This window comes from Triturus cristatus, chromosome 5_2 (genome assembly GCF_964204655.1).
Source record: "Triturus cristatus chromosome 5_2, aTriCri1.1, whole genome shotgun sequence".
In the NCBI taxonomy this organism is placed as follows: domain Eukaryota; kingdom Metazoa; phylum Chordata; class Amphibia; order Caudata; family Salamandridae; genus Triturus; species Triturus cristatus.
The window spans coordinates 879,245,148-879,389,326 of NC_140588.1; positions in this window are offsets into that span (position 1 = coordinate 879,245,148).

A 144,179-nucleotide genomic window follows, 5' to 3' on the forward strand; every position below is an offset into this window, starting at 1 on the left:
CATTCACAAAGTTAGAAGCAGTGGTTTCTGCATCAGTTGTACTTTATTTCACTCATACACTGCAAGACATGAACATGATTTGTTGTTAACGTCCCTTGAGGCTCCTTATTCTACAAATATCTCAGCCGAGTAACAACGATGAGTGACAAACTGGACGTAATATGTCATTGTTTGGCTGAAGAAATCTTAGGTTGGAGCAGTGCTGTCCTAGAATTAAGGCATGACTCTGAACTGCTGCCTGGAGCTATTGAAGTGTGTTTTCTCCAGTGACAATGGTTACATCCTCACCTGCTACTCATGCCTTCATCAATTACTGTAATGTGTGTATCTACTATAGTCAGAAATCTTTCTTTCCAAACTTATCTTGCCTGACTACTTTCAATCACTAACCATAACAAAAAAGTTGTTGCTTTGGTTGAATTTCTCAATTGGGCATTCTCAACACGTCAGAGGCCTAGGCTATTGGAGTACCTTACACATTCTCATAATGAAGAATAAAATGCAAAACGTCTACATAGCACCCACAATATCAATCATTTTGCATTTAGTTACATCAAAAGCACAAATTAACTGCCAGTTTGGGCTGGACTGTTCCCATTGGAGCAGGTTCAAGTCTGTTTTGCATATGGCTGCATTCAAATAGAGTTGGCATGATGTGAAAAGCAACAATGGACTGAGACTTAGTAATTACCAGTGGCTGAGATTAATTCAAGCATTCCATCCATTACTTTTTTGTATACTTTAGTGTGTCACCCTGAGTGGGATGGTTATGCCCAGACATGGGTCCCCAGCACACTATGGGGCCCATTAGTATGTGGGGCATATCGCCACCGCCCGCATGGCGGTGGCGATCCGCCCGACATATTCCCCCACCCGCAGGTAGACACCGCCATCCATATTAGAATACATGCGGGGACATGCCTTTCCGTGGCAGCAATGCAGCTCCTGAAAGGCATGCGGTTCTCAACATCGGGGGCCCGTAGCGGGCCCCCAGGGATTCTGTGGTGTGGGGGTGCACATGGGGGGTACCTATGGTACCCCCCTGCATTTGACAGTACAACGTGGCAGGCACCGCCCGGTGCCTGTCACGTTGTACTGTCAAATGCACAACTTGCATTTCTGGCATTGCGGCGGGCGGGGCTTTCAGCACCGCCCTCCGCAATGTTAGAAATGCACCCGCCTAATGGGATGTGTGGGACCGCCGCATGCATTGCGGGCAGTCCCATTTCTCGGGGGTCAGCCCGCCATGCTAATGACCCCCTATGTCCCTGGAACCAAGCTATACCTTTTTCTGGATGTAGAGTCCAAAATACGGCAAAACAGGTCCTTGATTGCCTGTGTTCCAGGTCAGGGACGCCCTGGCAAGTTGGGCTCGTCTATTCCCATTGTGGCATGGTCATCATCATCAAAATACTTTATTTCGGTTCTGTTATAGACCATAAAAGTACGTATACAATATAAAATACATATCACACATAAAAACACAATTCAAGTAAAGTGCCAAATAACGAATAGTTATACAGTTTACCACAAAATACAGCATTACTAAAGATAAAGGCATAGGATAGTGCAAAACACGCAATGAGACGTTACTGATCCATACATATTCTCAGTTTAACAGTTAGTTTTAAAAATTCCTTCATTTGGAGGATACAATCACTGTGCAAGAGTTGTATGTACAATAGTGCCGGTCTGATTTGAATAAAATTAAGTTTTTTTAAAAGATCCACCAGATAGCGCTTACGGGGGAACTCATAGAACTTGCATAAAAATATAAAATGCAGCAAATCCTGCGGAGACTTTCCGTCACAGCCGCATGGTGCTGCCAGTTTATTAAAAATATCTGTTTTTGGTCTAATCAGCAGGTGATGAAAAAGGTTCAGCCTAAACCTTGTCAGCAAAAATTTTTCATGTGTGGTCAATGAGCCAGACAGGTACGGTTCTATAGTTTCACAAGATTTCAGCATGGCAAATTTCCTCACGCTTTGTTTCTGGAGCTCCACGCCTTCCCTCCGGAGCCTCCTATCCATGAGGAAGGCCCGTTTAATGAGCTCCAGATCCCCTTGTACAATATTGTTCGGGTGTTCAAACAGTTCTAGTCGACCAAGCCTAGAAAAATTTGATTTCAGGTATTTGATCCAAGGAGTACACAATACCTTATCCCGGCCCAAAAAATCCCTCATGATCAAATGCGTTAATGGTATGTCCTGGTTTAACCATAATTTAAGCCAACAGGTCAAGGGACAAAAGGAGAACAAATCACTTAAATATTGCGCCCCTAGCTCTTCGTGCACAGCAAAATTATATGTTCCTGTAGGGACACATAAGAGGCGCTTCAAAAAAGAATTCTCGGCAATCTGCAGATGCTCACCGTCAACATATCCCAAGATTTCGCTGCCATAGATTACAGTTGCCACTGACTTAGCATTATACAGTTTAAGCATGGCACAGATTGGTTTTTTCCCAATTTTGGCAGCAAAGTTAAAAATTGAAGTGTTTGCCCTTACATATTCACCTTTCTTTTTTACAAGATGAGGGGCCCAGTTAAGCTTAGTGTCAAAGAGAACCCCAAGATAGGAGAAGGATTTTGTTAACGGAATTATAGCTTCATCAATTTTAAATGTGAAAGTCCTCCTTGGTTGCAGTCCTACGTGCATGACAAATGATTTAGAGTTGTTAACCGTAAGATCTCTATCTGTCATAAATAGTTTAAAAGCATCTAGGAGAGACTGAAGGCCCTCTCTGTTCTTGAAATAAGAACGGCATCATCTGCATACAGTAAAATAGGAATTCCCCGCCTGCCGACTCTGGGATAGTCAGCTGGAACATTCTGTAATACGCTGTCTAGCTCGTTAATATAAAAATGAAAAAGAAAAGGGGCCATAATGCATCCCTGGCGTACACCTTTTCTAATTTTAAAATTATTTGATACACACAGTTCTTGAGAATATCTCACATTAGCTCTGGTATTGTTGTGTAGGTCGGCCAAAAAATCAACCACACCGCCATCCACCCCTTCTCCCTCATGGCCTGCCACAGCTTACCCCTGTTAACACAGTCGAAAGCTGAGGACAGGTCCATGAAGGCGAGGTGGATGGTACCCTTCTGTACTACAGTGTACTTACTTAAAATTAGAAAAAGATTAAGACACTGAGTTATTGTGGAACGACCTCTACAGAATCCATACTGTGAGATGAACATAATATTATTCCCCTCTGCCCAGTCAGAAAGTCGCTGCAATAAAATTCTGCCAACAATTTTGACCATAGAATCTATTAATGAAATAGGTCTATAGCAATGTGGGCTGCCCTTGTCCCCCTTCTTAAAAACCGGGACAATTGTAGAAACACCCCATGATTGTGGACACCCATCTACCGCAGCAGCATTAAAAACAGATTCTAGTATGGGAGCCCAAAAATTAGGCTCAGACTTATACAAGTCCGGAGGGATCCTGTCAGGTCCAGGTGCCTTACCGGCTGTTAGCCCCACAATACCCTCGATAACTTCACCTCGGTTAAAGGTGATTGTTTCACCCCTAACAGGAGTGGCAGAACTAGAAGGCTCGATTACCGAGCTACAGTACAATTTCTCATAATGTGCCACCCAGGCCTCCTTAGAAATATGACATTCCAGGCCATCACCCGGCTCCTGAGCCAAAAAAGGTTTCCTCATTACAGCCCAGAATCTAGAGCTACACTGCAGAATAGAAGGGTCAAGTATCTCCCGCCATGCCTCTTCCCTAAAAAAGTCCTTATGTCGGGCAATAGCGGTTTTATATATCTTTCGGCATGCCTGGACTTCTACCTTTATCCTAGGTTTGGCTGCCAAGGCTGTTTTTAAATTTCTAGCAGCTTTAAAACAATCGTGGTTAAACCATTTGGGTCCCCTAGACTCCATCTTCTTTGCTGGAGCTGACAACAATTTTGAGACCTTAACCGCTAAACTTTGAAAGGCATTAAGAACGTTATGTGGCTGCTCACCGTCTTGTATACAGACCATGATTTCATCTGCACATGCAGCTTTAATCTCATTGGACAGTAAATCTGGGGTGATTTTAGACCATTTTAAACGACGTCTTCCATCTGTCGTACTCACCCTACCTGGACAGGTATTCATGCCTTCTTTTACTAACCACGGTCCCCTCATATGTATAGTGAGGGGGTTGTGATCACTGAACTCGCTAGCTTCAATGGTAAAAGAATCCACAAATGACTGCATTAATGATGATATTAATACAAAATCAATGAAGGTACCCCTCCCGTGCCCCTTAAAGGTCGGTATCTCAAAACACATGGTGGGGTCAGTCATACCCATTGCTACCATTAAGTCCAGATCATTAAGCATATCATTTAAATTTTCCCCCTCATTTGTATGTTCAAAGTGAAACTCAGCAGATCGAGGACAATTTAAGTCTGTAATGCTTTTAAAAAGAGGATCCTTACAGGGATGAACGTTAAAGTCCCCCATGATCAGAAGGTTATGAACACAATCCTTCATGGAATTACTAACAAAGACATTCAATGCACCTATCTAACTGTGAGCTAGGCAAGGATTAAAAGCATTATAAAAATGTACCATACCGGCCAAACAGTTTTCCCCCATTAAGGCTAAACCAATGACACCAGTACTACTTGTTGCGATTCTACGTACTTTACAGGATAGTGCAACCGAAATAAATGTAACCATGCCCCCTTTGGGCCTGCCCCTTGCTGTTGCTATAGCGGGCACATAGTAAGCTTTATACCCTTCTAGAAAATGATTACAGTCAGTAGACCACGTCTCCTGCAAGCAGATGATTTGGTACTGCTTAATAAACCTGATCCAGTTGCAATCCTCCATCTTAGCACCCAAACCCGCAATGTTCCACGAAATAACATTGTTTTGACTACTTTTCGGCCAAATTGGCACAACACGACCCATACTCCCATTTGCCTGACCCGCCAATTCCTCACGTCAATCATAAGATTCCAAGCCTGAAAGGGTGTCAAATCTATTATGTGTTACAATATTGAACCCTGGCCCACACTGTTTATCCGCATTGAACAGATATGCGCCATTCGAGAACGGCGGCTGAATAGGAGTGGAGGGTCGAAAAGGGCCAGAGAACGGCGGGGCTTTAATCAAGTTGCTATAAAAATAACCAAGGGAACGTACACTTATACCATTCGCATTGTGGGCTAAGGCGGTCGGTCTTAATAAAACTGTGGCAGCATGCCGTGGATGCTTAAAATTGACTATAATATAGTCACCAGCTATTGATTTCCTAGATGTACCTATCCAGCTCACCCTCCTGGTTGACAGTATTTGGTCAGCAAGTATAACTGGAAACCCACAGTTTTTATGCAACCATGATACAGTTTTATTTTTTAGTGAATCATGCGATTCCTCAGTTGCCTGATGAGAGAGTCGCTCAATTGGAGGAACATTTATAAGAATGGACACATAAGGTGCGCAGTCAGGAGGAAGGTTAACATGGCAATTTTCCTTTACATGCATGAGAGCTGGCGGGCCCTCAGAGACTACTATGGCCTTTTTATGCTGAGTGGGTATGGAAGTAGACTCTGGTGGGACTAACTTAGTTACAGATATTGGTTCAGTAAATTGCTGTGAATTTACTCTTCCAGAGCCCTGCCCCTCAGCTTCTAAACTCCTGTCCGCTACCTTAAATCTTTCTTCCACTGAAGCCTGGTATGATACTAGAAGCCCACCCAGTCTCTCCGCCTCTAGTGCCACCATATCTAGTTTAGAGATCAGGGTTTCATCAACTCTAAAATTTTTGCCTCTATCTTAGCTTCTATGGAGCAAATTGCTCTATATTTAAAAAATGTGTACCTGCCATATTTGTGCTTTCCTGGCAATCTGTAATAGCCCCAGTACAATTTGAGGCAGAGTGGCTTTTATCTGCTCTTTTTTTGCAAATCTTCCCCCCGCGTTTAGTTTGTGCCTTCCTACATTGGCGCACTGGCCTAGGGGAAGTTAATATCTCTTCTACAACTGAATCGTGCCTTATATCAGGTAGGGCATCATTAAAATCAGCATGAACTTGTACTTGAGCTACTGCCGTAGAGGTTTCCCTATCACCCCCCCCCCAAATATCAAAAACCGGCATGGTCAAGACTGATTGGCATATAGCTGGGTCCAAACTGAGTTGGCTTGGTGTGCAATATAACAATGGACCTGGATGCAACATAATTACCAGTGGCTGAGATCAATTCAATCATTCCATCACTTTGTTGTATACTTTAGTATCCTGAGTGGATGGGCATGCCCAGATTTGGGCCCAAGGAAGACTGTGTCACTGGAACCAAGCTACACCTCGCTGATGAGCTTTAACTAGGGTGAGACCGGTCCTGAGATGGCATGGTGTGCAAAATAATGATGAACTGGGATGTGGCCCTGAGCAATTAATAGTGACTGAAATTGATCCAAGCATTCCATCCATCACTTTTTTTGTATACGGCAATAACAGACACAGCACTTGAACCAGCAGTTCTGGCTCCACTCATACAGGTGCCTCTTATATCCGCAAATCAAGTGAAGCATTGCACCACCAAACACCACTTCCCGTACACAAAAAAAACAGGTACACATTTATCTTTTTAACTTTGGCAAAAAAAGTATTGAATTTTGACTAAATGTATTGTATTGTTATGTTCTCCAACCTAGGCCTGAGCAGCAAAGCGACGTTTTACCTACATTTGTCCTACCTTGCTCTGCATAACGGTTCTAGAACTGACCTTTTTCCCAGTTATGTGCTGAATAAATGTTGATTGGTTTCCTTGAAACTAGCCTCATTTATTATGCATAAAGATTCTTAGTAAAATTCCCTGCACATGGCGTACCTAACAGGATTAACATACTCTGCACAAAAGTCATCGCTATCTTCATACTGGGGTGACAGAGATACTTTGCATAGTTGCAATTATTGATTTAGGCTCATTTACATAATGGTACTCCCAACATATCGATTGTGGTAGGAACCCCAAGGCTACCTTTGTGGTATAAAAGAGCCGCACCTTCACTAGGTAACTAAAGGAGACGCTTCCATGCTGACACAAGATATGGAGATCCCTGCACGCTGAAGCTTCAACACGCAGTGGTCTTGGCTTTACACTTACATGCATGCTAGGTACACTTAGGGTAGGCATTGTAGGAGTATGCTTGATCACTGTCATGTTTATTTGTCTGCATATATTCACTGTTTTAGCGTCATGGTAGAATTCTACCTTCTATTTACTCTGTTGGTGCTCGTAATCTCTCACGTTAGCTTCTGTCTATTGATTGTCACAGCAAACATGTTTTACATGTTTTATACTAGAATGAAGCTGGTTCAATAAATTCTTATTCTAAATGTCCCCAACGCTTATTCTGTGTATCTCTCTTAGACTAAGTTAGCATGATTGACTGAGTGAAAAGTTCTGTACTGTTTCCACGATCCCTGAAGGGTCAAGGGTTGTCATGTTCAATGGTTGCCAAAAACTATTCACTCCTTTGTAAGGCTCGGAGGCTTATTGTAGCACTGTGAGCTGGCTGGTCTACAGGCTGACAGAACCTGTGGGGGTGTCCGGAATCAGTCTAGACACCAACCCCTCAGTTTATGTTGTCAAACAAACGCGCAGATAGTATGTATTTTTAGGAATTACACAACAGTATATTTGTAAAATTATACCTTTTCTTTATTTTTTAAACGGTGTACTCACTCACAAAGGAAACAAGCTTTGAAAAATTAATAGCACTTGTTTTGGCTGCCAAGCTATTAGTTTAGCCAATGCTTGTTTTTTTTCTTTTGTTTTTTAAATGAAAATATATACAAAATAATGGCCAATCGTGTATACACGCATTTCTAGATGAATGGCCAGTCAGTTTGTAATGGTTTTTGTTATAAGTTAAAATCATCCTAAGTTGGCCACCTGTGCATGCACACACATATCTTCTTGTAATTGTTTTTGCTGGCGAATATTACAAAAAACATTGCAAGATAGCTGCCCTTGGGCCCTGACACATGCACACACACTTGCAGCCATTTTTAAAACAGGATGCAGAGGACAGCAATCATCAGCAAAAGTTTGGTAGCAGTGTTGGTCAAGCTGTAGGGCCCTCGCAAATGACAAAAAACAATTCTGTATGCTGTATGTTGTGGCGGGTGGCAGCAAAATATGAATGTCACTACAATAGGTGAAGAAGGCTAATAAAAAGCTCCAAATCATATGTATATGTATAGAATTATTTCAGAAAAACAAAAGGTCTTGGCCAAACATAAAAATATAGAAACTGCTGCATGATCATCGTATGCCAGTGAAATGTTGATACTTGTTCTCAGGCTGATGGCAACCTCTTTCATTCTTCCATTATTCACATATCATGGTGTGCACTGGAAGGATTTCTCTTCTGTTATGTTTCCCTCCTACACTTTGTATAGTGTGATATTACTATTTGAGATGAATCCTAGTCATTTTCTCATGGGATAAGGAAGGGGTAAAATCTGTGCTTTCCACTCATAGATGTTGAAAAACACAGAGGGAATGTGCGATATATAACAGATATCATGGAAGTTCAATGAGGTCGATAAAATGAGTACTATTGAGTTGGGTAACAATAAACATCTGTGATTCAGCGCAAAGATGCCGTTGGGCGAACGTGCACGTTACCAATACACTTTATGCTAGTGCTCAGGACAATTGTTTATATACTCCACCTATCCTGCCTGACACTGAGATGTCCTTACCTTTGAGTCATAGGACCCCCCTGATACCTACCAAATTTTTCCCTCCGATATCTTATCCTTGAGCAAGTTCCTTCTCAATATCTTCACCATACGACATTCTCTCTACTGATTTGCACACTATCCAGCAGATTGACTGCCACTGCTTACCTCTAACCCCTATTGTCTGATGTGTTTCCTATCTCTAGCCACCATGTTTGCTCCTTCTCCTTCTTATTCTATTTACCTGCTACCTACTCCCACTCCTACCAAATTATAACGAACTCCACAGATGAGACAACACCACATCACACCTCCTACATTCAACCTCTCACAGGGTACAGCAAGAACCTAAAGGATCCTCTTCCCACTATTATGTCAGCCAAACACAGTTAAATGCAACCTCTTACACAAAAATAAGTAGTCACACTACCAGCAGGTGCTATGTTCACCACTGCAATCACTGTCAGATGGCTGACACAAATAGTAATTACTTCACTTGAACAATTCTCAATTGAGTGCTCTCACCTATTACTAGACCTCAACATCCTATTATTCAATAGAAGCACCCTCTTCAATAAGTGAGTTCTCTAACCACTAAAGATATGCATATTTGCCTCAATATAACTTCCCTGCAGAATACACTGACCTACCATCTTACATCCAGTCACAATACCCTCTCTTCAAAACACATGTAGCAGACAGCTGCAACCAAGTTGAAGTGAGACCCCAATGTCCAATAGCGACTTTGAGGACTGGCTTGAAGACTACAACCTAAAAGCAATGATGAATTAGCCATCATAATGCTGCACTGTCTCCTTATGTTCAGGCATAAGAAAAAGAGCACCACTACATAAGGGAAAACAAATCCACCAGAACAATGTGAAAAATTTAACAAGCTTATGAACCCCATTAGTCCCAGTGGGCGTACCTCCCTCAAGCACCTTAAGTATCACTGCAGATCCACTGTAAAACATGGCTTGGAAATCTCAGATCTTCCCAACTCAAACAACCTGGACTTAAACATTCAGAGCAAAATCCAGCTGTACCTTAGGTGTGAGTCAGAAGATGTAAAAGATATATATGAATTAATTTAGGAAGGACTACATTTGTGTATTATATGGACACAACATTCCACTATGCACATGTTCTTTTAAACTTAGTTGAGATCAATAGCTTTTCTATGTGGAGTGTAAGATAAGTGGCTATGATAAGACATCACAAATGAGGTGTGTATGCACATATTTATAATGGTAGGGCCCAGATTTGCTATCACTTTGGGCCAGGTTTGCATTACTTTCAGAAGGCAAACCTGGTGCAAAGTGTTGTTGTAATATCTCCTTTCCAACACAAATCAGGATGTGCATTGGAAAGTTGGCAAAAAAAACGCAACATAGCACTATGCACTACTTTGCATAAAGGGGGCCATCCATGGGTATTACCTGAGGTTTCCCACACAACCACCCATGAGTTTTTTCATAGATCCAATTCTACTAACATTACCAGACATAGATTTGCACCAAGACGAACGCCTCCACACTTAGTGGAGCAAGTTTTAAAACTCTCCATACGTTTCTCCATATTTTTCCAACTTTGCATGTGTGCTGCCCTGTACAGAAGACATACACAGTTTGAAAGTATTAAAGCATAGTTTTTGTACTGGAACTGTCATCTTTCAGTACAAAATGTACACTTGATAGAAGGCGCAGACTCATGCACTGTGGTTCATGGGTATGGGCATTGGTGCATGGCACCCTAGTGTCCCAGCACAGGGTAAGAGGGAAACAGCACAACATTTTAGCAGAAATGATGATGTCCTGCACTTTCTCTTTTCATGCAGCCCAATGAGCACCTTTGGCTGCTGTGCTGCATTGCATGAAAACTTAGAAAATCTGCCCCTTCGTATTCACAAAAAATCTTGAAGGGCATTTCTAAAAACTACGGGCATATCTAAAGTGCATCTGAATGGCTCAGATTTCAATGGTGAATAAAGTGTTGGAAAGTGCTTATGTAGTCTCATTTGTTTTTTGGTGTATGCGTGAATACAAGACATTTCAAGGAAAAGTGCAGACGAAAAACTTACTCTATACAAAGACGCAATACTTCACAACTTTATTAACAGTGTGCACTTTGTATAGAGTGCACCCTTGGGGCTATGAAAACAAGAGTAACTGAACAATGTTAATGAACACCATGCACTTACACACAAACATGACATTTAAATTGCGCACGGGTAGGTCAAACATATATCTGAATCAGGTAAAACAAGCTGTGCACACGTCGTAATTAGTAAACGTTGTTATGCTTTCATGAATCGACCCTAGTCCATTACACCCTACTCCAGAAATAGTTTAAATAATAAAATCTTAATAATACATTTCTAAATGAAATTTGCTTGAAAAGGTTGACCTTCACTCCAGCAGTGCCAAGGGGTAAGATTTGGCTGAAGTACACGTTTTTGAATGTTAAAATTAGAACACAGTCTTGTTTTGACGCTTCCTCTCATTAGGTTCAGGGCCTTGGCAATGCTTAAGTCTAAAATGGAAAAAAATGCTTTGCGATTGTTGTTCTTCTTGAACACAAAGCAAAACAGGTTGTCTGTTGGCACTGGGCTGCGCCAAGATAAAACAAAGTGGTGCTTGTTCTGGTTGTTACATTTTACAAAACCTTTTCCAGAAGCTGTCTTTCACTTCAGCCTATTAGCATCGCATTCTAATCATCCACATTTAATCGAAATTGTACATCGAAATTAAGCGTTTGCTGATATAAATCTAAATGTACGATTATGTGCAAAGACACAAGGGTCCCTAAGAACTGAATATTAATAAATAATGCTCTGGGAACAAAACAATAATGCCCAGGAATCAACCAATTAATTCTTATTAAAAAATAGTTTATTTGTATGAGAAAGTGAAGTTCTGTTAGTATAGAAGTCCTCGTTAAAATATGGATAGTTTCTTTCAGTGGTAAAGAGACACATATATTTTTTTACTTTGTTAGATTTTTTCTCTTTTTCCAACCTGGTGAATTCAGCAATAGATTTTTCAATTTTTTTCAAGTACGTTTGTGGCGTCTGTTAACAGACTTGATTGATTTATTTCTCCAAGTCTGCGATTTCTAACAATAATCTAGTGATGTGTCCATGCCAAGCCCCATCCACTGCCAGGAATATGTGAGTACTCCTGGAATATGCCTCACCTGTATGCCACAAGGGATGGTGTCAGCTTTTAAATATTCCATACGCATATGGATCATAAGCTGTAGATTAGTATATTGCTTTTTACATTTCTGAAGCTGTTCTGTCAAACTGGAACTAACAGGTTGTGCTACCTTAATTGTATCAGAAAAAAGAGAGGGGCCTTCCAGTATTTTTTTTATGTATTCATCAGTGTACATGGGAGTGTGTTCTATCGCAATCTAGGAAGGGGAGCCTCGTTGAGTGGAGAGTGTAAAAGCTAAGGAAAAGGAAGAGAAAAAGAGGGATGGATGGTAAGGGGGCCACTATAGATTAGAGGGAGAAATATCTAAATCCCTTGCAATCCTTCCATTACACATATACTATTCCGAACACCAAGGATAACTTGGGACCCAGGGTAGTTGAATCTGTAAGGAACAAGGGTCCCCAGAACGGAATAGTAGGAAATAATGCTTTGGAAACAAAACATTAATGCCCAGGAACCATCCAATGTATTCTTTAAAAAAATTGTTCATTTGTACAAGAAAGTAAAAACGGTTTGTAGGAGTATGTACCTCTAAGGGGTGCACCTGAACAGGTAACAAACAGACACACAGGCAAAAAAGTGTTGTTACCCCAAGAATTACATCAAATCAAAAGTCACACTTCTTGTCAAAACCAACACTACTGCACTCAAGAAGCAATTTTACATAATCATGCGGGTCAGAGTGATTCAGTCAAAGACGTTTCGATCCACTACACATATGGGATCATCAATAGGACAATACAATGTTTGCCTGGATACATAAATTGTTATCAAACCAAGTTAAATACAAATTAGAACCTGTAAAAAAGATGAAGGGGGGGATTTGGAGGAAGGAGAGAGGAGGGAAAAGAAAAAGAAAGGGAGAAAAAAGGGAAATTAAAACGGGTCACTTGATAAATTGTAGAATCAATCTAAAGAGGACTTCATGTAGTGGGCAAACATGACTCAATTGTGACTCATCAAATATAGAGTGTAGTTTCGCTCCTATGCCAGATGTACAAGATGCTTCATAAATGTTCACAAAAATCCATCGACTTGCTCGTTTTTTTAAACAGCTTTATTCCATTTACTCCAAAGTTCTTTTTCCTTTCATTACTCTTTCCATTCGCATTTAAGGCTGTTATGTTCCTCCATTGCTTCTGGTGCGACAGATATGCCTATCCAAGCCTTTCTGTAGGGCATGCAGGAAAACATAATTCATCCTTGGCAGTTTCATCATGTTTTACCCAATGTATTTTGGGCTTCCATAGCCCTTCTTCAGGGGTTAACTATAAAGTAAAAAAATTGCATTAGTTTTCTGTTCACACCAATATGCGTCAAAATTTGTTTTACACTCGTTACGCTATGTGTGAACTCCTGCCATGTTTTAATCTGCAACCTTCCATTAATCTACATTATCCCTCTTAAAACCATGTTAAAACTCATCCAAAATGTGCCCAAAGAAAAATCTCACAAAATGTGTCCCACTTATATCTTTTACATCCGTATTCTCATGCGAGATCACACCCATTTTGTCCCCAACTCCAATTAATTTCCACACATACTGTGTAAAAGTGTTCCATTTGCATCTTCCACGTGACCCTGCCTTTTATAGTTCAGGTAGAGTGACCACACCCTGCTAGTTAACCAAATGTTTCCACCTGCCCATTCAGGTCCACTACAGCCTACCCCACCGTTAACATACCTACACCTATTGCTTCACCGCTAACTTGCAAGTTGGAGTCAATGCACTGCGAAATGGAGGATGCAGGTACATGATAAAGCTTAGTTTGTTTCGGTTGTTGTTACAGTTGCATTTGAGTCAGTTCGGTGCACCAGTTGATTAGGGACACAAAGTCCTACTGCCACTGGCACCCAGTCATGTGATCCAGAATAGGCTTCTGGGTCCAAATAGTTTAGGCCAAAAAAATGCCAACTTTCTACAAGTCAGTATACATGAAATGAAGACCCCCTGTACCAGGGAATACACCAAAACTGGGTATGTTGTCATTGATAAAACAGTTGGCCTTTAGGGCGATGACAACATACCTGAAAGACACTTACATATCCCCTTCTGTTTGACACAATTCATGTTGGGCACTTTTTCTGTAATATATATATGTATATGTATATATATATATATATTTATCCTCTTTTGCTTAAGTACCAGCCACCACACACCAAACCAGAGGGCACGTCGTCGTCACCGGTCACTCAAGCTCGATCCGGTCAAATATTGCACAACAACCTCGGTATCCCAAAGGTGGTGATTTAATCCGCTTTATTCGTCGCTTGCTCTACGCGTTTCGCCTGAACCAGCAGGCTTGTTCACGAATGAAGTTTTCAACACAATCCATCTTTTTTAAATCTTGTGCATGTGATACTAATCACATGAAAACTACAAACTACATGGGAATGGAAAACAGACTTGTAGTTTTACGTCTGTCTATGGCTGCGCGGTAACTTTGAAATAGTTTTCTCGAGTGATGTATTCTGAATACAAACATCATCTGGGACAAACAAGTAGAAATTAATAATTTCATCCTAAGATATATTACTATTACAATTTTAAACACGGTTACATTTGTACATAAATGCCATTTCCTCGACTAGTTTAAATCTAAGATCATGCCAAAGTGGGCTGAAATTCCACATTTCATATTTCATGTCACACACGTTAAATATGAAAATGTTGGAGGAAATACAACAAATCAATGAAATGTTGGTTAAAGAAGTAAATCAAGATACAATAGTGAAATTTAAAAAAGACATGCTGGACAGATTGAAGAAATTAGAGGCTTCGATTAGGGAACGTAAGGCACAGAAATTTCTTCGCGATAAAGGTGATTATGAGCGTGGCCAAATATATACGTTTGTGAAAAAATTTGAAAATGTGCAAAGAATGAAAATGAATAGCAGTGCCAAACCGTCAAATGAAATTCAATCCGGTTTGAGCAGTCTGCAGAGTTCAGAGATAGAAACAGCAGCAGATGAAGGACAAAGTGGCATAACAACCGATAGAGTACCCTCAGTAATTGACGAGTTTGTTTTTTTACAAGAGGAACAGAGATTCAATCTCTGACCAAGAGTGCCAACAAACGACGCCAAACCGCCAAGAGGAAGAGGCAAAGGCAGCAAAGGCGCAGAGGGGCCAAACAACGTGAATTAAAATTTACGAGTCAAGAGTATACCGAAATGGAAGATGAAAGAGACAACAAAACATCAGTCATCATTCTAACAAATATCCAACTGTCGCCTGAGGAAGAAAATATCCAGAATTTTGGGGTTATCCTATTATACAACAGCAGACTTTAACTATGTCCAAACAAGAATTGACATTTTTAAATATGTAAGATTACTCAAGTTAAAAAAACATTTTGCGATCAATCAACAACATGACTCTGTAACAGGGTCTATGTATATTAGAATGGATGGAAATCACGTAGACGATCTACAGGTCAATGATATGGAACTGATGGTAGGAATGCGACAAATTGCTACAGAGACAGAAATCAGTGAGAGTCAAGAAGGAGTAACAATGAATGATCAAGCTATTCAAATAGCAGCAGAAGAAGGAATTGAGATTGGGGAGAGTGAACTGACATCTTTCAGACCCAGCTCACGATTTATTCCATCATCAGCCAGAGACTCTATTGATGTATTCAACAAGTTAGTGATCAATGACTTGAAGAATCTAGAGAAATGTACAAGTGTAGAAAATAAAAGGTTATCTAAGCAGTAGAAACAACAATCGGCTCTGATTTCTAAACTGAGGAAAGATGATAACTGCTTAATACGTAATGCTGACAAAGGTGGAAACGTGGTGTTGTGGCAGAGAAATAAATATTTGATTGAGGCCTATAAACAGTTGAATAACAAATCTTGTTATGTAAGAATAACAGCAGAAATCATGTCAGCAAGCCATCATCAATATTATGAGAAATTATGTGACTGGCATAGCCAGGGTATGCTTTCACAAGATGAATTCAAGTTTTTAAAAATCAGTAACCCAGTGACACTAGTTTTCTATCTTTTGCCAAAAGTGCATAAAGACATTGAGAACCCCCCCGGGCCGACTGATTATATCTGCTATAGGCAGCCGGTTGGAAAATACTTAAAAATGTGTCGATTCATTCTTAAATCCATTAGTTAAATTACTTCCCTCATATATACAAGATACGGGGGCTTTTATAAAAGTAGTTTATGACCTACCCTGGGAAGAAGATATTTTGCTAGTTACCATTGACGTGACAACGTTATATATGAGCATTAAACACGAAGACGGGTTAAATGCTGTTAGATGTTTCTTGGGCAACAGATCAATCAAGCTGTGGTCTCATACTCAGATGTTATTAGCCATGGTATCTACTTGTTTAAAAAACAACGATTTTTTCTTCAATGATGAATTGTTCCATCAAACCTGTGGTACTGCAATGGGCACCTGCTTCGCCCCTAGCTATGCTAATTTGCATATGGGCTGGTGGGAGGAGCAGGTGGTCCGGAAACAGTACCACGAGGAATGGGAGAACAATATTTTACACTGGAGCTGATATATAGACGATTTATTTATTGTGTGGAAGGGCTCAGTATCGTCTGTAAATGAATTCATCAATAAACTTCAGAAGAATAGTTTAAATCTGCAGTTCACTAGTACAGTCAGTGATACTTCTATTATTTTTTTAGATCTAACAATCTATATTAAGGATTGTAAATTGCATATAAAACTCTGCAGGAAAGATACAGCGGGGAATACACTGCTTCATGCAGCAAGTATTCACCCGACAAACCTAGTGAATAGGATCCCGTATGGGGAATGTCTGAGAGTGGTACGAAACTGCAGTGAACCAGAAGTAAAAGAGGTTGGGCCCGATTCACAGAATTAACGTAAGACTACTTTGTGGAATTCACAGAATGCACTTACTACTTTTGGTATTCACAGACTGCACTTACTACTTTTGGTATTCACAGAATGGATTTACGACTACAAACTTTACGTCCGCACTCGGGCCGAAGCTTCCGGCCCGGAGGCGGAGCTTCCGGCCCGGAGGTGGAGATGCGGCCATGGCTAAATCTCCGCCACTGGCCGGAATCCCCACCTCCGGGCCGGAAGCTCCGGCCCGAGTGCGGACGTAAAGTTAGTAGTCGTAAATCCATTCTGTGAATACCAAAAGTAGGAAGTGCAGTCTGTGAATACCAAAAGTAGTAAGTGCATTCTGTGAATACCACAAAGTAGTAAGTTTAGGATTTAGTCTTAAGTTAATTCTGTGAATCGGGCCCAAGGAGTTGAGGAAATTGAAAAATCGTTTTAAAGAGAGAGGCTATACAGAGAAGTGTCTTCAAGCTTCGCTAGTGAAGGTAAAGAAACAAACAAGGGAGGATGTGCTTTTTAAAGTGAAAAATATAGAGAAAAATATCAATGAATGTAGATTAATTTCAAACTACAATAAATTGCATGGCCCCATCAGGAACATCGTATCTAAACATTGGCATGTGATTAAATATGATCCAGTACTTGGGACATTAGTGCCTAATAGACCGTTGATAACTTTTCGCAGAGCTAGATCTTTTAAGCAAATGCTAGTGAGCAATATGATTTCGAGTAAAAGTGGTTCTGCTAGTGGATCTTGGTTAAAGCGCAAAGATGGCTTTGTAAAATGTATAAAGTGTAAGGCATGCACGCATGGAAAAAACATGACGACCTATAAACCAGGCTTATCGAAAAGAGTGAAAAAGATCAATGGACAGTATAACTGTAAAACTGATTATGCTGTATACGTTTTAAGATGTGCATACAATTTACAATATGTTGGAAGTACAATTTTACCCGTACATAAACGTTTTGAGAATGGTAGTCTGTAATTTAGAGTGGGTGTATCAAAGGTTATATTAGGGTGTGAGAAGATGCATCAAATTATCACATGGATGATGTCATCAGTGATGTCATCAGTGATGTCATTTGAGATGTCATCAGTGATGTCATCAGTGATGTCACTGACCATGTCATGAGTGGTGTAATATGTGATGTCATCAGCAGTGCATTGCGGGGGCGCGAGTTATAGTTAGCGGAACTAACTATAACGGGGGAATTTCACTGGCTTTGTACGAGTGAAATGTCCAAATAACTATAACTTTCCCTAAAACCTATGGTTTTTTCAGTGAATTTCTAAGGTTTTTTAAATGCTAATTTCTAACTATAATGTGCCTGAAACCTATGTTTTTTCAGTGAATTTCAAAGGTTTTTTAAATGAAAATTGGTAAGTATTATAGTAGTTATACCTATATTTTAGTAATGACTATCTAGATTTTTTTTTTCTGTATCTTTGTAAATATAATATTTATTAAGAAATATTATCTATTTTTCTGAAAATTATTGTAAAAATTTTGTAAAAAATGTATCTGAAATATAGTATAATTATTTTTTTATTTTAATTTATTTATATATTTTTTAATGTTTTGAAGTCGCGCACCCACAGCGTACCCATCGTGTGTGTTTTCCAGTTACGTCAAATACGTATAATATTACGTGTTGTGCGCGATAGATATGCGACCAATGCGCGACTCCTGCTCCCGCGTATTCGCCACACATACGACGCTTGCGTGATGGTGTGCCCCACGTGATGTAATATGCGTGCTGGGGTTTTATATTCTAAAATTATATGTATGTGTCTTTAATGTACATATTAGGGCAAGAGATTATCTAAAATATTCATAAAAATAATATATTTTTACTTGTAATTAACTTATATTATTTTTAAATATATTTTCACGAAGTCACGTCGGGTGCGCAATCCCATGTGACCTCAAAATAAAAGATTTGATTGGTTTATAACATTTACCACTGTAATTATTGAAGGACCCCACCCATTTTATTCATTCTTGAATTTTCAGAGGAGCATCTCTTCTTCAACAAGAACAAGTTTGGCATTTTTGTTGGTGTTTTTTTTAGAATTTCAAAAGAAAATGGCATCACAACAGGACCAGCAGGTGGAAGAATCTTCGGATGAAGAACTGTTAGTAGAGGATCCAGCTAAGAAAAGGCCAGAATCGGTGGTGTGGAAGTTTTTCACTTATCCAGCAGGAAAAAAAAAAAATGAACGCTACCAAGGTGACCTGCATAATTTGTGACAGAGTACTTTCAAGAGGCAGTCAGAAGAAATACTCCTGCGGGACTGCCAGTATGTATAAGCACTTGCATACTCAGCATCCTCGCATTCTGGCTCGGGAGGAAATGAGGCGCACTACTAAAAATCCACCAGCAGCAGGAGCAAGTACATCAGAAGCATCAACATCCCAACCTCCTATGGATATACGTCCAGAATTTGCCTTTTTGGAGCAGCACTGTTGCAAGTGCGAGAAAATTATCTGCTACGGAGAGCAGTCAGTAGACGCAGTATGTGCTGCTCAACGGAATCACCGTTGCTAATTTATTTATTTTGTTTTGTTTTTGGAATGTCATCTAATTCCAGAAGATTTCTGTTTACTTTGTGCCTTTTTTTGTGAAGTTTCTGAAAAAACACCAAAAAAACACAAAATTGTTAAACAAATACAAAAAAATACAAAATGGTTCAAAAAATACAAAAAAAATACAAAACAAAAAAGAAGAAAAAAAGAAGTTCTTCTCAGAACTACCTTATATGGTTAAAAAAAGAACTATAATTGTATGGTAATGTCTGAAAGTTTGCTTGAATATATGTCTACAGCATGATTGACTGAAAGAATGCTTTAGTAGTGTATGATGAATTGTTTGGGGCAGATGTATGATGTATGATGAAGTGCTGTAGTGTGGCACCGCAAGCCCTTTTGCTGCACTACGCTGCAGCACTTCTGAACCACAGGCATGCGACATATTTACATGAATATGTCGCATCTCTGTGCTTCCCTCTGCAGTGGCGCACAAACTGTAGCCATGTGCTAGCACAGGCACCCTTGTACCATGGTGCAAGGATGCCTGCATCATGGGCAGATTGCTTTTGTGCAGGAAGGAACACCTTCCTGTACAAAAACAATCACGGAAGGAATTTTCCTCCTTCAATCAATCATTTGTAGAGTGCACTACATACCCGCGAGGGTCTCAAGGCTCTGGGGGGCCGCTACTAGTCAAACAGCCAGGTCTTGAGTAGCCTCCTGAAGGTCAGCAGGTCTTGGGTCTGTCGTAGGCTCAGTGGGAGGGTGTTCAAGGTCTTGGTGGCGAGGTGGGAGAAGGATCTCTCGCCGGTGGTTGTTCTTCGGATGCGAGGGACGGTGGCGAGTACGAGGTCGGCGGAGCAGAGCTGGTGGTTGGGAATGTAGAAGGAAAGTCATCTGTTGAGGTAGGCTGGGCCGGTCTTGTGGAGTGCCTTGTGTGCGTGGATGAGGAGCTTGAAGGATATCCTCTGGTGGACGGGGAGCCAGTGCAGGTTTCTCAGGTGGGGGGTGATGTGGCTGTGGTGAGGTATGTCGAGGATCAGTCATGCAGCTGCGTTTTGGATGCATTGCAGTCATTTGATGTGCTTGGTCGGGGCCCCCGCTTAGAGGGCATTTCCATAGTCGAGTCTGCTGCTGGCGAGGGCCTAGGTGACTGTTCTTCTTGTATCTGTCGGGATCCACCGGTAGATCTTGCGGAGCATGTGGAGGGTGTTGAAGCAGGAGGAGGAGACGGCGTTGACTTGCTTGGTCATGGAGAGCGTTGAGTCGAGGATGATTCCCAGGTTGTGGTCGGTGGGTGTCGGGGCTGCCCCCAGTGTCGTCGGCCACCAGGAGTCGTCCCAGGCTGAAGGGTTGGAGCCGAGGATGAGGACCTCTGTCTAGTCCGTGTTCAACGTCAGTCGGCTGATCTTCATCCAGTCGGCGACGGCCTTCATTCCTTCGTGGAGGTTGGATTTGGCGGTGATGGGGTCCTTGGTGAGGGAGAGGATCAGTTGAATGTCATCGACATAGGAGATTATGTTGAGGTCGTGCTGTCGGGTGACGTGTGCGAGCCGGGCCATGTAGATGTTGAACAGTGTCGGGCTGAGGGAAGATCCCTGGGGTACGCCGCAGATGATCTCGAAGGCTTCGGATTGGAATGGGGGAAGGCGGACGCTCTGGGTTCTGCCGGAGAGGAAGGAGGTGGTCCATTCCAGAGCCTTGTCTCAGATCCCTACTGCGTGGAGGCATATGTGTAGTGTGAGGTGGCAGATGGTGTCGAAGGCGGCGGAGAGGTCCAGGAGGATGAGGGCCGTGGTCTCACCGTCCAACAGGGTCCTGATGTCATCGGTGGCGGCAATGAGGGCAGTCTCGGTTCTGTGGTTGCTGCAGAACCCTGACTGGGTGGCGTAGAATGCAGTACACATTGAAAGAGGAAAAAATGAGGAGAAATGAAAAGATTTCTCCTTGTTGCGCCTTGCTACGCCACCACTAGGGTGGTATAGCATTCACACACATGTCCAGATTTATGATTTCTTGTAAATCTAGACATGTGTCTGGTTCTATGGGTGTTGTGTGGAAACATACATAGCAATACCCATGGAATGCCACTTCAACAGAAAGTGCTGCATATGAAAATGCTGTATTTACAAGGAGAGGAAAATCTATGCAGGTTGGCTTTTCCTCTCTTTGTAAAAATGGAGGTGCCCCCAGCACCACCACTACGTCACAAAAAGGGATGTAGTAGTGGCGCAGGGGGCTTGTAAATCTGCTCCACAAGTACTTACGTATTGACAGAGTAATACGATAAGTACATAGTGCTGGATGGGTGATTGAGGAAGTGCATGGGAGTAACAAGAGGATTCCTAGGTTGCAAGGGTAGTAAGTGGGAATTTGCATGAATGTATAATTAGTATGTACCTGGTTGGAAGTTTGCATGCATACTGTACAGAGTATTGGAAGTGTACATGTATTAGTGGCTAAGCCACTCGATAAATACATTACTAGGAATTGGAATGGTTACAGTGCTGCAAGTAGAATACATGGTCATTTTATGAGTACTGAGGTATCGGCAGAGTGATAAGATAAGAAGATACTGCTGGTTTCGGCAGAGTAAAAGGATAAGTATAGTGGTGGATAAGTGATTGGTGAAGTATATGGGATAGAAATGAGGATACCTAGACTGTATAGTTAGAGTGCTGGTAGTTAACAGTAGTGCAAGTTTATAAGTGCTTGTGTGTTGGCACCGAGATTAGATAAGGACATGGTTCTGTCAGGATGATTTCAGGAGTGGAGAAAAAGTGATAGTCTGATTGGGGCACTGCATGAATATTACCTGGCTTATTGCAAGGATGAATCAGTACTGTGCTGGGGGTTAGGGGCCTGCATACATTGTGCACATTAGACTGTAGCACTGCGTGTCTTAATGCCTGAGTCGCTCTACAAGTGTATGGATAGTGACTGGATACTTACACTGCTGATACTTCACTGCAGAGAGAGTTTATAAGTGCTTGTGTGTTGCAACAGAGATTACATAATGACATGCTTCTGTGGGGATGATTGCAGGAGAGTACAGAGAGTGACAGGCTGATTGGGGCACTACATGAATACTACCTAGCTTATTGGAAGGGTCAATCAGTAGTCTGCTGGGGGTTAGAGGCCTGCATAGATTGTTCACATTTGACTGTAGCACCGCTTCTCTTAATGCCTGAGTCGTTATACAACTGTATGAATACTGAGGGGATAGTTACAATGGTGGTAGTTGACAGCAGGGAGACTTCATAAGTTCTTGTGTGTTGGCACAGGGATTAGATAAGGACATGCTTCTGTCAGGATGATTGCAGGAGTGAACAGAGAGTCACAGTCTGATTGGGGCACCAAATGAAGACTACCTGGCTTATTCCAAGGGTGAATCAGTAGTCTGCTAATGGTTAGAGGCCTGCATAGATTGTGCACATTTGACTGTAGCACTGCGTATCTTAATGCCTGAGTCACTCTACAAGTGCATGGATAGTGACATGATAGTTACACTGCTGGTAGTTGACTGCAGGGACAGTTTATAAGTGCATGTGTGTTGGCACACAGATTAGATAAGGACATGGTTCTGTCAGAATGATTGCAGGAGTGGACAGAGAGTGGCAGGCTAATTTGGGCATTACATGAATACCACCTGGCTTATTGCAAGGGTGAATCAATAGTCTGCTGGTGGTTAGAGGCCTGCATAGTTTGTGCACATTTGACTGTAGCACTGCTTGTCTTAATGCTTGAGTCACTCTACAAGTGCATAGATAGTGACTGGATATTTACACTGCTGGTATTTGACTGCAGGGACAGTTTATAAGTGCTTCTGTGTTGGGCAGACATTAGATAAGGACATGCTTCTGTCAGGATGAGTACAGGAGTGGACAGAGAGTGACAGTCTGATTGGGGCACTAAATAAATACTATCTGGCTTATTGCAAGGGTGAATCAGTAGTCTGCTGGAAGTTTGGGGCCTACATCGATTGCGCACATATGAGTGTAGCACTGCGTGTCTTAATGGTTGAGTCGTTCCACAAGTGCATGGATAGTGACTAGATAGTTAGAATGTTGTTAGTTGACAGCAGGGAGAGTTTATAAGTGCTTCTGTGTTGGTACAGAGATTAGGTAAGGACATGCGTCTGTCTGGATGATTGCAGGAGTGAACAGAGAGTGACAGGCTGATTGGGGCAGTACATGAATACTACCTGGCTTATTGCAAGGGTGAATCAATAGTCTGCTGGTGGTTAGAGGCCTGCATAGATTGTGCACATTTGACTGTAGCACTGCTTATCTTAATGCCTGAGTCGCTCTACAAGTACATGGATAGTGACTTGATAGTTACACTGCTGGTAGTTGACTGCAGGGACAGTTTATAATTGCATGTGTGTTGGCACAGCCATTAGATAAGGACAAGCTTCTGTCAGGATGATTACAGGAGTGGACAGAGAGTGACCGTCTGATTGGGGCCCTAAATAAATACTATCTAGCTTATTGCAAGGGTGAATCAGTAGTCTGCAAGAAGTTTGGGGCCTTCAAAGATTGCGCACATATGAGTGTAGCACTGCATGTCTTAATGGCTGAGTCATTCTACAAGTGCATGGATAGTGACTGGATAGTTAGAACGTTGTTAGTTGACAAGTAGGGAGAGTTTATAAGTGCTTCTGTGTTGGTACAGAGATTAGGTAAGGACATGCTTCTGTCAGGATGATTGCAGGAGTGAACAGAGAGTGGCAGGCTGATTGGGGCAGTACATGAATACCACCTGGCTTATTGCACGGGTGAACCAATAGTCTGCTGGTGGTTAGAGGCCTGCATAGAGTGTGCACATTTGACTGTAGCACTTCTTATCTTAATGCCTGAGTCGCTCTACAAGTACATGGATAGTGACTTGATAGTTACACTGCTGGTAGTTGACTGCAGGGACAGATTATAAGTGCATGTGTGTTGACACAGAGATTAGATAAGGACATGGTTCTGTCAGAATGATTGCAGGAGTGGACAGAGAGTGACAGGCTGATTGGGGCACTACATGAATACTACCTGGCTTATTGCAAGGGTGAATCAATAGTCTGCTGGTGGTTAGAGGCCTGCATAGATTGTGCACATTTGACTGTAGCACTGCTTGTCTTAATGCTTGAGTCGCTCTACAAGTGAATGGATAGTGACTTGATAGTTACATTGCTGGCAGTTGACTGCAGGGACAGTTTATAAGTGCATGTGTGTTGGCACAGAGATTACATAAGGACATCGTTCTGACAGAATGATTGCAGGAGTAGACAGAGAGTGACAGGCTGATTGGGGCACTACATGAATACTTCCTGGCTTATTGAAAGGGTGAGTCAGTGGTCTGCAGGAGGTTAGGGGCATACATAGATTGGGCACATATGACTGTAGCACTGTGTGTCTTAATGGCTGAGTCATTCTACAAGTGCATGGATAGTGACTGGATAGTTAGAATATTGTTAGTTGACAGCAGGGAGAGTTTCTGTGTTGGTAGAGAGATTAGGTAAGGACATGCTTCTGTCAGATGATTGCAGGAGTGAACAGAGAGTGACAGTCTGATTGGGGCAATGCATGAATACTACCTGGCTTATTGAAAGAGTGAATCAGTAGTCTGCTGGGGGTTAGAGGCCTGCATACATTGTGCACATTTGACTGGAGCACTTCGTGTCTTAATAACTGAGTCATTGTGCAAATTTAGAATTAGGATCTGTAAAAGAGAAGACAAAATACAGTTATGATATATAATATTATAATTTTTACAACACAACATAATTTTACCGTTATATAAATTATTTAGTTTGCCTTTTTTGCTGTTCTCAGAATATATTGAATTTCACTATTAATAGTGATTTCAATGTTACTCATCACATAACAGCAGGCAAAAAAAAACAATCAATAAGAAACAAATCTGTGTCAAAAATATTTTCAACATAGTCAACTATCTCTGCAGATTGCATAAAAATAACATGCTCAATAACATAGCATATAATACAAGTCTTGCATATATAAAATGCTTTTTTCTAAGAAAATGTTGTCAGTATAATATCAAAGAAGATAAACAATAATTCAATCAACAATTCTCTATAATTTCCATATACTCTAAATGATGTTCTTTAAAAGATTGTTGTCAGAATATCTCAGAAAAACTGCTTAATTGATATTAATATCGTTCCTGTAGGCCAAATAATATTCCTGAAATCCTTCATACTGAAATTGTCCAAATGTTGGTATTAATACATAGTAACATATTCCCAATAGGCCGAATTATGTTCTTAGTACTTTGGCTTTAAAAATATTAAGTATGAATTTGGTAATTCCTTAGACATACGATATTTAAAAACCAAATGAGCATCATTACAATATATCCATCCTTTATTGCATTTTAAATAGACTGTGTAATGTCCAGATGTTGTAGAAGGTTCATCGTGGAAAATAATTGCTACTGCTACAAAAGTTGTTCCTGATATTGATAGTTGACTTGCTACAAAAATTTTAATTAAAGTTTCCAATTTTCTTCCATCAGCTGTACAACGTTGTATCATTAAAATTATATATTGTCCACATTTTTGTATAAATAGTGCTGATAACATTTCTGATTTGCATTGGCTACACTCCATGTTTTGATTTGCTGCTTTAACTAATTTGTTGAAAGACACTGTTTTACAGTCTGGCATTGTTAATGTCTATGTTAGTGGTACAAGTAAACGTACAATTTTCACATTCATGTTCCCATTTATAACAAAGTCCAAATAGATTTTCAATTTGTATTCCTTCTTCTTCTAATACTGCAAGCATATACGTTAGAAATTCCTGAGCATCTTGTTGCACATTCTGTGTAAATTGCGTAGAACCAGAACATATATCCAAAAGCTTCCTAATATCAGAAACAGTTTGGATTCTACTTTTATCAGTTATCAATTTTTCAAAAATAGAATACAACAAGGAACAAAACCTTTTTTCTCGATTTTCTATAATTTGCTGTAGCAGATTTTCGAGAAGAAAATACAACATTTACCACTACATTAGCATAGCAAGTGATACCAGAACTATTTTCTAACTGATATCCAACAATCTCTTCAAAAGTGTCCTTTTTCTTTTTGCTTGGATTTTCAATATTATCCTGTTTTTTTTTCTCCTCTTTAACTTCACTACAGATATTCTCATGCCTTCTTTTTCGACCTACTACACTCTTTTAATATACTGGATATTCACCTAAATTGAGATCATACAGTCTCCATAACCGATTATTCTCTCTTACACAATTTACATCTGCACTAATCTTTCTCTCATCAAAATCAATCAAATACAATCCAAATAAAGTTCTGACTCGGGACAAACTAACATATGCCATACCCTCTTTAATTACGGTACTTCCAATATTTACCAAAGCACTGTCTACACTTAAACGTTGAGATTTATGAATAGTCATCGCATATGCCAAAGAAAGAGGAAACTGTTTTCTACGAACATACAAATCTTTAACAAGCAAAATACAAGCAGAACACCGAGCAATTTGTTTTACTTCTTCAATCTGATCAAATTTGATTTTCAAATATACAATTCCATCTTTTTTTTGATAATTAACATAATCAACAACTTTTCCCATTACTCCATTTACAAAACCTTTTTCTACATCCAAATTACGCCATAAAATAACCCGACAGTTTACACCATACATATAAATTATTTTCTAAACCAGCAGTTTTAGATATAGATTCTTCCAAAGAATCCAATTTTGTTTTCAATTTTTCTGTCAAAATAATAGTAATTTCTTCATGCTCTATTTTATCAATGGCTTCCATTTTTATTATTTGTTCCTTTTCCAGCTGCAAAAGTTCTTCATTAAATATACAACACTCTCGCAGTGTTGGCATGAGGCATATTATAGATTTATTTTCTGCAATTTGTTTGTATATTTTTGCAGGATCTATATTTTCATTTGGAAACAAGTTGGTAAGTATCCGACTTTGCAAAGCTTCTTTTCCATGTTCTCTCAATACTCCAATTCTTATATTTTGAAGAATGGTTCCATAAACTTCATCATTTGCTTGTCGCATTTTTTTAATGAGTTCCTTGTACTCAAAATATGACCAAATGTTAACGTTGCCAACACTTCCCAAAGACTTTCTGGTATCTTCGTGCACAAGTGTTATAAATACTGGTTGCCCTTTTATAGGAGTAAGTTGCAGTAGATCACCAAAAACTATCACATGTTTTCCTCCAAATAAGTTTAAAATTTGCTGCATTCTTAAATGCACAAAGGCAAGCATTAGGATTGAGACCATGCTCACCTCATCAATAATCAGAAGTTTCATTTTCTTAAGCACTCTTGAAACTTCATAACAATCTTCTCCAGATAGCTTGTGATATTCCAATTTATTTTCATGTTCCACAGGTAACATTAGTAAACGATGTAATGTTATTCCTTTAATGTTGTGTGCTGCCACTCCAGTTGGAGCAGTTACAACAAAAGACAAATGTGAGTCAGTTATTTTCCATAGATAAATGGTCAAAACTTTAACCAAGAAACTTTTTCCTGTACCAGCTTGACCACTGATATACATTCGGATAGGTTGAAATGATGTGCATGTGCATTCTCTCTTTTCATGAAGAAAACCATGGTCGATCTGTTGTTTCACTTGCTGATATATTTCTTTCTGTTCATTATTTAGTTGTTCTTCCAAGATTCCCAAGTCCATCATATCTTCTTCAGCTTGATGCATTGCTGTTTCCACTTCACTCATGGCGATGGCTGCTTCATTTTCAAGAATCGGTTGTCCTAGTGGATCCTGACTCAGTGGAGCAGAACTTTGACTATCTTGAGAACTATCTCTAGCAATCTCAGCTGCAATAGTAGCTTCTTGATGAATTTCTTCATTCAACATTTTCAGATAATTTGGAAAAACTGTGCATTCAATGCTATCTTTACATGCATTGAAAGAATCTTCATAGCACTCAAAATCTCCAAGTAATTCCTGTTCTGTACGCCAAGATTTGAAGAGTTGCAAAAGTGCTAAATAGTAAAATTCTCTTTTATCAGGAGTATCACAACTCAGTTTCCTGTGATTAATCAGATTTCCTTTACTATGTTTCACCAAACATCCCTCTGAACCAATCACTGCATATTTTCCTTCATTTATGTTTTCTGTAGTATTTTTCTTAAAACTGTTAAATTGCAGCACTTCATAGAGACATATGTTCTCAAGATGACAACTTCTATTTGGATAGTATGTATCCAAAATGTTTGTTTAGAGAATATCTGTACTTCCCGGTTCATTTATTGTTAAATATTCAATTTCTTGTATAGGTTTAAGTACTCGATTTCGTGTTGCAGCAAGACCTGGACTCACCCAAATGATGCTTCTTGACTTTGAATATAAACTTGCAGACAACAACCGATCCGAGCATTCGTACGCTCCAATCTCTCGATGGGATAACATCTTCAAACTAATACTATACAATTTCTTACTAAGACTCTTCTCGTGGGTTATTTCTTCCCACATTTCTTTCAACTCCGTCTTTTCTGATTTTGTTATGTATGATGTTACATACCGAGCCATTTGGCCATGTCTCAACTGGGGTGGCAGAGTGGGCTAAAGAATGGTGATGGATCAAACCCAGATCTGTTGACTGGGTGTGAGTGTTTGATTGGTTCTGATGCTCCGTCCATGACCACCTCCTTTTGTACCGCTTTGTTCGCCATAAGTTGGCAGGGTATGCCCAGACGTGAGTCCCTTGCTCACTTTGCCACTGGATTCAAGCAAGCCTGGCTGAAGACGGCTGAAATGCCAGAAACCGGTCCTAGGAAGCTTGTTTCCGGTCCAGGGACGGCATGGCTTGGCAGTTCGGGCTGGACTGTTCCCATGAGGCACAGGGTCAGACTGATTTGCATATGGCCATGTCTGAACTGGGGTGGCAGAGTGGGCTAAAGAACGGTGATGGATCAAACCCAGATCTGTTGACTGGGTGTGAGTGTTTGATTGGTTCTGATGCTCCGTCCATGACCACCTCCTTTTGTACCGCTTTGTTCGCCATAAGTTGGCAGGGTATGCTCAGATGTGAGTCCCTTGCTCACTTTGCCACTGGATTCAAGCAAGCCTGGCTAAAGACGGCTGAAATGCCAGAAACCGGTCCTAGGAAGCTTGTTTCCGGTCCAGGGACGGCATGGCTTGGCAGTTCGGGCTGGACTGTTCCCATGAGGCACAGGGTCAGACTGATTTGCATATGGCCATGTCTGAACTGGGGTGGCAGAGTGGGCTAAAGAACGGTGATGGATCAAACCCAGATCTGTTGACTGGGTGTGAGTGTTTGATTGGTTCTGATACTCCGTCCATGACCACCTCCTTTTGTACCGCTTTGTTCACCATAAGTTGGCAGGGTATGCTCAGACGTGAGTCCCTTGCTCACTTTGCCACTGGATTCAAGCAAGCCTGGCTGAAGACGGCTGAAATGCCAGAAACCGGTCCTATGAAGCTTGTTTCCGGTCCAGGGACGGCATGGCTTGGCAGTTCGGGCTGGACTGTTCCCATGAGGCACAGGGTCAGACTGATTTGCATATGGCCATGTCTGAACTGGGGTGACAGAGTGGGCTAAAGAACGGTGATGGATCAAACCCAGATCTGTTGACTGGGTGTGAGTGTTTTATTGGTTCTGGTGCTCCGTCCATGACCACCTCCTTTTGTACCGCTTTGTTCGCCATAAGTTGGCAGGGTATGCTCAGACGTGAGTCCCTTGCTCACTTTGCCACTGGATTCAAGCAAGCCTGGCTGAAGACGGCTGAAATGCCAGAAACCGGTCCTAGGAAGCTTGTTTCCGGTCCAGGGACGGCATGGCTTGGCAGTTCGGGCTGGACTGTTCCCATGAGGCACAGGGTCAGACTGAGTTGCATATGGCCATGTCTGAACTGGGGTGGCAGAGTGGGCTAAAGAACGGTGATGGATCGAACCCAGATCTGTTGACTGGGTGTGAGTGTTTGATTGGTTCTGATGCTCCGTCCATGACCACCTCCTTTTGTACCGCTTTGTTCACCATAAGTTGGCAGGGTATGCTCAGACGTGAGTCCCTTGCTCACTTTGCCACTGGATTCAAGCAAGCCTGGCTGAAGACGGCTGAAATGCCAGAAACCGGTCCTAGGAAGCTTGTTTCCGGTCCAGGGACGGCATGGCTTGGCAGTTCGGGCTGGACTGTTCCCATGAGGCACAGGGTCAGACTGATTTGCATATGGCCATGTCTGAACTGGGGTGGCAGAGTGGGCTAAAGAACGGTGATGGATCAAACCCAGATCTGTTGACTGGGTGTGAGTGTTTGATTGGTTCTGATGCTCCGTCCATGACCACCTCCTTTTGTACCGCTTTGTTCGCCATAAGTTGGCAGGGTATGCTCAGACGTGAGTCCCTTGCTCACTTTGCCACTGGATTCAAGCAAGCCTGGCTGAAGACGGCTGAAATGCCAGAAACCAGTCCTAGGAAGATTGTTTCCGGTCCATGGACGGCATGGCTTGGCAGTTCGGGCTGGACTGTTCCCATGAGGCACAGGGTCAGACTGATTTGCATATGGCCATGTCTGAACTGGGGTGGCAGAGTGGGCTACAGAACGGTGATGGATCAAACCCAGATCTGTTGACTGGGTGTGAGTGTTTGATTGGTTCTGATGCTCCGTCCATGACCACCTCCTTTTGTACCGCTTTGTTCGCCATAAGTTGGCAGGGTATGCTCAGACGTGAGTCCCTTGCTCACTTTGCCACTGGATTCAAGCAAGCCTGGCTGAAGACGGCTGAAATGCCAGAAACCGGTCCTAGGAAGCTTGTTTCCGGTCCAGGGACGGCATGGCTTGGCAGTTCGGGCTGGACTGTTCCCATGAGGCACAGGGTCAGACTGATTTGCATATGGCCATGTCTGAACTGGGGTGGCAGAGTGGGCTAAAGAACGGTGATGGATCAAACCCAGATCTGTTGACTGGGTGTGAGTGTTTGATTGGTTCTGATGCTCCGTCCATGACCACCTCCTTTTGAACCGCTTTGTTCGCCATAAGTTGGCAGGGTATGCTCAGACGTGAGTCCCTTGCTCACTTTGCCACTGGATTCAAGCAAGCCTGTCTGAAGACGGCTGAAATGCCAGAAACCGGTCCTAGGAAGCTTGTTTCCGGTCCAGGGATGGCATGGCTTGGCAGTTCGGGCTGGACTGTTCCCATGAGGCACAGGGTCAGACTGATTTGCATATGGCCATGTCTGAACTGGGGTGGCAGAGTGGGCTAAAGAACGGTGATGGATCAAACCCAGATCTGTTGACTGGGTGTGAGTGTTTGATTGGTTCTGATGCTCCGTCTATGACCACCTCCTTTTGTACCGCTTTGTTCACCATAAGTTGGCAGGGTATGCTCAGACGTCAGTCCCTTGCTCACTTTGCCACTGGATTCAAGCAAGCCTGGCTGAAGACGGCTGAAATGCCAGAAACCGGTCCTAGGAAGCTTGTTTCCGGTCCAGGGACGGCATGGCTTGGCAGTTCGGGCTGGACTGTTCCCATGAGGCACAGGGTCAGACTGATTTGCATATGGCCATGTCTGAACTGGGGTGGCAGAGTGGGCTAAAGAACGGTGATGGATCAAACCCAGATCTGTTGACTGGGTGTGAGTGTTTGATTGGTTCTGATGCTCCGTCCATGACCACCTCCTTTTGTACCGCTTTGTTCGCCATAAGTTGGCAGGGTATGCTCAGACGTGAGTCCCTTGCTCACTTTGCCACTGGATTCAAGCAAGCCTGGCTGAAGACGGCTGAAATGCCAGAAACCGGTCCTAGGAAGCTTGTTTCCGGTCCAGGGACGGCAAGGCTTGGCAGTTCGGGCTGGACTGTTCCCATGAGGCACAGGGTCAGACTGATTTGCATATGGCCATGTCTGAACTGGGGTGGCAGAGTGGGCTAAAGAACGGTGATGGATCAAACCCAGATCTGTTGACTGGGTGTGAGTGTTTGATTGGTTCTGATGCTCCGTCCATGACCACCTCCTTTTGTACCGCTTTGTTCGCCATAAGTTGGCAGGGTATGCTCAGACGTGAGTCCCTTGCTCACTTTGCCACTGGATTCAAGCAAGCCTGGCTGAAGACGGCTGAAATGCCAGAAACCGGTCCTAGGAATCTTGTTTCCGGTCCAGGGACGGCATGGCTTGGCAGTTCGGGCTGGACTGTTCCCATGAGGCACAGGGTCAGACTGATTTGCATATAGCCATGTCTGAACTGGGGTGGCAGAGTGGGCTAAAGAACGGTGATGGATCAAACCCAGATCTGTTGACTGGGTGTGAGTGTTTGATTGGTTCTGATGCTCCGTCCATGACCACCTCCTTTTGTACCGCTTTGTTCGCCATAAGTTGGCAGGGTATGCTCAGACATGAGTCCCTTGCTCACTTTGCCACTGGATTCAAGCAAGCCTGGCTGAAGACGGCTGAAATGCCAGAAACCGGTCCTAGGAAGCTTGTTTCCGGTCCAGGTCGGCATGGCTTGGCAGTTCGGGCTGGACTGTTCCCATGAGGCACAGGGTCAGACTGATTTGCATATGGCCATGTCTGAACTGGGGTGGCAGAGTGGGCTAAAGAACGGTGATGGATCAAACCCAGATCTGTTGACTGGGTGTGAGTGTTTGATTGGTTCTGATGCTCCGTCCATAACCACCTCCTTTTGTACCACATACCGAGCCACAGCAATGGAATTATCCGCAACATACTGGATATCCATATTAGCATTCCACATTGACAGTATAGCTGGATTATAATCATTAATATACTTTGATTCTTCACTTCTTTTCAAATTATAAGTATTTTTGGGTGATTTTCTAGTGATGGTATGTCTCACTGCTGACATAAAACTTTCCACTCTTCCTTTGGATATTACTGGAAGTGGAAATCCAAAACGACATTTGGTATAAAACTTTTCCTTCGACTTGTATTTCCGACTACAGTATATCCCACATCAATGATTTTGAAATCGTAACACTTGTTGCCTTAAGGTGTTTTCTTCTGTACTTTTAGGTATAGCACATGTAACATAATCTTCAATAAAAGATAAAACAGTGTCATCCGAATCAATTCCAAATTTGGGTGCATCCTTGATCCATAGAAGCATATGGATATGAGGAGCACCTCTAGCTTGATACTCCTTTCTCCAAAAAAAATCAATAACTTCTCCAAGAGGAGGATTCTTTTTGTTGCAGATAAAAGACATCATAGCTTCAAACCTATGATTGAAATATATACATACATTTACAGGATTCAAAGAACACAATTCTCCAGGAGCTTTGAATTCAATGTTTTTAATATTTGAATTTGCTTCTTGTAGAAATTGAAGTAAATCATCCCATGCATATTCAGCACAGCTTAGTGTAAGAAACCACATTGGAGTTCCTAAATTCCTTAGCATGCATTTAAGTTCTCCATGACGACGATACCAATACTCATTAGTACCACGCTGACATGCCATCAAATTAATCAGTTGAGATTCCAAATGATCATCTCTCCGATGTACTTTTTCCATAAATTCCTTTGCAGAAACATTTTGAAGATGTACTCCTGTTTTTAATATGTGCTTGACTGCATATGAAAGTCCAGACAAGTCACTCTCAAACAAAAGATGAAATATATATGGAACACATTGTCGAAATCTAGGATCTTCTGCATACAATCTTGTTGTCCGATATTCTGCTGCAGGAATCTGTATTGATCGTTCGTCATATCGTCCACCTTTTCCAGTTGGGAACAGCTGCGCAAAACAATGAGCTTCCAAACTAATTTCCCAAACACTCAAGGGATTCCCCTTCGCTTTCTTCATTTGGAATAATTCAATAGTATTCCCCAACAGTTCTTTAGAATGTAGAGGATATACACTATAATGTTCATATATTTCTTCACTTTTCGACATGTCCACTTTCTCAATCTGACCACTTGACATTTCGCTATCATCTCCTAAAGGTGTTTCTTCTTCTTCCACATACACATTCTTATAGAAATCATTATTTTTTTAGAAGATACAATGTTGCCTTTTGCACTTTCCTGACATCCACTAATTCCTGCCAGATTTTCTTACTCTTAGTAGGAACACCATTCACACGAATAATTAAGGATTCACTTTCTTCTTTATCTACTACAATAGTTTCAATATATTTCTTTAAATCTAGAGGTAAATATACAACTCTTCCTTTTAATCCTCTCTGTAAATCTGTGGGAGGCAATTTACCTGTTTTAAGCTCCATACAAACAATAGCCTGAAATGGGTGCACAGATTGAATCAGAATAGACTCATATGTGTTTAAATCCATCAGTTCTGGAGGAATAGCTACCAACTCCAAATCATTATGGACAGCTCTTCCTGGCATTTTATTATTATAACAATATTTACATATATGTTGATTAATACCTAAATCAAAGCAATCCTCTACCAACAAATAAGTTGCAAATTCCTTCCACTTATCATTATTTTCTTTTTCACTTTTTAAATACAGATCAACAGTCCTAGTCTGATTCTTATAGTGAGTTCATCAACAACAAATACAAGAATAATTTGGCCTTTCACATGAAATGACCTTAAAGTTTGTAATTTCTTCTTCAAATTTCTCTGTACTAATCTTTTCCACATTTTCTTCAACATCTACTTCTATCAATGTCTCACTTTGTCTACTCTCTTCTTCAGGACCAAAGTAACGAAACTCTATTTCTTCACAAACTTTTTTTTACATCTGATACTGACCCATGCACAAGCACACTGTTTAATTCATTTAAAAATATTGCTGGACTTTTTGTGTAATACAATCTTCTGACTAACTTCTGCATTTGAGAATGATGTACTGCTAACATTCTAAAATGATGAAAAACACTTTGACATACTTTTCTAGAAAGACAAGCCAGAGAATGACCTTGCAAACCAGTATTTTTTCTCACTCTGCAAGAATCTAGTCATTGGAACATCTTAATCTTTTGTTTAAGACTTTTTTTTACTAGACTCTTGTAAGAAATTCCGTAAAATATCAATAGATTCTTGACGTATACTGCATATACTACTACAATCCCAAGTATACACTGGGGCTTTAGTACGTCTCCCTAGAATTTCATCAGCTACCACTTCCTCTACATTTCTAAGAACCATTTTTCCTTTTTCAATTCGACAACCGTTCTTAACCTCATAAGCACGACCAGTGGTATCAACTGCTTGCAATAATTTATTGGTTTGAAAAAAGCTCTCTTCACAAAAAAAAGGCTCTGAACTTGAACTGTGTTTCCATTCACCCCAAAAAAATCACAAAAGTCAGTTCTGTTAATTATTCTCTTCCTTTTACTTTTGGCCTTCATAAAACGTATTGGCTTATCTAGTGATCGAATTCTGTTTAATACTAAAATGAATAATTTCCTTTTTAATTCAAAAGCCTTTTCAACAATAGTTACAATCTGTTTTTTCTTTTTATAAAATGCGGACTTTCTTTTATATTTATTCACATCTTTCAACAAATTAAAGACAACTCTTTTATAAAAAATTATTTTCCATATTTCAGTAAATTGATTTTTTCTCCTTTTACCATATATTTTTACTTGAAAACGTAATTTCCCATTAATTATTCCTTTTTTCTTCTTATTGTTCTTTCTTCTTGAGACATTGTTTCTACTTTCCACATTGTGAACACTGTTTCTAGCCTTTGAAAGTTATTTAATAAATTCTTTTGTTCTCTTACTGAAAGATTTTTTTTTCCCACATGTTGTTCTTCATCTAAATGTTGCTGTTGTGTTTTCTTCAAATAATACTCCTTTTTTTGTTGTTTCCTTCTTTCAGTTTTTTTAGTCATGGTGACTTTTTTTGTAATGATGATGAACACTGTCTGTTTAAAAAAAAAATACATAATATTAAATAAAACTATAAAATAATGTATTGTATTATTAAACAAATATCTTCTACATAAAACATATGTATATACTTTGCTTAGAAATCACAACTCATTTACTGCAATACAGAGGCAGTAATTTGAAAAATGGTGGACTAAATAAGTAGTTTTTTTTATGTGTTTAGAGGACCTCATGAATACTGGATAGATGTTTGGAATATGGATGTATTACTACTAGGGTCATTGCATGAGTACATAAATACTGACTGAATGATTAGAATACTGCAACAAAAGAGAATGGTGAATTTATAAATACCTAGGTTTTGGTACAGTGATTACATAAAGACATGGTTCTGTCAAGATGATTGTAGGAGTAGTCAGAGAATGACAGGCTGATTGGGGCACTACATGAATACTATCTGACTTATTGCGAGGGTGAATCAATAGTCTGCTGGTGGTTAGAGGCCTGCATAGATTGTGCACATTTGACTGTGACACTGCTTATCCTAATGCCTGAGTCGCTCTACAAGTGCATGGATAGTGACGTGATAGTTACACTTCTGGTAGTTGGTAGGGACAATTTATAAGTGCATGTGTGTTGGCACAGAGATTAGATAAGGACATGGTTCTGTTAGAATGATTGCAGGAGTGGACAGAGAGTGACAGACTGATTGGGACACTACATGAATACTACCTGGCTTATTGCAAGGGTGAATCAATAATCTGCTGGTGGTTTGTAACCTGCATACAGTGCGCAAATTTGACTGCAGCACTTCTTATCTTAATGCCTGAGTCAATCTATAAGTGCATGGATACTGAGTGGATAATTTAAATTATGGTAGTTGACAGCAGAGAGAGTATATGCGTGTTTGTGTGTTGGCACAGAAATTAGATAAGGACATGCTTCTGTCAGGATGATTGCAGGAGTGAACAGAGACTCACAGTCTTATTGGGGCACCAAATGAATACTACCTGGCTTATTGCAAGAGTGAATCAATAGTCTGCTGGTGGGTAGAGGCCTGCATAGAGTGTGCACATTTGACTGTAGCACTGCTTATCTTAATGCCTGACTCGCTCTACACGTGCATGGATAGTAATTGATAGTTACACTGCTGGTAGTTGACTGCAGGGACCGCTTATAAGTGCATGTGTGTTGGCACAGAGATTAGCTAAGGACATGGTTCTGTCAGAATGATTGTAGGAGTGGACAGAGAGTGACAGGCTGATTGGGGCACTACATGAATACTACCTGGCTTATTGCAAGGGTGAATCAATAGTTGGCTGGTGGGTAGAGGCCTGCATAGATTGTGCACATTTGACTGTAGCACTGCTTTACTTAATGCCTGAGTCTTTCCACAAGTGCATGGGTAGTGACTGGATATTTGCACTGCTGGTTGTTGACTGCAGGGACAGTTTATAAGTGCATGTGTGTTGGCACAGAGATTAGATAAGGACGTGGTTCTGTCAGGATGATTACAGGACAGGACAGACAGTGATAGGCTGGTTGGGGCACTACATAAATAGTTCCTGGCTTATTCCAAGGGTAAATTAGTAGTCTGCTAGTGGTTAGAGGCCTGCATAGATTGTGCACATTTGACTGTAGCACTGCTTATCTTAATGCCTGAGTCGCTCTACACGTGCATGGATAGTGACTTGATAGTTACACTGCTGGTATTTGACTGCCGGGACAGTTTATAAGTGCATGTGTGTTGGCACAGAGATTAGATAAGGACATGGTTCTGTCAGGATGATTACAGGACAGGACATACAGTGAGAGGGTGATTGAGGCACTACATGAATACTACCTGGCGTATTGCAAGGGTGAATCAATAGTCTGCTGGTGGTTAGAGGCCTGCATAGATTGTGCACATTTGACTGTAGCACTGCTTAACTTAATGCCTGAGTCTTTCTACAAGTGCATGGATAGTGACTTGATAGTTACACTGCTGGTAGTTGACTGCAGGGACAGTTTATAAGTGCTTCGGTGTTGGTACAGAGATTAGATAAGGACATGGTTCTGTCAGAATGATTGCAAGAGTGGACAGAGAGTGACAGGCTGATTGGGGCACTACATGAATAGTTTCTGGCTTATTCCAAGGGTGAATCAGTAGTCTGCTAGTGGTTAGAGGCCTGCATAGATTGTGCACATTTGACTGTAGCACTGCTTTTCTTAATGCCTGAGTCGCTCTGCAAGTGCATGGATAGTGACTTGATAGTTACACTGCTGGTATTTGACTGCAGGGACAGTTAATAAGTGCATGTGTTTTGGCACAGAGATTAGATGAGGACATGGTTCTGTCAGAATGATTGCAGGAGTGGACAGAGTGACAGGCTGATTGTGGCACTACATAAATACTACGAAGCTTATTGCAAGACAGAATCAGTAGTCTACAGGGAGTTAGAAGACTGCATACATTGTGCACATTTCACTGTAGCACTATGTGTCTTAATGCCTGAGGTATTCTATAGGTGTACGAACAGTGACTAGATAGTGAGAATGCTTGTAGTTGAGGTAGTTGAGAGGAGGGTGAGTTTTTAAGTGCTTGTGTTTCTGCACAGAGAGTAGATGCGGACATGGTTCCGTCAGGATGATAGGAGGAGTGGACAGGGAGTGACAGTGTGATTGCTTATCTGTATGGCTACTGCATGGATTTTTGCATGAGTGAATCAGTAGTGTGCAGGGGGTAAGGGGACCGCATAGATTGTGCACATTTACTTATATACTAACTACAAAATTAGACATTATAGAAACACAAAGTCACTTCTCATGCACTTATAAAATCACATTTTCACCACCTTTGCAGTCCTCTAATGTATCAGGTACCTCTCATTAATTCATACAAGTATATAAATATAATGTAAACTAATACCTGACTCATGACATACTAACTACTACATACCAGAAAGAATAGAATGTACTGTCTTTCTTTGCAGCTTCATATTGACCTTTAAATCCACAAATATGCAACTTCATCAAACAGTACCTCCCAACAGACTTAATGAAGAAGAGTAATAAACAACACTTTTTTATAAGGATTTTTAAAACTGCACAAACTGTACAAACTAATAACAGAATTATAATTATTAACACCTTATATGATCATCTTCCAAACCGCACAATTGTACCTCATTTTACCACACTATCTATAATAATGTTATATTTTTAAACTATACCATTTTACACATAAGAAATAATCATGCCTAATAAACTACACCTTATATGAATATTTTAGAAAATATACCTTCTTAGTACATATTTAACCAATTAACAGTAAATAAGAGCCTTCATTCAACTATATCTTCCAACACACTTAAATATATATTACTGTACACACTGTTTTTTAAACAAACTTCAAGTACAATAAAAACAATCCCAATATACATCTCTGCATTTAATAATATATTTCAAACAACAGTTTCATAAAAATGTCAAATCTTTTTTAAATAAACCTCAAAAATATGTAACTCACCTATTTAAAAAAATCTTTTGAATGCAAAATCTCACACACTCAGTCAGGATTTTCTTTTTCACACAGAGAATGTAGATCAACAGACTCTCCAAGGTTGAACCAGTATTGGCAAACTTTCCCTCGATTTTTCAACACATATAGGCATAAGCAACAAATGGCATTGTTTCTCAGTGTTTTTCAAATTGAAAAACGATTTTCCATTGGTCACAGAGAATAATACTTCTCAACTGACATCTTTACCCCTTGTCCTTAATGTCAGTTTCCATAGCAACAGGTCATGCAACATTCAACTTAGCTGCCAGGTCACAAGTTCACCACACAATGTTGCAAATGACAATAGCAGGTGTGGTTGGCTTTGCAATGCTTAACCTTATCTTTTATGCTGCACCTTTCCAGCATATGTTAATAACCAATAAGAAACATGCTTTCTAAACAAAGTAAAATGCACCCTATATTTGAATGTAGAGTGTTCTTAAATAGCCGCTCAAATCTCTACTTTCTTAAAAACAGCATCTTGTCCACCATTTTAGATAGATTTTCTTCTTCCACCTGCCTACCTCAGCTGCAGACATCTTCTGATTACCTACAGAAATACCTTCAAGATGCTTTCTGTATGGATTATTGGACACAGCTATATTTTCTGGTGCAATAGGTATGTTGAAAGCAGAGATATTGGCAAAGACCTAGCTTTGCAAAATGTGGATATTAAATGGATTGGACAGAGAGGATTAAAGTGGCACCAATTGATGCCATTGGTTAAATCCTTTTTGCACCTCCAACCACCTCACATCATGATTGTGCACTGTGGAGGAAATGACCTAGGCACATTGACTGGGATACCACTGGATATGCTATTGAAAAACACCTTTGCAGAATTGATGTTGCTTTTCCCCCAAACTGCCTTTGTGTACTCTAACATATGCCAAAGACAGAAATGGAACAGGTCCAATCAATTTTGTCCACAGATTGAGAAATCTAGAAAAAATGTCAATAAAGCTGTTTCTGCTTATCTCAGAGACCATAGTATGGGTTCCATATACAACAACAATCTGCGTTTTAATATGGATGGCATCTACAGGACTGATAGTGTAGATTTCACAGATAAGGGAAACAGAGTCCCTCTCAACAACTTAAGACTCTGCATCAGCACTTACATGTAGCTACAAGAATATTCCAATAAACACAAGGGCTCTTTTTAGAGCCACCCAATATCCTCCTAAAATATAACCTAGGTTTTTATAAAAAAATGTTTGTAATATTTTAGCTTGGAGTCGCGCACCCAGTGCGAATTGGAGTCGCGTACCCCTTGTGTGCACACTAGGGGGCCGCGCTGAACGCTGCGCTAGGTATGCGACTCCTTATTTTACCGCAAAAAAAACGTCTCCCACCATTAATTTCTATTCGCCCCGGGGACCCTATCTCCCGGGGCCTATGTGATACGTTGGGGACCGTGGGGGGAGCCCCAATGCCCCCACGGTCCTGCCGGCTCCCCGCGACCTTCGGGTGCCGGCATGGCTTTTCATGCTTGGAGTTGCGTACCCCTCAAGTGCACTCTAGGGGGCCGCGCTGAAAGCCACGCTAGGTATGTGACTCCTTATTTTACCATACAAAAAAAATGGTTCCCACCATTAATTTTTATTCACCCCGGGGACCCCATCCCCCGGGGCCTATGTGATACGTTGGGAACCGTGGGGGAGCCCCAATGCCCCCATGGTCCCACCAGCTCCCCGCAACCTTCTGGAGCCGGCATAGCTTTTTGCGCTTGGAGTCGCGTACCCCTCATGTGCACACTAGGGAGCCGCGCTGAACGCCGCACTAGGTACGCGACTCCTTATTTTACCGTAAAAAAAAACGGCTCCCACCATTAATTTCTATTCGTCCCGGGGACCCCATCCCCCGGGGCCTATGTGATACGTTGAGGACCGTGGTGGAGCCCCAATGCCCCCACCGTCCCGCCGGCTCCCCGCAACATTCGGGAGTCGGTATAGCTTTTCGCGCTTGGAGTTGCATACCCCTCACGTGCACATTAGGGGGCCGCGATTAACGCCGCGCTAGGTACGCAACTCCTTATTTTACCGTAAAAACAACCGGCTCCCACCATTAATTTCTATACGCCCCAGGGACCCCATCCAACGGGGCCTATGTGATACGTTGGGGACCGTGGGGGGAGCCCCAATGCCCCCACAGCCCCGCAGGCTCCCCGCAACCTTCGGGAGTCGCCATAGCTTTTCGCGCTTGGAGTCACGTACCCCTCACATGCACATTAGGGGGCTGCAATTAACGCCACGCTAGGTACACGACTCCTTATTTTACCATAAAAAAAACACCTCCCACCATTAATTTCTATTCTCCCCGGGGACCCCATCCCCCGGGGCCTATGTGATAAGTTGGGGACCGTGGGGGAAGAGCCAATGCCCCCACGGTCCCGCCGGCTCCCCACGACCTTCAGGAGCCGGCATAGCTTTTCACTCTTTGAGTCGCACACCTCTCGCATGCACACTAGGGGGCCGTGCTGAGCACCGCGCTAGGTACGCGACTCCTTATTTTTCTGTAAAAAAAAACGTCTCCTACCATTAATTTCTATTCCCCTCGGTGACCCCATTCCCTGGGGCCTATGTGATAGGTTGGGGACCGTCGTGGGAGCCCCAATGCCCCCACGGTCCCTGCCGGCATTGCTTTTCCACATGGGGAGCTGCTAACATGCGTGGCCCCCCCTCCCAATCTATACAAAGCCCCAGGGAGGTGGTGATCCTCGGGGCTTGGGGGGCCTTTGAGTCCCCCATACATTAAAAAAAAAGCCCCGGGGGTGGTGGTCCCCGGGGCTGCAGGGGGGGCTGTGTGCCCCCCTGCAAATATTTATAGAAAGCCCCAGGGGTTGGCGGTCCCCTGGGCTGTGGGGGTCCCCCTGGGCCCCCAGAATTATTTTTTGCCCATGCCCCCGGGACTTGGCCCACATGGGGGCTAATTAATAACGAAGCACAGGAGCCCGTGCTTCGTTTTTTTTATTTTTGCGGCCGGATCCGCGGATCCTCTGTTCATCCCGCGATTAAAAAGATATATATATATATTTTTTTTTTTGGGGCCCTGGGGGTCCTTGTGGGACCCCCTGAGCAGGCCTAGGGGGTCAGGGTGTTTCTACCCTGCCCCTTTTCCTGTTTTACGCATTTGTTTTTCTGTTTTCTTGTGCCTCGCTGCAACCACACGATGGCTGCCAACACTTCCTGGTTTGAAGTGTTGACAGCCAATTAGCATGAAGCTCGTGATCGGGAGGGTGAGCAGATCCTTCGCGGCCATAGATATCACTATCTTTATTTCTTAAACTTCTCAAAAACTACTGAACAGATTTACACCATTTTTAAAAAGGTCGCTTTCTGAGCCAAGCAGTACCTTTTTGCCAAATTTGGTGTCATTCCATTCAGCAGTTCGGGCTGTAGCCGTGTCTAAAATTCCCTATGGGAAATAACAAGGGGAAAACGCGGTTTGGGACCCCCCTGTTTTCTTGGCCCCCTCTTGACGAATCACCCCAAACTATAGGCCCCACCAGTTTTGAAAATGTTGCGAAGATTCGTCATCCGGCGCCAAAGTTATTGGGAAAAGAATGTTACGAAACTACGAAACTAGGTCCTAACTATAACTAGCTACTGGCGACCGCCAGTAGGTAATGTTCATTGTGTGAAATGTTATTTATATATTTTATTGTCAAATCACTTGCCCTACTGGGTTGAATATCAATGTGATTACACCAAATCGAATACACAATTAAATAAGTCATGAGAGGGTGCACTATATGTCCCCTTAAACATTCTACCTGTTGACTTATAGTATTCTCATACCAGGCATTATCATCCTCAAATGTGGATTTTGCTAATGAGAGAGTCTTCTGGACTTAATTTTGTAACATGCTCTTCAGAAATGCGGGTTGTAAGCCGCTTTGGATAGTCCACATGTACTTGGAGAACCATCTCTCTCGGATTACTCCATTTTGCGTATAATGTTCTCATCAATGGATAGTGATCGCTACCTTCCACTCTTACTACCTCGAAGTGCTTGATTAGTTCAAAGCTTCAGGCATGTGTAAACATGTAGTGTATCGGGCAAGGTTGCTGACCTATCGTAAATGTACGCCTAGCTGGCCGATCAGTTTCCATTCTACCATTTACACATAACAAACCCATGGAACCCAACAATTGTCCAAGGGCTAGATCTTGGGACAAGATGTCTCCTATAGGAAACGTCGCTTTCTCTATATTATAGGTGCTTAACAGTTCCTTACACCATGGGTCTATTCTTCGGGGGTCTAATCTATGGTTAAAGTCGCCCAACAACAGGAACATATCCTTCTGATAGGTATCATATATAGTCTCTATATCCTTTTTTAAATTCTCCTGGTCCACCTTATAATCATCTTCCTTTCCCTTCTGAATATACACATTAACGATGCATATACCTTCATAGCATGGATCAACATTCAGTGACAGCACTCTGCTACCTAGTGCCCATTTACGTTTTACTTCGAAGGGTTCTATTTTCCATTCAATTTTTGTAGATACCAACGTCAATTGACCTCCTAAGGGTCTGCCAAAAGGGTTCTTCCTCGCTATTTTCCGATGTTGGGCAAACCCAGGTGCTCATTGGTGTTGATTGGTGAAAGAAGCCTCAGAAATGTTTTAAATAATTTACAGCATGGGGGTCTTCTCTTTATGTATAGTGATGATTTATTGATCCCCTCCCCTTTTGTGTTGAACTTGGCATTTTCAAAGTGGTAGCTTAAAATCCGACTTTACCATTGACGCTGATTTTTAATGACAATTTCACAAACATCAAACACGAAAAGTCTACCCATTACTAGTCAAAAGTTAGTACTTAAATGTAAGAAGGCAACCTAATGTTAGACAATGGGAGAGGTGGCCTCCAGTAGTGAAAAATGGATTTAGGAGTCTTTCAGTGCCAAGACATGCGAAACTTAAAAGTAGGAGTGCCTTATTTGTAATAAAAGGGAAGGCTAAGGCTTAACAAGGGGGTTATAGTGCCAAATCGAATTGACAGCTCAAAACTGCATTCAGGCTGCAGTGGCAGGCCTGGTCAATATTTTAAGGTGCTACTTAAGTTGGTGGCACAATAGGTGCTACAGGCCTACTAGCAGCATTTACTTTACAGGACCTGTGTATATGGTATACCATTTTATAATGGACTTATAAGTAAATTAAATATGCCAATCCGTTGTGAGCCAATTTTTGCATGTTTAGGGGAGAGAGCACAAGTACTTTAGCACTGGTCAGCAGTGGTAAAGAGTCCTAAGTCCACCAAAAATGAATTTCAGCAGTAAGTGGAGGGCAAGAGTCAAAACGATTAGGGGAAGACCACCATAAAGCATACAGGTCAACTTATATTATAGCTATATCTAAATATAAGTATACCATGCACAATCAAATACAATTAATGGCACAGCGGGGTAGTCAGCATATATCATTATCAATTAAGCGGACATTAAAATAGCATTTATTTGGACTAGATAAAGAGATAACATTCATCATATAAAATACAATGAGTCCCTAGAGGAATATAACTCAATGTGATCTTTTGTAATATCCTTAATTTATTCATGTAAGCACATTCGTATAACAGTCAAAGTCTTATATTTTATGGAGCTTCAAATTATTGAATAGTTTTAGTTCATGATCCTGACGACAATCAATACAATTGGATGCAATGAAATGTGCATAACAACACGTGTTTCGCGGTATTACCACTTCATCTTCAAGACTAATGATTACGAATTCATCTTTTTGGAGAGAAAGTCTCTAATTCAAAGACTGATTTATTACTTATGTTTAATGAAGATTAAATCATAAATAATAGTTTCAATAAAGGTGACACCAAACCAGATAAGGAATTTGCTAAACAATCTCAAGATTAGCACTCCTTACCCCCACACAAATATATTGACACCATAGGGCACGCAATAAACTCCCAAGCTTTGACTTATTTGTTTATTCTTACTCCCATATAACCTTCAAATTTCCTGTGTTACTTTTACATATTGCACCATTACATTGAGGCAATGCTATTTAAATGCTTGCTTCAAATATGATGAAGTGCCTGGCACATTGTGGATGGATGTACACAAAGTGCCTTTTTCAACAGTGGATTGTTCTGTAGCCCTTCTTCTGGGCCACGGCACAAGCCGCTGTTGAAAAAGGCATTTGAGGACTACCTGCATGGCGTTCCCATTGTATTTGAGCAGGTAGAACCGCCGACACATTATCAGACTGACAACTGAGGAAACGTTGGTAGTCAGATACTTGCCTGACCGACATCGTAATCAGGCCCCTAGCCTTGAGAATATAAGAGTGCATTGCTGATACTAGCCTCTGGCACACACTTTACCCGACCTTCTTACATAAACCTACTCTAATTAGTTTTGGGCTCCTTCTAGACAAGTGTATTGCTTAAAGTTATGGGCTGTGTTTTTGGGAACTCAGACAGTGGTTCCTGTTCACCTCGGACTGTGGAGGTGTCGTCAGTTAGTCGGTGTGGTCTGCTTTTCTATGGAGGTGGGGCTCTGGGCAGTGGAGTAATGAAACATGAGGGCGGCTCCCTGCAAAGTACAGTGAGGGTCCCCCTGACCCAGTCAGGAGCTTTCAATCCAGGGCCCCGCAGCCCATGCACAGTGCTGGAAGGGACCCCCTGGATATCTTAGGAAACCCCCACCACAGGGGCTGCATGGGGCTAATGTTACACCACTGGCTCAAGGGCCTCAGATTCCCCACTCACACTCAGGGTGATTGTTTCCTTCTCTCCTAGTCCCTACTGTGGCGGACAAGCCTTCTATGTAAGGGTTCCTTGTGGATTATCCTTCCACTCCATCCAGAAGCTCTCGGGATTGTGTGAGGCTAGGCAAGTGGCCATGTTATCCCTCAGTGTCATTAGTTGCAGTAAATGTGTGTTGCCATGCATGTGCACAGAAAATAGATCCCAAAACACATATGCTTGGGCCACTTTAGAACATCCGGATGCATAACTTAACTATAAGGAACACTTTCAAAATATTTTTCAACTGTCAAGGCACTTGCATACCCCTCTTAATGCAATTCTGAATTCCACTGTTCCTGACTTCTAATACCTTTTGACCTTTCAGTTTCCTGTTTCCTGTATTTTTTCTGTTTTGTTATTCACCTTTTTATCTTTCCACTACCCAGACTTATCGCTTTGACTGGATTTGCTTTGACCTTAGCCACCTTTCCTTAGGATTACACTGTGTTCAGACCATGAGTTAGACTACCATCAGTTACTAGTATCTCTTACCTCCTAAGCCTCTTGTGTTTTAAAACATTTTTATCTTGTCCATTTCGCTATCCTGGCCTTTGCTTAATGCGAAACTCAGGATTCCTGTGTCGCATTCTGATTCCATCCTTGGTGTGTGACTCTGTGTTTTTCCCCCTCCACCCATTTCAACACATAACTGCTTTCACATCCATGTAACATCTTGTTGGCTTATGGACCTAGTCACTCACTTTAGGAGTGTTCATCTACAACCTTGTTGGCCTTTCCTGTGTTTACAGGGTGCATAGAGTAGTTCAGTGCAGGGTAGGGATTGGGAATAGTACATTTGGGATACATTTTCATTTGGTTCCTGTCACTCCACATTACCCATATGCCTTATTTCTGTCATACTATCATAGCTGGGAAGGCCCAGCTACACCCAAAGGTAACAATGTGACTTGCAAGCATTGCTTTTTAGTTAACCCTTATTTATTGTTGCTCATGTAATCCTGATGGCCATAAAGCTTACGGCTCTTGGTTTGATCACTGTTTCCTCATAACAAGAAAGCTTTTGTGGGCAGGGAGGGAATGGATAAGGGGGATGCATTTTACCTCCTGTATGGGTCTGTTCTCACTGAGAATATTGCATTACTCCGAGTCCTGGTCTACCCGTTCCATTCATGAGCCCATCCCTCTCTCTCTCTGTTTTATTTCTGCTTATGGTGATTGTTTTTTGTTTTCTTTCCTTGGCTTTCTTTGGTATTCTCAGGCAGTCCTGGTGACATACTTCCCCCTTTATGCATGCTGGGTAGGTAGCGACATATTGGGGGAAGTATTTGACCTCAGCTAGGCAATAGGTTTCTGTGGAGCAGACGAGCTGCTCACGTGTAAGGAATGGGACGGAAAGACAGAAGAGGAGGTAATGCGTATTTCCAAGTGAAGTATCAGGGTAGTTATATTAAGTTATGAGTAAAGTCAAGAAAATTCTGTTTCCTAGCAGGTAGACTTGTTTCTCCTATATACTGACCTTTCTGAAGTTGAGGCTGTTAATGATGATCTGAAGCTCATGCAAATAATTGCAAATCAGAAAGCTGTACACTTCTAATAAATGCTGAATTTTAATTGGCTGCTAGCCTGTTAGATATCTATCCAGTAGATTCATTGCTAGTACCTCAGAAAAGGCTCATCACAGTTTAAAACCCCATATCACTACACCTTTTTTCGATAACAGTTGCCTATGAAGATCACAGAGTTCAGATATTCTCACAGAATGTGCCTGCATTGAGAGATACTTTGCTGGAGAAGACAGATTTGGAATCATGCACTCCACAGTAGGTTTCATATGTGCATAAAATGTTTCTTATTCTGGCTCCCAGAAGTCCTGAAATAAAACACTCCCAAAAACATTCCTCCCATGTGGTGGTATTATATATTTAAAGTGTTCCCTGTCTGTAAAAAGTGCAGTCTGTGGCGATTTATAAAGTGCACAGAAATATATTTTTATAAGCAATAAATACATATTTTCAAATATGGTTTATCATTTCCGTACATGCCACTCACACTAAAAACTATTTTATAGTCAGTGCCCATTCGTGCAGGATGATGCAACCAATAAGAAAAGGAAGAGGGAAAAAAGAAAAAGTAAAAATTAAGGGGAAGATTTATCAAGGACTTACATTGCCCTTCTGCCATGCAAGATGACACAAGGGCAATGCAAGCACTTCAGTGAAATTCACTATGCCACACAGAGCATCCTTAAGTGGCTCTGTGTGGCATGGTAAATCTATAGTAATACAAGGCAGCACAAGTTGCTGCCTTGCTTTACTCTGCCCTGGGAATGCATTCAATGGGTGGAGCGAAGGTGTCACTAGGCATCCACCCAAGGTTTTGGCACATTCACAGATTTATTAACACGAGTAAACCCTGTAATGCTTCAAAATGCTACATCTTCCCACAGGAGGTGTAACAAGGAGAAATATGTTTATTTCTCTTTCAATGTGTGCTGCATTTTACAGCACACATAGAAGGAGGAAAACACCTCAGAGAATTGTTTTTGGGCAGAAAGACGTCCCTTCCTGCAAAAAACAACCCTTCCTACAACGCAGACACCCTTGCATCATTGTGCACATTTGATTGATTCCAAATGTCCAAACAGCAACTCATTTGGAGGGCTTCATTACCCATTGGAATAGAAATCTATTATTTTTAAATATGAGATCTATCTGTACAAATCTTCCTGCACCGTTAATAAATCTACTCACATACATTTAAATGGAAGTTTAAAAATCTTTGATGGCTACCAAAATACTATTGATTTAATATTAGGTAGGTAATAAGCAATAGAGAAGATGGGTAACCACAAGAGATGATGCTGGGCTTAGGCAGTGATCTCTCTTTTTAGCCACTTTAAAATTATGTTACTCCTTAATTCAGTAAAAAAATCCCTCCCTTCATATTTTTCGACCAGCACGAGTAATATCTGCATTATCACCTTAACGCTCATTTATTTCAGACTGCTCCTTAGAAAAGGCAACGAAATAGCATTCCGGAGTGTTTCAATTTCATATTGTATACCAAAAGTTAGCACCTTAGCTGCTTGTTAGAACTCTGAGGTGAAGCTACTGTCAAACATTTGACAGTTAACTGAAAAACTGCTGGTGGTATTGGAAGTACATGTTTCACTCAGCTTGTTTTTTTTCTGACATGGATGAGGAAAATATTTGAGAATTAATAGAAAATATCTCTTCATTTTAGCTTTCTAGAGCACTAACCATAATTACTATGACAAAAGGAAGCACCTCATTTTGTTAATTTACTACAGTTTCCTGTGTAGAACCTTGCTTTCAATTATACAGCTTTGATTTCAGCAACACAGTCTTCAGGTGTGCTTTACATTTGTCATGAATCTAGAAGTCTATCTCTCTAGTTGTTCTAGTTGGACCTCTATGGGGAAGCTGTAGTAGAAATCTGTGGAATCAACTGACAGTTTTAGTATCGTGTGATCATGTGCGGTAGGACTTTTGTGGTCCTCGGTGGACTACTTACAAAGTTAAGTAATCAGTTGAGAGGTATCTCGGAATGTCTGGGTGTGGTCAATAAAGTTTATGTCTTAGTGCATTCAGTTGCCGGTTGCATGTTGAAGAATAAAGATGTGTGTTACAGAGCTCCTTGTGAGGTGTGGTCATTTGAGTGCCCCAGAGCTTGGGAAGATGCAACATCTGGTGATGAGTAGGGGATACATGCCCCAAAAGATCAAGACTGCTCTCCCTGAGAGTTTTCCAAGATCCAGCAAATGGATTGTGCATGCCAAATGCGCCCCAAGAAGCAGGCTACGGTTGGTGTATGTGGAGTCAAAGTGCTGCTCAAGCTCACACAAAGCCCTCAAAGACAGTGAACGCCCTACAGAGGAGCACAGTTAGATAGCCTGCCAGAAGACTACTGGAAAGCCTGAAAGAAGAGATGCTGCGCCACAGTGTAACAAAGAACCATCATCCCTACAAAGCAGGGCTGCAGCCAGGTATGAAGAAGCGCTAAATGCAGAGACAGCCAGGTACAAGAAAGAGCTAAAGGCAGAGACGACCTGGCTCTAAGATACACTAAAGACAGGGACAATCAGGTACAAGAAACAAAAGTCTGCTCATGGGCGAAAAACAGACAAAGCTCCTTATAACCTGAAAATCCGGTAAGGAGGCTCAAGCACAAACATGGGGGTTGTGTTTACATAGCCATTGGCCCCTGCAAAAAATGACCAAAGAGACAGCTGGTGGCAGTCAGCACAACTCAAGAGGTCTTCAAGAAATTGAAGTTCTCCAATGGCTGTCAAAAGGAGTGCCAAATACGGCGCAGCCACGTTTTTGAAAGCACCACTTCCCTTCGATACCGCCAAAAAGCTAAATATTGGTGCCAGATGGACTGCATGGATCGAAACGTTCAATGACGTCATAAATGCTCTGTAAGAAGTAGATGACGAAAAGATCATCAAATACTTAAAGAACCTCGCAGGTGGTGGAGTGAAAGAACTGATAAAGAAAATCTCACGAGCTAATTAAGTATTGTATCGTCAAATTAAAGAAACATTGGAAGCCAAGTTCAATTCAGTGCAAGGCTTAGAAAGGTACATTTTCAACCAGTCAAGACAGCAGGATGGTGGAATGATGGAAGAGTTTGTCGAAAAACAAGTTCAGTGAATTTACTGACATGCGCTTGATGAAGCAGGGTTTTTACTTTAAAACCAAATACCTGTTTCATTTTCGCATGTTATAACTAAAAGTACTACTGATTAATTATTAAGTATTAAAAGTTTGTTGAATGTTGTCTAATCAACCTTATTAACAAGAGAATTACACGTGGGAAAGCTATTGCATGGCTACAATAATATGTGAACTAAGTTGGTGAGCAAACTGACAGAAAACGATGTTGCTTATGTGATGTTATGGTATTTTGCGCTTAAATTTATATGCAATAATGGCTTTTGATGTTGCAAATGGCTAGATAAATACACACACATAAGGGTATTAGCAGGGGAATAACACTGTATAATCATTTCCGTGCAGTAATTCTGTTTTATGTTTATTTTGCTTAAGTTGTCCAATGTGGCCTACCCGAAAATGGCTGCCATCTACAGCCTGCACTCGAGTAGATGGAAATTTACAGAAAGGCTTCGCTCTGCCTGTGACCTTGCACCTCTGATGAACCGAAAAGCCATAAGCATGATGACAAGTCCGGGACATCTGCCAAGAGCCCCTGGAAGACGGAAAAGTTGATACGAACTTGTAATGAACTCACAATTGAAACAAATTCACCTAGTAGAGACATCCGTAAAAGTATCGAATTAGTCATGGACGTGCAATTCTGCTATTCATTATTTGGGACAATCTATGCGTGAGAAAATCTCGCATAATATCGAAAAAGTACCAAGATGACGTTATTTCCGCCATTCATCCGTTCTGAATAAAGAAATGTAACTTTATAGAATGTAAATTTTAGTATAAATAATAGTAGACTAGAGAGGTCTAGCGCCACTTCTTCCCGAGCTGATGATGCGAGGTCCCTATGCTGACGGAGAGGACGATGACTCTACATGACGACAGAAGACTCTAATTCTTCTACAGAGGACCGGTTCTGACTTAGGATCTGACATTTAGACAGAATAGGTAAATATGAGAGAAAAATGAAATTTGCATTTAATTGGCTTTTCCTACAAATTTTAGATAAATGAACAATCTGTTCTGTCTCGGGTGGTTATTTCTTGTCATGTTTATTGAATTTATTGGTGTATTTTATGAAATGTTCTCGTTAGATCTACAAGCAACTAGCTGGTCGCATTGACCTCAAAGTACAGGCAGATTAGATAAAGAGTTCATGAAAGGTATTTCTTCTTTACAGGGCACGGATAGAGTGATTTAGGGTGAATGTTGGTGTAATGGGCCCCACCAGCGTGTGATGTGTGTAAGCGTGTGTGACTGTGAAATCATTCCGTCCGTGGAAGTAGAGGGGATTCGGAAGCTCTGATCTGCACCAGTTTCTTGGTAGCAGAATGATGGTTAGCTATTGTCTTGATCTAGCGAAATTGCGTGTATATAGGCTTGTTGATTATTGATTGATATTTGTACTAACACTATATGTTGAAGTCGTGTTGAGTTCTATGTATTGTGAACGGCTTCTGGGATGTAGGGAGTCGGTGACAGTTCCGTACTAGAGCAGAGGGAGTGTTGCTCTCAGAAAAAGGCGGTATTGTTGACCCTGTATGCAGACAGGGGAAAACGTGTGACAATTGAAGTTGCGCGTCGCATTGTCTGGGTTCGATGAGGTAGCATCGCCGTGTGTTGCCATTAGAAACGTATTTTCTGTGTGAGAGAAGTGTATATTATAGTGAAGGTTATCTGTGAAACTCTGGTCTTAAGTCCCAGGGATCCGTAAGGTATTCCGTTAAAGCTTACCGCTGGAGAAGTAATAGGTATTCTCGGAGCTTGTTAGAAGGATAGGGCAGTGGTAAGCGCTGCTTTGTTAACATGTGATATAATTCTGTAGTAGGACAGACTGTTCGCTGTTCTCAGGAAAGACAGAATTCTGTGTGAATGTACTACATTTTCTGGTGTGTAAGTGCGTGAATGAGAAAGCATTCTGGTTAATTGTGAAACTCTTAGGAGCATTCCGGAGGGAAACAGTTAATTGATGCTTGTTAGAAGGGTAAAGTAGAGGGATGTGCTACTTTATCAACGGAAGTAATGATTCTGTAGTAGGGCAGAGGTAAGCGCTGTTCTCGGGAAAGGCAGAATTCTCGTGGGAAAGGTCTTTTCCTGTTCTATGGCTAGCGAAGCAGACAATGGAGATGTTTGTATGTTGTAACTAACAGACACGTAGAAGTTGAAACAAAGTCTACCAAGTAGTTTGTAAAGGGGGGTAAACGAAAGAGACAGGAGACAGGAGCAGAAGCGACTGCAGCGGCGGCTGACGTCAGGGAGACCGCGCTGTGATTGGACAGTGGGTTGAAACAGTGGAATCACGGTGATTGGTGTGCTAGTGTACACCGCGCTAGGATTGGGAGACATACAGGGTGACGTAGACGCTCCAGCATTGGTGCGTTAGTGTGAGTCGTGCTGGGATTCGCGGACTGAGTCAGTGACGTAGACGCTCGAGGATTGGTGCGTTGGTGTGAGTCGCGCTGCGATTGGACAAAAGATCGTACAGCTGTAGAAAGAGTAAACAGCTAGTGGAAAATAAGAAAGATGTATTACCATGCTGAGGAAAAGAAGAACAAATCCTTGTTTAGTAAGGTTAAAACCTGGTTTGACAAGGATAAAGACATAGTGACAAGGGAAGGACAGTTATTGCCCCCGATAAGAACCCCGGCATCCTTCATGGTTGCAAAATATGGGTATCATACCTGTATTTGGTTAGATAACTGGGTGAAGTACACTAAAGATGATGGCGTGTTAGCGTTCCCAGAACATGGTTCATTTAATCTGGCCATACTGAGGAACTTACGGGAGCAGATGATGAATCTAGAGCCTCGGCCTAGGCCGACGCAATTTGAGGCATTGACCGAGTGGGAAGATGAAATGCATGAACGAGAAAAGCAGAGAAGTGGAGGTAGTTACAGGTACATGTTTGGGTGGAAATATGATCGCGAAACCCATCATGACCGAATGAGAAGGTGGCGTGATGCCAATATGACCGAGGGATTATATCCCGTAAGAACGGCAGAGGAATCAGGAGGGAGAAAGTGTACAGAGAAAGAGCATAATATAGAGACCAGAAGATATGGTGCAAATGAGTCTGATGGTGATGTCATAGGACATGCTCTACAAAAGACCACCCCCGTATAGACGAGAACCGGAGGTAGGAACAGCAGTTACCCCAATGAGAAACACCCTGCGGATTATAAAGACAGAAGCTACAGCCCCTGAGTTGAAAATCAGTTGTTCTCTGGGGGAAAGAGAAAGAGAGAGAGATAGAGAGAGAGAGAGAGAGAGATAGAGAAAGAGAGAGAGATAGAGAGAGAGAGAGAGGGAGAGAGAGAAAGAGAGAGAGAAAGAGAGAGAGAAAGAGAGATAGAAAGAGAGAATGAACTTGAAGATGAAAAGACCAGAAAACTAGCGAGAACTACTTCTGAACTAACAGAGAAAATCAGGGAACTGACTAAAAATCTTGAGGCTGTTACAGTGCCTGTGACAATAGGCCCGGTTATGCCGATTTTTGACAAGCAGAGGACGGGCGAAAGTGGTTTGACGGTGCCATATGTGAGCAATAAACTGAATGTACCTCCGGAGCAGGCAGAAATGAGAGCGGGAGAAACACAGTGGAGAACAGGAGAGAATCAGTGGAGACATACCATATGTGGAGGGGAAATGAGTGTGCAGACTAACTCAAGTTTGAATTCTGGATGTATGGAAGGGAACAGAGGATCAATTTTAGAACCACAAAGAGTGACAGAATCAGGGGGTGCAGAAAAATCTGTGATAACTGCTGAAGATTTGAATGATTGGCTGAAGACCTTGCAGAAGAAAGAAAGAGAATCACAGGGAATTGATGTAGCTAGGCTACGTATGGAAATGGAAGAGATGATCATAGGTACACTCCCTACAGAAACGCTGAAGAATTATCAGGAAGGGGAGATTCTTTTCCTTTGCAAGAGTGTCACGTGGAGAGCAAAGAACATACATGACAGGTTGAACGGAATAGCCAGTGAATTGGGAATTGACATGGACAAGGTGAAAGTTTTACAAAAACCTTACCGAGTGGATTTTTCAGACAAAGATATTGAGAATCTAAACAATGCAGGCCGAACAGGACAGATTAAGGAAATGATTGTTTTGCTGAAGAAATGGGGAGATGTAGAGAAATGGAAAGACAGATGGTATCGAAAGCGAGAGGATGGGGCAGATAGAACTTACTCAGCATTTCCCCTAAAAGAAAAAGAGAAGGCAGTGACAGCTTACCCCATGAGAGAGATTCCAGGAGGTGGGTACGTACATGTCCCATGGACCAGACAGGATATTTTATCATTTACGAATGATTTCCCTCGACTAAGGGAAAAGCCCGTTGAGTGGTACAGACAAGTCAACAGATTTGTAAAGCTGTCAAAAGTACTGTGGATTGACCTGAATAGTCTGTTTGATATAATTGTACCAGCAGACCTGTGGGCAGAATGTAAAATAGTCATAGACTGGCCTACTAAGGAATACCCGAGAGATCCAAAAACAGGAGCTCCAGACCCGGAGGTCATGAAGAAGTACGAGCAGGTTATGGCCTTTTTGAAAAATAAAGTACCCCCCAAGGAGACAGATTGGGTTAAAATAGATCGAACACATCAGGAATTGAAAGAGTCAGTACATGCTTATTATGAAAGACTGATACTAGCTTTTAAGCAGTTCAGTGGAGATGAGCACTTGGGTGACAAGGATCTGAGTCATTTCGTGTATAGATTTGTGTACGGTTTGCGGCCTGAAATCAGTGACATGATAAGGCAGCACACCGTAGACTGGCAGAGTAAGAAAATTGATGAGATTCTGAGACATGCAAAATACTTCAGTGATGAGATTGAGGCAAACCAGAGGAAGTTCAAAGAAAAGGCAATGTGGGCACAGGTGAAAGTCGCAGAAAGACAGGAAGCTCAATTGATTGAACAAGCAAACAACCCAGGAAATAAACCCAAGTTTGGTCCAGGAAAAGGGAAAGGGAACATAGAAGAGGCCAAAAAGAAGTTCCCGTGTCACAACTGTGGAAAATTAGGGCACTGGAAATCCGAGTGTAAGAATCCACCGTCTACTAACGACGATAATTCACCATTGAATTCACAGGTGCAGAGTGAGGGGTGTGGTCAGCATCGGCAACAGCAGAAAGCTGATAAGCAGCAGAATCAGGTGCCAAAACCACCCTTGCCACAGAGAAAAGGATCCCAGAAGTACAGCCAAGAATCGGGGTTCTACGATGAAGAGCAGGTAATCAAACCAAAACGCGCAAGCGCTGTATCTCAGTACTGGCTAAAAAATGAGGGAAGTGACTCTGAGGGAGACTTCTGATGGTGCCGAAGAGAGGAGGAGGAGTGCGTACTTGGCGCAACTCTAGAAATAGACCAGGCAGGGTCTTTTGTAGATGGGAAAATTAATGGTGAAAGTATCACTTTCCTAGTTGACACTGGGGCCACGAGATCAACTGTCAGGTCAGCTGATATAAAGAATCTTCCTCTCTCGGACGAAGCGATCCAAGTGGTTGGTGTGTCCAATACACAGATCAAAACACTACTTACTGAACCAGTAAGGGTTAGAATAGGGACATTTTCAGACATGCACCGATTCGTAGTGTGTGACACAAGTCCTGTGAACTTGCTAGGCAGGGATCTGCTGTGCAAGATGAATTGTACTATTTTCTGTACACCAGATGGAATAACCTTTGAGACACCTGATGAGGATGTTCTATACAGAATGACCATGGATAACAGAGAATGTGAGCCTTTGGGAACATATGCAATATTTAATCCAGATGCATTACCCCAGAGTTGAAACAGACAGTGAAAGCAGCAGTTTGGGATTTTACTGGAGAAGATGTGGGCCTGATGAGAAATGTAGATCCAGTAAAGATTACTGTAAAAGAGGGAGTGGTTTACCCAAACATACCGCAATACAGATTGACACCTGAAATAATTGAAGGAATAACACCCTTAATTGAGAAAATGATCCAGCAAGGGGTGTTAAGGAAATATTGAGCAGCCCATGTAATTCACCGATAATGGGACTGAAGAAACCTAATGGAAAGTTCAGAATAGTACAAGATTTGAGAAAAATTAACAAGATTGTTGTGCCATGTTGTCCTATTGTGCCAAATCCATCAGTGATTTTGTATCAGATTCCCCATGATGCAGAATGGTATATGGTAATTGATTTGTGTCATGCTTTATTTTCTATCCCATTGCATCATGACAGCCAGCCAATATTTTCTTTTAGATTTGGAGAACGGATTTTGGCATGGTGCCGAATTCCACAGGGGTATACAGAGAGCCCTTCAATATTTAATCAGTTGTTAAAGAAATCTCTGGAAAGTCTGACAATGCCTGAAAATTCAGTCTTGGTCCAATATATTGATGACCTACTTGTGGCATCAAAAACACGTGAAGCTTGTGAAGTAGACACCATTGCATTACTGAATCACTTGGCAGATGGAGGATTAAAGGTATCTCCAGCCAAATTGCAGTTCTGTAAGAAAGAAGTCCAGTATCTGGGACACAATATTGAGAAAGGCCTGAGAAAAGTGACTATTGACAGGATCAAAATCATTAGAGGCATGAGAGCCCCAATGACACAAAGAGAGGTGAGAATGTTCCTGGGAATGGTGGGTTACTGTCGTCAGTGGATAAGTAATTTTTCCCTGATTGCCAAACCATTGATTAAATTGACCAAAAGTGAGGTGAAAGACCCATTAGAACTAAACCCAGAAGAAATGGCTGCATTCAGAGAGCTGAAAGACAGACTTTGTGAAGCTCCTGCCCTGGGAATGCCTGATTATGAAAAGGAATTTGAGCTGTACTGTAGTGAGAGAAATGGATATGCACTTTCAGTGTTAATCCAGAAACATGGACGTCTGAGAAGGCCAATTGCCTATTTCTCAGCAACTCTTGACCCAGTAGCTGTGGGTTTGCCAGGTTGCCTAAAAGCAGTAGCTGCTACCTGCAAAAGTCTGGAACAGAGTGAGGGAATCATAATGGGATACCCTGTACGGGTATTCGTACCTCATGATGTGGCAATCCTTTTAACAAGGAGCCGGACACAGTTCATGTCTCATAGTCGGCTGACTAAATATGAGAAAGTCATTCTTGGTGCAACTAATGTAAGCCTGGAGAGATGTGTGAATGTGAATCCAGCGACACTGTTGCCTGATGCCGAATGTGTGGGAGTGAGAAATGATGTTGATCATGATTGCCTGGATGTACTCGATTACTGCACAAAGCCAAGGCCAGACATAAGAGATCTGCCACTGCCTGAAAGTGATCATGTGTTGTTTGTGGATGGATCTTGTCTGAGAACAGAGGAAGGAGTGTTGAGTGCTGCATATGCTGTGTGCAAAGTCTCAGAAGTTGTGGAAGCATCACCCTTGAAAGGAGTTAAATCCGCTCAGGTGGCAGAATTGGTGGCACTGACAAAAGCATGCAAGATTGGGAGAAGTGTGAGAGTGACTGTGATGACTGACAGCCAGTATGGCTTCGGAGTTGTCCATGATTTTGGCCAGCTGTGGCTACAAAGAGGTTTCCTGACCTCAAGTGGAACTCCCATAAAGAATGCTGAAGTGGTTGGAAAACTGCTAGAGGTGATACAGCTGCCTAAAGAACTAGCAGTTGTAAAATGTGCTGCTCATGGTCATGGTGACGATTTTGTGACAGTGGGTAACAAGTTTGCCAATGACATTGCACAATACTGTGCAAGAAACAATCACTCAATTAACAGGAGTAAAGAACGGGAAATGTCTTCTTGTTCATTAATGTTTACTAATGAAGTGGGGACATGGGAAGAAGTAAAACAGCTGCAGGATGAGGCAGAAGATGATGAAATGAGAGATTGGGTGAAGGCAGGTTGTGCACCTAGAGAAAAAGATCATGTGTGGGTCTATAGGGATGGAAGACCAGTCATGCCAAACAGCATGTTGTCAACAATGGCAAGGGGACCATTTCTCGAGCATTCAACTGCGGGACCTACCTGGCAAAGACCACTGGACCACCAGGCTACAACGGGACGCTGACGCTGTGTGTTCCCCTCGCCGCCACCTTCCTTCGCTGGCCGCAGTGGGGGGGAACTACAGCTCCCGGCATCCTTTGCTTTCCGGATCTACTTCCGCCCAATTCCGCGCCCGGAGGCGCTACATAAGCAGAGGCTCCCTCGGTGGAGCGGGGGGACCATTTCTCGAGCATTCAACTGCGGGACCTACCTGGCAAAGACCACTGGACCACCAGGCTACAACGGGACGCTGACGCTGTGTGTTCCCCTCGCCGCCACCTTCCTTCGCTGGCCGCAGTGGGGGGGAACTACAGCTCCCGGCATCCTTTGCTTTCCGGATCTACTTCCGCCCAATTCCGCGCCCGGAGGCGCTACATAAGCAGAGGCTCCCTCGGTGGAGCGGGGGGACCATTTCTCGAGCATTCAACTGCGGGACCTACCTGGCAAAGACCACTGGATCACCAGGCTACAACGGGACGCTGACGCTGTGTGTTCCCCTCGCCGCCACCTTCCTTCGCTGGCCGCAGTGGGGGGGAACTACAGCTCCCGGCATCCTTTGCTTTCCGGATCTACTTCCGCCCAATTCCGCGCCCGGAGGCGCTACATAAGCAGAGGCTCCCTCCGCGTCGCGGGACGCGCGCGGGCGGCGCCGGGCTGAGCCCGGGCAGAGGGCGGGCCGTCTGTGGCCGTCAGGGGCCAAAGGAGGCCGGGCCGGGCCATACCCCTTTCTTCCCAAACACAACCTGCCCAGGAGGATGTCCTCTCCAGGACTTTGCAAATCGACTGCCAGGGAAGGGGGCTGCAATGCAGGGACATTGGATAAGTACTTCAAACCTACTAAAGATGACGTAGGTAAGGAAAAATCACTGGAGAAACGCAGGGCTGAGCGGCGGCGCTCCATTGATTCCTTGAAGAATACGCCCCTGCCAGAGATCATCCCGTATCCTATTACCCAAGAGGATGACACGCCCCCACCTAGTTTAAAACCTCTGACCCCTGAGGACTTTCCTCTCTTATTGCGGGACATCCCCACTTTCCCTGAGTTGGCCCCTGGAAAACTCCCAGATATAACCCCTTCTGGGACTTGTCCTACTCTTGTTAATCTGGTTACCCAAACTCCACCTTCGCACGCAGCCAAGAAAAGCAAGCCTAAACAAAGAGTTGAGGTAGAGTTGCACAGGCCCCCACCGAGTAAACGTAGTAAAAAGTCAACGGGGGGCAGGGGGAAAATCAAACCGTCGCATCTAGATTTCGGTAAAAAGCACACACTTGTACCCCAGCCTGGGAGGGATAATAAGAACGCTCCCACCGCTCTTCTCTCAAAGGTCCCTAGTTCAACTAGAGCCCCTATTCTAAACACCCTAATGGCTGATATACCTAACCCTCTTACAGCTATAGGGAGCTTAGAATCGCTACTGCGTTCTCTTTTACAGCCCATTAGCGATAGTCTGATAAAAGTAGAGAGTAGGCTCACCTTATTGGAAACAGCTTTTACTAATCTGAACACCTTAGTTAGTAAGCAATCCAATAATATGGGATCCCATCCCTCCGCAGGAAACCTTACTAAAAAGGGAAGTACGAAGGGTAATAACAAAGTCTCCCCCCAGAGAGCGACTACTGCCCCTCCTTTACAACCATTAATGGCTGTTTTAGACCATGCACCGCGCTGCAATGTATCCAATAGGCCCAGAGAGACACTGAATTCTGCCTCTCAAAGTTCCCATTCGGGGATTATTGACGGCAACCTAGAAGCTGGTGGTATCTCTCTACCCTCCCCGGGTCGGCTGGCTCCAAGTCCACGGAGACCAGACTTGCCACCAGAGGCTAATAGCCTAACGGTGGTCCTAGCAGGCGTCCCCCGCTTAAGACTAGGGGAGAACGAGGATTACCAATCACTAAAATACAAGGTCATTAAATGGCTGAATTGGAATCGACCCCTACCGTCCCATTTTAACAATGAGATTATTATGGTAAGAAGGGTCCCCTGGTTAGGTAAAACTAGGAAATCAATAATAGGGGACTGCATCCTGACAAGCTTTAAGGACCCGGGCACTGTGCGGCACATTTGTAAAGGAATAAATAGGTCACTGGACTCTACTATCCAGACCATGCCAGTATCCTTTTTCTTCCCCCCTACCCATATGCATAATATACCGACATCAGATGAGTGGGTGAGGGTGGAACATAGACATAGATATAGGGATCATGCACAACGTCCAAACTTTCAGGTGCAGGACAGGCCCTACTTCCATTTTAATCGCTTTAATTGCCTGAATGGCTTGGATGGGGTCGATTGACTCCCTAGTGATAAACCAATGGCTGTGGATTGTGGTGTTTGCAGTTCTCCTAAGTTACCTACCTCGACTGCTGTTGAATTGGACGGGCCACTGAACAATCGGGCTGTCTTGGATAATTTATTGGCCCATAATGTTACCAATGCTCTTGGAACTTCGATTGACGCATCATTGGTGGAGAATGTCTGTAGCAGACCTTTTGATTTACCGGCCCCTACTGTTAGCATTACGTTAGTATCCCCGATTTCAGTGGAGCCCGGAACCACACTTTTTAACACTATCACATCTCAACCTATGGCCACACAGCCTACTACTGCCAAATTCCCAGTTGTATGTGAGGACGTAACATTAACGCCACAAACTAATTACAGGCAGACCACCAGTGTTAAGCATCTAGGTAGGCAAAGTGGTTATGATCTGTCCATCCTTAGCTGGAACGTTGCAGGCATTGAATCAAGACTGTCTGACCCCCAGTGGGTCCAGCTATTGGACGGCAAAGATGTCATTATGTTTCAAGAGACTTGGGCTATAGGGAATGTGTACTTAGAGGGCTATCATTGTTTTAGTGTACCCGCCTCTAAGCCCGCTCACGGTCGAGCAATGGGAGGACTCTTTATTGGGATCAGAATATTGGCTGGTGGTACTTTTAAGGACCTATCATTCGGGAACCCAAACATCCAGGTTCTCGAATATAAACGAAAGACCTTGATTTATTTAATCAATTTTTATAATAATGATTTTAACTCGATACCAAATAGGAATTACGCAGCACTTTCTAATTTATTGGTACACCTTGATGCAAACATGAACATAGGCCCAGGCGAGAAGTCAGGGATCCTTATTGGGGGTGATTTCAACGCAAAAATCTCAGGTAAATACCAATCAGAGGACAAAAGTTGCCCCGATCTAGTAGATCGCAGAGGTATTGAGCTTGTTAAGATTTTAAATGAACACATTCTCAGCAATGTTATGGAAGCAAGCCAATCCCCAGGGTTGACCCGCGCCCCCACGTTTAGAGGGAGAGATTCAAAATCGACGATTGATTTCATTTTTACATCCCCCCACCTAACAGACTGTGTTACTGATTCAAATGTGGTAGAGACCCTATATGGAGATCATAATCCCCTTACAGTCACCTTGTATTTGGGCCCGAGCCCAGTATATGCTAAATTCAATGGCGCAAGAGATATCACGCCATCGGGTGACGGTCTCCGTCTTAAATGGAGGAGAATTGACTGTGAAGCCCTACTTGACCGCGTAAAGAACGATCACCTAGTATTGGTAAACTCCTGTCTATTAATGGATGGGGATTGTCACAGAATAGTCGCCAATTTTGGCAAATTATGCGTGGCAATTAAAAACTATTTGTTAGTCCCCATACCCCCTGAGACGAAGGACTCTAGATGGTTCGATTCGGCTTGCTCTACGGCAAATAGGGAATTACGCAGGGCATTAACCACCAAACCAAGGAACACAGCGGAGGTACAAACAGCTAGGAAATTTTATAAACAAAAAATAGCTGAAAGGAAGGCGGCACTTTTGATGGAACAGTGGGAGTCCCTGGTTGATAGTGCCAATTTGAAGAGCAGCGGGCAATTTTGGCCCGCTGTTAGGAAAATGCGCGATATGGGTAAAAATGTATCCCCTATTGGCTGCAACATAACTGGCCCTACCTGGGAAGCCCACTTCTCCAACATTTATGCTGCTCCCACTGAAGAAATAATCACCCCGGATCTGAAACAGTTGGGAGATTTACGGTTTGACCTCTCTGAGGTGGCGACAGCCATTAGAGAGAGCCTTGGTAACAAGGCCCCTGGACCAGATGGCCTACCTATAGACTTTATAAAACACAGCCCAGATTTATGGGCACCAATTTTATATAATGTTTTTAATAGTTTGTCAAGAGCGTCCATCCTCGAGACGTGGTCCCTTAGTATTATTGTTCCAATTTATAAAAAGGGCGACAGGTCAGACCCAGCAAACTACCGACCAATTTCGCTTTTGGACAATACTCTAAAAATACTTGGGCGAGTTATTTACAATAGGGTGGTAGAGTGGGCTGAAGATTCTGACCTACTGGATCCATGTCAGATGGGATTCAGGAGCGGGGTGGGCACGGTCGAGCAATGCTTGAATTTAAAATTAATAATTGATAAGTATACCGTTGCCCGATCCTCTCCTATATACCTCGCTTTCATGGATCTCTCATCCGCATTTGATCTGGTAAACAGATCAAAACTGTGGTCAATGCTTCTCAGTTATGGACTGGACGAGCCCTTAGTACACTTCTTGGCATATCTCCATACCGATCTCAGGGCACAAGTCAGGATTGGGTCAGGAGGAGAAGTTTCTGGTGCTATAAAAATTGGTAGGGGGGTCAGACAGGGGTGCGTTTTAGCACCCCTGTTGTTCATCGTTTATATCAACGGCATAGCAAAGGCTTTAAAACAAGTAACCAGAGATGTCCCAACTATCCAGGGGCACCCCTTGCCAGTCCTACTATACGCAGATGATGCGGTCCTTATGGGCCGCACCCCTAATGCCCTCCGTGTGCTTGTGGAAAATTTTGTACATCATATGGAGGGCTTAGACCTGCGTGTGAACTTTAAAAAATCCTTTGTTATGTCATGCGGACCTGGTAAACGGAAACTTAACACCATCCATATCGGGTCTGACAAACTTGACTCTGTAAATTCTTTTATATATCTAGGGGTGGCCTTCGCTGCGAACAACTCGTGGAGTGGGCATTCTGCCCACGCCACGAGCAAGTTCTCGAAGGCCATCAACTCAATACTGAGTCTCCCACGCCCTAAGAAATTAGGTGCAACCAGTGCTATTTTAAAAATTTTTAAATTACAGTGTGTTCCTGTTGCCACCTATGGGGCCGAAGTTTGGGCTACTGCTAAAAATCCCGGCATCCAACGAGAAGAGACACGCTTCTGTAGAAAAGTTTTGGGTGCCCCAATTTCGTCCTCTGAATTTATCTGCCACAAAGAGCTAAACCTCCCTTACGTCTGTGATTTCATTAGAAGCAGACCAGTTTTATTCTGGTTGAGAATTTGGAGGAATAACGCAGCCTCTCTAACACAAGACATAATCAAAGACTGTCTTAAATGTGATCACGGGCTTTTAATCCCATGGTTAGCTGGAGTTTCAAAATCATTAAGCGCCGTGAATAAAGGTGATCTCTTTGCAGATCCCTCCAGTATTGGATGCCAAGATAAGGTAGAGGTCAAACAAGCACTATATGCACTTTATGAGGCAGAACGGTTGGAAAGGGAAACATTGAAAGCCACGGTTATCAGATATATTGAGAATGACCTGCCCAGGCAACCTCTCCCACTTTATCTTACTCTCCCTATGACTAGTTGGGAGAGGTCTCTGTTATTTCGATTAAGGGCAGGCTCCATAAAATTCATGTTGGGTTTCCCTTTGGGTTACAATTCTACTATTGACCGCAACCCGTGCCCCTGTGATAGCACCAGCAAGCAGAATGAGTTACACTTTTTATTTTTTTGTAAATTTTATCTAAAATACATTAACTGGTTTTTAACACCCTATTTTAGGAAACACAGACCCCTCTCTCTTATGGAGTCTTGTCAAATGCTACTCTCCCTGGACTCTGAGGAACTGATTTTTCGCACTAGCACCTTTTTAAGATTAATAATCCGTGTACGCAATATGATGGAAAATCCCTGAAAGACTGTTGTTTTAGTTCCTTATAATTTTTAGAGATATTGTGTTGTGTATATTGTAATGATGAATTGTTTTTATGTCTGTACTTTTATGAATTCAAGTAATTCGAATAAAGGTCTTTTGATTGATTGATTGGCAAGGATGTATCATGGCCAAGGACACCTGGGGAGGGATGCTATGATAAGAGCCTTTAAGCAAACCTGGTATAGTCCAAAGTTTAGACTGATAGCAGAAAGTCTCTGCCAGAGATGTCTGATATGTCAGCAATTCAATCCTGGAAAGAAAACAGTGGTGAGCCTAGGAACAATAGGCAGGGAGGGAGGACCCTTCACAAGAATGCAGATAGACTTCATTGAAATGCGTCCAGTCAACAGATTGAGGTATGTCCTGGTGGTGGTCTGTTTGTTCTCAAGGTGGGTGGAGGCGTACCCAACAAGAAGAAATGATGGGATAACAGTGGCCAAATTACTGTTAAGAGAGTTCATCCCAAGGTACGGGTTCCCAGTAACCATTGAATCAGACAGAGGAGTACATTTTTATAATGAAATCATGGGTCTAATTTGTGAAGCATTAAGTGTACAGCAGAAGTTGCATTGTGCCTACCGACCAGAGGCTTCTGGGGTAGTTGAGCAGATGAACGGTACTATCAAAAACAGAATTGGCAAAATGTGCTTGGCCACAGGAATGAAATGGCCCGATGTCTTGCCTCTAGTCTTGATGACCATTAGGTCTACTCCAGACAGAACAACAGGTTTGAGTCCACATGAAATTATCATGGGACGTGCTATGAGGCATGCATATGTACCAGTGAACAAGCTGATGACTATAACTGATGACATGATTTTGGATTACTGCAAAGGCCTGGCTGACGCAGTTCATTCTGTGTTTCACCAGGTTGGAGAAGACGCCACCACACTTGAAAAGAAACCAGCCCATGATCTGAGCCCAGGGGACTGGGTAAGGATAAAAGTCCACAGAAGAAGGAATTGCCTGGTTCCAAGGTGGGGAAGGCCAAGACAAGTCATTTTGACCACAACGACTGCTGTGAAGTGCGCTGGTGTGAAAAATTGGATACATGCAAGCCACACACTGAGTTCCAAATCCAAGAGATGGTACTGGAAAAGAATACTTTGAAGAATCAGATTCCAGTGACGATGCAGACAGTGAGGCAGTAAGAAGGAAAAAGAATCCTGAAAGTGGGGAAAGTGAGTCAAGAGAAATTTTCATCCCACCAGAAGAAGTTCTGAAGAGAACAGTGCAAACTGCAGAGGCGAGTTCAGACTCAGAAGAATTGCCTGAGGTTCCAATTGACAGTGACCAACACAAAAAGAAAGAAAGGAAAGAAAAGAACATTCCAACAGAAGAGACACTTGAATCGCATGAGGAAATTGGACAAGTTCCACCTGAGATAAATATTGAAGAAAAAGGGACAGACAAAGACAGAGAGGGACAGATTGCGGAAAAACCCCGAGGAGGTGTAGGGAACATCAACAACAAGCTAGGTGAAGGGACAAGTAGACAGCAAGAAGATTGCGTGTCGGAGACCCGAGGAGGGACAGAAGTAGGGAAATCTCAATTGGTGGAAAAAGAGACTGTTGGAGAAAAGGAAGTTGTTGGAGAAAAGAAAGCTGTTAACGAACCAGAAGCAACTGAAACAGAGTCTGATAAAAGTGACAATGAGATACATGGAGGACAAGTTCTGAGAAAGAGAACTTGGCTTGGAGAAAGAAACAATAAAGAGGGAAAGCAAAAGAGAAATGCTAAAGGAGATCTTTGGCCAAATAAGATAAAGAGACTAAGGTACAGACTGAGACGAGTTAACTCTTCGAAAGCTGAACAAGTGAACGAAGTGTCAAGTCAAAATCCAACTAAAGAAGAAGAAGAAGCAAAGATACCTGAGAGAACTAAAAGAATAAGGAAACCAAACCAGAGGTATAAGTCACCGGAATGGACGTATGTGGCACTGCCTGAACAAGGTGAAGAGGCGGACAGCCAAGGAAGTCCAGGGGAGGCTTTACTGAAGGAGGTTGCTGAAGAAGAAGCTGTGGGAATCCTGAGAGTTATCTTGTCCGACATTGGAGAAGAGACGGATGTTCAGGACCTGATACAGTTTGATGATGATGAAGAGACAGTGAAAAGTGATGAAAATCCAAATTGAGTGAATCCTAGGAAAATCACTTGGAGAAGAGAAGAAGAAGTAATACTAAAATTGGTAGATTTTAATAATCTGGTGGGTACTTGCTGCCCTTAAAAGTTCACGAGAGGAATAGAAGAGGCTAAGTCAAAAGACACGGTCAAATTAACAAAATGGCTACCACTGAGAATAAAAGTAGATGTACCTTTCTGAAAAGATGGTGCAAGATGTGCTGCTGCTGTACAGGTTTATTAATGCTGCTTTGGAGCATGATTGCTCTACTGATTTCATTTAGAGTCACTATAGACACTTTAGAAGGTCATACTGAGAACAAGACTAATATAGGGAAGAGTCCTTTAAAGGTAGTTCCAACTAGAACTAGTAATGTACATATACATAAAGATAGGTCAATTAACGATTTTTCTAGCAATGTTTTTTCTAAATTGTTGTATGAGTACGTAAAGACAATGGAAGTACGGGATTGCTACGTCTGCATGCAATTACCTGCCTCTGTTTCGGAAGGAGTGACTTATCATCATCTTCCGGCTACGTATGGAATTTCCTGTAGTGTGTTGATTAGTATATTTTATCAGTTAGGGAAATTAGATTACAATATGTCTAATATAGATAATATTCTTGGGCAGTTGCCTATGAATAAAGCCCTGAATCCTGCAAAGGATGCTAACACTTTAGGTGAGATTTTTCTAGAAACCAAAGAATTAACCTTAGAATATGTTTCTAGAAACAATTTAACTTGCAGTTTGAAGGGAGAAGAGAAGAATTTTCTAGACATGGTTGAGAGAAGAAGGTTGAACATGCACAAGAAAGCAGAAGGGCATAAAATGAGTGATACAATGTGGGATATTGAAAAAGAAAAGGAGTTGAAAGATGGAGCCAGTCCAACTATGGCTATAGATGCCCCACAGAAAGGAAAACTGTGCATTACTAGGAAGAGATCCCAATATGATTATTATTTCATAGGGACTAGTGAGTGCCATGATACATACTTTATTGCAACCGGATGGGGTTTTAGAGGAGGAGAAGATCCAGTTTTCCCGGGAGTGTAATATATTTGTGGGAACAAGGCTTATTACCGTTTGCCTGACCATTGGTTTGGTACATGTTATGTTGGCCTGGTCTTTCCAAAGATTTTTCACATGGATAGAGTAGATGATGCTGATCATTCTAACACATTAACACGTTATAGAAGAGAAACATGGACAGAAATAGTAGGAGATATTTATGGAGCTTTAATTCCAGCAATGGGAATTTCTTTGAATGCATTTGGCATTCGGAAGCTGTCAACAGTGGTGGATCGCTTGTCAACAAGCACCGCTGGAGGCTTTCTTTTGGTTAATACAGAAATGGTTGCTTTGCGTGCTATGGCGATGCAAAATCGACTTGCCCTTGACATTCTTTTGGCAAAAGAGGGTGGAGTCTGTGGAATGCTGAAAGTTCAACATTGTTGCACTTACATTCCTGACGAAAGTAAAGATCTAAAGGTTTATATAAAAAATATTACTGATTTGCATGAAGAATTAGCACCGCTGGAAGCTGAAAGTATCTGGACTTAAATGGCTAACAAGATGATTGCTATTAAGAACTTTGTAGCTAAAATAGGTAGTACCATATTTGGTAAGATATTATTTCCATTAACTTGTGTAATAGTTGCATTATTGATCCTTAGATTAGGATGTATGTGTTGTAGATATAGAAGAAATAAAAAGAAAATTACAAAAGAAAATGTTAAAAGGAGACAAAAGAAACCAGAAAGAGATCCACAAGAAATAGAACTAGAAGAGCTAAGAGAAAGCATGTATATAAAAACCAAAAAGGAAGATGAGATGGAAACTAGGGTTTAAAACATGAGTAAGAACAAGAAGATATTTCAAATTCTTCCAAAAGGGGAAACTACATTTTTTTGGGGGGTTTTGATTTTTGTGGTGATTATATATCACCAAAGGGGGGATTGATGAAGCAGGGTTTTTACTTTAAAACCAAATACCTGTTTCATTTTCGCATGTTATAACTAAAAGTACTACTGATTAATTATTAAGTATTAAAAGTTTGTTGAATGTTGTCTAATCAACCTTATTAACAAGAGAATTACACGTGGGAAAGCTATTGCATGGCTACAATAATATGTGAACTAAGTTGGTGAGCAAACTGACAGAAAACGATGTTGCTTATGTGATGTTATGGTATTTTGCGCTTAAATTTATATGCAATAATGGCTTTTGATGTTGCAAATGGCTAGATAAATACACACACATAAGGGTATTAGCAGGGGAATAACACTGTATAATCATTTCCGTGCAGTAATTCTGTTTTATGTTTATTTTGCTTAAGTTGTCCAATGTGGCCTACCTGAAAATGGCTGCCATCTACAGCCTGCACTCGAGTAGATGGAAATTTACAGAAAGGCTTCGCTCTGCCTGTGATCTTGCACCTCTGATGAACCGAAAAGCCATAAGCATGATGACAAGTCCGGGACATCTGCCAAGAGCCCCTGGAAGACGGAAAAGTTGATACGAACTTGTAATGAACTCACAATTGAAACAAATTCACCTAGTAGAGACATCCGTAAAAGTATCGAATTAGTCATGGACGTTCAATTCTGCTATTCATTATTTGGGACAATCTATGTGTGAGAAAATCTCGCATAATATTGAAAAAGTACCAAGATGACATTATTACCGCCATTCATCCGTTCTGAATAAAGAAATGTAACTTTATAGAATGTAAATTTTAGTATAAATAATAGTAGACTAGAGAGGTCTAGCGCCACTTCTTCCCGAGCTGATGATGCGAGGTCCCTATGCTGACGGAGAGGACGATGACTCTACATGACGACAGAAGACTCTAATTCTTCTACAGAGGACCGGTTCTGACTTAGGATCTGACATTTAGACAGAATAGGTAAATATGAGAGAAAAATGAAATTTGCATTTAATTGGCTTTTCCTACAAATTTTAGATAAATGAACAATCTGTTTGAATTTCTGTCTCGGGTGGTTATTTCTTGTCATGTTTATTGAATTTATTGGTGTATTTTATGAAATGTTCTCGTTAGATCTACAAGCAACTAGCTGGTCGCATTGACCTCAAAGTACAGGCAGATTAGATAAAGAGTTCATGAAAGGTGTTTCTTCTTTACAGGGCACGGATAGAGTGATTTAGGGTGAATGTTGGTGTAATGGGCCCCACCAGCGTGTGATGTGTGTAAGCGTGTGTGACTGTGAAATCATTCCGTCCGTGAAAGTAGAGGGGATTTGGAAGCTCTGATCTGCACCACGCTCTCTTAGTCATGGATGGTTGCCACTCCGATTCATTCAGGTGATGCATGCTGAGAGACACATCTCCTTCAGGTAAAATGTCTTCAAAAGCTTGGTCACAAAAGCTGAACTGTATCTGTGTTATCTCTATTTTAAAACCCTGTACTGTTTGTTATGTTATGTCACGTGTATTTGTAGAGCACTCAATCACCTGGGTGGCTATCTGTGTGCTTAAGCAGAGGCAGCATGGTCAAGCCTACGGCTAAGTTGATGAAGACTTATCAAAGAGCCATGTCTTCAGCTTCTTGTGGAATGTGAGTATCGAAGAGGCAGCTCTAATGTGCAGCAGCAGGTCATTCCAGACTTTAGAAGGGATCAAGGAGAATATCGCCTACCGCCTCTGGTTCTGTGTCTGCATAAGGTGTGTGCGAAAGATCTGATAACATTTTAACGAATTGCAATTTGGGTTTGCGATCCTTTAGTTTGGCAGGACTGGAAGCAGCATATTTAGGGCATCCCTTTCAAACACTGAATCTAAATGGTATGTACTAATGTTTTGCGACCTAAATCCAGTTGTAAAACATTAATACTTTACTGACTACAAACTTGTAAGCTATTCACAAACAGAAAGGGGTACTCATGGGATCCTTCTATATTTTTTAAGAGTAGGCAGTGGTTACATTTTTCTTTAAGTAAAACAGTTTGTATTTGGGAAAATAAGATTGTTTTATTTAAAAGCAATCACAGGCATAATGGTTTGCTGATCTCAGCAGGCTGCCCTCCCTGTGATGACTCCGGGTCTTAGTGGGTCTCAAATTCCAAAATATAATTTAACAAGTAGCAAGCACATACAATCGACATAATGCATAACGTATAACATTTCTCACCCACAACAAATAACTTTACTTTTCCTTACTGTTCTGTAGCTGCCGATCCTCCTTGTATCCTTGTACGGTATGGGACCTGCTCCTCATTTTTCAGCATGCTATGTTTTGGGATCTGTTTGTGAAACCTTTCTTTTCTCATTTTTACTGTCTTCTATGTTTCTCAGAATTAAAAGTCCTAGGTGGTGAGCTTCCTCCATTTAGTGATTTAATATCAGTAGTACACACCTTGTTGATTACTGTTTCATAGAGTGTTGTTTGCCACAATGGAGATCTCATATACTGGTGTCACCTGTTCAGATATTTGCTTTCCTACTTTAGAGTTCTAAATGCTTTTCAGCTCAGAGGATTTAGTTGTTCACCTTCCAGTTTAATCTTATCGACAGTTAACTGCACATTTTATTTCAAGTTTGTTTCACTTGGATAATGTGAAAATCTACATTTGTAGCAATACATCAGCAATCTGCACGCTCATCTGCAAGTTGTCTTCTCCACAATCTACTCACTTTTTCACCTGGACTTTATTGGCAACTTTCAATTTTTTCTCAGTTTTCCTTAGTTTCAAGATGATTTACTATATTAAAGATGGAGGGCCAAAATGTTTTTGAACACTTACCAGAGGCTAATCCAGCTAATTGTGAAGACTTGGATAAATATTAGACTACTATGAAGCAGCTTCAGCTGTATTTTGCAGGCAACAAAAATGTAATGGTATATCAACAAAATGTTTCACCAGGGTATAGGGTCGCAGTGATACTCTCGACATATATGTTACTGCATTAATCTTTTAGCGCCCTTCTTTGACTTTCAGGAATTCACATCACAGCTGATAAGTAATCAACAGGTTGCTAGATGCAAAACAGAAAGAGGTCAGGATCTCTTATTGCTCTGCAAAATTCCCTACGACCATGGATTCTGTTAAGAGCATTGAGAATTCTCGGAATGCAGCAAACCAATTGTAAACTCCTGTCAAAAGTATCTCCGATTCTGTTCATATGCGTTCATGTAACACTTCAGTAGGATATGGCCAAAGAATCTAATTAGGTGTCTACAATTATGTGTTATAGGTGTAGCGCACCAATGCCTGGTCTACTGCCAATGACTGCCTCGCCTTAGGACAGGAGTGTTTGAAATGTGGTAAGATTAGGCATTTAGGCAAAGTATATGTAGGAGGTGAACAATAAGTTGGTGTAACTTATGTTGCTGATGAGGGCCAATGAAAGGAAGTGGAGGAGATACATAATGAGCTTGTATTTATGATTAATTGTGAGGTTTGCAGAGCTCAGGAGGCATTCAAGAGATATGAAGATTCATGGTGCCTATTAAAGTCAGCAGAGATGCGACTGAAAGTGAGTTATTAGTAAACTCAAGAGTAAGAAGCACTATTATATCTGTGGGAAAAATGAGCTTTTGTCACCTACAGACTTTACAACTACAGCTTTTAGGGGAGGCTTGATTGAATACAGTTGTCAGAGTGTCTGGGTTAAAAAATGCAAACATGCGTTCAATGACTGATTAGGTTGAATCACAGATTTGACAGGCTGCGTACCCATCAAAAACAAAATGTGTAATTTTCCTCAGTAGATCAATCAAAATGTTCGCAATACACATTCTATAGGTTTCATACAACCAGTGAATACCACATTGTGGCTTTTATCCATTGTTTTAGCCCGCAAAAACACCTGGTGAACTGTGTCATTGCATTCACTTCTGAAGCCTGGATAATACTATATGGTTTGATAGATTTTCCTTAACACAAATTGAAGATCTCACTTCAACGGTAGGTCAGGCCAGGTTATTCAAGAAGCCGGACTTCTAAGCTGCTTACCATCAGATGAATACTGATGATTAAGGGCATCAATATGACTTTGGGAGTGTGGTCACTCACGACCACCTCTCAGCCTTCCTTACCAAATGAAGAGTCGGACAGACAGTAGAGAATACAAATCAATATCTGTTTATTCAGTGACACTCAGAGTGGAGCCCAGTCTGCCCAGTCGCTTAGGAGTGCTGCAGTGGGACTGGCATCAGCAAGCATAAAGTTACATTATGTACATTTCAGAACCAGCGACGGAACACCCACAATGGAATTTTCCAAACAGATGCAGTAAAACAGTGAAATACAAAAGTTAGGTTTCGATTCTGAGGCCGGGCACACACTATCTACCAGTCAAGGTTATTCTGCCTATACCTGCCACTAGAAAAGTGGAAGAAGGCTTCTATCTGAAGGGAAAGGTATGTGCTAAAAACGACAGCCTAGTCATTAGTGAAGCAAAATCCAACCTTGAAGATATGGAACACAACAGGGGCCTTTTCTCGGAAATGCCAAAGTATAAATTTTAATGGTAACTCAAAATGGTGCCGACATATAAAATGGCGCCGCGAATGCTAACATACATGAAATAATGCATATGCAGGATTTTCCTATTCTAACATGCCCCACTTCCACATCGCCAATGCCAAAAAAGACCGCCCACCAGATTACGACTTTTTAAGTCTCTGGCAGGCAGTTCTTTGGCGTCCCCATGGAGGGGTCTTAAAAATAGGCACCGCAATGGGAACATCAAAGCACGGACCGAAATGCACAATGTTGTGCATTTCATTCTGTGCAGGAACATGAGGGTGCATGCAGACAGGAGGGCACACCATGTGCCCTCCTGCATGTACCCCATGGCGCAGAGACACCAGGGGCCCCCTTTGTTTACTCACTGCCACACTTTTCATGGCTGTCACACCGTCCATGAAAAGTGTGGCAGTGAGAACACTCGTAATATGTTTGGCAGGGCCCTGACAAGCATATTGCGGCCTCAACGCTGCTGGGCCACTTGTTGATGGTTCCAGGGTGGCCCAACCACCCAGTCCTAATAGAGTGGTCGGAAGATCACCACCGCTGTGCCCCACGAGTCTTGCGGTCCATGGACTCGTAATAAGCTAAGCGTGTCATCCTGTTGCTTTCTCTAACCTGCTGCTGCATACCAGTTTATTCAAATTTGGCCTGGCATCTGATGCTTCCGTTTTTCAAACAGCTATGTCAAGAATGTCAAGTTTGATGAAAGCTTCCTTTCAAGATGCCATACAAATTTTTGCTAACAATAACGCGGAACATTATGCTGCAGTGCACAAAGCATTAACTGTATTTAGAGACAAAGAGATCACGTTAATATGGGCAAATATATGTTTTAAAGAGATGAAGAGGGGTATTTTGTGTGATTTGTCAAGTAAAAAGGTCAAGTCTAAGGGCCTCAATATGGGTTTAGCGGTGCAGGAGTGGGACCGCCCTGCTCCCACACTGCCAAAGCCATGGTTGAACCGCCCGCCTGATTAGGAGCTTCCCCCTGTCTGGAGGATGGTTCTTTGGCGCCCCACGGTGGTGCCTATGAAATAGTCCCCGTAATGGGAACATAAAAATCAGTATATGCATGGCATAGACTGCTGCACTCCATGCCAGCAGGTACTGGGGTGCATAGACACAGGGGGGAACAAGATGTGCCCCCCTGCATGCACAGGCCCCCATTGTTTCCTCACTGCCACACTTTTCATGGTGGTCGCACTGCCATGAAAAGTGTGGCGGTGAGGAAACTCGTAATATGCTTACCTATTGAATCTGACAATCCCGCAACAAATACAAAACTAACAGGACACCAGTTAAATTCCAGTCCCTCACAATCCAGTCAATAACCCTTTGACACGTCCACACATGATGACATCAGATAATGAAGAGGAACAGAGCACTGAAGGGATCACAACAGACAAGTCAGTTGTAACTGGAAAAAGCCCAAAACTGCACCTCTCTGGAACAAAGACATTCACTAACCCCCAAATGCGTCAGATCATTAAAACACAAAAAACACACATCGCAGCCATCAATAAGCCCACCGATCGTACAGCTAGCGCAAGATATCAGAGTATAAGGAGTAAACTCATCTCAAATGAAGCACCAGATAATACCCCATACAATGACCAAAACCATACACTGAACCGGCATGTAAGTTCATGTACAATGGGGTAAACACCTAGTTCACACATCGCGGTTTACAAAGGTCACACACCCAAATCAACACTTAGGGGAGACCAACAGTCTGAGTCACACTCCACGGAATCCACAGGAGGTGATATGCCCTCAGACACAATCTGACCACTTACTGGGCTACCCAACTAAGCAAGCTAGAACACAAAATTGAAAACTAATCAAGGGGTTAAATATAGCAAATACGAACATCAGGGAAACCACACTAACATTCCAAGAGATTAAGACATATGTACAATAAGCACTAACCCCAAAGATTAACAACTTACATCATGCAACCACAAACTATTTCATTTTCCCTTGGTCATACACTCTTCAGCCCAACCGAGCACATAACCATCTATCAAGAACAGACTTTGAAGCCTTGCTTTTATGCTACAAGGATTCCTCAATGCCATCCTCACCACCGACCTACAACATACGATCAAACAGCAAAAAAAGCAAAAGGTCACAGGAAAAAAGACAGAACACAGACCACGAAAACCTAATTAAGATCCCACTAACACCAAATCTTAATCCCACGTCTGCATCATTGACATGTTTCTTTATCTGAGCTCGCCCTAACAATTCTCAGACATTCCTCAGTTCTGTGAAACGATACATTCTATACCACTTTAAACTACTTCTGGGTTGTGGGTTGTGTGGGGTTTATGTTCATGTGTAGAAATTAAGAATCAATACACCTGTATTCCTGTATTCTATTAAGAGCCAATGATGTGGAAGACCAAAACATTACAGTCCTTTTGAAAGTTGCTTGCCTCCTTGTGATGGTAAATCAATTTGATGCTGAGATTTTCTAATTTACAGCTCATAACTCCTGCAGCTCTGCTTCTACTACTATTATGACTGATCATATTTGTATAGTATAACATATCACTAGGCACTGAATTTTCTGTAATAACTTTACAACTAGAAGAAAGAATCCTTCAAAAAATGTTTATAGCCACAGAGCATTGCTTAGCAAAGACAATTTAGTGGGAGCAATGTCCATGTTCTAGTGTAATGGACTAAGAAACATCTCTCACTATCTGATTTAAGACTTGGAACTTGGAAGTTTAATCCCCAGTTCTGAAAGTGGAGAAGGAGGCATGACTCCTAAGATGAATAACAAGAGAAGAATGCACAGATGTGTGCCAATATCTGAAACCTAAGCAACCTATTTTGAAATTGATCCAATCTTGGATAGGTAACAAACGCAATTTTGTCTGAACTAGACAGACATAGTCCCATTTGTCCAAGCCATCTACCAGATGTGGGTACGGTGTCACTGGAACCAACCTGTACCTAGCTGATGAGCCCTTAACAAGGGTGAAGCTGGTCCTGGGCTGCTTGTGTTCTTGTTTAGCGATGACCTCTGACCTGGCAGTTTGGGCTGGACTATTCCCATTGGAGCAAGGGCAAAACTGATTTGCACTCTAAACTGAGGTGGCACGCTGTGCAAAATACTGATGGACTGGGATGCGGCCTGAGTAATTACCAGTGGCTGTGATTAATTCAAGCATTCCATCCATCACTTTTTGTATACTTTAATATGTCACCCAAGGCACAGGCATGTGGATTGGAGAAGGCACACTGCATGGCAACAGGAGTGTGCAGCACTGCAGTCTCTGTCTTGGGGAGATGGTGACTACTAGGACAGTTACTGTGCATCTGCCCCGGCGAGATGGGCCTCCCAGGGGCAGTAGAAATGGTTGTAGAGAGGGTGCGATTTTGGGCTTGATTTATATATTGGCAGAGAAGGTACTCTGTTGCAATAGTGACAGAGTTCTCTTGCCGCCAACATATTGGTCCGCCCGCCAAATTTAATGGCTGGTGTCCCTTAAGTTTGGCCACGGCAGAGACTACTCTGTAACTGCTGTGGCCAAACTTCTACACCGGCCCTATGGAGTAAGACATTTTTTTCCCTCTACCACACTGTACCATTTTGAAATGACCAACATTTTCTGGCAGATAAATATTTAAAACCCTTCTCTCAATTTTCAATCCATTTTTATCAATTCATTTCATTTTTGGAATAAACCCCCCTTTTTTTAGTTCCCTTCTTTAACATTTTTTTTTTACCAATTCCTGTTACTGATTTCACAAGCCTTAATGGCAACATAGGATTGTCCAACTGTCCTAACTTATATCTCTCTCCTTATGATTCTTGGATTATCTAAATAAGTTTTTCAACACCAACATCTGTTTTCATTTTTATGAATTTTAGAGTCTCTCTACCAAGCTGATCCTTGTAATACCCCATTTTTGGGTTTAAGTATCAACATACATCTAACAAGAATTTATTAAGAAATAATACTTTTTCCCCAGGGGATGATCCTTGTAATACCCCAATTTTTGGTTCTAGCATATGCATTCATCATACAACAATTAATTAAAAAAATGTATATGTCTTTCCCAGGTGAGCCCAGGCGAGAACCCACTGCTGTGGATGCTCCTTGGCCAAGCAAAGTGTGAGCATCTTCAGATTTGAACAGGATGCGGTCTAGTGCTGCAATGCACGAGGACGCTCACAGCGTCATGCCTTCACTGCATATTACAGGATGCGCCACGCCGCTCCAGTATCTCGGAAGCCACGGGCAATTGGTTAATCCCGCAGATAGGGAGTAGCCTTGAGGAAGTAAGTCTTGTTCTGATCATTTTCTAAAACTCGTACATGGGTTTTGCGATACTCTGACTCTAACTATAGTTTTCCTTAAGCTTTCTGCATCTAACTACTCCGTTTGGATACTTTGTTTACTTTATACCAACAGAGTATGACTACAGGCATCCCTAGGTGCTGTATACATTTATTTTCATTGTATTTATCTCTACTTTCACTTATAGAAAGATTTGATGAATGAAGGAGTGGTAACAGGGAGTAAATCTCTAAGGTCCTGATGAAAAGCCTTGGGGTAGGGCTTGAAACTAGTCGACCAGAGAAACTAAAGGACATTTATCCCAGGAGTTTCTCACCATCCCCATTTTTTAATCATATTGACTAGGGGATCCAATAAAAAATCCTTTTCCCACTAGCATATATTTTTAACTTAGTTTTTACAGAAATAAAACCCCCACATCCTGATATCAATGCAATCCCTATAGGTCTATAGGCAAAAAACACTATCAGTGCTCCCACGGATCCATCGTTCGTAGCATTCCCCTTTCCGTAGCAGGTTAGGGAAGAACCCTATGATGAAGCATGCCACCAAGGGGTAACCCTGGTGGGTGAAGGTCATTTAAAAGAAAAACTTATTTTTCTTTTTCACTAAGAGGTTGACATCATTTTCAAAGTTTCTAGGAATGACTCCTCTTCTTTATTTACTAAACACGTTTGAAGGATGAGTCCTCTCTGTTTTTCTCTAGCTCACCCTTTTTGATGTTTTGAAATAAAGGCAGCGCACAGCGGTGGGAGTCCTTTTCCGATAGAGTTACATAATCCTTTTTCCATTTTTGATTCTTTATTTTAGACATATACTACACACATTACCACAACAGCAAGTAAAGACATAGAAAGAATGGAAGAAATTACCAATCTCGCTTACTCTATTGAGGAATTGGAGAGAATTGTGGCCATTAGTTCGCTCTTTGAAGGCACAAGGAGCACTGACTTGGGCAGAGAGAACCAGGATTGGGATGAATTGAGCACATTGAAGAGAAACTAGATAAAAACCATGATAGATGGAATCATGATGACTGAGTACCTACATGCAAATGCTGCACCTCAAGGTCTCATAGTAAGGAATGAACCCTTTATACTACAACATTACAAAGCCTTCAAGAAAGATTGGTCACTCATATCATGGCATTGTACAAGAGATTGCCTGATTCTCGTTATTAAAACCACAACACTACTAGAACAAGAGCTCAAAACAGAGATACAGAACATAAAAGTCTGGTTAAAATCTTCCCAATCCACATGCACAATAAAAAAGAATTTAGATGAACTCAACAAAACATTCAATGAATTTGAGTAAATTCCATATATTAAAGAAAGACAAAGCTAATGTCAGCCACTATAGGGTTTATCCTTACATCAGAGAGGATTACATTTCCTCGAGAAGAAACCCGGGTTACGACACAGATAGTGACCAATCAGACATGGGCTCAGACAATTCAAGCTCAAGTATGGGAAATAGGGCCACAAATAGAGGAATTAGTAGGTAAAGGTGCCTACAAGGGATTTCCTTCCTTTCACTTAATCAAACATCTATAAGCAATCAATGGTCGTAAGCTCTAACCAGTAACTTACATCGAACTGTTTCAGAAATTAAATTAACTTATTTCAACTTGAACAAATCCAGCACAGATTATTACACACGGGCATAATCTTTTTGTAACATAAATTCATAATGAAAACCTTTTAGAGGGTACAAAAAACTGTTACATATATAAATATACATCAACACATAGTGACAGAGATTCAGGAATGATTCGTTGTTATAAGCATCTCATTGTCAATAATGTGGACACCTATTTCAAACAATATGTACACAAGGAAATTGTAACTGATTAAACAAAAAACAAATCCTCTGGAGAATAATTCACAAATAATTAACAAAAGAAAGTAGGTGTGATTGTCGACGTTTCGGTCTATGTAGTGAAGACATCTGTTAGACCATCTTCAGGACGATAAATTCATATGTTGAATGACCCTTTAGAGGACTACATAGGTGACTTGAGGATGTAGTCTAGTTCATTAAAATCGTGTATTCTATGTAAAAAAAATAGCTAATAAATAGCTTGCGATATTCCGAGGAGGTCCCGAAAAAGTGCAACACGGCCGTGTTTGCAGTCCTTCGCCGGTCCAAACAAACAAAATGATTTCAGTGCTGGCTTAGCAGATCACTTCACTTCCTTTATGGGATGGGCACTGCTCCGTACAACGACACGCTGTCTCCACAGTCAGACAGGGGATCTTTGTACGGAGCAATGCCCATCCTGTAAAGGAATAAACAACTGTTGTTTGGGCTGGACATAGAAAGCCTCTAGACGAGTCTCCCGTCCACGGAAACACTAGACATCCTGTAGGATGTCCTCATCACAACTGGCTGGGAGTATCAGAATCCATGTAACTTAGTGATGGAATGTTGCAAGCTGGCCTTGACAGAGAACTTTTTAAAGTTCGAAGACACCCTGTACCTACAGAAACATGGAACTAGCATGGGAAGCAGCTTTGCTCCAAGTGTGGCTGGTCTATATGTATACTACCTTGAAAAATAAAAGATCCTAGTAACACCAAAGCCCTACATCACCAACATCATACGTTAGAAAAGATATATAGACAACATCTTGTTAGTTGGGAGTGGGAAGAAAACACAGTTAATTAGTTCCTTCCATGGCGGAATAGGCAGAAGGACTTCCTCAAATTTACACACAGTGGGCCCGATTCTCAAAAGTAATCTGAGACAAAATCCAAACTTTATGACTTTTGGTATTCACAAAAGGCATTTAGGAGTAGTAAAGTAAGGGTTCCTAACTTTACTACTCCTAAATGCCTTTTGTGAATACCGAAAGTCGTAAAGTTAGTATTTTTCTCAGTTTAGGAGTAGTAAAGTTAGGAATCCTAACTTTACTACTCCTAAATACTTTTTGTGAATACCTAAAGTCGTAAAGTTAGGATTGTTCTCACTTTAGGAGTAAGAAAGTTAGGAATCCTAACTTTACTACTCCTATATGCCTTTTGTGAATACCTAAAGTTGTAAAGTTAGGATTTTTCTCAGTTTAGTAGTAAAGTTAGGAATCCTAACTTTCCTACTCCTAAATGCCTTTTGTGAATACCATAAGTCATAAAGTTAGGATTTTGTCCGAGATTACTTTTGTGAATCGGGCCCAGAATCTCCAGAACAGAATTGGTCTTCCCAGACCTGAACATTTTCTCTCATAAAGGAGGCCTGAAAACCACCACCCATTTCAATACAACAGCAAATAACTGTCTACTCTGTTTCAAAGTTTTCACCCTAGACACCTGAGGGCAAGTCTTCCGTTCATGCAGTTTTTGAGACTCAGACACAATTGTTCTGAACTAAGTGATTACAATACACAGGCTGCAGACCTGGCTTCCAAGTTTGAAGCTAGAAAATACCTACACAGAATTGTAAAAAAAGGCTATGAAACGAGCCAAGAATAACAGCAGGAAAGCCCTACTGGAGCTTCCAGTACAAAAAGAAAAGGAGGTTTGCCCCATCTGTATCACCACCTAAAACTGTGCGTCAAATCAAGTGAACAAAATCATCAATACAAATTTGCTAATTCTAAATGGCAGCGGCACCCCTTTGACTAAATCAATGTTCTCTCACAGGAGAGGCCGCAGGCTAAGGGACATGTTGGTACACACCCGACCACGTATCCCAAGGGATAGGTCACTGGGGCAGAGTTTTATTACACAGCTCAGTGGGCACCATCCATGTGGTAAATGTAGTTTGTGCCATTTGACACAAACAACTGAAACCTTCATTTTCATTAACAACACAGCATGGGAGATGCAGCGATTTACCAACTGCAACTCGGAACGGGTGACCTATATGATCACCTGTATGTAACTTACATCTTACATTACATAGGGATGACGTCATGCAAAGTCAAGACCAGAATCTGCGAATATCGGAGTAATCTTAGAGGCCAACAAGCAACAACTAAAATGGCCACACATTACATTGAACACCCCCACACTGCTAATGACTTGCGTTGGGCAGTTATTGAACAAGCGAACAAAGAGTCCCAGTTGTTTGAGAAAGAACAACGCTGGGTCTATAGACTCAAGTCTCATGAGGCAGGTCTAAATTAAAACATCCCTTGGATGGTTTATATGACCAATCCTCCTTGGACACATCTCTGTACCAAGTATGAATACTTTTAGAAAGTTTCCCAGATACCATTTAATAATCAGAACCACTGGGTATGTAGACATTTTCTTCCTTCTACTGCACAGTACCAGCTTGAAACGACCAACATTTTCTGGCAGTTAAATATTTAAAACCTTACTCTCATTTTTCAGTCAATTTTGATTAATTTGTTTCTTTCATTTATTCATTTTTGGAAAGCCCCCCTTTTTAGTTCCTTTCTTCACCTATATGCCGCACTGGCATGGATAACTGAATATTTTTTTACCAATTCCTGTTAGTGATTTCATAAGCCTGAATGGCAACATAGGATTGTCCAACTGTCCTACCTTATATCTCCTTCCTTATGACCCTTGGGTTACCTCAATACGTTTTTCAGCACCAACCTGTTTACATTTTTACAAATTTCAGAGTCTGTCTACCAAGATGACCCTTGTAATACTCCATTTTTGGGTTCAAGTATCAACATACATCTAACAAGAATTTATCAAGAAATAATAATTGTATTCCCAGGCGAGCCTGGGTGCGAACCCACTGCTGTGGATGCGCCACGGCCCAGCAATTTGTTCACATTTTTATTAAACTTCAGAGTCTCTCTACCAATATGAGCCACGTAATACCCCATTTTTTGGATCAAGTATATGCATTCAAGCTACAACAACTTATTAAGAAATAAAATATATTTTTCCCAGGTGAGCCCAGCCACGAACCCACCGTTGTGGACGCGCCTCGGCCAAGCAAAGTGTGAGCTTCTTCAGATTTGAACAGGACGCGGTTTAGTGCTGCACTGCCACGAGGGCGCTGATGGCGGCATCCCTTCACCGTATATTACGGGATGTGCCAAACCCCTTCGGTATCTCCGGAGCCACGAGCAATCAGTTAATCCCACAGCGAGGGAGTAGCCCTGAGGAAGTAAGTCTTGTCCTGACCATTTTCTAAAACTCGTACACAGGTTTTGCGATTCTCTAACGATAATTTTCCTTAAGCTTTCTGCATCTTACTACTCCATTTGGATACTTTGTTTACTTTATACCAACAGGGTATGACTACAGGCGTCACTCCTCCCCCGTTTGGACTCATGGGGCCTTATTAGGGCATGTTGCATGTTTGTAATGTTGTAGGTGTTTTATTTGGATTACGTCATAAGTGTATCTGTGTATTTGTGTCTATTTAACCCTTTCACTGAAGATCTTCACAGTGTGCTCACATATTCAGAGTGTGAGAATTATGTCACTATCTACTCATATTGGTGCATGATTTACAAAACATAATGCAGTCACGAGGTCCACAAGCCGTGCATAATTTTAACCTCTCTTTTCTTTTTCTACATTTCGTTGAAGACATAATAACAGACCAAATAGGTGCTGTATACATTTATTTTCATTTTATTTATCTCTACTTTCACTTATAGAAAGATTTGAAGACTGAAGGAGTGGTACCAGGGAATAGCCCACTTAGGTCCTGATGAAAAGCCTTGGGGGAGGGTTTGAAACTAGTCGACCAGAGAAACTAAGGGACATTTATCCCAGGAGTTTCTCACCAGCCCATTTTGTTATCATATCTACTAGGGGATCCATTAAAAAATCATTTTCCCACTAGCCAGATATTTTTAACTTAGATTTTACAGAAATAAAACCCCCACTCTGATATTAATGCAATCAGTATAGGTGTATAGGCAAAAACGCTATCAGTGCTCCCACGTATACATTGGTCGTAGTACACCCTTTTCTGTAGCAGGTTAGCGAAGAACCGTATGATGAAGCATGGCACCAAGGGGTAACCCTTGTGGGTGTTATTTAAAAGAAAAACGTATTTTTTCTTTCACAAGGTTGACATCACTTTTCAATTTTTTAGGAGTAAAGCCTCTTGTTTATATATTAAGTTCTGAAGACTTGGCGGAGACCTCCACAGTCAGAGCAGAGATCTCCCCATGCTAAAATAAAGGGAAAAATATAAAAGTAATTGAAGTTTGAAAAAATAGTTGAAATATTTTTAGCTTAAATCTTAACGTAAATTAATTTATATATTCATTTTAAAAGTAGCACATATTAAACAATGCTACAGCACTAATAACTTAATTTTGAATTATATATGTAATTAATTTAAGTATATTAAACGAAATTAGAATTATTTTAATTGTTTTTGAAAACTCCTAAAAGTAAAAAGTTTGTATGTAATATGCATTAGAAGTTGCTAAAAGTTATGTATAGAACCTGGTTAAATGAATGTAATTATTTTTAAAAAAAATTATACTTACATTTATTTTTAAAGTAAAAGGTAAATAAAATATTTTATAATAATATCGATTTTCTATTTATATTATTTATTATATCAAATGTTTCAATATTGAAATAAACGTGTATGTGTGTGAATGTTTAAATACATTATTTATTTTAACATTGTTTCCTAGGGGATTGTACCTACCTCCATTATTTTCTAAATTACTGCTGTTTTGCATCCTTTTTTGTCTGTAGCAATTTTGTCTCTTAATAGCAATGTTATTACTCTTGTGGGTGTGGGTGCATGTCCCTCCCTAAACCTCTCCCTAACCGTCCCTTAAACCCTCTTTATCCTCATCCTGAAATCCCTCACCTTCAGTGGTTAGCATTCCCCATTTTCTTTCTACCCCACATTCCTAGCATATTTACATCTAAAACATAGGCGTACATGTGCGCAGATCTCCACAGTTGGACTGCGAAATCAACCCAGTAAAGATAGGAGAAGCAAAGGAGGAGTCTTCTCCATGTAGGTTTGTGAACAGCATTTTGAAGTATGTGGGTAGCGCTACTGTAGTACTGCTAAACGTACTATAAAATGCAGTTTGTGAAAAATGTATATATATTGTTAAGCTATCCCCTTCTTAGGAGTCTCTTAGTTTCTCTTTAAACTGTTTCTTCCCCACTCCTTGTGAAGAACGAACAGCAAGAATGTTAGATATTTCCAAGCCCTTGCATTCTACAGGAGGCAAGGCAGAGCAGAGGATTGAAGGTGAATGATGATATCTATAATCAAATTTGCCAACTCATCAAATTATATCCCCTCTAACATTCACCTTATTATACTGGGATCTTTAACTTTAAATGTGTCTATGCAAGTAACCTCCCCTAGGACCAGCCAGAATATCATTTCACCCACTTCCAGGAGGTCATGAAGGTTGGTTGACAAATGAATGTGGGACTGACACAGTGGCCCCATCTTTCCTTTTGTCATATTTCACTGTCAACGTCCAATTCAAATTAGATTTGATTGTAATATACTCTGCCTCACTTACAAATGCCTCAAAGGCATAAGTTTCTGTTAACTTTGGGAAATAAGGACTCTTTTAATACCTAATAGATCTCTAATATTATTCACCTCCTCCTTGTTCTAGATGTCCTCCATGTAGCTACTTAAAATCTCATGGAGAGAAAGTTGATAACCGAACTTGGTGTCGCACACAACTGCCCGGCCATTTAAACCAAATAAATAAGAGCAAACTTTTCAGTGTTCCCTGAGCCAGCCCAAAATTAGAGAAAAATATTATAAGCAAGGATGCCATCTTACAATGGGTGGTACTGGAAGCACTGACTGGCTTCCCTTGCAGGTCGTCCTCTCACTGACCTTAAATCCATCCACCCCTAACAAGGCTTACTTAAGCACCATTGAGCAATGGCATCAAAGGAGGAGTAGAGACCAGCATAAAGAAAAGCACACTGCTCATTACATTTCTAACAAAATCTACTAGAAGAAAAAATGAAGGAATCACATAATCCAGCCCTAATGTAACCAGTTACTCTGAAAACATTCTCATGAATGTGATAGCCATCCCACATTGAGGTGCTTTGTGACCTAAAAGCAGTGATGCCAAATATAAAAGCAAGGACAAGTTTCCCTTGCAAGTCATTCTCCCATTTGTCTGCAACACACTCATTTTCTACCTATTTCTATCTACACCATGTTGCACCTATTATTTATACATGCAACCACTAGGTGTGATGAAATGAAAAATAACATTCCCATGAGTCAGTTGGCTGATAATACTCTTCTACAGAACCTCAAACACATCAAATAAAACAATCTTAAAAAGCTTTCTAGAGAAGCTAATCAGCTGGATTGATTCCAAATACTATAGAACTTCTATTTATTTATTTATTAATTAACAAATTTATAGACCGTGGCTGCTGCCCTCATCAAGGCATTTTGGCACTGAGACTCAATACCAAGATATGGAGAGCCAAATTAGAATAGCAGGTGTGGAATAGCCAGGTTTTGTTTTTTTAAACATAATTTTATTGATTTTCAAATTTTCTTTACATCATACAGAGACATAGTATTGCATAACTTTTCATTATTCAAATTGCGACGGTACATGCAACGTGCTACAACAGTGTTCATTAGTTTTACTACAAGAACCTTCGTGAGTGTATTTTTAATATTGACACTTTCTTAATTCCTCTATGACTGAATTATTGACAACTCAAAACGACAACACATCGGCAGCATGCCAACTTATCCACAGCTGTACTAAGCTCTTGTATGCGGTTACAACTCTGCCTCATCGGGTCAAATGATACATAAACCCACAACTGTACTTTCCCAAACCCCACCCTCTAATCCTGCATATATACAAAAATCTTCTCCAAGTTCAATCATTGGCACTGACATAATTGTTTACTACATCCCAATTACACTTTTGCTAATGTCTAGGACCGTGGCAGCCTGAACCGTGAATTTAGTCACCTCCTTGTGTATTGTTAGCAATGTTATCAAAGACTGTGTCCAAGGATCTACATGCTTCCAACATGATATCCCAATCCATCACAATCGGGGTCTTACGCAACCCTCTCGCCTCTTCCCACCTCAATGCAGCACTCTCGGCTCCACCCCACCGCACCAATTCGCTGTGCCATGCATGTATAGGGGGTGGTGTTTTTGACTTCCACCGCATGGTGATCGCTCGTACTGCCAATAGGAGCGCCAGATTCCTAAGTCTATATTGCACCTTATATTTGGAAGTTCCTCTCCGTAACCCCAGGATACAAGCCTCAACTGTAGCAGCTAACTCTCTGTGTGTGATTTCCGCCGTGTGTCTTCTGATCGAGTCCCAGTACCCTCCGATCCATGGACAGGACCATATCATGTGTGCTAGGTCTGCTCCCTCTAGTTTGCATCTGGGGCAGTGGTGACGCGCTAGGGGTGGGCGGAATTTGCGTAATCGCGTTACGCAAATCTCCGCGAAACGGTAAAAAATCTCCGCGAACACGCAGAAATTCCGCGAACACGCGGAATTGCTTGTTCGCGATGCTTTTTTCCTGTTCACAATCGCTGTTTGCGTTCTCGGGGAGAAATATCTCGCGAACACGCATTTTGAGAACGCGAACAAGCAAAAATTTCGCGAAGTCGCGGAAACCGGAATTTTGGGCAACTTCACGTTCTCCGCAGAACGCGAAATTACCCAAATTCCGCAAATTCCGCGAACGGAACGGAATTTACCGCCCAGGCCTATGACGCGCTGCCGAGTACATCTTGTCTAGCTTGCGTGGTGTAAGATACGCCCTATGTAGGATCATAGTTTGGATGTACTTAAAACACGTGTTTCGCGATACCTTTTTAGGGTGTTCCATCAATCTCTCCCATTCCGTATCCACAAGGGCCCTGTCTATATCTCCCTCCCAGGCATTACGCAGCAATGTCAAATCAACTTGTGTGTGGAAGCGCAGCCCTACATACAACCACCTAATGAGGTGTCAGCCCCTTCCCATGTAGGGGGGCTCTTGTCTTTGTGGGGCCCAATACTTTCAGACATATTGTAGCAGTGCTGCATGCAAGAGATATAGATGGGCTGGTGCACCCGTTTCTCGAACAAAATTATCATGGTCCAGTAACACCCCTTCGCCGAAGAGGACTGCCACCGTAGTGACCGCCACGTCCACCCAGGGTGCAAGCCTGCGCGTTGACAGGCATCCGCCCTGTCAGGGAATGCCAAGCAGAGGTATATTCCCGGCATAGGCAGGGGATGCCCTGGTGTACTGTAGTGCCGCCCTCCAGCACAGCAGCGCCGTGCACAGAAGGGGGGGAGATTACGCGGTATCTTGCTATGTGGCAGTAAAGGGGTGTGCAGCACCCCTTGTCCTACGTCCTGCTCGGACATCCTTATCTCCTGCAAGTTACGCCCTGCTGTCCAAAAGGACAGCCACTGTAGTTGGCAGGCATAAAAGTACGCCCTGAGATCAGGCACCCCTAGACCCCCTCCAGATTTGCTGCACTGCAATTTCTTTAGGCTAATCCTCCGCCTACCCGACCCCCAAAAAAGTTCAATGAGTAATGTATTCATTAGTTTAAAAGTTTTGCACGGGAGCATAAGTGGTATATTTGTGAAGTAATAGAGCAGCCGCGGGAGGACCACCATTTTTGCAATTGCTGACCTGCCCGCTACTGACAGCGGTAGAGTGGTCCAGAAATTAATGCTGGATCGTAAGGCTCTCAGAGCTCTATTCAAGTTGCCCTCTAGCATATCTGTCTGGGTCCTATATATTGGATGCCTAAATACTTAAACGTATGAGGTGCGACCTTGAACTGTAATGTGCCAAATTGAAAGTCCAGCAGAGGTGTCTGTTCTTTAAAAAAGAATACCGTCGATTTTGCTGGGTTAATAGCGAGACCTGACAGCCTTTCAAAACCCCTCGAACATCGCGGCCATGGTATCCATAGGGGTGCAGAGGTCGCGCAGGTATAGAATGATATCATCAGCATATGCCGATAGCAGGTGCGTGGTGCCACCCACCGTGATCCCCATGTCAGTCAATCCCGCCCTGATCTTTAATGCCAAATGTTCCAGTGCCAATATAAATATAAGCGGCGAGAGCGGGCACCCCTGCCTCGTTCCCCTGCATATCTGGTATTCTGCCGATATGTGCCCTCCTGTCCTCGCTCTAGCTGTGGGAGCATTATATAGGATTCGCATCCATCGGACATACTCTTCTGGCAGTCCAAATCGTAATAGTGCCCTAAAGATGTATTCCCATTTAATTGTGTCGAACGCTTGGTGCATATCCAACGAGACACAGCCCGCATAATCATCTTGGTTTGGGGCTTCCGCAAGAAGGTAGTGCAGCTTTCTAGTGTTCAAGGACGTGCTGCGCGCAGGTAAAAAACCCGTCTGGTCTATGTGGATCAATTTGTTTAGTGTCGGCAGTAGTCTGTTAGCCAGGATTTAACTAAGTATTTTGCACTCCGTCGTCAGTAGTGATAGAGGACAGTAGCTAGCCATATCAGTAGGATCCCTGCCTGGCTTCGGGAGTGACACCACCAGCACCTGCGCTGTGGTGAGGGGCAAAGAATCCTCCTTTAGTGCTTCTTTATATAGGATTTCCAATTGGGGTATAAAGAGATCCGCATAAGTAGCATAAAATTCGGTTGGTAGGCCATCCAACCCAGGGGTTTTGTTTCGGGGGAGACCCTTAATGGCTGCCTTGATTTCTGACTGAGTGATGGGGCCCAGTAACTCTTTCTGTGCAGCCGTTGACACCTGGGGCATGGAATTGTAGATAGAAACTCGTCTATGTGTGTGCCCACTTCTTCCTCGGGTTCGCTATAAAGTCCGGCATAGTATTGTCTGAAGGCCTCATTAATATCACCCTGGGTAGACGCTATACCTCCCGCTAAGGTGTTGACCTCGTTGATAACAATGTTAGGGGGGTCATCCCGCAGTAATTTTGCCAATAGGGTCCCCGCCTTGTCTGCTTCTGTGTGACTCAATTGTGTGTACCTTTGGTAATCTATGACACGGAGAGACTCCAGTAGTTCGGTGTGTCTGATTCTAGCTTCCTGTAAAGGGACTCGCTTATCAGCATTCAACACGGCTTCCTGCTCCAGCCTATTTAGCTTCTCTTCTACATCTATCAGGGACTTATGAACCTCTTGTCACACCCCTACTGTCACCCCAATTGCCTTCCCACGACCACCGTTTTAAAGGCGTCCCACTCAATCAGTCTGGTAGATGCTGTGTTACTATTGTCTGCAAATTAATGCTGGATAGTGTCTGATATAGTAGTGCGGAACACTGAATCCTCCAGCATTTAAGGCCACAACAGCCATGTTGGCACTGGGGAGGGTATCCTGCCCCACCGAATCACCACTTCCAATGGGTTGTGGTCGGAGAAGGACTTCGCCAAGTATGTAGTAGTCATCACCTGCATTGCAATGCTATTGGAACAGTACATTCTATTGATTCTTGTGTGTAACATGTGTACTGGTGAATAAAAGGAGTACTCCCTATGTGTTGGATGTCTCATTCGCCAGACATCGCATAACCCCCATCCCTCTGCCCATTCACATAATGCACTCGCTTGTTTACAAACCCCCGTCCCATGCAGGGGAGGATGCGACCTATCCAGTGTAACATTCATCACAGCATTGCAATCCCCACCGATTATCCATGGGTAGCTCTCCCACCCCACTAGGGCGACAGACAGCATGCTCAGGAACTTCTCCTGTTCCGAGTTTGGTGCATATATTGAACCCAGCACTACCGGTTGGCCGTGTAATGTGCCCCTCACCAGAATATACCTCCCCTGCTGGTCTACCCTTTGCTCCGCTAGCGTGAAGGGCACTCCATGCCTGACCCAAATCGTAGCGCCATGCACAAACCACGAACATGTGGTCGAAAATACCTGTCCCTTCCACGTTTTACGAAGTTTCCCCACTTCCAGCTCGACCATATGGAACTCTGCAGGTACACTATCTGCGCCTTGCGCCTCAATAACTGCGTGTGTATTCTGGATGTGACCGCCATGCAGCCGGTGAAATAGGCGTGGTGCCGTGCCAACTCCGGAGAATGCACCACTCAGGACTACATCCCTCCCCAACTATGCCCAATACTCGGTCCGGTAGGAGAACTATACCGGACCACCCAACTAAACAGAAAACATCGAAACCTCTATTGCATCTATACAAAGCCTTCGCATTTTGGGGTATATGGCCAAACCTACCCATGCAGCGCTCTCTCCTATTCAGGGTTACAATGGTATTCAAACAGCCCCCGGGCCGTAATGTCAATCAATGCAATGCCTTTCTAACAAATATATTAGTAAGAATAGAGCAACCATATATGTTACTGTTCAGTTCCGAGTTTACAATACTGTCCACCCAGCTTTGTAATCAGTCCATCCACCGTCAGTGGGGTCATGGAGGGAAACAGGGCTACACTCCCATCCGAGTCCGACTACTGGGTGTCCACTTCAGAAGTGGTCAGGTCGCCGACCTGCGCTGTAGTACGGAGGGAGGAAACCGTGAGGATTGCCGTCTCCTTGGCGCTCTGCATCTGCTGAGTATTTCGTTTGCGCAGTCGTCTTGAGATGCGGCGTCCTGCCGGCCGACCATCTTGCACAGTGGAAGTCGAGGTCTGGGAGTTAGCCCTCGAATGTCTCTCTGGCTCCATCACCTCCAACCATTCCTCCACGTCACCAGGACTTTCGAAAAAGTACGTTTTCCGTTTGTAAATGATCCTTAACCGCCGGGAAGAGGAGGGCGTATTGCAAGTTCAGTTCCCGTAGTTTCCTCTTAACTGTCAAAAAGCAGGAGCGTTGCTTCTGCACCAGTAGTGTATAATCTGGGTATAACGAGATCTTGGGAATAGCCAGGTTTAAAGAGATTTCTTAAAGGTGGAGAGGTAGTGCTTGACTCTTAAGAAGGAGAATGGATCTGCCGCCTTGTCTGACAAGTTTATTGTGGGGGACATTTGCTAGACAAAGATCTGCTGTGCATAGAGTGCAAGCAGGATGGCAGAAATTGAGCTTGAGCTTGAGTAGGAAGGTCTGAACTTGAAAAAGGCTTTAGGAGCAAAAAAGTGCACCCGTTTGTGTGTCAGAAGCCAGTGAAGGTCCATGAGGTGCTGAGAGATATGAACTTGTGTGAGAAGGATCAGAATATTCTTGGCTATAGAGGTATGGGTTATCTGAAGTCAATGCATACTTTGCTTGGGAATGTCTTCATATAGGGCATTATTGTAATCTAAGCGAGATGTACCAAGAGCCTGAATGATAGTTTTATGGATGGATGGACAGGAGAATGTGTATGTAAGAATAGGGGTACCTCTGACAAAATTTCCTAAAGCAGGGAAAAGATATTGAGTGTAAACAACACATTTAGGAAATTGATTACAAAAGTGGACCTTAATATTTACATAGACAGTTTATGACAACCCATGTTTAAGGTATCAAAAATATTTTTTATTTATATTGACAATTTTATATTATAAATAGAAAAGGGAGAAGAGATAAAAACGCCTTTTTTCACCCCAGACTTCTTGGAGCCTTGGATGAACAGCAGAAGCCATGTGAAAAACTTCTGCAACATTTTGAAAACAGTGAAGCAGCATGAAGAGATCTGATTTATCTGTTAGGTTTGGACAAGGGGAGGTTATGAGTTTCTACTAGTATACTCTAACGACTTCCTGATCCCAGTTAAAAAATGGCATGAAATCGCTTGCATTATCATTTACCAAGACATTAATGTGAGAGAGCATATAGCAAAATTTACCAAAATTACATCTTTCCGATTGAATCTGCTGTAGAATCCAAGCCATCTTTCCTACGTGCAGACTTCAGGATATCTGTGCAAGTTTGAATACTAGCACATCTTACAGTCTAACATCTGGTCTTCCCAAAGAAATACATGCATCACATCTGGTCCCAAATGCTAAAAGTTTGGATCACATAACCCCAAATATAAAAGACTTGCACTGGCTTGAATATAGATATTAATTTATTGTTGCTTGCATAAGTGACAAATGTCTGTTCTGTGCTTAACCATTCTACCTGAAGGACAAATTGCAATTCGTAGATGATGAAAGAATTGCAAATTGCAAATTCCATTTTCTACTAGAAAACAACAAAAAGAAAACTCTGAACCAGTCCTTATCTCACTTAGTGCCCAGATGGTGGGATGGCATCCTGGAAAACATAACAGTCATCCCTTCCAATGTATCCTTTCCGAAATGACTGGAAGACTCATCTCTTCAAACTACATCTTCCATACTGACTTTGATGTTCGTTTTGCAACTTAACTTCTAATGTACCTTCTTCCATAACTGCTCTGTGTGGGTATTGGCAAAGGGCTCTGTTGCCCACAAGGGCGGGTTGGTGCTATAAAAATAACAATAAATAAATAAATGAATAAATACCTGTTAGACCTGGCATCTGTTGGTGTGATTTCCCTGGCTTTCTGCTTTCTGGCCTCCTGGTTTCAACTCTGTTTTTGCTGGCTTTATGTCTCTGCGCACTTGATCACTGCTGTTGATTATTAAAGTGCAAGTGCTCCTGTTGTAAATTGTGTTATGGATTGGTATTTCCCTGATTGGCATATTTGGTTTACTAGTTAGTATCTTGTAAAGTGCACTGAGAGTGCCAGGGCCTGTAAATCAGATGCTGCTAGTGGACCCGCAGCACTGATTGTGCCACCCACCCAATCAGCCCTGAAAAGGGGTCTCAGACCTGCCACTGCAGTGTCTGCGCGCAGTTTGTAACTGCCATGTCGCCCTGGGAAGTGCACCCACTTGTATGGCCCCAATCTTCCCATTTCTTACATGTAAGTCACCCCTAAGGTAGGTCTGAGGTACCCTGTGGGCAGGGTGCTGTGTATGTTAAATGTAAGACATGTACTGGTGTGTCTGACATGTCCTGGTGGTGAATTAAGGTGTATTTCGTTTTTCACCACTGCAAGACAATCTGTCCCATAGGATAGAATAGGAGGTTGTTGATAACATCTTATAAGCAGATATTCCCATTGAGACAAGATAGGGAAATGGAGTTTGGTATGCATGGATTCAGAATGTAAAAATGCATCTTCATAAAGATGATTTTTATGTTCTGTGTTTCAATTACCACTTTTAGAAAGCAGGTATGTTCTTGCTTAGCCATCCTGTGTGCCTCTGCTGGTTTTATGGATTGACTGTCTGGCTTTGGAATGACAAGGGCTGGGAATGTGCATTCTCTGTAGACAGAAACTGGAGGTTTGAGGTCAGTCATGCCTTCCCTGGACGAGTCAAGGCTGAGCTGAATAGACCTGGGCTGCATTTAGAGTAGTGAGAAGAGATTTCCTTGCACCTGAAGGGGCCAGGTCTACCTTACACAATGCTGCCTCCACCTCCTGCTGGAAAGCATGGCCAGAGAGGACAGAACTGGTTTGAACTGAGCCCAGAATCTCTCTGCCTGACAGACTAAAGAGAAACTGAGTATAAATATGGTGGCCCAATCCCCAGAATTTCAGAACTTTTTGGAATCAAGGAACCTGCCAAGAAGAAGAGCTGGAAGAACTGCCAGGAGGAGTACTGCCTCGTTGCTGTGTTGTTGCTTTGCTGGGTTGGCCTGCAGGTGCTGCTTCTGCCTTGGGCAGTGAAAGGACAAGTTCTACACTTGTGCTGAGTATCTCCAAGGACTTGAAATTGAGCTTGCCTCCTGTTCATGAGGTGTCAGGAACAGCAAAGACTTCCCCGACCTCTGGGGACTGCTTCTTGAACTGTGATTTCAGTTGCCGCAGAGGGGGAAAGCAGCCGACTCCGTCACTGAGTCCGTCGCTGGCTCCATGTCCTGAAGGCACCGCAGAGGGCACCGTCCACACCTCCCACTGTAACCTTGGTCTCACCGATGACCGACGCCACCGCCACTGAGCCGCTGCTTGCACCATGACCTGTGGGCAATGCACTCCCCACTGCTTCGCTTCACTTCGCCACCCTGGTCTCCGCAACACCGTCGCTGCACACTGACCACAACCTCCGTGACCGCATTGTGGCTTGGGGGCACCGCTTGTAAGTCTCACGATGCACCGCCCCGTCCCACACCGCAGTCCAGACCGACCGACGCCAGCTCCGCGCAACCGGCACTGTCACCTGCACCATGATCTGTCAGCACCACATCGAGCACCACCTTCACTCCACACTGCAGCCCTGGTCTCACCGATGCTGCTGGATGACCATCTTTGAGCCGCTGCTTGCACCGCACCTTGAGGGCACCGCATGCTGCACCTCTACTGTTTGCACCGCAACGGCGACGGTTGCCTTGACCAGCCTGCACAAATGATTGGCCCGCAACACTAAAGGTACAGTTTACGAGCCTACCGACATCCCCTACCGACGCGGTCAGACGGAACTGTTGGATTCTGTTGTTTTCAGTGCCACGGTAGCCCGGATGGAGCTACCGACTTCAAGGAACTATATTTTTAAAGTATTCTTGCAAAGTGCATATTTTTATCATTTTGGTTTCGTTTTAAAATATATAAATTTTTGTATATATTTCTAAACTGGTGTGGTGTCGTTTGTAATGTTTTAACTGTATTACTGTTGGTTATGTGCAACTTTACACACTGCCTCTGAGATAAGCCTGACTGCTCGTGCCAAGCTACCAAAGGGGTGAGCAGGGGTAATTTTAGCAGTGTAACACCCTTACCCTGACTAGGAAGAAGGGTTCCTACTTGGACACAGGTACCCACCTCTGCCAACTAGAGACTCCCATGTCTAACAATACCAAACTAAACTAAGCCTTATTACTTCAAGGAGTGTCACTCACAATCTGCATTGTGGAAAACTTCTGCTACCCACACCTTTGAACTATTCATCTTCACCATACATTAAGTGTGTTATACTTATACGTTATTGACTCTAACCACCAAGTCAAATATCTCTCCATTTTTTAGGAATCTACTTTCTGACAATATTGCAGAATTTCATTATTCACTGGCACAAAATTACATCTCTCTTGCAGCAAAGAAATCTACTTCTGGCACTGCCTTTAACCCATTCCTCTGCCCATCCCTTCCTAGGGCCCCCAGCTTCCTCTACCACACCCAATCAACTACTCCATACATTAAAACCCCCACACTGTCCACACCTATCTTGTTACCTCTGTGTATTAAGCTCCAATCAATCGAATTACACCCAGAGACTAAATATCGGACATACGTACCACATCATCAGCAAAGTATGCACTCACTTTGCTCCACAATGTCACCAATGTCCTCAAAACCTACACAGATCTGTATGACCCACAACACCTCTTGCCCTTCACAGCGACCATGCACCTCTACATTTCCACGCTGTTCAGCGTGCAAAGGTGTTGGGGTCTTCTTTCAACCAATCCCTCAGTAACAACTAAAGTCCAGCCTTAGCTTCTTCATCTTAAGCACATTGCTATCTCGGTGCTGACACCATTATAACACATTGATGTAATAGTCTGTTTCCCTAGATGTAATGATGTAGTCTTTGAAGATATTTAATCATAGCTTCATAGACTCGTGCCTTCATCCTTAACACTAAAGAACCACTTACAAGGTCTACCTTCTCTCCAACCCCATCCTCTCCAAAACTGCTCAGCTCCCCCACTAACTACCATAACCGCTCTTTAGAAATGACCCTAATATCTCTGATTTATACCCATCTCGCCATCAACCTCTCACCCTACAAACGCTTTAAAGAAAGTCTTATATACAACGAGCTGTGTTCTTTGCAAATCGAAGCTTCCCACCTGGCAAGGGGCCACTCGGCTGCTGAGAGTGTGTTTGTTGTTTGTGTGTAATTGCGTCTTTTATGGACACTGCAGGAGTCTCAGCGGTTTAGTTTCACTTTCTAGCACAACAGAATTCTGTGAAAGCGTCGCCTGCCGCTCCCAGACTTCTGATATTTGCAGAACATAAACAGTGCATTGAGTGTAAATGTCAGATATGTTTTGTTTACCCATACCTTAGACGCTGCTGGGAAGAAAATGATAATGTTTCATCATGATTTGCTCAGGTGACTAAGATTTTAATAAGGCCGTGCAAAGGGAAATCTGTAACCCATATTCTTCGGGGCAGAGTGTTCCTAATTCCACGTTTTAACTCCTTCGGCGCCTCATTCCGCTGATGTATGCCGATCTCATGTTTTGGGACTTCAATGCTTGCATTGGCTGTTCTTCTAGCGCTCATATTGAGTCCAGGTATCTTTGATTGTTCATTGTAGAACCATTTCAAACCTTCCTTTAAATGGAATATCTCAGAAAGTGAATACTTTCACAACACAGCAAAAGTAAACAACATTTAAGGTGTTTCAATAGCGCAGCATACTTTGGTCCCCATTAGGAGTGCGAGAGAGCCGGATTTTGACGTGGGATATTGGGCTACCAGAATCGGTGGGAATTCCTGCACCAAATTCTAGCGGTTATAACTTTTGTCCCAAAAAAAGAGGATTGACAGCCCTTTTCCATGTAGTTCCCTTCCCATTCTGGGGAGAACACCACTGACCGCATGCTCAGATGCAGGCCATGGAATGCTTGAGCCTGTCCCGGGTGAGCACTGTCTGCTCCCCCAATGTCATTGTAGAGGTTGGATGGGGCTGGACTCTGCCCCAGCCCGCATACCATGCTCTGCAGCATCTAACTGGATACTGTATCTCCTTTGCCTAAAGTTATCGGTTCTGAGGTGTTTAGACCCAATAATTTACGGCCCAGAGAAACTCAGAGGTGTGTGTTTTGGAATTCCACCCAGTTATCGCTCCTTCTGAAATTCGCCAATCGCAATGAGGGCCCTAGTGTTTTCTATGGGCATGCGTTTGATGTTTAGAAGTGTATTTTATGTAGCGATTAGATGTTTAGGGGCATATCAACAAGGGCTTTATCTCTGCTTTTTTGGCTTTAAAAGCCAAAAAAGGAGAGATAAAACTAGCGCCCTATCAACAACTGGGTGCTAACATGCAAATTTGCATGTTAGCACCCTTTTACTCTACGCTTCCCCTTGCATCTCTAATGAGATGCAAAGGGGGCGTTCCAGAGGAAAATAATAGGAGAAATGTCGCTAAGCGACATTTCTCCTATTATCAAGAATGTCGCTAACCCTGTTAGGGACAAAAAAAGCAGCGCTAGCCGCGGTTAACGCTGCTTTTTTACGTCTGGTTTTTTTCTGACTTAGCCATGATATCCTATGGAGGGAGGATATCATGGCTAAGTTTGCCTGTCCCTATCAACAAGGTAACGTGAGATTATCGCTGGGTTTCCAGCGATAATCTCACGTTAGCCTGTTAGCGTGAGGATTTTTATCGCTGATGAGATAAGCGTTGCTAATAGCACGCTATCTCAGCGATAAAAATTCACGCTAGCCGGCGATAATTATCCTAGCGCTAAGTGCGCTTAGAGATAATTATCGCCGGTTGTTGTTGATATGCCCCTAAGGGGAAAAGGAGAGAAAAGTAAATAGAGACGTGAGAGGCAAAGGGAAAGGTAGAGATTGAAAAAGTGAAAACGGGTAGCACCCACAAGGGCCAAAGCCAGGTCAGGGTCTCAAGGGGAGACATTCTTTATATTGTATGCGATACATTGCATGCAATTACAACGCGGTCGTTACAACGACTTGCTGTAGGGGGCAGAAGGTGTTGGATTTAAAATCCAACACCTTCCCTACTGTCGCACAGACTGGAGTTGGAATAGTAAATTATACTATACCAACATCCAGCACCCCGTACAAAAAGTTGTTGTAACGACTTACGTTGTAATGGCATGCGATGTGTCGCATGCGTTGTAACATCGCATATTCGGTCTCAAGGCTTGGGACAGCGACAGGTACTTGAGTGTGATTTGCAGGTTCCTTTTCTTTGACGGAGGAAATCAACCAGCAAGTCTGTGATTCAAGATAGGGGGTGTTAGTTCTGGCATCCTGGGCGTGGTTTCCCCCTAACAGTTTTTTACCTTCAGTTTCTGCTGACTTTGTTTTATTTTATTTATTTTTTATTTTATTTTATTTTTAGAGTTTCATATAGTGCGAGCAGGACCCTTTCAGGCGACAGCGCGCTTTACAAGAATAACAAAGGAAAGTATGCTGTAGGCACTATACATAAACCTACTTTAAGACATGATCACAATATTTACATAAGCAAATGGTAAGGGAAGAGATAAGAACACATAGTCAATCATACCTAACATTAGCAAAGTCTAACAGGCGTCAGAAAGGTGTGTAGATGATTTGCATATTCAATGTTAGGAGGAGGGATACAAATATATAGTCAGTCATAACAGGCATGAGCAAAGTCCAACAGGTGTCAAAACAGTGAGTAGATGGCTGGGAACTGCAGAAAATAAGTGAGTATCTTTGGGGTATGGGCGTAGGTATGATAAAAAGCAACGGCAAGCAGGCAAGATGGAGTCGATGATCATGAGGAGAGTGAGGTATGACCTCAGAGTGAGAGGAATTTATTGGAAAGTAGAATTTTTACTTCTTTCCTAAATGTGGATGGGTTGCATCTGTACTCGGGAAGGATAGAGTTTCAGGTTTTGGGGGCAATTACAGAGAGAGATCGGTTGTAGGTTTTCTTCTTGTTTAATTTTTGTGATTTAAGTAGTAAGGCACTTGCACTTCTGGAAGATCTATTTCCATTTGATAGGGTTAATTCTTGGGTCAGGTAAGAGGTGGTGTTGTGGTGCAGCGCTTTATGGGTCATATATGCAATTTTCAGATTGATCCTAGCCTCACAGGGAAGCCATTTTAGAGATTGAAGGTCAGGGCTGATATGATCACTTTTTTTATCCAATGTTGAGCCTAGCTGCCGCATTCAAAGTTTCCTTCAGTGGTGCAAGTGTGATTTTTGAGAGGCCAACAAGGGTAGCTCTATCATAATCAAATTGCGATAACACAAGAGCTCGAGACGCTGATTTGAGGTCTGCCAAAGGGAGGAAAGGTTTTAGTTTCCTTAGTGCATGCATTTGATGATTAGCTCCTCTGGTGGTGGCTCTGATGTGTTTTTGCATGGAGATGGCATTGTCCAAGTTTATCCTATACCTAGGGATTTAGCGGACTCAGTGAAGTGTGAAAAACAGTTCAAGGCATTAAGCTGTGGGAGCCAGCAGGGAGATCAATAAGAATTCTGTTTTGAGGGCATTGAGTTTGAGCGGGTTACAGTCAGCCAGTAATAAACACACTCAAACCGAGCACACACTTTGTTCAGTTACATGAGTATCACAGTAACATCATGTAGCACATTTCATAATAACAAAATCCCTTGGTCTTTATTTTCTTCTTATGGAGTCTTCATCTAGGGTATTCCCCATGACTTCCTCAGGGCAGGAAAATAATATGAGCACAATTGTAGTGTGTAACATGGCCACAGTGCACTATGCAGAGTGGAAACCCAAACCGTCCTTCATAACCGTATGGTACATGGTGCATTTGTGAAAACTAAATCCAATTAGTTCAGTTTCTGGTCAAATCAAAATTGTGCACCAAGAATATAGTTTACATAATACCCACAGAATCAATTCAACATAATCATAGTGAGGTAGGGTGGGAAGCGGTGAAATAAACCATATCTCTCTCCAGGTGAAACAGTGAACAAACAATGCCAAATCTGGGCCAAAATTTAAGCTCTCCTAAGGTGAGAATGTGCTCCAAAATAGAATCACAAAGAGCATGAAAAATCGCATGCCTGTCTTCTTTTCAAGAAACTGATGAGTACCTGAGTGAAGGTATGGTCAAAAAGTGTAAGAATAAAAACCACAATCCGTGGTCAAAGATACTGAATCTGTATTCAGATATATGGTGTCATATACTACCTCAAAGCCGGTTATAATTCCGTCCCGGTAGGTACTTCACAGACATCAGTAATTGGAATTCTGCATGGGGTGATGACCTATATTAGTCCTCATGTATGACAGAAATCACTCCTAGTAACCACAAAATTGTGAGTGTGGCAATCTCACCTTAGGATCTTAACAATATTCCAATTAATATTCTTTCAAGTTTATAAAAGTCAGTGCGGGGTCAGCAGTAGAGATTCAATCACTATGTATCTTCAATATTTTAAGAACACCCCATATCGGGCCAATGCTCTTGTGATCTAAAATGTGACAAAAAAACCATGTAGTCCTGGCATCTCAAAGGGGTAAGTCAAGATAAAGTCCATCTCGAAATAAACTCGTAGCTTTTTAAAACAGTTGCTTATAAAGAGGAAAACACTCAGAGAGCAAAACAAAAGGGCCGTATGTAGTTGCGCTATATATTCTGGACATACAAAGGTGGTTAAGTCCATATACTCAGAAAAAAAAGTATATGGGCATATGCAGTCGCGTTAAAAGAACAGGACACATACAAGAGGTGAGGTCAATTTTCTCAGAGTAAGGAAAGGGAGGGAAATTTGTGCAAAAATAGTCTCAAGAAATAACCAAAAACGTAGTTCTTACCTGCCAGGAACACCAATCTGCGTCCTGATGGTAAGGCAATAGATCACTACTGTTTGACCTGGGGGTCGCTAGTTGGCCGAGGTAGGTACCTTAGGCCAAATAGGGACCCTTGCTTCCACGTCAGGGAACGGAAGGGCACCTTCTCAGATAGCCCCCGCTCACCCTCTCGGTAGCTGGCATGAGCAGCCAGGCTTATCTTCAAGGCAAGTGTGTAAAGTATTTACAACCACGCTCTTAGTAACCCAATGATGACACCACAAATGGGCTCCACACGAGTTTTATAAAAACGAGTATAAATCTACATTAAAAGATATATGATGAGACCACACAATATAAATCCAACATATGCATATTTGTAATATTCCTCCTGGCCGGTTATTAGGCCAGCCAGCCCTTGTAAGTTCTGGCGATATTAATGATCAATTGTAAATGATCCACTGCAGTCCTAATACAATGCTATGCAGGTCGTAATGCAAGAATCAGGCACTTTGCAATGTAAAAATAATGCAGTTCGTTATGCAACAATCAAGCAGTTCGTAATGCCAAAATAGTGCAATGTGTAACGCAACAATCAGGCAGTTCGTTATGCAAACTAACGCAATGCATAATGCAACAATCAGGTAGTTCGTTATGCAGAAATAATGGAATGTGTAATACACTAATCAGGTAGTTCGTAATGCAGAAATAATGCAATGCACACAGCATCGCTGAGACTCACTTGGACTCCGGGTGCACGATAACAGGGCAATCCTCTCGAAGATCTCATGCTGCACAAAGCACACGCACATAGTGTCGCTGAGACTCACTTGGACTCAGGGTGTGCACGATAACAGGGCACTCCTCACGAAGGTCTCAGGCTGCAAAAGGCACACCCACACAGCCTCACTAAGACTCACTACGACTCCGGTGCACACGATCACAGGACAATCCTCACAAAGGGTTCAGGCTGCAAAAAGCACACGCACACAGCATCACTGAGACTCGCTTGGACTCCAGGTGCCCACGATCACAGGGCAATTCTTACGAGGGTCTCAGGCTGCAAAAAGCACACACACACAGCGTTGCTGAGACTCTCCTGGAAAAGTTGGTGTTCCTGAGTTTCCGCAACAGGGAGCCAGCTCTCCTATGGCCCTTGGGGATAAGTTACTTCAGGACACAGCACACAGCAAAGTCCTTTCAAGCATGGGGACACAGCACACATCAAAACCCCTTTAGCCTCTCCTTGGTTAAAGCAGCAAACTGCAGCCAGCCCCAGAACACACAGCAAGGGTCAGTCCTTTCCTTCAGTCTCTTTAGCTGTTTTTTCCTTGGCAGAGGTTCCTTTTGACCTTTTCAGTCTTGATCAATCCAATTCTCCAAAGTTCGGGGTCTTCAGCTCTCATAGTTATACCCCTAAATGTCATTGAAGTCTTTGTGTTCATGGGAGCACTGACCCCTGTTTAAAGCAGTTCTGGGTGCCTCCCTGCCAGTGACACCATCTTCCTTTGATTAGTGGGGGTCTGGATTCTCAATCACTCAGCAGGAAATGGGACCATTGTTTTATGACAGCAACCCAGGCATCTTCACTTCTAGGGGCTACTCCTCCCCCTACACTCCAGATGCAGGTCAGCCTGTTGCTGTCTCACCTCCTCCCCTGGGTCAAGACATTCCCCAGATCCTATCACTTTCAAGTCCAGACAGTCAATCCACAACCAGGCAGAGACACATTGTTAGAGCACAAAAACCCAGCCACTTCTAAAAGAGTGGTTTCTAAACACACAATGCAAAAACCCTCTTCATAAAAAGATGTGTTATTACATTGTGAGTTCAGGAATACAAAACGTCACCTCTACATCTTAAGCCTTTGGGAAGATGGGCTGGAAAACATATTACACAGTCTCCCCATTCTGTCACATGGGCACGATGGCCTTTCAACAGTGAAAAACTAAATTGAGAGTATTTCACTGTCAGGGCATGGTACACACCTCAGTACATGTCCTACCTTTCACACACACTGCACCCTGCCCAGGGGGTACCCTGGACCTACCATAGGGGTGTCTGATGTGCATAGAAAGGGAAGGGTAAGGCCTGGAAAGTGGGTGCACTTGTCAGGACAACAATGGCAGTTTAACAAACTGCGCGCAGGCACTGCAGTGGCAGGCCTGAATACTCTTTTTAAGGCTACTTGTGTGGGTGGCACAATTAGTGCTGCAGGCCCACTAGTAGCATTTGCATTACCATCCCTGGCACACATAGTGCACTTTACTAGGAACTTTACTAGTAAGGCAAACATACCAATCATGGAAACCAATTACCATTACACTTTATACAGGGAGCACTTGCACTTTGACACTGATCAGCAGTGGCAAAGTGCCCAAAGCATCTAAGTTAGTACAACGAAATCCATCACAGCATCAAAAATAGAGGAGGTAGAGGCAAAAATTAAGGGGTAATCACGCCAAGAAATGCTAGCTCTAACAACTACAAATATTAATTTTGCCCCTGAAACACAAAACAAAGAAAAATCACTGAATCCGGTCCAAGAAAGGGCAAAATATTTTCTCGATTGGGAAGACACAAAGCAAAGCTAGCATGTCCCTCACCTGCTCTGAGGACGCCAATCCACTTCCTGACAGATCCTATCTCCCGCCATGAAAGTCATGATGGGAGGGACGCCCATTCTTAAATATCATGGTAGCATTTAAAGCTAGAGTCAAATCAACCTATAGTCGATGCCATATAGCATGGCGATAAGTGCGAGTTCTCACAAAAATTAAACTAATTCTTAATCAGATTTAAATCAAGAGTAATGTAAATGGAGCCCAAAGTAACCGGATATCAATGTCATGTATCTTGACGAGGAGTGTGTGTTCTCAAACAATGTAAAGATAATTCTTAAACAATTCAAATAAAAACTAACAGTGACTAGATGATCAAACTATTTATAATAAAGTTGTTAAGTTTGTACAAGAGAAAACCCGAATATTTAACTTGGGCTCCATCTTGAAATGGGGAAAAGGTCTTATCACCGAACTTGAGAATAACAGAGTTCTGTTACATCGCAGTAAAATTTAACAGGCAATCTGGACATAAAATTCTCCTCCTGTGTGGCGGGTAGATTAATGTACATGTTCACCCATGACCGCTACGAAAACTATCTGTAAACCTCAAATGCCCCATCGGGCGCCATATCGAGATGGTTTGAACAGATAAATGACCTAAAATCAGTGGCGCAACAAAGAGAGAGGGCTATGATAAGATGCTAACTTGAAATGAAATAATAAAAAAGCCATCTTGAAATTGTGAAAAAGTTATATCGCCGAACTTAATAGTAACAGAGTGATGTTACATCGCAGTAATATCACATGTGACAGGCAATTTGAGACACCCATATCTTGAGAATATGCAATATAACACCACATCTCCTCCACCTGGAGCTCTTAGTTGTGTTTACAGCATACTCAAAAATGAGATTCAAACTTAAATAACTAATGTGGTATGCACACTATCATCATACAAAAGTGGTGAGTGTGTGGAACACACACTGCAATATACAGTAAATATTCACAGCCAGCATGTTATTAATATACCAAAGTCAACCACTGTGCTGTAAATAGATACATGTTCAGAGTGAGCTCAATTTATGACAAAAACTGATACTTATGTATGTTTAATTTCCAAGAAAGTACTATAATTCTTGATCTGTATTCAGACCGTATTCCACAGCTTTAAGATGCATAATCCGGGTAGCCTCCCTGTGTCTTAAGAACAGTTCCCTGTTATCCCCTCTGGGGTCTATTTCGCCATGATCCATGCAAAAAAGGTAAAATGTTTATGTGAACCCTGCGCTTTGCAATCCATTAGGCGAATGGCAATTGTATATCTCATGTCCTGGTATTTTACAGCTCTGATATGTTCACTTATCCTTTCTTTGAGGGATCCTATGGTGCTGCCTTCGTATATGCATTTGTATTTGCATTCCAAAATATAAACCACATACTTTGTGTTGCAGTTGATACTGTATCTTATATTGTACGATCTGCCATAGGCACCATGAAAGGTTTTCTTTTTGTTCATTGCGAACTGCACGTACCACAAATACCCCATTTGTGGAACCCTGTTGTTATGTGAGTCAACCAATTCAAAGTTGGTTACACTCTGGGATAACTCAGACTGAGTTGTGTTCTCAATGTCTTCCCCCGCCTGTATGTAACACTTGGTACATGTGTTATGCATTCCCGAAGGGTCTTAGCAGAGCGTAAAATGTGCCAGTGTTTGTTCATACTCTTACTTAATATCCTAGAAATGTCATTATAATCTGTGATCATTCTTGTTCTCATTGCTACTTTATCCTTCTGCTGGTTATATTTAAGGGTATCTGATCTTTCTACCTTAAGAATCTTCTGCTTAGCTTTCTTGATGGTGTATGTGTTAAAACTCTGAGCCCTGAACCGTTTCTTCATGTTCTCCATCCATGACAGGAACTCTCCATCCTTGCTACAATTCCTCCTTGGCCTGACTAGTTGCTTGAATATGGTGTCTCAGATGCACACTACTAGCATGCAGTAAAGCACTACATGAGGTTGGTTTCCGATGCAATTTGCTCTGTATCTGATTGTTTTCAATATATAACACCACATCCAAAATTTCAATCTGTTTCATACTATAATTATAGGTAAAATTGATGCCCATATCATTGCTGTTTAGATGTTCAAAAAATATTTTCAAATTGTGAAATTGTAACTGACCAAATCATAATGCAGTCATCAATGTATCTTCCCCAATAAATGATAGACTCACAAAATGTTGTGCCCTTTGGACCCCAGAACTGCTCATCCTCAAACCATCCCATAAAGAGATTGGCGTAGGATGGTCAAAATCTCGAGCCCTTGGCAACTTGTTTTTGTCTGTACCGTCATGGTGAGTAACATTTCATATGTTCCCACTGTGCTGCTGGTCTAGTACTAAGGTATATTTTGACTGCTAGTATCCCTAGATCTGATTTGAAGCTTGTATATAAAGCTGTCACATCAAGTGTGGCTAAGATCATCCCTTCCTCCCATATTATGTCTGATAGTAGACTGAGAATATGTTTGGTGTCCCTGATGTATGAGGGCAGATTACTAACCAATGGCTGAAGAAATAGGTCAACATATTGTGACAATCTCTTGTGGGTTCTCCAATGCTGGAAATGATATGTCTGCCTGTTAGATAGGTTAATCACCTCAACTCCCTGATCCTGAATATCTCATAGTTCCTCTTGTTCCAGGATCTGAGTTTCAACCCTCTCCTTTCTGTCTCTTGTGCCTCCTCTATTCCCCCTCCTGGTCTCTTTTATTGTATTTTCTATTCGTTTTGGTTGTTCTCTGTTGCCCCTTTTTATTCTGTGTACCTCTTGTTAAAAAGGGTTATCTGTTGTATTTTGTGCTGCGGTGTCCAATCCTGACTCTGCTTCACTCTCACTAGTGGGTACATTGCTTAAAGATGTAGAACTAGAGCTAATTGTGGTTGTTTTTTTAGTGTTTCCCCCTCACTTTCTGTTATCTGTAGCAATCAGATGGTCATATTTCTTCGCAAATGTAAAGATTCTGCCTTGTTTATAGTCTACCTCATCCTTCTTCAATGTACGTGCTTTTCTTTGTTTGATTTCCTACTGATGTTTCTGGATAACATCATTAAGAATTTTTAATTCTTGTCTGTGGCCTCTTTTAGATCGAGTTCCCTAATTTCAGATTCTAACACACCAATCTCTGCCTGTAGGATCCTGACTTTACATCAGCATTTTCTATTAGAATTCTCATTAATTTCATGGAATTCGATGTTAATTCTTTTTCCCAAATAAGGAGATGATCCTCATCTAGGTCATCATATGCAGGAAGGATTTGCGACCTAAGGCCCCTTGGGATTCTATTTCATTTCGTATATTGCCTTAATGTGGCCCCATTTCACCATTTGGAGTGCTCATTCTTTTTAAGTCTTTCTAGTCTCATCAATTTATCTCTAAGATCTTCTTTACGCTGTTGGTTTCCACTTTTTAATGATGTCACCACTGAGTTCCCTTTCGCTATACTATAGAAGAGTTCCTCAGCTGCTCTATCTCTGTCCATAATGTTAATGATAGGTCAACCCGTAGGACCCGCCACACGTGGTCAAACAATACTACTGAACTCACAATGGGTAATGAACCACTGGGTGAATCTGGCGCTCACTATTTGCGTGTGCGTGAGAGCAAAAACGATATCAAAATGTGGTGCTCCCAGGGAGGGGGAACCACCCAAAACCCTACAATGCGACCAACAAGGTCTGTCTGTAACAAACACACTCAACCTGAGCACACACTTTGTTCGGTTACATGAGTATCACAGTACTATCATATAGCACATTTCACAAGCTAGACTGGCTGATGAGGGGTGTTACCCCGAAACTAGTCCCAGGATGTTTGTTTCCGGTCTACGGAAGACCCGGCTTGGCAGTTGGCGGCACTGTTCCCATGAGAAGCAGGGTCAAGACTGATTTGCATATGGCTGGGTCCAAACTAGGGTGGCGTAGTGAGCAAAAGAACAATGAATTTAACCCAGATCTCTTGACTGGGGGGGGGGCGGGGGGCGGGGTGTGAATGTTTGATTCATTCAGCATTCTGTCCATCATTTGTTGCTGCAAGATTTTTCACCCTAAGTGGAATGGTTATGCCCAGACATGGGCCCCTTGCTCGCTGTGCCACTGTATTCAAGCTAGCCTGGCTGATGTGGGGTATTACCCCAATCCGGGCCCAGGATGCTTGTTTCGGATCCAGGGAGGACCCAACTTGGCAGTTCAGGCTGGACAAGTCCCATGAGGAGCAGGGTCAAGACTGATTTGCATAAGGCTGGGTCCAAACTGGGGTGGGGTAGTGAGAAAAAGAATGGATTTAACCCAGATCTCTTGACTGGGGGTAAATGTTTGATTCATTCAGCATTCTGCCCATCATTTGTTGCTGCAGCAATAGTGGGCCTGCAGCACTGATAGTGCCATCTACTTAAGTAACACTTTTATACACATCTCAGGCCTGTTAATGCAGCCTGAGTGTGTGCAGTTTTAAACTGCCATTTTGAGCTGCCAAAATAAACAATTTTCCAGACTCGAACCTTCCTTTTCAATACATACAATTCACCTTTAAGGTAAGCCCTGGGCAGCCCAAGGGCAGTGTGCAGTGTATTTAAAAAGTAGGACAAATACATTTAATTTTTACGTGTCCTGCTAGTGAAGAAAATCCCATATTAATTTTTCTCTACTGCAAGTCCTACCTCTCCTATGAGATAACATTGGAATTACCTATTACATTTTATAAGTATAATTTCCAAATGGGAAAAGGTAACCCCTATATGTTTGTTGTCTCTGAATTCACAATTTTAAATCCTAACTTCTGGTTAAGTTATATTATAAAATTACAATTCTGGAAATGCAACTTTTAGAAAATTGCCATGTTCTTACCTTATCCATTTGGTGCCTGCAGCCTGTCTCTGGGTTACGTGACTGGGTGTGGGTGACAGATGGGCTTTTCTGTATTCCTCTCAAACAGCCACACACAATGGGCAGCTTAAGTGTGACTGAATTTCCCATAACTTGCAGGATGGGAGGGAGGAGCTCTGCCCTACCCCGCTTACACTTGAATAGGCTGTGTCCTGCCTCCACACAAAGGGCTGCATACCCCTTGTAGTTAGTCTACAGCCAGGGCCAGGAAGTCAGGGTACCTGTGCAGTTCAAAGACAAGCCTCTAGAAGCTTCGTCCCACTTCAAAGGCACAATTGGGTATATATACTGTACCTCAGACACCACCACTTCAGTACACTTCTGGACCTGTGCATTCTCTGCCAGAAAGGAGGAGTAATGTGCTGCAACAAGAACTATCACTCTGCTGGACTGTTGCACTGAAGGAACTGATGCCCTGTTGTGCTGACCTGCTGCCCTCTTGTCTGGGTGAGAAGGACTGGACCTGCATCTCTTGAACCCAGAACCCAGAGTGACTTGCCGCATCCCTGAACCAATGCATCGGTTCGGCTGCAAGACACATCTTCAACACGGATCCTCACAATGTTCCGCAAACCAGGAACTAAGTACATTGTTCAGCAGGCCTAACTGGTTCTCTGAAGCAGGCCGGGCTCCATCGTGGTCGGCCCGAACTTGTGACTTTGTCCCAGTCCAGCATGACCAGATAGCCACAGTTTGTGCTTTTTGGCGCTATTTATACTAAAAAAAATTAAATTGCAAAATGTCAGTTCTGTTGATTGGATTTTTGTTGTTATGGTCTTGTTATGTTCATTAAAGAAAGTTCAATTTCTCGAGCTTGGTGTGGGATCTTTTTTGTGTGGTGTTTTTGCATTATTTCTGTTTGAATTATTGCACACATGCTTTACACATTGCCTCTAATTTAGGCCTGACTCTCTGTGCCAAGCTACTGGTGGGTTGAGCACAGGTTAATTTAGGGTTGGCTGACAAGGATTGTGGTTGCTTCTTGACCAGAGCTCACACCCCGGTCAACCAACAATCCAATTTCTCACAGTGGGGATGAAAAGGTTGTCTTGAGTTTGGTTATGATCCTGCTTGGAGGCTAAGATTGAGGGGCCTATTTACAAAGGTAAACCTGCATGAGAGTAAATTCATATGTGTCAGTTTACTCTTTCACTTTTGAGTAACTTTACTTCTTTGGATTAGTCAACATTTCCAAGTGTAAAGATACTCAAACATGCAGACTTACATGTTTCCACCCCCTGTAAAAAGGGGTGAGTTCGATTTTTTTTTAAATTGGACTGTAAAGTTACTACTAGTAGTGACTTTTTGACCATATTTGACGTTCTGTACACTTGACAGAGACCTCAGCTATCAAGATGGAGATTTCTGAATGTTGAAGTATTGTGAAAAGTTTAACAATTATTATACTTTTACAAGAATAAGATAAAATATTGTTAATGTTAAATATTAATATAAACGTATTATATGTATTCATGTTAAATGTATATAATATAAATGTTACACCATTACCAAATTAACTCTCAATTGATAAAATATTTATTTTGAATATATTAAATTATTTAAAATAAAATTATTCTTCCAACTTATATATTTTTTTAAAGTATGCAGAAAGTAAAAAATATTAATATGTATTATGTATCAGATTATTAAAACATCTAAAAATAAATGAATAATTATGTTTGTTTTTAGATTTTTTCTAACAACAAATACAATTAATTCTATTTTTAAACAGTGCGAGGGTGTAATAGTATCTGTGAATGGCCATGGGAGGTGCTGGACGTACTCTAGCTCTGAGCTGAAGTATATTTACTACTGTTTTGGGTCCTTTTTCTCTGTAGCAACTATCGAAGGGAAGTTTAGAAATAGCAATGGGCTTACTCATTCATGGGTGGGTGCCTGTCCTTCCTAAAACCCCTCCCTAACCTATTTTATATTTTTCAGTCATTTTCCTCTGTCCCTCCCACATTACCTACTAAAAATTATATTTATTCAGGGTACTTGCTTCACGTTTGTATCACTGTGTGTTCACTTTGCACGCTGAGCCCATATCAATGTACTTCTTTTATTCTATTCATCCATTTCTGTAATAACATGCTTACACATACTAACACATTCACACACTTGTGCACATAAACACAATCTCACCCGCTAGCATGCATACAAAATAAATGTAACAAAATGTTTCACTTACCTTAGCTTCCAGATAGGGTCTTATTCCAGCCAATGTACTCCAATATTTATTACACTATTAGTAAATAATATTATTCACTATTAGTATAATAAAGAAAGTGACAGGGGGGTGAATGTTTGATTGAAAGTCAAGTGGAGCTCCAACCAGCGTCCATTGAGAAGAGCTGCCTCTGAGTTCCAGGCACTGATGTTGTCCCCTTTGTGGCCAGGAGTCACAAAGCAGTGCCAGGGGTAGCAAGGGGCAAGCCAGGGGTCACAGCTGCAACCCCTGGTGGCCCCTAAATGACGTCCATGGTCTATAGTCCAAGCCCTAGATCTTTCCTGACTTGACTATGGGAACTTACGCCTTTCCATGCTTCCAAACGTTCACCTATTACCCATTAGTCCACTTCATTACAGGCCACAGGAAATCTGATCTCATCACTCCTTGCCTTCTAATTCTTTAATGGCTCTCCATCAAAGCTCTATTTAGAACTGCTTGCATCACTCTTAAAGCCCTTCATTACTCTTTTTCCTCCTACCTGGCAGATAAACCGAAACACTCTGGTGCACACATAATGATATTGAGGAATTCAGAATTCCTAATTCCGCAGTATCCCGCATTCAAGCAAGAAGGCTGTAGAAAGCAGTTCTTTTTTTTATATATACATCTTTTTATTAAAGAAACTAGAAACAATAATACAATAAAAGTATCAACGCAAAGAAAAAGAGCAGTTGTCAAAATGAGCATATGACAGAAACTGAACACATCATACATATAATCAATAAACTCAAAAGAGACAATACAGATAATGATACGGGCACACAGTGACATTAGAACATTAAAGTGTCTCCTTAGCAACATTGAATGGGGAATCATCATCAAAGGGGGTGAATAAAAACCCTCTGCTATCATTCCCGGGGGCCCCTTATTTTAGTCCATTGCCTGGGCATCCTCTGCTCTTGTATATCACCATTTCGGCCTGCATGCACCGTCCATGTCCTCAGCCCAGTCCTTGTGTCGTGGCACAACTCCCCCTTCCATGTTCTGGCTACATTGCGTTTTGCTGTGATACAGCTCAGAGAAACCCACAGTTGTTCGGTGCGATTGAGGTCGGTGGCGTCCCAAATGTTTAAAAGGCAGAGTCGAGGGTAGGGTTCTATTGATTTCAGACATATTTGGGACATAGTGGACAAAACCTCACTCCAATACTGTTGAAGAATTGGACAGTCCCACCACTGATGCAAGAAAGTACCTAAAGAGCCACAGTCTAGAGGACAGAGTGGGGAGATCGTCAGACCCATTTTAACAAGTGCTGCATTGATGCAGTGGGCTCTGTGGAGTATTTTAAGTTGTATAAGCTTAAAGCGGTATTGGATTGCCACCTCCCTGGGAGATGCCAGAGCCTCCCTCCAATCTTCATCAAGTATATCCCCCACGTCGTCCAACCATTTTGTGCGGAGTTTATCAAGAGGTTCCGGTAAGTTATTGAGTATCTTGTGGTAGGTCGGAGAGATGGCCTTGTCCAGAAGGTAGTCGCCGAGGAGCCTGTCCTCTAGAAGTGAAGAGAGGGGCAAATCAAAACACTTGGGGATGGCTATATTTAACGCACTACGCGCCTGAAGATATCGGAACATTTCTCCCTCATGTAACTGGTATTTACTTGTAATTCACTGACTGGAACCACTGCACCCTTCGCCCACATGTCCCCTACTGCGGAAAGACCAATCAGGTCCCATTTATCAAATCCAGGTTGACTCGATAGCATACCCAAGTGGAAGGATTCCAGCAGTAGAGTAACCCACGTTATTTTACCCTTCCGGCCCAACGCAGCAGTTGCCATGTGCCAGATCGAGACTCTGGTGGAGGTAGGGGTGAAGATGGGTAACTGCTTAGGCCCCCCCATATAACACTCTCATGTAATTGCCCACCTGTCTGTAATGCGACAGTGAGCCCAGTGGTTGAGACCCACTAATCGGGAGGCCCAGTAATATGTTTTAATTGCAGGAAGAGCAATACCCCCGTCATACCAGCTGCGCGTGAGTTTTGTCAGGGCAATTTGGGGCGTGCCACCATTCCATAATAGTGAGCGGACCTTGTAATCAATTGTTTGGAAAGGTAAACAACGTTTACCATGAATCTTTTTCCCCGCAGAGAATCACAACGCAGTCGTTACAATGACCGCGTTGTGATTCCGCATACCATTACTCCGCAAGCCGGAACAACGACTTGCGGAGGGGGGGGGGGAGGTGTTGGATATTTAAAATCCAACACCTTCCGTATTGTCCGCACAGACTGGAGATGGAAGTAAATTATACTATTCCAACATCCAACGTCCCCCTTCGCAAGTCGTTGTTCCGACTTGCGGAGTAATGGTATGCGGAATCACAATGCGGTCGTTGTAACAACCGCGTTGTGATTCCCTGCGGGGAAAAAGACTCGAATGAATTGGTGGTGCTTGCGGATGGTGTTCTTTAGGGCAGCGTGGTTGTCCGGGGTTCGTTCATGGCGCCACTTCTTCTCTAGTCTTCGGCAGAGCTGCTTGGATTCCTGGAGGTCTGTGGTGAACCAGCTGGCCTTTCTATTGGTGCCTCTGTTTGAGGGTTTTTTGATAGGGGCGAGGGTGTTTTTGCAGTCATCGATCCATTGTCTGAGGTTGCGGGCGGCTGTGTCAGTGTTGGTGGTGTCTGTTGGTTGGTCTCGGGCGAGGGTGGTGATGAGCTGGTCTAGGGTAAGGGATCTGTTGCGGGCGGTGGTGCGTGGTGGGTTTCTTGAAGGTAGAGTGGACGCAGCGATGGTCGGTCCAGTGCAGTTCGTGGTGTGGCTGAAGGTGACATGGTTGCCGGCGGAGAGGATGGGGTCGAGTGTGTGTCCGGCGGTGTGGGTTGGGGATTGTGATGAGCTGTTTGAGTCCGAGGTTGTCGAGGTTGTCGAGCAGAGCGATGGAATTGTTGTCGTCGGCATTCTCGAGGTGGAAATTCAGGTCTCCGAGGAGGATGTAGTGTGAGGAAGCAAGAACTTGCGTGCTGACGATGTCGGCCACCCTGTGCCCCACTCCCCGCAGTGCATAGCAAAAAGCCATATGCACTAGGGGATTGGCTGCCCACGTAGGGCACATGGCCATACTGTGCTTGGACACAGGCAGAGTGTTTGACCCCTGCAGAGAGTTAGGTGGCCCTCCATAGAGGCCTAACTCTGTGGATAACACGGTACTAGAACCCATATAGTGGTATCCAGTGAGCTACTGTGGTACCGGTACTGATATTGCAGTTTCAAAAAAACATTTTAATAAAACGAGAAGGCTCTTCTTATAGACTAGGCCCTGCAGCTAACCACTACTGTGCAGGCCGTAACTGGTACACAATATTGTGCGCAGCTGATGGCGATATGCAGGGGGATTTAGCAACCATAGTGAGTTGGGTGCAGAATCTGGTCTGAGGTCAGGCCATGCATCCAACTCCCTGCTGCCCATAGCCAAAGCCCATGCGCGGTGTGGAAGTTGCACGCAGGTTGCCTGAGGGAGTTGAGCTATGTTCACCTTTGAATATGAAAAATAAAACACAGAAATTCACTAAAAAAGATCTCATCAATGATGTTACTTAACTTGTTAGGAGTGATGTAATATGTAATGTGATAAGCAGTACATTGCAGTACATTGCAGGGGCAAAAGTTATAGTTAGTGGGAAATTTGAGTGGTTTTGCAGTTATTAATAAAATACTAAAGCCATTCACTACCACACAGTCTAGCAATTAATGTATCACTCCTAGTGATGTGTGAAAAAGAATTATTATTATAGTGTAGAATAAAAACCTAACTTTTTTATTTTAATAAACAAATTCCCTTTTATAGGATCATTTAACAAATGTTTCTTCACGATTAATGACATTTCCAAGCACTTTTAATTCATTATTAATGTATATTTCTGATGGATCATAGCACATCTGTGGAAGAAAGCAGTATTATAATATGGTAGAAGTACATGAATGAATAATGTGACTCATTCCACGAAATGACCAATTAATCTGTGAAAGGTATGGGGAATCAGTATTTCATTTTAATTACTGTCATGCAGAGTATTTACTAAAGGCTTTATCTCTGAAAAATTGGATGGATTTAATGGTACAATATAACAGAGTATTACTCAGTATTAGAACATTGGAATGTTCAGAGCTTCATTCAAGACAATGGAGGGCCTCCATACTTATCATGGCTGGTATAAGCCTTCTGCTTCAAAATTCTAATGTTTATCTTGCTCCCTTTTTAATTTAGAACATTCTATCCTTAATGGGTGGAATGTTCTAATAGGCTTATAGCCATATTGCCTTGGGCTATACCTGTTGTTCATGGCCCTAACGCTCATTATAGGCCCTCGCCTGTGGCTTGGGCCTATAACTCAGGTTCAGGGCCTTTAACAACTGGCATAGCCCTTAGCAGTGGACTATATGGCTATATTTGAATATTGTTGAGAGCTCAATTGAAGACAATGGAGTAGCTCCAGATTATATTGGCTGGTATAAGCCTGGAGCTCAAACATTCCAATGTTTGTCTTCATGTTTCTCCCTTCTACCCTTAGTGGGTGGAAAGTTCTCGGGCTATATCAATTGTTAAAGGTCCTCTCTCTCGTTAAAGGCCCGATCATAGATTTCATAGGTTCAGGGCCTTTAACAACCGGTATATCCCTCAAAAGTGGACTATAAGGCTAAATTGATATACTATATTCAGAGCGGAAATAATGTAAGAGAAAACATTTATGTGTGTTACATTGAAAAAGACATGCACAGTGTTGTGCAAATGGCATTCCTAATTCACTGTGACATCAAGTAACATCAAAATATTCCATCTCATTATTGTCCGATTATTTTAACTATTAGGATTATGTATAATTCCCCACTATTCACATGATGTTATTATATGTATCTGTAATACTATGTTGGTGTGACATTTCTATGATATGTTTCCTGATATTTGCCTTTTGGCAACTCTTGGCCATTCTCCCTCCTATATATCTAGATGTATATCAGATAGTTAGAAATCAACTTCTTTCACTTGCATGTAGGTTGAATCACTTAGGTTTATTTCTGTACACCTCATCCATAGTCAGCTAGGAAGTAACTGTCCCAGAATGTTTCCTGCTTTACAGTTATGGAACTTTATAGTACAAGGTACCTAGTGCTACTATTCTGCTTGTGATTATCTTCTTAGAACCACATGCAGGAGACACCACACATTTCCATTCCTTAATAATATACATAAATAAACAGAAACTTGATAGTACTAGAACCATAGTTGTGGTCCTACAAAACTAACAAACACTATAAATAGTGAACTTTTCTTCATCTCCACAATGTCCTGCATCTCCACCTCTGATCACCTCTTCTCTCTCATTCAATTCATTCAAGGGTACAACTCTGTTCGTATTCCAAATCCTAACATCAGCTGTCTTTATAGCATTATGACAAACCTTAATTACTTTTTGTGCTGGAGTAAATTTTGACCATGCTGCACACCCCACATGGGCTTTAATTTCCACAACATCCCCTACTTCGACTTTCTTCCTCCTGTCAAAATCTTCTTTCTTTTTAAGCATCAGCCTTTTCTCTTGACTTCTCCAATCTGCAGTACCATTGAATTTTATGCCGTTATCCCAATCCATCCAACCTGGACACAAACACTTGTTGGGGTCTCTTCCTTTAAAGAGTTCAAATGGAGTCCTCCCTGTTGTCATGTGTGGTAAGATGTGGTAGGCAGTTATCCTTTCCAGTAACTCCTTTTTCCAGTATAAGCAATTCACCTTGGCCAACTGTATACTTTCCTTAATGTAGTTGTTAAATCGCACAATAGCGCCATTCGTTTCTGAATGATAAATGGCACATTTTTTGGGAGTAATACCACGTCTTTAGATAGTTTTCCATTTCCTTCTAACAAAACTGAGGCCCATTGTCTGACAAGATACCTTTTGGAAAAGTCTCTTTTTTGAAAATGCTCTCCATAAACTTAATGATGCTAATAGATGACATCTCCCTGACACCTTGAGTAAAGGTCCATCATTACTATTAAGTAAGGTATCAAATGCTCACCTTGCAAGGGACCTACAATGTCAATGAACACCTCTTCCCATGGTTGACTCAGTAAACTCCTACAAACTATGGGATCTTGATGAGTTTTCAAAATCTTATCACTACAAGAGCATTCCACATATTCGCTAACAGCCCGCTCAATCTCCACATCCACTCCTAGCCACCAAAACTGACTCTCAAACTGTCCTTTGTCTTTACAGTTCCCTTATGGCCGACATGAGCCTGTCTTATTAACTTGTCTCTCAAATTCGATGGAAGAATCAATCTGCTACCCCTCAGCAACAAGTCACGATCTACTCACAATTCATCATTAATAACATTTCACACTTTCTCTAGATTCTTAAACTTGTCATGTCTCATAGCATTTATCACTTCCATCAAATTCTCAATATTCTGTAGTTCAAGCTGCCATTCTTCCTCAGTTAAAACCCCAAGGGTTGTCTTACACACATCTTGTTTAACCTCATATACATCTTCTTCTTTGTCTCGCACCTCACATTGTTTGCCATCAGTTAACTCTTCATCTATTGGTCTTGAAAGGCAGTCCACACTAACATTTTTTCTGCCTGGCAGACACTCCTGTCTAAACTTGAATTCCTGCAGTGCGATTATCCACCTTTGTATCTTTGCCGAAATACAATATAGTCCTTTCTTCTTGAAGAGATCCACTAATGGCTTATGATCTGGCAGTTACCACAAAATCAGTTCCCAAATGAAATTGGTAAACTTCATAAGTGCCCAGAAATTTGACAGCTTTTACCTTTCTATCACCGAATATTTAGTTTTTGGAGACATTCAACATTTTGTAGGCAAAAGCAATTAATCTTTCCTGTCCTTTGCTTGTCTGCATTAAGACAGCTCCAAAAAATTTGTAGCTGGCATCAGTAACAATGATAATCTCATCGCCTGGAATAAAATCTTGTAAACACGGTGCCTCTTTCAACTCTTCTTTTATTGCTTTATACTCCAATTCACATATATCATTCCACACAATTTCCTTGCTTCTTTTCAACATGCATCTCATATTCACAGATTTACCTGCTAAATTCTTTTTGAATCTCCCATAGTACTCCACCATCCCAAAAATGAACTCAACTCCTCCTTTGACTGTGGTGCCTTTAAATGTCTTATTGTGTAAACTAATTCCTGCTTAGGATTCACACCTACACCTGATATCCTGTGTCCTAAATATCCTACTTCAACCATGCCAAACTGACATTTGTTTCTTTTCAGAGTCAGACCTGCTTCAGTTAACCTTTGTAAGGCACTACAAACATGTGCATTGTGTTCCTCCAACGTGTTAGCAAATATCCCAACGTCATCCTGGTAGCACTTCACCCCATTCAAATCCTTCAAGATCATTAGCCGGGTCTGGTGGCTCAGTGGACTAATGCATCTACTGCAGGGGCCAATGTTCGACCTCATGGTCACAGGTTCACATCCTGGTGGGTCCATCCATCCATCCGAGGTCGATAAAATGAGTACCATTGGGTAGTAACGGCTAACGGCTAGGGCGCTTGACCTCAGACCTGGGAAACTGGGTTCGAGTCTCGGTAATGATGCTGAACATCCTGTGATTCTGGGCAAATCACTTAATCTCCCCGTGCCTAACAAAAAAAAAATGAATGTGTGTCCTCATGTAACGTAACTGGTGCTATGTAAAGCGCTCTGATACCTGTTTGGATTCGGGTCAAGTTAACGCTATATAAAACTCTGCAAAAAAAATCAATAAACATCTGTTATTCAGCGCCAAGAGGCCTACAGGTGAGTGTGCGCTTTACAAATACACATGTTGTACGTTGAAACACTGATGCCGCCAACACAAAACCAAATGGCTGTCTGAGAGGTAGGGTTTGTGATATGTCATGAAGTGTGGCGCCTTGCTCTGTCTGCGTTTTGTATGTTTACTATGTGTGTAACATGGTGCAACCAGTATAGGGGAGATACCCTATAACCCCTATGTGTGTGTGGGCATAAACCCACACAATGTAAGTAAAACAAAGCCCCGGGCACACGTATAAGGGTAAATATGCTAGTTAGCAAAGTCTGTAATATCATGAATATATCATAGAAGGTCCATTCAAGATTTATAGAAGTTCTTCAATTCATTTAATCTTTATCATTGATAGGCACAACCAGCCAACATGTGTTTCGTCACACTGGGAAGTATCCCATGACTTCTTCAGGGCTGTAATGTAACACGTAGGATTTTTCATGAATCGCCTTTGCCGGTGATAATTCAGACCTGGCCGGTCTGGGTAGTGATTTGGAAGAACAGATATTCTTAGCCAATCCTAAGGTAAATAAAAGGGGGAGACTCCAGTGTGGTGGAGATCCTAGAATGAAAGTGCCTGTGTATAGGTAGAGCGGCGGGTGCACCTTCAAAAGTACTGAGGAACGTAGATCCTTAAGTGTTGTATTAGGGGAGCGATTATCGGGCGAATGCGCCATCAACCGTAACCTTCAGCGTGCGAGCTGAAGAACAACACAAGCACTGGTTCACCTCTGTTCCGGATGTGGACCAAATGGCATTCTTCTAAATTTGAAAGCTCACACAGGTGTTATGAATGCCATAAGGTCCTATGACCTACCAATTCAGTTCCACCTGATGATAAGCCGAGGCTAGATCCAATGTGGTGAAAAACCACACCCCCCCATGTTGAAATTATTTCCCCGATGTTGGGAAGAGAGAACCTGTCCACCACCACCTCTCTAATTAGTGCTCTGAGACCCACTCATAATCTGATGTCCTTATTGCTCTTCTTGACAATGGGGACCAACCACTCTGTGGCCTCTACCTCTTCTATTACACCTGCAGTCACTAACCTCCTCAATTCGGCACTAACTTGACCTTGCAACACCAAAGGAATACACCTTACTTTCATGGTGACAATAACTGCACCTACTCTTAACTTAATTCAATGTTTATAGCTTTATATACACCCTAAGGATTCTGAGAAAACCTCAGGAAACGTCAAAACAAAATCCATATCACTCAGTTGGACCTCCTTAACCCGAGGCTCCGCATTGGGATTAAGCACCACACATAATAACCTTTGGTGTAACCAACTCAGTAAGTTGTCTCCTTTTTTCAACACATAAACCTTCCCTACCACATACCCTCCTCCTAACTCCAAACAACCTACAAGTAGCCTAATATTTTTATTGGCTGCCCCCATGCCCTCCAGTGTTCAAATCCATGGCATGCAATTTATTTATTTTGTCAAAGAATTGCTCAACACAATGCTTTGAAATGATCATCAAATACGAACAAGAGTCAAACTGCATTAACACTTTCACCCCATCCATCACAACATTTTTACTGGGATGTTCATCCTTGGCAGACAACTTGTTTATCTGTAAAAAAAAATCCTGAGAAATTTCTTTCCTTTTATTTTTCCTATGCCTGTTACAACAGCATTTGTAATGACCCTTTTTACCACAGCCATTGCAACAGACACTACAAGCTTGATAACCACTCACATTCGCGTCATGACCACTGTTGCCACACCTAAAGCAGTCTCCTATGAATTTTGTGTGCATCTCTTTCTCTTTTCACTTTACACACCAACTCTTCAAACTTTCTTGAGCTTGTCACACCCTCATTATTAGTTGCACTTAATTCTGAAACACACTTTAACACATGCTCCACTCTCCTAGTCACCATGATAACTTTCTCTAAGGGGGGGTCATGTATCAGCCAAAATTCCTCCCTAATCTTGTCACTTCCACACCTTAACACAAACAGATCTTGAATCCTCTTTTCTAACATTGCAACAAACTTCCACGTGGCTGCCAGTTTTCTTAGACCAATAACATATTCTTCAACTGTCTCATCCTTTCCTTGTTTCCTCTTTCCAAAATTTTATCTCTCCATTATAGTGCTCACTCTAGCCAGGAAATATCTATCCATTTTCAATAAACAGATTTCATACTCATTTAAATTCCTTTGTTCCTCAGCACACAGAGCTGTTAAATTTCCCAGGACCTCCTGCTCCTCACCCCCCAAACAATGCATCAGTAATGCATGCCTCCTTTCCACACTCAACAGTGGCCCACACACTCTTGCATAATGATTAAACATCTTCTTCCATTCTCTTAATGGAATAGTTAGCTTTCCTGGGCTACTTATGAAAAACCAAGGGTGGCGTAACATTTTGCATATTTTCAAGTAAACATAAATTAATATATCACTATAACACCATGAATGTGCAAACCCCAAACCACATTGTAGTTGTTGTCTCCTAATTCACGGTAACCTCTTAAAATGTGCGACAAAAGAAATAAATCGGGTTGATGACCCAAGTTTTGGAAGACACTTAACATAACCTGAATTCACATACAATAGAATATTTCTCAAATGTCAAATGGATGGGACCGAATTTGGAGTCACTTTGGAAGTCTCTTATAAAAACAGAAGTCACATAGAATTGCTATACACACACCAAACAAAATAACTCACTACCTCTTAGACCAGGCTGTCCTCATCGTGGTGAATACATTGTGAACTGCAGTGCTACACTACAAATGACAGAATTACAATGTGCCTGTCAACACAGCAAATACTCTTCTCCCACGTACTGCTGTGCTTTAAGATAGGTGTGCCTGTCACCACTCCACAATTGACAGGCCTTGGTGGGCCTGTCACGGCAGAAAGCCGAGTTGGAATAATGATAACCGGCTTTGGTGTGCCTATCACCGAAATGCAAACAAGCAGGCGCCATCCGTCATTTTGATTTATGGTGTGCCAATCACCACTATAATGCAGCTGATCTGGCAATTTTTCATAAAATATGCAGACACAGCACCTCCTTAATGCTCTGTTGCAACACAGAAGGCCAGCAAATTTCACACCTCCGACACCATCTTAGCTCCTGCTCTTCAATTAAGCTGGTGTGTTTGAATAGCAAACGATGCAGCCTACTACCAAAATGGCCGCTGTTGCATTGCTGCTGCATGACTTTCTATGGGGAGTAGGGCATTCACTCATTCTCATGCAGCGCTCTGGTAGCAGTGTCTATTTTTTTGGTCCTAGCCACAAAAGCTGACGCAGGTTGAGTCTTGGACCACAGATGCGTTTCAGCTGATGCCGCTCGAGTGCTGCCACCACTTTTTGTAGGCCATCACCGATTTGGTCCTATAATCTTCCTTCTCGACCGCATCTGAACTCCTCCTCTTCCTTCCTGGTTGCCTGCTTGCTAAACAAAACAGCACCCTACACTACAGATGCCGTCTTCTGATCACCAAATGACCACTCCTTTCACAGTAAGTCAGACTGATCTATTCTTTTTCCTCCTTCACTATTATTACCCTTATTCCTCCTTCTCCATGTTGAGGTGTACCTACACTCGTTGTTGCCAGTGTGATATTCAGAAGTCAACGTCTTCCACACACATGTTGGTAGAATCGCTCAGGTTTATTTCTGTACACCTCATCCATAGTCAGGCAGTAACTGACTCAGAATGTTCCCTACTTTACAGTTTTGGAACCTTATAGTAGAAGGTTCCTTATTCTACTATTCTGCATGTGATTATCTTCTTAGAACCACATGCGGGAGACACCACGGTATTGCACAAATATCAGACATTGTGTCTATCTCACTTTTCTTATGTCGGACTTCAGATACGGGCAATATGTTCATATATTCACTGTTTTCTTTCTTCTCTGAAAATTATTAAAATCTTCGGAACAAAAAACTAACATAAAAATATCTGTGTTAATAAATAGTTCTGGTTTGTAGTTGTCTCTCTTTTCAATTGTGTCTGCAGCTCTGTACTTAAACTCTACTAATGTATTTGGGTGATTAAAACAATTTCTAGTGTTCTGTAGTATTGAAATGCTTAATATATAGATTTGAATGTGTGCAAATATCATTTCAATGATGTCTCTAAAGAAACGAGACACGCAATAAAGGAAGAAAATACAGTAACTATAAAGTGTCGAACTGGGACACAATTTCCCATGAAAGAGTTTAGCAACTAGGATAAGTGAGTTTGTCACCAATGGGAATATTTGTCGCAATGAAAGAAATTAAGACTAAAGACAAAAATAATTAATTTTAATGCATACTGTTTCCTTTCACAAGTGCGTGTGTGTCAGATTTGTTGCAGCGCAAGCGTGGTAAAATGTTATTAATTATACTCTTACTCTCCTTACTACTCAAACCGTACTGGTCCCTTTATGATTAGACAATCTGCAGCATTTCCACTTACCGCAGAAGCAAAGATCCTCTTATGAATCTTTCTCTGCTGATAGAAGCCCCCCCCGTGAACAAGGAAGAATAAGAACACAAACAAAAACAACCAACAGAGGGTGCACACAACAAAAGCACAGCGAGGAGACCACACAACGAAGAAGACCCCCAGTGACCCAACAGGCCAGCGAGCCAGAACAGGCCAGCAGGGAAAACAACCAAGGACCGGAAACCGGAACCAAGGAAAACCAAAGGTAACAGAAAGGAGGCAGCCAACCAGAGAAACAGGAAACAGAGCCAGGCCAACCAAAGGGAAACCCCAAACCGCAAAACGTAGGAGAGCACACCAAAAGGACGACCAGGCAAAAAAGGTAGCCAAAAGGAGGGACCCCAAAGAGACCACGAAGGCAAAGCCTCAGAACAGAAACAGGCGCCAAAGAAACCAACACCCTGGACCACAGTGGACCACAGAAGAAGAAGAATCCCCAACAGAACACTACCAAGGAGCGCACCGGACTAAAAAGCCAATAAGCCCAGCTCCACCAGGCAGGCACACAGGAATGCGCAGCAGCACAGACACAGAGCAAGCCCCAACCAGAAAGAAGGGAAGCCCCAACAGACAATGGGACACACAAACAGCTCCAAAAGGGGAAGAAAGGAAGGCCCCACAGCCGCCGCCGAAACCAAACATGAAGGGTGAAAAAGGACCACACCAAACCAAGAAGGAGGGAAGCACTGGCCAGGCACCAGCCACCCCCCATCCAGAATGACCAGGCCCCCAGAGAGACCAGAGGACAAAGCCCCCAAAACCCCACAGAGGAGGACCAGGCCCTAGGAAAGAACGGCCAGCAACAACCACCAGAGCTGCCAAACGACCACCGCCAAGCACCCCGATTGGGAGGCGGAACCCCCGCAAGAGACCAGGAACTGGCCAAGAGCCGACAAAGGCACACACAAGAAAGCCGGGGAAACAAGAATGCAACCCCAGGAACGCCACCCCATAAGGCCCACAGAGCCAGAAGGGACAGGCTCGAGAACCCAACAGAACCAGCCGCCGACAGAACTCCAAGAGGGCCAGACCACCAGACCCCAACCAAAACAAAAAGGACAGGGAAAGAGCCAGAGACCAGAACCCCAGGAGGCCAAACGCCCCACATGGAACAAGGCCCCAACCGAACCAGGGACCGACAAGAAACGCCAGAGCAGCAGGGGCAGGCGAGGCCAACCCCCAAGTCCTCAAAGACCAGGGCAGAAGAAGAAGAAACCAGCCAGAGACGCCCCCAAAGAGCCCAGGCCACCAGCCAACCAAAACCACAGACAGGCCAGCAAAGACCGTGGACCAACAACCCAGCACCTGAACAGGCCCGGAAGGGGCGGGCTAGAGCCAACGGCCTAACACCCCTGACCCCCGAGGGGAGGGACACAAACCCCCAAAATCAGCCAAATCAGGGAGGCAACAGAAGCCAGGACGGAGGCCCAGCAGACCGCCCAGACCTACAAACACCACGGCCCAGCAGCCCTCAAAGGAGGGCAGGAGCAGGGAAAAACAAAACCCCCAGGACAGAACCCAGACAACAGATCGCCAAGCAGACGGGAAGCCAGGGCCGAAGCCAAGCAACCTGCCAAACCAGAAGGACCCAGGGGCTCAACCCACAACCGCAGATGGCCCCAACAGGGAAGGCCCCAGCAGGGCACAGGTGAAAGCAAAGGCCAGGGAACCAGAGGCACAAAGCCCCCAAACACCCCCCCCAAAACCACAGCGAACCAGAACCCAAGCAGACAGGCAACCCAAGGGGTAAGACAAACACCCAGCAACCACCCCCTCAAACAGAGGGAGGGGGGCACAGAGAGATAGACACTGCCAACGAGAGCGGGCCCCAGAAAAAAAGGGAGGGGCTTGCCGGGAAGAAGGAGCAGGCATCCAGGCAGAAGACCAGTGCAGCCGGAAAGAGGAGGCCCAGGCCACAAGGTACAAAACCAGCCCATTCCAGCAGGAGCCAGAAAACGACCGCCGAGGGAATAGCCACCCACAGGCAGAGACCACAGGACCGGGCCACAAGCCCAAACCCAACAGAGCAGAAGAGAACAGCCGGCAGCAGAAGCCGAGAGCACCCGACCACCCCTGCCTGCACAAGCCTGCCACAAACCAACAGATGAGACCAGGGCTGACAGGGCGGAACGGCCTTCGGCCGAAAAACAGGGAGCGAACAAGGCGGCAAAGACACAATGCAAAACCAGACACAGAGGGGTCAGAGAACACAGCCCCCGCAAACCCAGGCAGACACCCAGCCAGGGAACCACTGGGACAGAACCCCCAGAGTGCAGACACACCCCAAGAGGAAGACCGAAGCAAAGGAAGGGAGGAGCGGCAACGAAAGCGATCAGACGAGGAACCAGGACACCCAGGAGGACAAGCCAGGAACCTGCAGCGCTAGCACCAAAGACAAGGGAGAAGAGGCCACCGCACGCGGCCGACCCAGGAGGCTAAAAACCGGAGAAAGCGGGCCCAGCAGAAACAGAACAAGGCCCCCACTCCCATGGAGAGACGAACCCCACAAAAGGGAAAGAATATCAAGCCCAAAAACGGGAACCACAGGAGAAGCACAAGGTAACCCAAGCGAAAGCAGGCAACCAGCAACAGCACACAGAGGAAACAGCATCTGCCATGCGGAAACACCCCCAGGGAAGGGCCAGAAACTGACACAAGGACCCACCCCCTCAGGCCGCCAAGGACCACGACTGAGGAGCCAGCAAAGCAGAAACCGCGTGCAGCAGGCAGAAGCCACCGCAAGGAGGGACCCAGTCAGGGCACGAGTGACCACGAGCAGAGCTAAAGCACGACAAGAGCCAGGCATTCGCACCCGGGTGGCAACCAGAGAGGTCAGCAGGGGAGGCAACCGCCCAGAACCCACAGCACCCAACAAGCAATGCAAACACTCGCAGAGCCAAAAGCGAGTCAGCTTCGGCCGAGACAAAACACAGGCACCCAAAAAGTAACAGCTGCCAAAGCAGGAGCACCAGGGAAAGGCACAGGCAACCACCGCAGGTACTGAAAGAGCAACGCAAATCGCCAGCAACACAGGAAGGAGAACTGAAGCCGAAATCAAACATGCAACCTCAGCATCAAAGCTGGCCAGCACACCACACCCCCCCCTACAACAATTAGAAGCAGGCTGTCAGAAAGAAAACACTTATGCTCATCACGTGACCCCAGAAACCCCAGGAGCAACAGACAGCCACCACAACCACCAGGTCAGGCTGACCCCCCAAAGGCAGAGCAGCAGGCAGCACCACAAGCCACCAGGCAAGGCAGCAGCAAGGATGCCCAGCAAGGACCCAGAAAATCAGAGCCAGGCCCATCGAGGACACGGGAGCGGCCCACCAACCAGCAAGGCAGAAAACACACCGACTGCATGGACTCCACCCAGGGAAAGAAGACACCCGCAGCGCACACCGCCTACAAGCTGGGGGTGAACCGCCAGACATCACTCGTTATGATAGAGACTCTGGGTCCGAGGCAGCAGGACCCGTGAGCCAAGCCGCCGCGAACTCCGCCATCCGCGCCCATGGCAGGCAGAAGGATGCAAACAGGCACCAACCCAGAAACAAGGACTGGACATGCCGCAGAACCCAAGTACAAGACTGCCGCACGTCGGGCTTCGCACAGAAACATGTCGCCACCACAGGAGCACGGAAACGGAGCACGACAGCGCTGCAAGCATGAATGTGACTCCAACTCACAGCGCGCCGAGCGGACAAGCAACAGACATGCAACAACTCCAGGAGCACGTAAAAGCCCCTTCAAGCGCAATGACCGAGACCATGCAGAATCCAACAAAGGGAAGTAGCAGCCAGCAGTTAGTGCCGGAACAGGCGGCAGAATGAGAGCACAGCTGTTCAGAGTCCTTGGACAGCACATCTCCTCTGAGCCTTGTAAGCAGGTTCCGGCCCCCAAGAAAGAAACAAAATAAAACCGCTATGCGGGACTCACCTGGGGGGGAAACAAAGCCCCCCCACCTTCCAGCTGCAGCCAGCCCAAGGTGTCCAAACACACCCCCGCCGGGGCAGGGTAGAACTGGAATGCAGGGGAACGATGCCACACGGCCCGTCTTCTACCCGGCCAGGCCCCAGGAAGACGAGCCCAGCAACCTGAAAGGACTCAGGAGGCCGGCACACCAGCCGCAAAGGGCCAGCCAGCAAGCAAGAGCCAGACCCAGGAAAACCAAGCCTCCCAGCAAGCCTGGTAGACCGGGAGGCTGAGCACCAGACACCCGACTGCAAAGCCAGGCAGCTGGACGGGGAATATCCAAGGAAGAAGCCACTCAAGCCCAGCAGCACCAGCATCCACATCTCACTTCTGTCGACAGACAGAAAAAAAGAACAGGCGGAATGCTGGGTATGTACTGCCTATGTACTCCCAGTGGGAGGGGCTTGGGTTAGGGTCCTAGCATTACTCTTTTCTTTTTTTCTGTTGGGAGATGATTATCTCCACTTTGTTAATGAATGGGACGAGGACATAAGGGACCTGGGGGTAATACTTAATGTTCTGACAGGGCTCGCTGATTTTCCATACAATGGTTTGAACACATTTGTAAAATAGTACAGTTTAAATAGAAGAACCAGCAGAACTTAATAATAGACTTAGAAATGAATTAGATTACTTTGGTTATTGTATTAAAGATCCAAAATTCAGAGCCATAAGCAGTGTTTTGAGAGTTTCGGTTAACAATATCACAGCTTGCATTAGAGCACTAAACATTTAGGCAAAGCATTATTGGATGGTTATTATCAGAATCAGCTTACAGAGATAGAGTTTCACTACCATTAAGGCAGAAGGATAAATCGTTTGTCTAACAGCTCAAATACTACAAAGCAGAGGAAAGGGTTAAGATTTAAAGTCCATTGAGGGTGAGTATTAGCATAAGACAAGGAAATAGAGGAAATTAAAAATGAAAATGGGTCAGCAAAGAAGGTTTCAGTCCATCAGCTACCGACTGTAGCATCAGCAAAGCAGTCCAAAAGTAAGAGACAGTTCTTAGCAATCATCAACAATCAATCAGCATAGCATCCCCTTGCAAGGAAAAAAGAAAAGTATAGCGATGTCCCTCCTTTCAGGTTTCTTCTTTCAGAAAGTATCTAGCAAATTCAAGTGATGTAGCATCACACAGCCATCAGAAGACCGTCAAATGCTCAAATTCACATAATATCACCTAGGACACTTACAACAGTGAGATACTTTCCCATGCTGGTCATGAGAAACGAAAGATTTGCGAGATCACATAGGCCTAATATCGGTGAAAAAGAAATGCAAAGTATCTATCTATAGCAACAGCTGAAATCCTGTTCCCACAGGAATAATTCACTGTGAACATTGAAGAAACATTTTGGAATGTTGAGATTTATATATGTACAGAACAAATAAAGCAACATTTCAAAAGTTGTAAATGGCCCATAGCATTAGGTAAGGGGAAAGGTCAACATTAGAGTAAAAGCATTTTCGAAACAGCCTTAAAGTTAGCATCACACATTTTAGATGAAATAAACTCTACGTCAATATAAAATATAGTGTAATAAAATCAATTCAAATAGGAAATAGGTAGAACTTTCACCCCAGATCATTACATGGAAATAGCTAACTTTGGAAATGCCCTACTACCCCAATTTTTCACAACTTTAATATAAGTGTATCGTTTTCTAATTTCATACTAGAAAGTCAGTTTTTTTACTTTACATAAACTATAGAATCACTAGTTCTATTATACGAAAGTTCATGATCGTACCTAATTTCTACACATTTTTGCACCTACTTACCTAATTGAGGCATTCTAACAAAAAACATTAGAAACACTGGGCCACTTTATTAACAGCCCAATTTCATAAATAACCATTGATAAATAACATATTCATAAGAAACTCTTATTAGTGCAACTCATTTGTTTGTATTAATATCACTTTGTATGTATGCTTTCATTGGCCTGCATTTTAAAGCACGCTTTTAAAGTGCTGCTATTACACTTTTCTCAGTTTTATGTGTCACTGTGTCTAACATGTGCAAAGTGCACTTTCAGCTTTTGTCTTTAATCAGTAAATGTGCCGTGTATTATGATTTTTTTTTTTAAATCGTGCTTCATCAGATACAAGGAGTTGACCTATACATATGTAAGAGGCCTAGACACCACTACATTTCCGCTAGTTCAGGCTATAAAATGCCATATACAGACATACAGACATCAGAGTTAGAAGTAAATACGATTCCCTCTGGTGCATATGTTTCTTTGCTCGACAGATTAATTACTTATTTGATGAAAGAGAACTAAACCTTGGTGGGAAACATCCACACTTTCTGATATTGATTTTGTCAAAGCCTCAGTGCTGAGAACAAGAGCATGGCCTGGGGGGATCAGTATAATACATCTGATTCTCGGACCATTTATGCATAGTCAAAATCCCTTTGCTATCATCCATCTTAGTCCTGCTTCATGGCCGCTTAGGAGCACCATACCTTGTGGCACAAACCTTAAATAGGAAGTCAAGATCTCTTTCTGTACGTTACTTGGCAGCTGTTTGTCACAAAAAACAGAACCGTGACATGTACCAAACAATTTTGCGATTGCAAAACCTGCATGTAGGAAAACTGCAGGCTTTGCAACCGCAAAATGATATGTCAGAATTTGCATAGACAAAGGGTGAATCCGAAAAGACATTCAAACGTGCATTGTGCACTTTGCAACCCACATTGAATACAAAATGAAAGGGAGCATGTAAAGGGCAGCCTCCCCTGCTTTGAAGTGCAGTTGGAATGTATCAATGGCTTGTGACTGTAGTGTGGTTGTAAACCATATAATGACCTAGGAAAGAAGATGGGTGTGGTGTCCTGTGAGGCAGCTTTAAATTGCTCCATGGAAACTGCACGCTTTGTAGTGTCCTGCTGGACACATTCTAGTGTCTCGGCAGGCACAAGTTTACCACACACACACCCCACATCCATCCACCACAGGCATCACGAGTGACTTGGGCCTGTTCATATAAGGGCCCAAGTGCACGTGCTCTTAGGGAGTTCACTAAGCCTTAAAAAAAAGGGACATTCTTGTGACCCTGAAGAACCAGACGACCAGAAGTGCTCTGGAGAGATCAACAAGGGGTTAAGAACGATGACTCACACCACTACAAGAGAGAACCCACAGACACGAGACAGCCACCAAGGCAGTGCGACGTCCCTGGAGATAGGTTAAATGGGAGAAACACATGTAAGCCGCCTGCAAGCGCAAACTGCGTCTCTCCCCCTACGCTTCCCAGTGCGACTGTCAGTTCCAGAGTGTTGGCAGTTTGAGTCAGATGGCATCACTGCTCGTGATTGCACATGCCACAGGAGAAGAACAGCACCAGCAAAGATATCGTGCTACGTGGCTGCGAAGTCCCTCCAGTCATCCTTACTCCAGGTGAGTCATCACCACCTGTCGTCCAGGTCTAATGGAAACCACATCATCATTGCCATTGTGCATCACCCAATCCAACGAAGGAGCAACTCATTACTATGGTGGAGCCTTGCACCTGCAAAGCACCAAGAGACTGAGGCGCCCCTGACAAGACTTGTCATCACAATGCCCAGATGCCCCAAGAGAAGACTTTGCAGCAGGGCTCCACCGACACTCCTGATGCACCATGTTTGAACTGTTTGACACCAACAGCATCACTGCAAGAGCACACAGGCCCATCTAACTGTGCACACTGATCCAACGATCAGGCTGCCAAAGAATTCAGACTCCATCTACACAGCGTTCGTGCCCAGTAGTAACTGGTTAATTTATCAACATGTGCCAAGATGCCGTGGTGCTCTCAGCTGCACCTGTCCACCATGCCTGCGGACTGCCTCTTCAGGCTGAGAGACTGTGTGGTGTCTTCTGTGCAAACATTCATATCATATGTGGCCACGCACACATACCCCACACCCATTCACCATAGGCATCATGAGTGACGTGGGCCTGTTGATAAAAGGGCCCAATTGCACGTGCTTGTGGCCAGTTCACTAAACATCACCCAAGTGTCTGCATCAATCATTTGTATAGCATGTGTGCCTTACACGCTTGTGGCGGGGGGTGGGCAGTCAATTCTCCCTCTGAGGTCATTACTTGAGCTCTCTGATGTCTTTTGTTTTTATTAGCAGTCCTGGTCTCTTTAAAGCAAAGGGGTAGCTTTTTTTTTTTTTTTTTTTTAAGATTTTTAACAGCTGCATTGAGGGAATGCAAATGCAGGACTGGAGTTTTGCTGCTCCTCACACATTTCCATTCCTGCATTTGCAGGCATAAGCAGAAGGTAACAAAGTGCTTCCTGCCTCACTAATATTAATGAGAAAGGAGATTTGGGTGTTCCAATGCAAAGCCCATGAATTTTGACGCTGCCCCAGATTTACAAAACCATGTAAACCTGGGGATGCTCCAAAACTTTACGCCTCCCCACGGGAGGCACAACAAGGAGAAATAACTTTATTTCTCCAGGATTTTTACTTTTTCCTTGTGTGCTGCATTGCAGCACACACAGAAAGAAAGAGAAAAAAAGCCTCCCAGGACTTTTTTGTGTGCAGGAAAGTGCCCCTTCCTGCCCATCAACAACGCAGGCACCCTTGCACCATGGTCGCTATGCTGCCGAACAACGCCAGCACTGGGGGAAAGGACAGAAATGCACAGTATTAGATGAATTTCTTTCACTTGACGTAGAGCATCACATCAAGGTGACTTGCTGCGCTGCCCTACACCAAGGGGCAGGTGTATCATCATTGTATTTTGCGAGTCATTAATAGCGAATTTTACCGATTTTCTATTAAGGACTCGCAAAATGCAATGTATGTAGGTTTCGCAATAATAATTGCGAGTCTTTCATATTCCTTAAATGAGAATCGGAAATTGCCATTCGGAATTAAGGAATACCTTCCCATTCATTCCTATGGGCCTAGATGCTCATAGGAATGAATGGGAAGAAAATTTGCGAGTACTCTATAGCTACTTGCAAATTGCGAATGCAATTTCAAGGGTGCAAGGGTGCCAAAAGGACACCCTGTTGCACCCCTTAAATATGCATGTGTGCACATGTGTCGCACATACATGCCCTAAGGGTATGTATGTGTACACATGGCACTTAGAAAAATGCAAAAAAGTGCATTTTTCTCGGGTGCTTGCCAAATTGAATTTAAAGAATCGCAATTTGAGATTCCTTAAATGCATTTGCAAAATAGGGAATCGCAAATTTCGCCATTCCTTATTTTGCGATGGCCCGTTTGCGAACAGGAAAACCCTTGATACATCTGGCCCTTTATGTGTCCCTCAACTATTACCAAACACCTCCAGTCAACGAGAATCCCGTAATGAGGAAACATCCTGGGCTACAAAAAAATGTAATCTAAAAGGTGAGACCCATTGGCTGAATAAACAAAATTAGCAAAGTTAGGCTGAAAGAAACATTTTATAAAAAGGAGACTGAAGGTGAACTGCATTGTAAGCGGTGAGGAATACTTAATTGCTGTTTCGCAACTCGAACCAGCAATTAAGTATTTCCCTAATCGTAATTTTCGTTGCTGATGTACATAATGTATTTTTTCTGATATCTAAATAGTGACTTATACTGATTTGCTAATAAGGAAGCGCAAAATGTTATGTACTATGAGTCCATTGTCTTAAATAAAGGATGTCTAGGATACGCTTTTTAAGTATACTGATTCACAATTTAAGAATTAGAATCATATGCAAATTGTGAATGTTGCTGTGTTTCACGTCTATTACATCAGCAATTCTAGAAAAGAGGTTGGAATCCAGTAGCATCCATCCTCATAATGCATCATGGCTAGCCTAAATGCCCGGCTGAGGAAACAAGGGAGAGTAAAAGGAAGTTTAGCGATCAGGAGGTAGAAATTTTGGCAGAGGAATATTTAGCTGAAAATGAAAAAGTATGGGAAAGTCATCAGTAGCTGTATCGGAGGCTACCAAAAAGATGCAACTGGGCATGTATACAGCAGAGGATAAATATGGTTGGTGTGAGAAACAGGAGTGTCAAAGAAATTTGCAAAACAGGGTATGCCCTCAGTTTGTACACAAAGGTAAAAGTTTCAGCAAGAAGGCAAGAGACTGCAGGTATTGGAGGAGAACCATGAAGTGAACCATCACCAACATACCTAGAGCAATTTCTTGGATCAAGAAAAACAGCAGAGATAAGCCAACATGTTGTCAGTTCTGCCAATATTACTGCAACTACTACTTTTCCAGCCTAACTGAGATCAGGCACAGTAGTGATTTCCATATGTCAGACGCAAGTTGCAGGTAAAAGAGTGCCAAGTATTCAGGGCAGCAGAAGATTTACACATGCGGTTGTTGGTACACATTCTCCAAATGAATATCAGAGATTGGAAAGGAAGCTGCAAAGTGAGCAGAAAAAGTCACATAAGGCCTTATGTGAAATTCAGCAAAACACACAAGATGATGGACGGAATGTTGCACATTGGCAAAACATTCAACCCCAGTCACAGATCTGGGTTTAATCCATCGTTATTTTGCTCACCACCCCACCCCAGTTCATACATGGCCATATGCAAATCAGTCTTGACCCTGTGCCTCCTGGGAACAGTCCAGCCCAAACTACCAAGCCATGTCTTCCCGGACCGGAATCAAGCATCCTAGGACCAGTTTCGGGGTTTCACCCCTCTTCAGCCAGGATAGCTTGACTCCAGTGGCGTAGTGAGCACGGGACCCACGTCTGGGCATACCCTTCCCACATAAGGCGAACAGCAAAACACACAAGATGATGGACGGAATGTTGCACATTGTCAAAAGAATCACCCCCAGTCACAGATCTGGGTTTAATCCATCCTTATTTTGCTCACCACGCCAACCCAGTTCAGACATGGCCATATGCAAATCAGTCTTGACCCTGTGCCTCATGGGAACAGTCCAGCCCGAACCGCCAAGCCATGTCTTCCCCAGACTGGAATCAAGCATCCTAGGACAGGTTTCGGGGTTTTACCTTTCTTCAGCCAGGATAGCTTGACTCCAGTGGTGTAGTGAGCACGGGACCCACGTCTGGGCATACCCTTCCCACATAGGGCGAACAGCAAAACACACAAGATGATGGACGGAATGTTGCACATTGGCAAAACATTCACCACCCAGTCACAGATATGGGTTTAATCCATCGTTATTTTGCTCACCACGCCAACCCAGTTCAGACATGGCCATATGCAAATCAGTCTTGACCCTGTGCCTCATGGGGACAGTCCAGCCCAAACTGCTAAGCCATGTCTTCCCCGGACCGGAATCAAGCATCCTAGGACTGGTTTTGGGCTTTCACCCCTCTTCAGCCAGGATAGCTTGACTCCAGTGGCGTAGTGAGCACGGGAGTCATGTCTGGGCATACCCACATAGGCTAGGTTCAAACTGGAATGGCATCGTGAGCAAAAAAACGATGGATTTAGGCCCAGATCTATGTACTGGGGTGAATGTTTGACATTGTTCTGCATTCTGTCCATCAACTGTTGTTTTCGCATTTGTCACCCGAGTGGGACAGGTATGCTCAGACGTGAATCCCGTGCTCTCCATGCCACTTGAATCAAGCTATCCTGGCTGAAGAGGGGTGAAACCCGGAAACCGGTCCTAGGATGCTTGGTTCCAGTCCAGGGAGGACCTGGCTTGGCAGTTCGGGCTGGACTGTTCCCATGAGGCACAGGGTCAAGACTGTTTTGCATATGGCTGGGTTCAAACTGGAATGGCATGGTGAGCAAAATAACGATGGATTTAGGCCCATATCTCTGTACTGGGGTGAATGTATGACATTGTTCTGCATTCTGTCCATCAACTGTTGTTTTTGCTTATGTGAAATTACCCATAATGTTGGTTGCTTAAAAGACACCATGTATGAAGGCTTTGCAACAGTGGGTCAAAGCATAAATGAAATGCCCCAAGCCATAAGTAGGTTTGTTTTTATTCATTAAATGAGGCATTTGTTCAGACAAGACAAGAGCATTCCAGACAGCAACAAAAAGCTTTGGGCAGATCTGTAGACAACCTTGCAAATTTGAGACACATTCTGTCGTGAGAGGCACAGCCAATTTGAAGGTTGATATGGTAAAACAAAGTGGGCAGTTAACAAGTAGTCTTAATCAAATAAAAAATGTATTGGATGAATTACAAACCTTCAGTACCAATATGAATAGATCAATATCACAAGGCGAAAGTGAGGAGGTGTCTATTATGCGCAGCTCAACAGTCCCAGGGGCTACTATTGAAAGGCCTATAAGTGGAAGGAGTAGTGACCTGGACTCAGGGCACACACATCAGCCCATCGGCAAAGGAAAGAGTCACTTTATTTTGAAGTTATTAAATAACATGTTCATTTAGATGCAGGTTTACTTGCAGAGTAAATTATCATTACAAATAACAGATGATTAGCAGTATGAAATTATATTTTCTTCCTGTTATTCATCTGTAAAGAAGCACAATTTGTGTGAGTAAAATAAAGTAAAATATTCTGTATCTTTATTTTGATGGTGCTTCACTAATACTTACCTTCGAAATAATGTTGATTTCAGTTTGGCATCCTCTGCCCTCTGCAGTATTAGTTGCCTCCTGTCGAGGTTGTGTTGTGTGAGGGGCTGGATCTTCATCGTCATCAGAACTATCATCCTCGGGTTCAAGTGGAAGGCCCTTTCTTAATGCTATGTTGTGCAGGGTAGTGCAGTTAGCTACAATTTACAGCTTGTTTTTGGTGTTAACTCCGATGTGCCTCCACTTTTTTTTTAAGGCAACAAAAACTCCCCTTAAGAATTCCAAAAGTGTGCTCTGTTACTGATCTGGTTCACTTATGTGTGCTGTTATATTTGCTCGTCCTTTGAGTTCTTGCATTTGGTTTCGAGGTCATAATTCAGGGGCAAATACCTTATGGGGTGTCACCTAGTTATAAAAAAATCCTCATAAAAGTTATAGTACATGCTTAGTAAATGTAAGGAGAACATTGATAAAAGTTTCCAAGGAGATAATCATCTGCAAACTCTACCCTTGCTGGCTGGTTGTAATGGGGCTAATGACAACACATGAAGGAGTCATCTGTCAAAGTGAGATAATAGAAACAGTGATAATCAAGCAGTATTCCAAACTATGGGGCATATTTATGAACGCCTTTGCATCGCTCGTGCAACATAGTGCAAGAGGGGCGCAAATGAAAAATTAGATTTATGAAGCCACGCAAGGCCACCTTGCGTGGCCCTGCATGGCTTTATAAATCTCGAGTAATGTAGCATTGCGCAAAATGCTGCGTTGCATGACTCTGTGCCAGAGAGGCTTTTCCAAGTGTGATGCGTGGGTTTTCCTAAGCAACATCCATCAATTTTGACGCATTCCAAGATTTACAAGAACAGGTAAACCTGGTAATACAACAAAAAGATATGCCTCCCCAGGACAGGCATAATAAGGAGAAATGTTTTTATTTCTTCTTGTTTTTTCCTCTTTCGATGTGTGCTACATTCTGCATCACACATCTAAGAAGGAAAATGCCTCTCAGGAATGTTTTTGTGCAGGAAGGTGCCCCTTCCTAACAAAAACGATCCTGCATGCAACACAGGCATCCTTGCACCATCCAAAATGGTGCCAGCACAGGAATAAGGATAGGAATGTGTTGTATCGTTTAAATATGCTGCATTCCTGCCCTTTCCCTGTCATGCAGAGCAGCAAAGAATGACTTGCTGCACTGCGCTGTGTGACTTTTTGGGAACTATGCCCCATGTGAATAGTCTGTGGATGGTGATTTTTTTCCATTTCTGTACATGCACTCAGTTTCTGAGAGAGGTCATATTTAAATGTTAGTGCAATACTATTATATGTGGAAACTGAGCAATAGCATACAAATCAACCTTTGTGGTATTACATTCTGTAGGGCTCCTTGGAAAAGCAATGTGCAAATGTACTTTTGATTACATGGCACTTAAAACGTTGTGCGCAATCTTTGAAAGGGCCCTTTGTGATATCCCCCCTGTGGAAATATGGATTTTTCTGGTCAGTTATGTCCCCTATCTTGGACCCCAACGGTTTCATGTATAAATCACAAGTACATGTATGTTCCCTCCAGTTCCAGTTATGAAGACGCAAACACATGTGCGTCCACCGCCAACATGTCCTCTTTCAGATCCGCCATGAATGGGCTGGATACTCCATTCCTAAGTATGAAAGGCCACCGCCTTTATATGGTTCACTTATGCCATTTTACAGTCCAGGCAAGTAGGCCCTGATTCTGCCATCAAGCTTTTCCTGCCTTCTGCCTCTGAAAGCTCCAGTTTGAGCTCGCATCTGTATCCATGAACTTTGTCCTCATTCTCTGCGCAGCTAACGGTGCCTGACATCAGCCTGTTGCCTGCCAAAAAACTGTATTTCACCTTGTGATTATCTGCTCCGCTCCCTACCCAATGCATTCCTGTCTAGTAGTTTAAGTAAACATTCTTCCAGCTACCGAGCAAAGGGCCCGGCTTCTCTGTCTTTATGCAAGTAATTCATAGCCCTGTTACTATGGAAGATTCCTGCCCTCGCATCTAGTGTAGACACTTAGACGCTTGTACACGCACTAACAGTCAGTATAGTCAGTATAGAATAAGATTCTACTCTAAGAGACCTCTCTTTTGGATAACATAGTTCTTTAAACATAGGATGTTAGATATGATTTGGGATTAGGTTGACTTGACCCTCCAGACTTCTGTCGCCACATGTAGAGCTAAATGTCAAGTCCCCTTCACCCCCTAGTTGCACGTCAATCACACGTCATGCTGCTGCGCGCGCATTTCTGCCAAGTATTTCTGCTGACATTGCGAAATTCTTTCATGGAACCACCCTATTATGACATCATACCTGATGACGTTCTTTAGTTACGCCCAGTTACACCCACTTTTGCTACGCATGTATGTTTTATCTTTACTATCAATTGTTACGCCTCCTGCATTTGTTTCACTGTAATGCCTATTGTATAAAAATGATTACCTATCAATAAAGTACGGTCTTCACTTCCTGAACCTTCGTGGTGATGGAATCTGGAGCTCATCAATTTAAATTGATTATGGAATAAAGCCCGTTCCGAACCTCTAATACCACGGATTCTGCCTCTTATTTTACTGAGCTATTGTTATAGATTTTCCGCATCAAATTAAGTCCCGGTAATTAAATTATTTACCACATGAATGGCGCCCGAACAGGGACACTTTCTCATCTCACGCGCCGGCGGTGCGTTGCAGGCCCGGTCTCCTGTCACAGCTGGACGGACAACAACGCGTACCCACAGGATTTCCTGTATCTCCCTCCTGCCGAGCGGGGGTAACTGAGGCTGCGATCAACACCCAGACGAGGCGGTGAGAAGTGCGAAGTATCCCGACCAGAGCCTAGCTGAGAGAGCAAGATCCGAGGTATACAGAGGCCCACCAGTTTCCGAAGTTTCCGAAGTTCCGAGTCGAGTCCAGTCCGGTTCAAGTTCAGTTCAGTTCCGAGGCCTTCCGTTCCGAGCTACCCGGTGAGTACCATTATCGGGGAGGCGTTCTGACGTGCACATAGGTTGTGCCGGTCAAGACGGGTTTGGGTACACAAATCCGGTCTGCACTGTTTCAGCAGTGTATCTGTACTGTTTAGCAGTATATCGAGTATGTCTAGTATATAATTCAGAATTTATCTAGTTAGTATCGAGTTAGTATCGAGTATTATGCTTAGTGACTAGTTCCCTAAATGACCATCATTGTTTATTCATTAAATGTTAAATGTTAAAATGTTTTAAATACGTTCTGTATATTGTGGTGTGAATGACTGTTCATTATTGTGTTTTATGGTATTAAACGTGTTCAAAATTAGGTATCAGATCAGATCAGTTCTCAAAATGCCGCTCTTTTCGAAATTAAGACAAATCACAACCAGAAAAGGGGTACTCGAAGAAGCTGTTCCCATTCCTCCTAGGGACACTCCAGGGTACTTCATGTATCATAAACATGGCCTAGACGCCATATTGTTTCTTGATCTATGGGTAGACTACACCAAGGAATTACCAGAAAGTCAGAGGTGGCCCGCAGCTGGGACCTGGGATGCAGATTGCATCGTGAAAGTAGAGGAAGAATTATGGAAAAGGAAAGCTAGACAATCACAGAAAGACGCCATTGAATTATGGCGTAAAGAATCATATAGACGTACAGAAAAAGCACGTAGACAGGAAGAGAAGAGTAAGGAGAATTCAAATAAAGTTCGAGAAAGTGTATTAATTGAAGAAGGTACTCGAGTAAAGTCAGAACAAACAGACAGACAAAGAAATGCCCTTGTGAATGGTATGTATCCTCTTTTGGCCGAAGGACTACCTAAGGCTACTCCGGAGATACCAAGAGACTTGCCACCCCCATTGTTTCCGATAAAAGCACATCCCAAAGGGCATCCCAGAACCGCAGAAGATGTTTTTCTTTCCTCTTATTTAGACGACGCAGCTCCCGAGTATGCTAATGCTGCGCCACATAGACCGCCTGCCGAGGGGGTTCAACGCCAAGACCCTCCTCCTCTGCAACAGCAAACTCCGACACAAGTTCCGGCAAGCACATCTGTTTCTACATCCGCATCCACACCTATGGTTGCTATGTCCCGTTCAACGAATCCTTTCACATCCAGCACCCCAGGTGGTGCTACCGGAGGTACATCAAGCATTTTTTCTACGCCACCCAGAACAAATAAACTGTCCTTTCAAGAATTAGCCCACCAACGTACGCCCAAACTAGTAACTCCCAGCACGCTCAAGGAACTTCTAATAGACTGTAGATATGACCCTGTGCCCGGAAAAGGGGACGAAATGATGCTGGCATCATTACGTATCCGACGAGCTGCAATATATTTAGGGAAGCTACCAGGAATGACTACACATTTAGAAAATATATATCATTTTGTTCAGTCAGGGCGAGACCCTGAGAGTATTAACAGAGCCATGGAGTACCAAAAGGTGGAAATACAGGGGGAACTGTTACGTTTCCTCATAAACTGTGTGATCAGAAATCAAGATCAACCAGGGGTAAATCCGAAAGAAATGCAAATTCTTACCACATGGAGTCAGAATATATCAGAGGGGAGACACGATAAACGATCATGCATAGTAGCTATGAGCCGAAAGATCCGCAAAGAAATAGAACGAATACACGAAGAAAGATTAGCAGTAGACGAACCTGAACAAACCGAGGACGAGGAAGAATTAGAACTGCCCACAGGACAGTTAGAAACTATGGCCTATGTAGGTAGAGGAAGATCTTGCAATAATACTAGATGCTTCACTGATCCGATATGTCCGATACGTCCAGATAATAACAGAAAATTCCAAACTCCTATAATAAATATAAGGTCCCCCGAACATTCATTCCAAGCCGCTGACAAATTACTCCGAGAACGAAGGGGTTATCATATACTCGATTCTATGGACGAACAAGAATTAGCCAGGTCAGCCGTTCACTGGGTTGATAGTCCTGGAAAATATGGTGATGATACACTAGTACATACGTTTTTAAACCTCGCCCCAGATGAACAGCGTTTAGCTGGTATCTATATGATTCAACAACTCCTTATATTATATAAAAGCCAACACTCCGATCCTGGTCCCTTACCTGATATATTGACTGAATTACTCACGAATAAATGGAGAGGTTCCGGTACTAAGTTAATTAGAGAAATACTAGAATCCAGAAAGCAGTACATTCTTTTTGTATGTCCCGAACATGTCTCACTGCCCATCAAGGAAAGAACGACGTATTACATGGATAGACAGAATCCCTTACGCGAAGTGCACCCGATAAAGGGTGATGACAATGAGTTTAAACGTGTGTTTGTATACACACCCATATCTAAAATAGAACTATTGGAAATGAAGAAGGTGGTACCCAGTCATGACAAAGACCCAGCGGGTTTCCACCGTGAAATTAAAGATATGTTACTCATGGGAGAATATACCTACCCCGACATTATGACAATATTGAAGGTATTAATGCCTGCGGGCATTTACGAAAAACTCAAGGAAAAGGATTGGGAGGTGGGAGACCAGAAGATAGATTGGACAGCATTAGAAAACGAAGAAAAAGCTCGAGGTCCAGGTTCAGGGCTCGGGGACAAGATCAAAGCACTACCAGGTCTACTAGTACAGGTACTGCCACGTTTATTAACTACGAAAAAGGAAGACTGGGGTGCAATCTCAGCCTGTAAACAAAAATCAGATGAAGACACTAGTGATTTTTATTCCAGATTTGAGAAATGTTTTGGTATAAATAGTGGAATAAAAGCAAGTAGCGAGTCGTATCCACATCTGTTTGTGACAAAGTTAGTTGAAAATGCCTTGCCCCAAGTTAAGAATAGAGTATTGAAGTTCGAGAGTACCTGGCAAGGTAACACTCCGTCACAAATGTTACAAATGCTACAGTACCATCACAATAGAATTAGAGAAGAACAAGAACATGAACATAGACGCATGAAAGACACGAAAATGAAAATGCTAGTTTCCCAGACAGTGCCAGTTGACGGTCATAAGAAGGGTATAACACAGTCCGGTGTTTCAACAGGTCCTGTTAAAGGGACGTGCAACTATTGTAAACAGCCAGGTCATTATGTACACGATTGTCCCGTTTTAAAACATAATATTGCCATAGGTAACGCAAAAGAAAGACCACGGCCACCTAGACAGGATCAGAATCAACAAGGAGCTCCGCAGCATGCACAGTCTATGCCAGCTCCGCAACAGTCTATGCCAGCTCCACCATCGCAGCCTATTGCTGCCACACAAACAACGACCCGACAGATGTATCAGACCGCACAGTATGACTATCCTGATTACCAACGATACTCATGAAACAGCCTAGAGAGGGAAGTTGACTTACCCCTTATTGAGGTCCCTGTGGATCAAGAAGGACCTTATGTACACAGTGAACTGTTAGGTCAAGATAGAAAATTCTTACTCGATACAGGGGCAAGCCGAACAACAATAAAACGTAGTGAAGTTCCAGGGGCACCCCTCTCAGGCACACAGAATATTTCCCTTGGTTTTTCAGGAAAACCTATCATTAACGAAGTAACACAGCCTCTTCCACTTACGATTGGTCCCTTGACACGAACTACAGATTTATTACTTACTAAATCATGTCCAGAAAACTTGTTAGGCATAAAAACTTTGAAAGCTCTAGGAGCTATTATATGTTGTTCTCCGGAAGGAGTAAGATTATTTTTACGTGATTTCAAAGGGCACTACGTGTCCCGAGACATGGATCACCGACTACAGACTTTACCGACACATTTATGGGCACAAGGCCCTACAGATGTTGGTTGCATGAACATTACACCATATCGAGTCACACTAAAGGCAGGAGTGGTACTTCCACGAATGCGACAATACAAGTTACCTCCAGATGCTGTAGTGGCTTTACTACAAATCATTGACGAGCTTATTACCCAAGGAGTGGTTGTGGAAACTGACTCCAATGTATGTAATTCCCCGGTAATTCCGATTCTTAAACGAACTGATCCAACAGCCCCGCCAGTATATCGATTGGTTATTGATCTGCGCGAATTAAATAAACGCATAGTACCACAATACCCCGTAGTCCCAGATATTTCTTCATTACTGACAGCCATTGATTCCGAAGCAACATTCTTTACTGTAATTGATCTCAAGAATGCCTTTTTCAGCGTCCCAATAGATCCGGAAAGCCAATACTTGTTCGGATTTAGTTTAAATGGACGTAGCTTTAAATTCACACGCGCACCTCAAGGATTTACAGAAAGCCCCAGCATTTATAGCCAAGCACTGAAACGAGAACTCGACAGTATCCACATGCCAGTCAACACTGCCCTGCTTCAATATGTCGATGATCTGCTGATCACCGCTAGAAGCGAACCTGAATGTGAGAAAGCCTCACTGACGGTATTACAATTTTTGGCCAAAAAGGGGCACAAGGTGTCCCCTTCTAAGCTGCAATTCTGTGTCCAGCGAGTTGTTTACCTTGGTCACTCGCTGTCCAAGGAGGGAAGGCAGCTTACACCAGATCGCATCCAGCTAATTGCAAATATGCCAATACCCAAGACACAAAAGGAGGTGCGGGCTTTCATAGGCCTCACTTCATATTGTAGGCAGTGGATCCCTCAGTATGCATTTCTAGCAAAACCCCTCATTCAATTGACAACACAGGAGGCAGCCACATCGACTGTTCTCCCTTGGACTCAGGAACATACACAAGCTTTTGAAAGCCTAAAGAAAGCCTTATGCCAAGCACCTGTTTTAGCAACACCATGTTACAATAAACAGTTTACACTCTTCGTTACAGAACGCGAAGGTACTGCCTTGTCAGTACTCACACAGGAACAAGCAGGATCACACAAACCATGTGCTTATTTTTCTAGTACATTAGATCCCGTAGCTCAGGCTTTGCCTGCGTGCCTGAAATCAGTGGCAGCAACAGCTTTAGCAATCAGACAAAGCGATGCCATAGTATTAGGACATCCATTGACAGTACAAGTACCACATGCAGTAGAGGTTCTCTTGAACCGCACACAAACACAACACTTGACTATAGCACGACTTACTGGTTATGAATTAACATTGTTTCAGCCACATATAGAAATCAGACGTTGTAGTACATTGAATCCTGCCACACTGTTACCTATAAATGGAACAGACCCACTTGCACATGATTGTATTGAAGTTATCACTATCACGACGAAACCCAGACAAGATTTGACAGACGTCCCATTGTCAGACCCAGACCTGACGTTGTATGTAGATGGTTCATGTATGAGAACAGGTACAGGAGAGCTAGTGGCAGCTTATGCAGTCACAACAGACACTGAAATCATTGAA